At 42.1% G+C, this 113,447-nt stretch overlaps 3 protein-coding genes and 2 non-coding genes across 11 annotated transcripts; 4 read left to right on the top strand and 1 right to left on the bottom strand.

Annotated features, from left to right (window-relative positions):
* Positions 1-19,963: 19,963 nt before the first annotated feature.
* Positions 19,964-58,194, top strand: EFCAB14 (EF-hand calcium binding domain 14). Of its 3 annotated transcripts, none has more exons than XM_027537360.1 (12): positions 19,964-20,195; positions 20,402-21,158; positions 22,770-22,918; positions 27,934-28,079; positions 38,371-38,469; positions 41,760-41,870; positions 43,992-44,096; positions 45,133-45,324; positions 47,390-47,476; positions 49,767-49,878; positions 50,804-50,929; positions 54,728-58,194. In XM_027537360.1, exons 2-12 carry the CDS (start codon positions 20,977-20,979, stop codon positions 54,901-54,903), a joined length of 1,485 nt encoding a protein of 494 aa, XP_027393161.1. In that variant the 5' UTR covers positions 19,964-20,195; positions 20,402-20,976; the 3' UTR covers positions 54,904-58,194. The 3 variants fall into 3 exon arrangements, with proteins under 3 accessions (XP_027393161.1, XP_027393163.1, XP_027393162.1); XM_027537361.1 differs by having other exon boundaries at positions 19,979-20,554; positions 20,614-21,158; XM_027537362.1 differs by lacking the exon at positions 47,390-47,476 and having other exon boundaries at positions 19,978-21,158.
* Positions 58,195-60,023: 1,829 nt separating this feature from the next.
* TEX38 (testis expressed 38) lies at positions 60,024-60,944 on the bottom strand. Its single transcript, XM_027537363.1, has one exon. It carries the CDS (start codon positions 60,857-60,859, stop codon positions 60,155-60,157), a length of 705 nt encoding a protein of 234 aa, XP_027393164.1. The 5' UTR covers positions 60,860-60,944; the 3' UTR covers positions 60,024-60,154.
* Positions 60,945-65,263: 4,319 nt separating this feature from the next.
* ATPAF1 (ATP synthase mitochondrial F1 complex assembly factor 1) lies at positions 65,264-92,690 on the top strand. 5 transcript variants are annotated; one of them, XM_027537364.1, is made up of 9 exons: positions 65,264-65,801; positions 69,386-69,494; positions 73,169-73,213; positions 73,828-73,890; positions 76,804-76,854; positions 78,003-78,050; positions 81,208-81,303; positions 83,105-83,212; positions 89,897-92,690. In XM_027537364.1, the coding sequence occupies exons 1-9, from the start codon at positions 65,470-65,472 to the stop codon at positions 90,089-90,091; spliced, it is 1,047 nt and encodes a 348-aa protein (XP_027393165.1). In that variant the 5' UTR covers positions 65,264-65,469; the 3' UTR covers positions 90,092-92,690. The 5 variants fall into 5 exon arrangements, with proteins under 5 accessions (XP_027393165.1, XP_027393167.1, XP_027393166.1 ...); XM_027537366.1 differs by lacking the exon at positions 76,804-76,854 and having other exon boundaries at positions 89,897-90,538; XM_027537365.1 differs by lacking the exon at positions 73,169-73,213 and having other exon boundaries at positions 89,897-90,538.
* On the top strand, positions 85,139-85,218 carry LOC113890620. Its single transcript, XR_003510577.1, has one exon. It is a non-coding gene; the product is annotated as a small nucleolar RNA U2-19 (small nucleolar RNA).
* LOC113890618 lies at positions 85,367-85,438 on the top strand. The gene has a single exon (XR_003510576.1). It is a non-coding gene; the product is annotated as a small nucleolar RNA U2-30 (small nucleolar RNA).
* Positions 92,691-113,447: the final 20,757 nt, after the last annotated feature.

The raw sequence follows: 113,447 nt of genomic DNA on the forward strand, positions 1-113,447 counted from the left end.
GAAAGGACAAACATTTTTTCTTTCTCCACATTCCTTAGGATTATATAACAATAATGCATCCTGCCTAAGGACAGTCTTTGGATTCAACCTTCTGTTATCTTAAAATGTTAATTATGGGAGTAGACCTGGTCTTTACAAGGATGTATCTTGCCTGAGGACAGTGTTATCTTAAAATGTAAATTATGGGAGTAGGTCTGATGAGGTCTTTACAACCTCCAGACATTCTTTGGATTCACTGAAGAGTATATAACTTCATTGTTAACACTAGCAAGTGGGTACTCTTTCTACCCCCTTCTGATGCCTATGTCAGAAGCTTTCTCTATCTCCTTTATACTTTAATAAAACTTTATTATACAAAAATAAATAAATAAAGAAGAAAAAAAGACAAAGCAATTAAATATGATGTAAGCTCTTTGATCCCACCTTTTTAAATCAGTATGGAGGACATTAAGGGGAAAATTGAAGAATTTTTAATAAGAACTTTATTAGAAAATAATAATGCAACAATGTCAGATTTCCTGAATATGATCATTACATTGTGCTCATGCAGAAGAACATCTCAGTACTTGGAAGTTATATGCAGAAATATTTGGGAATACGATTTCATAATTTGAGAGTTACTCTCAAGTGATTCAGAACAAAAGAACATACTAGTATTTATATAAATATAGAGACCTAAAACAAATGTTGCAAGGGTATGTGGGTGTTGCTTTACTGTTTTTGTGGATATTCTATAGAGTCCTGATTACTGTTCCAAGATAAAAATTGGGGGAAAATAAACAGAGACAATATTGGGACTTCCCTGGTGGTCCCGTGGCTAAGACTCCAAGCTCCCAGTGCAAGGAGTCCAGGGTTTGATCCCTGGTCCAGGGAACTAGATCCCACATGCCACAGCTAAGAGTTTACATGCTGAAACTAAAGATCCTACGTGCCACAACTAGGACTCGGCACAGCCAAATATATAAACATTTTTGTAATGGAGATAATATCTATCCCAGGTCTCCAAAGAGAAATATTTATTACGGTCAATTTTAGATTCAATGCAACCTCGATCAAAATCACCATAGAGCTTTTTAAAAATTAAGCCTAACAAACTGATTGTATATTAATATGGAAAAGGAAAGATACCCTAAATATTTCTTTTTTATTGGAGTATAGTTACTTTACAATATTGTGTTAGTTTCTGCTGTACAGCAAAGTGAATCAGCTACATGTATGTGTGTATATAGATATACACACATACATGTGTATACACATATGTGTATACATATACACATGTGTGTACATATGCACACACACATATATATATTTAGGTCACCACAGAGTATTGAGTAGAGTTCCCTGTACTATACAGTCAGTTCTCATCTGTTATCTATTTTATACACACTAGCATATATATGGGAGAAGGCAATGGCACCCCACTCCAGCACTCTTGCCTGGAAAATCCCATGGATGGAGGAGCCTAGTGGGCTGCAGTCCATGGGGTCGCTAAGAGTTGGACATGACTGAGCGACTTCACTTTCACTTCTCACTTTCGTGCATTGGAGAAGGAAATGGCAACCCACTCCAGTGTTCTTGCCTGGAGAATCCCAGGGATGGCGGAGCCTGGTGGGCTGCCATCTATGGGGTTGCACAGAGTCGGACACGACTGAAGCAACTTAGCAGCAGCAGCAGCATATATATGTCAGTCCCAATCTCCCAAGCCATTCCATGCCCCCTTCCCTGCCTCCATACATTTGTGTCCTATGTCTGTGTATCTATTTCTGTTTTGCAAATATATCCTAGGTATTTCTGAAGAAGAGGGAGGAAAGGCTAGCTCTACCAGTTTTTAGAATATATTATGAAATCACTTACTACAAAATTAAGACAGTGTGATGGTACAAACCTAGACAGCATATTAAAAAGCCAGAGACATTACATTGCCAACAAAGGTCTGTTTAGTCAAAGCTATGGCTTTTCCAGTAGTCATGTATGGATGTGAGAGTTGGACTACAAAGAAAGCTGAGCACCGAAGAATTGATGCTTTTGAACTGTGGTGTTGGAGAAGACTCTTGAGAGTCCCTTGGACTGCAAGGAGATCCAATCAGTCCATCCTAAAGGAAATCAGTTCTGAATATTCATTGGAAGTACAGATGCTGAAGCTGAAACTCCAATCCTTTGGCCACCTGATGTGAAGAATTGATTCACTGGAAAAGACCCTGATGCTGGGAAAGATTGAAGGCAGGAGGAGAAGGGGACAACAGAGGTGAGATGGTTGGATGGCATCACTGAATTGATGGACATGAGTTTGAGCAAGCTCTGTGAGTTGGTGATGAACAAGGAAGACTGGCTTGCTACAGTCCAAGGGGTCACAAAGAGTTGGACATGACTGAGTGACTGAACTGAATTCATGGTACAAACTGGCCCATATGGGTTTGAAAAATGTGAAATTGGATCTGTATTTTGAGTGAAAGTGAATGTGCTCAGTTGTGTCCAACTTTTTGTGACCCCATGGACCATACAGTCTGTGGAATTCTCTAGGCCAAAATACTGGAGTGGGTAGCCTTTCCCTTCTCCAGGGGATCTTCCCAACCCAGGGATCAAACCCAGGTCTCCCGCACTGCAGGCAGATTCTTTACCAGCTGAACCACAAGGGAAGCCCTCCATATTTTGCCCCATACACAAAATCTCCATTCAAGGTGAACTAAAGATCAAAATGGAAACTCTAAAATGTAAAGCATTTAGTATATACTTTAATATGTTTATAACTTCGACCTGGGAGATAATTTCTTAAATAATTTACAAAAAAGTTGTCTTTGCTCCTAAGTCACGGCCAACTCTTTTGCGACTCCATGGACTGTGGCCTGCCAGGCTCTTCTGTCCATGTGATTTTCCAGGTAAGAATACCGAGGTAGGTTCCATTTCCTTCTTCAGGGGATCTTCCGGACCCAGGGATCAAATCCACATCTCCTGCATTGGCAGGTGGTTTCTTTACCACTGAGCCACCAGGGAAGACCTTATTTAAAAAAAAAATAGTTAATCATAAAAGAAAAAGAATAACTTGAACTATATTAAAATAGTTCTATCCATTAAAAGACATTTTAAGAAAAGATAAGCAATTATTTACAAACTGGGAAAAACATAGTTGTTAACACATACCAACAAATGAACATATAAAATGAATATATAAATGAATATTTATATATTCATTTTATAATTTTATATTTTAAATTTATATATTCATTTTATATTTTTATATTTATATATTCATTTATAATTTTATTTATATAAATGAATATAGAAAATACCTCAAATCATTCACAGAGGGGAAAACAATTAAAAAATGAACAAAAGTCACAATTAGGCATTTCACAGAAAAGGGAACCAAATTACTAATAAACATTTGCTAAACCTCATTAGTAATCCAATAAATAAAAATAAAGACCTCGATGAAATCACAATTACTCCATTCAATTTACAAAGATTAAAAAGTCTGACAGTATAGCACAGGAAACTATATTCAATATCTTGTAATAACTTATAAGGGAAAAGAATCTGAAAAAGAATATATATATACATATATAACTGAAAACATATATATATGTATAACTAAATCACTTTGCTAACCTGAAGCTAATACAACATTGTAAATTAACTATACTTCAATTAAAAATGGTTAAAAAATAAAGAAGTCTGACAATAGCAAATGTTAGAGAAAATGTTGGTCAACTAGTTACTATACACTGTGACTGGGAGTGTAAATTTACACAACCACCTTGATAAGCAATTTAGTATTAGCTTATAAATATGAATTTCCAGATACTCTACAACTTAGTAATTCCACTTTAAGATATGTACAGGTGTGTAAGTAAGTGTAAGTATACACAAGGAGAGATGCTCCAGTATATAAGTACAATAATATTTTTAGCAGTACTGTTTGAAATAGCAAAATAATATAAACAATACCATTATTATCCATTGACAGGAAGATCAATCAATAAATTGTGATATATTTGCACAAAAGAGTATTTCATATACAGCAGCAAATTTGGGTGAACTACAGCCCATATTACAATTTGGTTGAATATTGATGATATTTACACCAAAAGAAAATAGCTAGTCTCAAAAGATTGTATACAGCATGATATTCTTTTTGTAAATATAAAAAAACAATAACTAAAACAAAAAAAAATGTGTGTGTGTATGTTTTGAAAATCAAGGAAATGACAAATGCAAATTTCAGGATGGTATTTACATGGAGATGAGGAAAGAGGTTCAGTTCAGTTCAGTTGTTCATTCGTGTCCAATTCTTTGAGACCCCATGGACTCCAGCACGCCAGGCTTTCGCTCAAACTCATGTCCATTTAGTCAGTGATGCCATCCAACCATCTCATCCTCTGTCGTCCCATTCTCCTCCTGCCTTCAATCTTCCCAGAATCAGGGTCTTTTCCAATGAGTCAGTTCTTCACATCAGGTGGCCAAAGGATTGGAGTTTCAGCTTCAGCATCAGTCTTTCCAATGAATATTCAAGACTGATTTCCTTTAGGATGGACTGATTTAATCTCCTTGCAGTCCAGGAGGCTCTCAAGAGTCTTCCACACCACAGTTCAAAAGCATCAATTATTCGGCGCTCAGCTTTCTTTATGATCCAACTTTCACATTCATACATGACTACTGGAAGAAACATAGCTTTGACAAGATGGATCTTTGTTGGCAAAGTAATGTCTCTGCTTTTTAATATGCTGTCTAGGTTAGTCATAGCTTTTCTTCCAAGGAGGAAGCATCTTTTAATTTCATGGCTGCAGTCACCATCTGCAGTGATTTTGGAGCTGAAGAAAATAAAGTCTGTCATGATTTCCATTGTTTCCCCATCTATTTGCCATGACATGATGAAACTGGATGCCATGATACTAGCTTTTTGAATGTTGGGTTTTAAGCCAACTTTTCACTCTCCTCTTTCACTTTCATCAAGAAGCTCTTTAGTTCTTCTTCACTTTCTGCCATAAGGGTGGTGTCATTGGCACATCTGAAGTTATTGATATTTCTCCTGGAAATCTTGATTCCAAGTTATACTTCATCCAGCCTGGCTGGATGTACATAATTTCATATGATGTACTCTGCATATAAGTTAAATAATCAGGGTGATAATACACAGGCTTGATGTACATCTTTCCCAATTTGGAACTAGTCCATTGTTCCATGTCCAGTTTTAACTGTTGCTTCTTAACCTGCATACAGATTTCTCAGGAGGCAGGTAAAGTGGTCAGCCATTCCCATCTCCTGAAGAATTTTCCACAGTTTGTTGTAATCCACACTGTCAAAGGCTTTGGAGTAGACAATAAAGCAGAAGTGGATGTTTTTCTGGAACTCTCTTGCTTTTTCGATGATCCAACGGATGTTGACAATTTGATCTCTGGTTCCTCTGCCTTTTCTAAATCCAGCTTGAGCATCTGGAATTTCTCAGTTCACATACTATTGAAGCCTCTCTTGGAGAATTTTGAGCATTATTTTGCTAGTGTGTGAGATGAGTGCAGTTGTGCAGCAGTAGTTTGAGCATTCTTTGGCATTGCCTTTCTTTGGGATTGGAATGAAAACTGACCTTTCCAGTCCTGTGGCCACTGCTGAGTTTTCCAAATTTGCTGGCATATTGAGTGTAGCACTTTTACAGCATCATCTTTTAGGATTTGAAATACCTCAGCTGGAATTCCATCACCTCCAATAGTTTTGTTCACAGTGATGCTTCCTACGGCCCACTTGACTTCATACTCCAGGATGTCTGGCTCTAGGTTAGTGATCACACTATCATGGTTATCTGTGTCATGAACATCTTTTTTGTATAATTCTTCTGTGTATTCTTGCCACCTCTTCTTAATATCTTCTGCTTCTGTTAGGTCCATACCATTTCTGTCCTTTATTGTGCCTATCTTTGCATGAAATATTCCCTTGGTATTTCTAATTTTTCTGAAGAGATCTCTAGTCTTTCCCATTCTATTGTTTTCTTCTATTTCTTTGCATTGATCACTTAGGAAGACTCGCTTATCTCTCCTTACTATTCTTTGGAACTCTGCAGGGGGTATATATTTCCCTTTCTCCTTTGCCTCTTTGAAGAAACAAATGGACACTTACATGTAATTATTGTTGATGTTACTTGCTGAGCTGGTTTGCGAGTTTGTGTGTGAGAGAAAAAGGAAGGGAGGCAGGGAGAGGGAGGGGAAAAAAGGAAAGAGGAAGGAAGGAGGGAAGGAAAAGAGGTCAGTTCATAGACTAATGATGACAGTGTTATGAGTCAAGATTATAGATTAAATTTGTGCAAGATATTTTTTGTACAGTTTTTCTGTGTATTTCTGCCACCTCTTCTTAATATCTTCTGCTTCTGTTAGGCCCATACCATTTCTGTCCTTTATTGAGCCCATATAAAGATGTAAAGATGGGCTTTATATTGTCAAGGCTGTATATTGTCACCCTGCTTATTTAACTTCTATGCAGAGTACATCATGAGAAACACTGGGCTGGAAGAAGCACAAGCTGGAATCAAGATTGCCGGGAGAAATATCAATAACCTCAGATATGCAGATGACACCACCCCTATGGCAGAAAGTGAAGAGGAACTAAAAAGCCTCTTGGTGAAAGTGAAAGTGGAGAGTGAAAAAGTTGGCTTAAAGCTCAACATTCAGAAGATGAAGATCATGTCATCTGGTCCCATCACCTCATGGGAAACAGATGGGGAAACAGTGGAAACAATGTCAGACTTTATTTTTGGGGGATCCAAAATCACTGCAGATGGTGATTGCAGCCATGAAATTAAAAGACACTTACTCCTTGGAAGGAAAGTTATGACCAACCTAGATAGCATATTCAAAAGCAGAGACATTGCTTTGCCAATAAAGGTCTGTCCAGTCAAGGCTATGGTTTTTCCAGTGGTCATGTATGGATGTGAGAGTTGGACTGTGAAGAAGGCTGAGTGCCAAAGAATTGATGCTTTTGAACTGTGGTGTTGGAGAAGACTCTTGAGAGTCCCTTGGACTGCAAGGAGATCCAACCAGTCCATTCTGAAGGAGATCAGCCCTGGGATTTCTTTGGAAGGAATGATGTTAAAGCTGAAACTCCATTACTTTGGCCACCTGATGCGAAGAGTTGACTCATTGGATAAGACCCTGATGCTGGGAGGGATTGGGGGCAGGAGGAGAAGGGGACGACAGAGGATGAGATGGCTGGATGGCATCACTGACTTGATGGACGTGAGTCTGAGTGAACTCTGGGAGTTGGTGATGAACAGGGAGGCCTGGCGTGCTGCGATTCATGGGGTCACAAAGAGTCGGACATGACTGAGTGACTGAACTGAACTGAAATTTGTTCAACTTGTGTGCAGTTAAGAAGAAGAGGAGGAGGAGGAGAAGAAAGAGACACCTAAGCAACCTTGGCATCAGGGAAGGCTTTCTAGAATAAGGTACCCCTAAGTGGAGCACTGAAGAGCATCTAGGATTTATTCAGATGAAGGAGGCATGAAGAGGCTTTTCAAGGAAAGTTAACATGCAATGATAAAAGGCCAGAGAGTTGGGCTACAGGTTGCTGATTCTTCAGGTTCCCTGATGCTGAGAAAGATTGAAGTCAGGAGAAGAAGTGGGTGACAGAGGATGAGATGGGTGGATGGCATCGCTGACTTAATAGACATGAGTTTGAGCAAACTCTGGGAGATAGTGAAGGACAGGGAGGCCTGCAGTGCTGCAGTTCATGGGGTCACAAAGAGCTGGACATGACTTAGCAGCTTACAGGTTGCTAAGGATAATTGCTGAGCAGAATGGGAAATGCTAAGGAACTGTGAGTGTAAGAAACAAGACTAGGGAACTATGTAGGTCCAACAACTTCAACCATATGGACGGGGTAGGACCTAGGAAACTGACTGGGTCAGGGCACTCCATTCTCTAGGTACAGAGCCTTTCTCAATCTGTCTGACCAGCAAGACTATCACAGCAACAGTAACCTTGGAGATCTGAATAAAGGTATAGCCAGGCACACAACCCAAAAAATCTTTTATCAGATCTTAAAGCTCTGAGTCTCTGGCCATATGCAGGGTGATGATTGATTCTGTGATGATTGATTCAGGGCTAGTTGATTCTGTACCAGTCCTGAAAGCTAAGATGGGAGCACAAATGTGCCTTTAAGAGGTGGAGAGAGGAACTTACAAATCAGCACCATGGACAGAAGACTCAGCCATTCCTGTCTTCTCAAGGTTCAGGGCAAGCCAGGGGAACCTAGCTGGAATCTTTTGTTTTGTTTTGTTTTGGCTGTTCGAGGTCTTTCTTGCTGTGCAGGCTTTTCCCCACTTGCAGAGAGTGCGGGTTACTCGCTCCTTGCCGTGCCTGAATTTCTCACTGCAGTGGCTTCTCTCATGAAACACAGGCTTTAGGGCACATAGGCTTCAGTAGTTGCAGCTCCCCAGCTCTAGAACACAGGCTCAGTAGTTGTTGCACATGGGCTTAGTTGCTCTGTGGCATGTGGAATCTTCCCAGACCAGGTATCAAACCCATGTCTCCTGCACTGGCAGGCAGATTCCTTACCACTGAACCACCAGAGAAGCCCCCTGTTGGAAACTTTGGCAGACAAATCTTTGAGCTCCAAGAGCCCAAGGATAGAGAAATCCCAGATCAGGAGACCATCAGTCCTGATCTAGCCTGACTGGATGACCTCATGATTGCTTTTGCCTCCTCCCTGACCTTCCCTGGTGGCTCAGGCAGAAAAAATCCATCTGCAATGCAGGAGACTCTCAGTTCAGTCCCTGGGTTGGGAAGATCCCCTAGAGAAGAGAATGGCTACCCATTCCAGTCTTCTTGTCTGGAGAATCCCATGGACAGAGGAGCCTGGTAGACTATGGGATCTCAAAAGCATGCGACACGACTGAGTGACTAAGCATGAATGCACACCCTGGTCTTCCTACCTAAAGTCTGACCTCTTCCTAACCTCTGTTTCAATCCCATAGTGCTACCAGAGGAATCTCTCTATGACTTGAATCTGATTGTGACTCTGTCTTTTAAGATTGATATCCCCATCCTGGCATTCAAGACCCTTCAATACTTCCCCTGCCCATATGTCTGACATTATTGGTCTCCTCTCTTTTCTAACACATTTGCTCCTAACACAATTTTCCCTCCTATTTCTCAGATGAACCCCCTAATTCCCACAAGTGCTAAATATTGGAGGATCCACAGGGTTCAGTCTTTGGAACTTTTCTTCTATTTCCACTCATCCCATTAGTCATCTCATCCAATCTCGTGGCTTTAAATACATCTCTAACCTAGACTTCATATTCATGGACCTACCTACTTGATAACCCCACTTGGGTATCCAATAGACATCTCAAACTTATCACGTCTCTAACAAAATTGCTGGGAAGAAGGATGTTGAATAACATCCTCTGAATTGAGAAGGAAGTTTAAGGCTGAAAAATGCAGCAAGCAACTCCAAAAGGTGCAACAATGAAGTCTATTGTGGGTAACTTACATACAGGCAGGACGGTGTGGACCACAGTCCAGACATTGATAGCTATGCTCCACACCATACTGTGGAGGGAGTACAGGAAGATTTAAAAGAGCCAAAGCTAAAAATAGAATCTGACTATCAAGTGGGAAGCATGTCAGCACCAAGGGAAACTGGGCATTTTTCATCTCCCCCAGGGATTTCATGACCATTAACCATCTGCATCAGCAAAAGGCATTCTTCCAGTTTTCATATGAGACGAAGGCAAGGGTAAAAGTTGACAGAGAATATATATGGCTTGTGCAATTCCTTATGAGTAGGTTAAATCTCAGTCATGCAGAAAGAGGAGGGGGTAGACTTCAGGCCTAAGATGAAGCTGATAAGATGGAGTCAGTGTGGTTCAGCCACACAAAACACTTCGTCTCATCCTCCTACCAGCTTCCCCACCATAGTAACCAGCAGCCCTGTTATCCAGTTGCCTAGACCTTAACTTATTTCTTCCATGCCCTATATCCAGTTCATCAGGAAATTCAGTCAGCTCTACCTTTAAAATGTGTCCATAAACCAACCACTTCTTACCACTTGGTCCAGATCACCATCATCTCTGTATTACAGCAGTAGCCTCTAAACTGCTTTTCTGCTTCTGCCCTTTCCCCTTTTATTCTGTTCTGAATATGCAAGCCAGAGTGACATTATTAAAACATTAAGTGGGATCATATAAACTCCCTTATCAAAATCTTCTAATAGCTCCCTAACTGACTTAGAATGAAATCCATAATCTCTTTGCATCAAACATTCTTCTACAGCCATACAAGTATCCTCACTGCTCCTCAAATGTGCAAACATGCTCCCACCTTGGGGAAAGTTTTAGAATCAAATATTGTAAATCTTACAACTTTGTTCTTCCTCAAAAAAAATTTTTACTATTATAGGTTTTTGCATTTTTATATATATTTTAGGATCAGCTTGTCAATTTTTATCCAAAAAAAAAAAGGCTGCTGGTATTTTTGCTTATGGCTGCATTGAATCTATAGACAAACTTAGGAATAACTGACATCTTAACAATGTTGTCGTTCAATCCATGAACATGATACATTTATTTATTTAGATCTTACTTTGGTCTCAGCAGTATTTTGTAGTTTTAGTGTACCGATTTTACACATAATTTGCTGAACTTATCCATAAATATTCCATGTTTTTAGGTCATTGTAAATGGTTCTAAGTTTTTATTTTCCAGTTGCTCAGTTCTAGGATACAAAAATACAAATAACTTTTGTACACTGACCTTTTACCTTGTGATTTTGCTAAATTAATATATTAGTTCTAATAGCTCTTTTATAGATTCTTTAGGACTTTTTACTTATATGATTATATTATCTGATCTGTATATAAAGACATTTTACTTCTTCATATCTAAATATGTGACCTCTTTTTCTTTTTTACTGTGGCAGTGATTAGGACCTCAGTACAGTGTTGAACAGAAATAATGACAGCAGACATCCCTGTCCTGTTCTCAATGTGAAAGTATTCTCTTTCAGCATTAAGTATGATATTAGCTGTAGAACTTTCATAGATGCTCTTTACCACATTTTACTCTTAATTTTAATAGAGCTTTTCTCATAAATAGATGGTGAATGTTATCAATGCTCTTTTTTGTATATATTGTGATAAATTATGTTTTTCTCCTTTATTTTACAAGATGGTGATTTTCAAACGTTAAACTAATCCTGCATTTCTAAGATGAACCCCACTTGGTCATGATATACGCTTTTTATTTGGAGTTGGTTATTATTTGGTAACATTTGTTAAATGTTTTTATATCTATTTTCATAAGAGAAAGACAGTTAATTTTCTTTGTACTGTCTTGTTTTCCTTCTCTCAAGGATAATAGTTCTGCGCTAATTGTTGTCCAATGCCTAAAAAGTTCTTCCATATATTTGTACAGTTTTCTAGTTATTTATGGGCTTCCCCCCATGAGGCAGCAGTAAAGAATCCATCTGTAATTCAGGAGACTCAGGAGATACAGGTGTGATCCCTGGGCAGGGAATATCCGCTGGAGGAGGAAATGGCATCCCACTCCAGTATTCTTGCCTGAAAAATTCTCTCCAGGACAGAGAAGCCTGGTGAGCTACAGTTTGTGGGGTCACAAAAAACTGGACATGACTGAGTGTGCACACCCGTACATGCACTAGTTAGATATGCAGGACAGAAAGTCCAGCACAATTTTAATCACGTACAGAAGCTAAAATTCCTCTCCCTTGGATCTTTTTATTCAATTTTCACTTCAAAAGCTGTAATCACTACAACAGTACTCCTCCTTTACTGCTTCATCTTTCTCCTTAGTACTCATTATCCAACACAATGTATATTTATCACCTTATTTGTGAATTTTTTCCCTTCATTAGAATGTAAGTTCCATGCAGGCATGGATTTCTGTGTGTTTTATTCCTTGTTATAACTCCAGCACAAAGAATAGGGCTTAGAATACATTAAGTGTTCAATAAATATATGCTGGATGGATGGATGGATGATTGAATGGATGAAAGCTTACTTCATTTCAAAACCTTTCCCTAATGCCATCCCTACCCTTTCTGCATCTTGTATCATTCTGCTGATCACATCTTTACTGTTCATCTTTATTGTTCTCTGTCTCTGTCTGTTGATCTGTCTCTCTCACACACACACACACACTCACACACCAGACGGTCTTACACAGCAGGAGTATGATCTTGTCTATCTTGTGTTTCCCCATCTCCTGACACAGGAGAGTTACCATTTGTGGTAACAAGAGAAATTGTCCCCATTTAAAAGGTGCAGTCAAGGAGATCCAACCAGTCCATCCTAAAGGAGATCAGTCCTGGGTGTTCATTGGAAGGACTGATGCTAAAGCTAAAACTCCAGTACTTTGGCCACCTCATGAGAAGAGTTGACTCATTGGAAAAGACTCTGATGCTGGGAGGGATTGAAGGCAGGAAGAGAAGGGGACGACAGAGGATGAGATGGCTGGATGGCATCACTGACTCGATGGACGTGAGTTTGAGTGAACTCCGGGAGTTGGTGATGGACTGGGAGGCCTGGCATGCTGTAGTCCATCGGGTCGCAAAGAGTCGGACACGACTGAGCGACTGAACTGAACTGAATTGAACTGAACTGAACTGAAGAGGTGCAGTTCTGCAGGAAACCTGCAGAGGGCAGCATGAGGCAATATATGTCTATTGTCTCCTAGTGCCAGTCTTCTCGGTAAAACTGGTCTCAGATGGAGCTGAACTGTAGTCTCAGGCTGATTTAGACACACAAAGCCAGTGCTATTCCCTTACAAAAGAACTCAGGATGGTCCAGACAGCCTCTCCATGTTGTCCCCCACTCCCACACCTTGCTGATTCAGCATCACCTGTCATTTACTCCTTCATCCACCGCCAGCATTGGAGGGAGCACACACACACACACACACACACACACACACACATACGCATACACACACACACATACACACATACACACACACACACAGCCCTTTCTCAGTTAGAAGAGCCTTCCCTTCACGATCCCATCACCTTCTTTCCCAGCCTGCACTAAGTCCCCTGCTCCAAATAGGTATCTCAGAGGTCTGTTTCCCAGTCTCCCTGTCCACTCAATGCATTTAACAGTTCCCTTGAAGCCCTCTAATGCCCACCATTTAAATTTAATCCTCAGGCACTGCCAGGAGGTGCACATAGTTAGTTCCAGTTTACAGACGAAAAAACAGACTCAGAGAGGAAAAGGAACTCATCTAAGATCACACACTCAGTAGGTGAAGAGGCTGAGACTCAAACCCGTACAATACTGTACCCAGACTCAGGGCTCCCTCCTGGTCCAGCTGCAAGTCCATTTCCAGTTCAAGCCCCTGGAAAGGCGGGCAAGAGCTGGTGGTCTGAAGGCCATTGTCCATTCTTTCCTCCCAGGATTATTGTTCTCATCCTAAAATAAACTCAATCATTCCAGGCTTTCTTTTTGTCCCCCAATATAAACCCTGGGGACCACTGCCTGCTTCCTGGGAACTCTGGCAGTTCAGAACCTGGATATTACTGGTGTATTCCAGGACCACACACAGGACTTGGCATGTGGAAGTAGCTTCCTTAGGGCAGGATTGTTGGATGGATGAGTAGATGGATGGAATGAATGGGTGGGATCACCAAAATGAAGAACAATGCCTAGAAATTCTTCCAATAGCTCTCTTCTGCTCTTCCAATAATTTAATTCAGCAAACACTGCCCAAGATCCTTCCAGCACTGGACGCTGTTCTGGGTGCTAGGATAATCAGTAGATGGGGAAACTGAGGCTACTACACAGCCAAGGGAACAAAGGTTGCAGCAACTCAGAGGAGACTGTGCCTAGAATAGAAGGATCCCAGTGGGGGCAGCCCTTATCCCTGCCCACAGTGATGCTGGGAACCAGTGCTGCTTCCTGCTGCTGGGGACCCACTGGGGGAAAATCATTGTTTAGCAAGAAAGCTTGGCCCCTCTCTTACCACCAGTCCTTCCTCTTCCCATTGTCTTTCAGGTGCCGGATGCAGCTGCCGGCACAGCAGCGAAAAGAATGGGGAAGGGGCTGGGAAAGCAGATGAAACCATCCCAGGAGAGGTAAGATGCTTCAGCTGGTGGTCCCTTTCCAGATGAGCTGCAGACAAAGGCCCAGGCAACAGGTCCGCCCCCATGGCGCCGGGCACCGGGTGCAGAACTCAGGCTTCCAAGGCTCAGATCCAGATTCAAGTCCCAGTTTCTGCCACTAATGTGCTGTGTCCCTGGGCAAGCCTCTTGCAATCCCTGGACATCCATTTTCTTCTCAGTTAGAGCAAGGATAAGATGCTTACCTTGGGAGGACTAATTTATCACAGTGATGATTAACACCAAAAATGCCTAATATATGAGTATTTTTAAATGTTCATTTCTCTTCCTTCCCTACAACTTTAACCATAGAAATACACCAAGAAAAATGATGGCAGAGCAGATTCTTACCTGAGTATTTTTAAATGTTCATTCCTGTTCCTTCCCTCCAACTTTAACCAACAAGAAAAATGATGGCAAAGGGAATTCTTGTAGCAGATGGAAGCAGCATTTTCTATTAGGTAAATGAAGATTAATTACCCAATGGGTCACCATGAAAATTATACTTAATAAATCTATAATAAATCACATTGAATAATTAATAATCACATTAATGGAACAGGTACATTTATTGAGCATTTACTGTGAGTCAGGCACATTGCTTCTTCACACAGCTACTCTGTGAGTTACATATTATCAGGGTCAGTTTCACAAGTATGTGACACAGAACCCCCGACTCAGAAGGGTGTGCCACAACTGGGGCTTAAGGCTCTGTGGTTACCATCTTGAAATTCTTAATCATTTTATTTTTGAATTTGTGTTTTGAAAGTGAAGTCTGATGGAGCAATGGAGCCTACACTGGGGACTTGGAGGCTCTGTTCACACATAGTCCTGCCTCGCCCCACCTTCCTCTCCCCTTCCCCAGGAGAGGTTCTCAGCTGCCTGTTCCCCTGTGCCATCTCATCCTTGGCCTGGGTACAGACACAGGGAGGGCTGGGTTGGGGTGCCTGAGGAAGGGCCCCTCACCCCTGTGAGTGTCCCCATGTCCAAGGAAGCACAGGGCTAACTAGTGAGCAATGAACAGCGTGACAAGCTAGGTAAGAAATCATGAGAGAAAGGGGAAAAAAAGCTTTTTTCCTGATTTTTGAACAAGGGATCTTGCATTTCCATTTGCACTGACCCCCACAAATTACATGACTAGTGCTAGGTACTATTATTACCACCACTTCACAAAAGTGGAGACTCAGAGAGGCTCAATCATTTGCCCAAGGTCATACAGCTGCCAACTGGCAGAGCTCAGATGTGGACTTAGACCCCAAAGAAGAGAAGATTATGAGATCTTAAAGCGCTTCAGCCTAGGAATCAGAAGTCCTGGATCACATTTCTGCTCATTGTCCCTGCGCCAGTTTGTCCCACTCTCTGCCTCAGTTTTCCCAAGTGAAAGCATTCTGTAGAGTCTTCTCAGGTAGCAAAGCATCTCAAGATGTGACTTCGCCACTCACACAAAATGGGATTTTGTGTTCTGGGAACTCAACTTTGCTTACCCTCCGCACATTGTTGTAGGAGAATTCAGCGGGTATCATTCGCCCTATATAAACACTATGATGTTGCTCCCTTCCCAAAAAAGCATGGAGCAAAAAACTGGGCAGGGAATATGCTTATTCCCATTGTACACACAGAAAAGCTAGAATACCAGAACTGGAAAGTGACTCCAGTTCAGTTCAGTTCAGTTCAGTCACTCAGTCGTGTCTGACTCTTTGTGACCCATGGACTGCAGCATGCCAGGCCTCCCTGTCCATCACCAACTCCCAGAGTTTACTCAAACTCATGTCCATTGAGTCAGTGATGCCATCCAACAATCTCATCCTCTATTGTCCCCTTCTCCTCCTGTCCTCAATCTTTTCCAGCATCAGTGTCTTCCAATGTGTCAGTTCTTCTCATTAGGTGGCCAAAGGATTGTTTCAGCTTCAGCATCAGTCCTTCCACTGAATATTCAGGAGTGATCTCCTTTAGGATGGACTGGTTTGATCTCCATGCAGTCCAAGGGACTCTCAAGAGTCTTCTCCAACACCACAGTTCAAAAGCATCAATTCTTCCACACTCAGCTTTCTTTATAGTCCAACTCTCACATCCATCCATGACTACTGGAAAAACCATAGCTTTGACTAGATGGATCTTTGTCAGCAAAGTAATGTCTCTGCTTTTTAATATGCTGTCTAGGTTGTTCGTAACTTTTTTTCCAAGGAGCAAGTGTCTTTTAATTTCATGGCTGCAGTCACCATCTGCAGTGATTTTGAAGCCCCCCCCCCCCCCAAAAAAAGCCTGTCACTGTTTCCACTGTTTCCCCATCTATTTGCCATAAAGTGATGGGGCCAGATGCCATGATCTTAGTTTTCTGAAAGCTGAGTTTTAAGCCAACTTTTTCACCCTCCTCTTTCACTTTCATCAAGAAGCTCTTTAGTTCTTCTTCACTTTCTGCCATAAGGGTGGTGTCATCTGCAGGTCTGGGGTTATTGATATTTCTCTCGGCAATCTTGATTCCAGCTTGCACTTCATCCAGCCCAGCATTTCTCATGATGTACTCTGCATATAAGTTAATAAGTTAAATAAGGGTCGCTTGGGAAAGTTACTTACCCAAGATCTTAGTGCATTCCAAACAAGTTTTGAATGGGTAACAGGGCTGCACAGACACAGAATCATAATGTGAACATCCCCAAATGAACAGATGGGTCACAACCTTGAGAGGTCCTGGTGTGGGAAGGCACATGGCTCCTTAGTGCAGGAGCCCTTGCTCTGAAAGGGTTGGCTTAATTTCTGGCCTTGAGGGTCCAGGTTTGAGGGAGAAAGATAAAGAGTACCAAGAGCTTCTGAGAGAAGATAGACACCTGGCCAGTAGTTTTCAAAGTCTCAGTATTTCATGGGATGTTTGCCCAACACCGAAAGTCGTGTTATCTAAAGAGCAATAGACAAAAAGGCGGACAGTGGGACTGAATCACAGATCCTCCTCCAACCTCCCCACCCATGACTGGTCCACTGCATGAGAGGGCAGGGCCTGGCTGACCAGATGTCATTGCAGCTGGGTGAAACAGCTTTGGCCCCACCTCACTCCCTTGGGTTCCTCAGCCCCAGGTTCCCTTGGTATATATGTAACATCTACAACACAGGAGGGCCATGGGAAGGGCCATCCTGAGCCAGTCACTCCTTGCTGCTGCTACTGCTGCTAAGTCGATTCAGTTGTGTCCGAGTCTGTGCGACCCCATGGACTGCAGCCTACCAGGCTCCTCCGTCCATGAGATTTTCCAGACAAGAGTACTGGAGTGGGGTGCCATTGCCTTCTCTGAGTCACTCCTTATGCCTGGGCTTCTCATGACCACAGCACGTGTTTGGGAAATGGTTCTAGAAGTCGAGACCTTTTCCTGTGCAGTACCACACCTTCAAGGAGATGCTAGTGCAGAGCTGTCCAACAAAACTTTCTGTAACGATGGAAATGTACTGTTCTGTTGCTGCCCAATAGCCAATAACCACATATGATTATGGAGCACAGTGGCCAGTGAGACTGGGGAACTAATTTAAACTTTTAATTTTAATTAAGCAAAATGTAAATTTAAATTGTCATAGGTGGCTAGTGACTACTGACTACCATATTGGGTAGCACAGCTCTAGAAACAAAAGGAAACGAAAAACCAAAATAACTGCATCACGTTTGGGGGACATCAAAAGCACTTTCACAAGTATCTTCTCACGTGTCTGTCCTGTGAAATAGACGTTAATCCTCACTTTGCAGAGGGGAAAACTGAAGCTCAGATTTAAATGGCTTCCATGTTGACAGAGCTAGTAAATATTCTAAATGATTTCATCCCAGATCTCTTGATTCCAAACCTCCACTCATACCTCTATATAACTCTGCCCACCTACATAGATGTCACATATATATCGGATCTTCTACCTCTGGACTTGACAGATAAAGATAAATAAGAAACAGGCCCAGACTTTGGGTGGGTATCCCTAGACAAAGGCAGTGTGATTGACACAGTAAGAAGTGTCAATATATAAAAAATTACTTTAGGGCTATACTTTAGGATATAAAAATTACTTTAGGGCTTCCTGGTGGCTCAGTGGTAAAGAATCTGCCTGCCAGTACAGAAAACATGGGTTCAACCCCGGATCCAGGAAGATCCCACATGCCACGGAGCAACTAAGCCCTGTGCAACAACTATTGAGCCTGTGCTCTAGAGCCCGGGAGCCGCAACTAGTAAGTCCACGTGCCACAGCTACAGAACTTGCAACAAGAGAAGCCTGCGTAACACAACGAGAGAGTAGCTCCCGCTTACCACACCTAGAGAAAAGCCTGCATAGCAACAAAAAACCCAGTACAGCCAAAATAAATTTTAAAACTGTATTTAAAAAATTACTTTAAATGACTTTTTTCCGAGTAGTTCAAAGCACTTTGCTTTAAATACTATCTACATGGGAGACTCTCAGATTTATATTTCAGGACCCAACCTCTACCCAGAATTCCAAATAGATGTACCAAACAGTCCATCTGAGTACTGAATTGGCTTCTCAAGTTTGCCGCAAATCTGTTCTTTCCTATCTCAGTAAACAGCAATTCCTTTGTTCCAGCTGTTCCAACCTGACTCTGGAGTCATCTATGACTCCTTGTTTTGCACACACCTGCTCTGTAAACCATCAGCAAATATTGTTAGCTCTATGGTCAAGAAGCATCCAGAATGCTCACCATCTCCACTATTGCCATCATATTTACTTGTCCTTTTCTCTCCTAATTCTCTTTTCCACACAGTAGCTAGAGTGATCTTTAAAAATAAATCTAAGCCAGAGCTTAAAGCACCAATGGTTTCCCAAAGTCCTCACAGTAGTCCCTCAAGCCCTACAAGATCTGCTCCTGATGCTTGTCTGACCTCATTTCTTATAGCTCTCCTCTGGCTCTTCAGTGGAGAAGGAAATGGCAACCCACTTCAGTCTTCTTGCCTGGAGAATCCTGTGGACAGAGGAGCCTGGTGGGCTGCCGTCTATGGGGTCGCACAGAATTGGACACGACTGAAGCAACTTAGCAGCAGCAGCAGCTGGCTCTTCAGGTCCAGCCACACCACGTTTTCCATGTCACTCCTTCCTTGGGGTCATTGCACAACTCGTTCCCTCACTGCCTCCCAATCTCTAACCAAAGGTTCCCTTATCGCAGAGGCACTCCCCGTCCCTTTATCATGTTTCCGTTTCCCCCATAATATTTATCACCTCCTTCCACTCAAGTATAAACTGCAGGAACAGGGTTGGCAGATAAAACACAGGACGTCCAGTTAAAATTGAACTTCAAATAAAATAACTTTTAAGTATGAAGATGTCCCAGACGTTACATGAGATAAACTTACATTTTTTTAAAAAAATCGTTGTTTATCTGAAATTTAAACTTTCCTAAGCGTCCTGTATTTTTATTCCCTAAATCGGGCAACCCTACCCTGGAAGGCAAGGACAGTGGTTACTTTGTTTATTGCTGTATCCTCAGCGGTAGAACTGTTTCTGACACATGATAATCAATAAATATTTACAGAATGAATGAATGAATGTGTTCAACCCGGTCATTAACCTGTAACACGCCTAAACCTTTAATAAACAGCTGGAAAGTCAGAGGGTTGGCACCTCTAAACTGGGTTAGTCACAACTAGGGGCCCATGCGGTGATGAACTTCCCAAGCAAATTTATCCAGCTGGGTGCTTTGCCTGGCTCATCCCTGCTCCTCTGGAAACAACACACGGCCCAGAACAGGTGAGAGACAGGTCCCCTGGCACCCTCCTGGGGGCGGAGCCTCCTCGACAGGGGAGTCTGCCCGCGCCGGAGCCTGCGCCTTTTAACGCCCCGCCTCCCCTACCCTTGCGTGACGTCAGGGAACATCCGGCCAATGGGAGTGCGCCTTACTGGCAGGCGATGCCGGCGGCCGCTGCCAAAGGGGAAGTGAGCTGGGGCTGAAGCGATGGCCCGGGTCTGGAGCCTGCGGCCACAGCCGCCGCCGCCACCAGCGACTTGGGAGCAGCTGCGGCCGCAGCCGGAGCGGGGGCCGGAGTCACGGCTGGAGTGGAGGCGGCGCGTGTGAGTTGCCGAGAGTCGCCGTACCGGAACACCTCAAACTCGGCGGGAGCGCTTCAGGTGGGCTGAGCCGCGGTCACCCCTCCTCACCGCGCCCCCAGGCCCAGACAGCAGGGCTGGGGTCTTCCCAGGCGCGGGACTGGCTCCTCTCAGGCCGAATCCTCCAGGCTGGGCTCTGGGTCTTCCTTGGCCTCTGACTCCCTTAAAACTTGGGACGGAGGCCGGAGGACGGTGATCTTCTCCGACTCGGGTATTTTCTCTGTCAGGTTTGTAGTGGCTGGGAGCCCCCTCCTGCTGCCATCTAGGGAGAGACCAGCGCGTTCCCACCGTCTTGCTTTGCATCCCCCTGTGTGTTCCCATTCAAGAACCAAGTTTCTTGTTTTTCTCTTCATTGGAAATCCTGCCCCGGAAGTCCAAAACACCTATCTGTGTGTCCTTTCCAGCTCCTGGAGTACCTTTAGAAATATTGTCTGCTTACCAGGGTTCAGAATCTCTTATTCTTGACTTGACTTTTTATCCTGAGAGACAAAAGTTGCTCCGCTCCCCAGTACCCTCTTAAGTAACTGGCACTCCATGCATAGGCCTTTACCCATTTGGATCACCAACTCCCTGGCCGTCTCTATGTGACTTGCCCCATTCATCTGAGTTCCAGTTTCCTCTGGAGTCCAATCTCCAGCCCCTAGCGTATCTGGTCAGTCCCACCCCTGGGTGGGAGTGACCAGAGGGCTCTGGCCCAGGCTTCCTCACCCTGGAAGGCAGCTCCAAAGCAGGGAGAGAATTGGGTGTCGGGTACGAACCTGGCAGCTCAGGAGTGGGTGCTCCACTTACCCCACACAAGAAGATGAAAAAGCGCAAAGAGCTCAATGCATTGATCGGCTTGGCTGGGGACAGCCGTAGAAAGAAACCCAAGAAAGGCTCAGGCCACCGCCTGCTTCGCACGGAGCCTCCTGACTCAGACTCCGAGTCCAGCTCAGAAGAGGAAGAGGAATTTGGTGTAGCTGGAAATCGCTCTCGCTTTGTCAAGTGAGTAAAGTGCTGAGGCTGGGATGGGAAAAGGCATCTCCTTGCACCACCAAGGGGGTGAAGGAAAGGAGAGGAGAGGGGAGTTCTTAGGAAGAAAAAAGTGTATAGTCCCCGGAAGGCACAAGGAGGGAAAAATGTTAGGGAGAAGATGTGTTCAGGTTCTGAATGAAGTATAAGTTAGAGATCTGTCTCTAAGTGTACAAAGAGCTCTGAATCTAGGGTGGAAATGTGGACTTGGGGATTGTGCCAAGAGCCCGGTGAGAGTAGCAAAGAGGCTAAGAATAGGGACATAGGGAGAGAGAAATTTGAGAGACAAGGTCTTGTTAAATTTAGGAGACACAGGGACCTTAAGACTGCAGGGTTTTTTATTTGTTTGTTTGGGTTCCCCCCCCCACCACTGTTGATGGGTCTGAATCTGGTAATGGGGGATATGATGAAGGACATTCTGTAAAAACTATGAACCTTGAGAGAAATGGAGGGTGGGAGACAGAAAGAAAAGGCAGCTTTTTTCAAACCACTTTTAGTTGGTAACACCCTCCAGTACTGAGCACAAGTAAAAGTGTTATTCACTCAGTGGTGTCCGACTCTTTGTAACTCCATCTACTGTAGCGTGCCAGGCTCCTCTGTCCATAGGATTCTCCAGGGAAGAATATTGGAGCAGATTGCCATGCCCTCCTCTAGTAAACACAAAGACGTTGGGAATTGAGGGTTACAGTAGGAAGGGGGTGAAGGGAATCTTTAAAGTGCCCTTGGACTCTCTTAAGGAGCACATTAAAAGAGTATGCTGCTGAGGATGTGAAAGCAAGATCTAGGCTGAAGCTTAGGATGCTAAAAGAGATCAAATCCTTTGAGATTTGTTTGTTTGGAATGTCTTTGTCCTTTTATATTAAAGGGAGAGATTGGTTTCTAATGAGCTTTGCCAGGTGAAGTAATTCAGGGCAATCCTGGGCTTCAGCTATGAAGATCTGATGAAGTGGAATAGTTAACTGGAACAGTTACCCTGTTGGTTTAGTTTAGACCTTGAGTGCTGGTTGACATTTCATGTGAAATCTAACTCCTTCCTATGTTTCCTTCTGAACCAATCAACTGGAGTGTATGAGGTGTCCACTTTAACCTACTGTTCTAGTTTTTTTCATTCCATTTTCAATAAAGCTTACTCAAAAGTTTATAAAGTTTCAATAAAGTGAAACAAGGTCCTCTTGAATGACTATATATTTGAGAGAGAGAACTAGATAGATAAGTGAATTCAGTACAGTAATAAATGGCAGAGAAAACTCTGATCTTTACACTTCCCTAACCTGAGTCAGTTTCCAAAGACCTGAATTGATGATGATGGCAGTGAGCTGCAGTGCCCACAGGTGCTTCCTGTAACTCAGAAACTCCCTCATTTCATGAGAAGTTTGTCCCCAATAGATGAACTCTTCCTGGATCATATTATCTTGACATATTCAACCTGCTGTTCAGATTTAAGTGTGTTACCCTATGTTCCCTGGTAAATGGGTTGGTTATTCATTAGAGATGCTAATTGCATGCCCACACATGTGCTATTTGAAATCAAACCGTATTCATAATCCCTTTCATACTCCTGGTTGAATTTGTTCTTATGATCAGGGGAGACTATTTACGATGCTGCAGGATCTGTTATCCCCTCTGTGCGTTTGTCATCCTTGCCGCCTGTGTCGTGGCCTGCGTTGGCCTGGTGTGGATGCAAGTCGCTCTGAAGGAGGATCTGGATTCCCTCAAGGAAAAGTTCCGAACTAGTAAGTGGTCACCTTTTCAAAATATAATTTTGGACTCTTTGCCAGGTTCTAGGACAAAGTGAACCACACTGAATTAAGATTTTTGCTCACTCTGATGAAGCAATTACATGTTCCTTTCAGCATTTTTTAAATTCTTTCTTAGCTATCGGCTTGAATGCAATGTTTATTTTTAAATGCACAAACAAAACACAGCGCTTATGCATCATGGAGACAAATAGCATCTGAAATAATGGCATTGCAGTCGGTGTTTATAGCATAGAAGGGAAGGGCCGAGATCCAGGATTCTAGAACCTTGGTTAATTTCCACCTGTTGCCACTTCATGTTTCCCAACTGTAAAGTGGCAGTAGCAACACTAGGCTGTTTCCTTCCTCTTCACAGGGCCATTTGAAAAAGAATGTGGGCGTGTCTATCAGACAATATCCTCCTTAAGAAAGACCTAGAGAAGCATAGTACTGAGCAGTAATAATAATACCCAGCGTGTATGGCGTGCTTACTGTGTGCTGAGTCACAAATAAATATTTGTCTCATGAGTCAGTGTCTCTTAAGAAACTTTTGAAGTTGAAGAGTTTTATATATTCTAAATTGTTAAACTTGTATTTTGTATCCAACGTCCTTTTTCTGAGAGATGTGCTTACATGGCAGCTTCAACCTATTTTAGCCTAAAGATCTTTAGCAACACTGAGATCTTTGGTTCTAGGTTACAAGGGTTAATTTTCTAAGCTAATAAAAATCTTAAAACAACAACAGCAAATTACAAAAAAAGGAAAGAAAGTTATACCCAAAAGATACTTTAGTCAGTCTTTGTTTTAACTAACAAATAATGCATAGCTATAATTACAACCTGAATTTTATTAAAAGTAATAAAATCAGTTTGTTTGCTTTTTTTAATTTCTAAGCTAAGGAACCAGTTTCAGGTTAATTACAAAATCACAAATACCCTAACTTTAGCAGTTTTAACATTCCAGCAAACTGACCACTAGGCTTTCTCAATAAAGAAATCTGTCCCTAGAACTAGAATTAGAGTTGTTTCCTTACTTCCTAGAAGTAAGCCCTAGGTGATCACAACACCCTAGCTTTCCTTCACCCCAGTTTCTCTTTGTTGCCTGCCGTTAGTTAAGTTCCAAACTTAACCTGCTGCTGCTGCTAAGTCACTTCAGTCGTGTCCAACTCTGTGCGACCCCATAGAAGGCAGCCCACCAGGCTCCCCTGTCCCTGGGATTCTCCAGGCAAGAACACTGGAGTGGGTTGCCATTTCCTTCTCCAGTGCATGAAAGTGAAATAGACCTAACAATCTATCAGGCAACGAATATGTTTTGAGCACTTGTTAATACCAATTCCTGGAAATACTCTGTTCAGGAGATGCCAGGAGTTGTGCCCTGGACTGTGAAACCTGCTTTCTACCACTGAGCAGCATTCCCCTGGGACCCTGGCTATACTTGCCAGCCAGCTGAATGAAGCAGATTTGGAATTGTCAGTCCAGCTGCTCTGTGGGCTTTGGTTTGCTGCAATAGATGTGCTAGCACCTATACTATCTAAAGCAGAACTTCTCAGAATAGACGTGCGGCCTGGGGCTCTATAAGTCAGTCTGTAGGCTGAACCTTAGTGGACTACTTGGTAAGAGGCTTTTTGGGGAAACCATTCTCTTAGCTAAATGACGTTAGTCTTGTTAAACTGACATAATCTTTCTTTGAATTATGTTGCTACTTTAAATATATTTCAATAAGTTTATTTCTTGTTTTTCAAGAGGATAGTAGAAATAAGACTACCTGCTGGTCTGGCTTAAATATCTTTTTAAAAAATTCAGAGCACCTTGTCATTTATTTCATTATCTTCCAAGACACTTGTGAGAAAAGGAGGCAGGATTGCTGAGATATCTGGAGCAGAAAGCAGAGCAGATAGGCTAGGTATTTTTTCCTTGAGGCCAACGAGTAATTTGATCCTTAAGCTAAAAGTGCTGTCTGGCCTTGAAACTCTTCACTCAGTTTTCTTTTTCTAGAACCAGGTACTCCAGAAGACCTCCTCAGTTATTTTAAGGAAGATTCTATTCCCAGCCATTCCACTCTTATCACTCAAAGCTAGACGGAGGGGAAAGAATTTGGAAGAGAAGGACAGTATTGATAAGTCAAACATGTCTGTTTCTGGTCATACAGAGTAGCAGTTTGGTCATTTCATGCAGAACTTAAAAATGGTCTTATGCTAATAAGGGTGCTAGGGTGTAAGCATCTGTGACAGCTGAAGTGTTCTAGGAAGAGTGCTGGTCCTTTCTAGCACTTTCCTTTCCAAACTTTCTAGAATCAGAAAGTTTGACTGTTGAATCCTGACTTACTTATTACAAGCTACGAAACACAGACAAGTCACTTATTCTTTCTGAGCCTACATTTTCCTATCCATAAAACATAAAGATAAATTTGTGCTACAAAAGCACCTTGGGCATTCCTGTGTTATAACATCTGTCACACTCTATAGTAATTCTGGGCTGATGCCTTGTTCCCCACCAGACTGAGAATTTCAGGTTCTTTTGTATGTACCAGTGCCAGGTACATGTCTGGGCACATAGTAGGGGCTCAATTACAAGATGAGTAATTACATAAAAGTATCTTGTAAACTGTAAAGATGCACAAATATAAAATATTACTATTGGCATTATGTGTTGTATCTAAATGTGCAGAAATCTTCATTTCCTCTTCTTAAAGATCAGGAAAAGAGTTAACTAAGTTCTTTTGAGTCGGATTATACTAAATTTTAAATGAGTTGCTTCTATGTTGAAAGAACATGAGTTAGTAATCATAAGTTTTTTTATTATTAATCGTAAGTTTGTTTACTATATTTCATTCCGTGTATGTAATCAGAGTGCCTTTATTTGTCTTTTCTCTCCTAAAAATCCCCAAATCAGATAATGAATATAATCCCTTCTTGGCTCACACAGTCCTCAGGATTTAAACCGTTTGCAGAGCTTGTCAGATTTATATGTTTATTAGTTAATAATTTTAATCCAAGTTACTTACTTGTTTGTCTTACTTCCTTTTCTACTTAATGCATATAGATTGCAGGAAAGAGAGACTTTCCCAGCCTTAGAGTGTTTTACCGTGTGACAATGGCAGATATGTGTGGGATAAGCTTTTCTTTATAACCTAACTGAATTCAAAATTCAGTTGGGTGCTAAGTGCTACGTTAATTTAGACTGACTGGTAAAATATTCCTACTAAATGAGATGAATGTATTCCTAGAAACTGTGTAAATCAAATGTTACATTAAAAGCACTTAGCCAAGGCTACTATTTATAAAGAACTCCTTCACATATTTTTGAAAAGTGAATAAAAATGTCTAATTTCTTTTAATAATTCTAAATTTTCAGATAGTGGGTTTGTTTACAGTGAGGATACCACCACCACCCCCTGATTTTTGTGGGGACTTTTATTTGTTGAGTTTTCCTTGTTTAACTTAATTAGGATAATATTAACTCCATTTTATACCCTATAATCATTTCACTGGACAAGCATTTAAATGCTTCCATGGACCTGGGACTGTGCTGGTCCCTGGGAATACGTGACTAAATAAGACCTGATCCCTGCCCTCAGGCAGCTCTTTTCAGTCTGATGGAGGAGACAGATAAGTAAATAATTACAGCACAGCATGTTCAGTGCTCAGTAGAGTTGGGAGTTGTAAAGAAGTACCAGTGGCCTCAGGTGGGGGCCAGCTATCTGTGCTGAATCTTGAAAGGAATCAACTAGGCTAAGGTGGAGGAAATGAAGGGGCAAAAGTCAGCTAGGCAGAGAGGCTAGGGTGTGCAGTCGCTGAGGCTTAAAGAGGTTGGTGTGTCAGGAAAATCAACTTAGCTGGAAAGTAGACCAAAGTGTAGCTAAGGTGATGAGAAATATGGTTGAGAGGTAAGCAAAGGCCAGATTTATCCAGTCATTAATACTTCCTGAGTGCCTGAAGTGTGCCGGGTGTATTCTCAATGCCAACCTACAGAAACAAAAAAAATTTGCGAACTTAAGATTTTAGTAAATAGTTTTATATCTGTCCCTTTATGCCAGTTTTTTATTTTAAAAAGAGCACATGATAACTAATCAAGCAGTCTGTGGCTTTGAAAGAAAGACATAGGTTTTATTCTGGAGGACCAGCCGTTATCAATATTTTATTTTCCATGAAAATAAAGAATACTCTAAAGAATGAAGAGAAAGCACTCTTTCAGGCCTCTGCCTTCAGGCTGGCAAATCTCTAAACCATCCAGAAGACGCTGTTTCTCAAAAGAAAGGCCAAATTCACCTAACATTTTTCTTTGTCTTCTATCTCACTTTGAGCTTTTGGGTTGATTTAAGATTTAAGAAAGCACTGTTTGCGGTTTATGAAAAAGATTTAAAATCTTAGTTGTCAAAGCAGCACTTGAAAGGTAATAAGAACCTACCTTGCATTTGACCAATTTGAGGTAGAAAAAATAAATTTAATCATTTAGAGATATAACTTAGGCTGTCACCTTGAGCATTAATGGAGTAAAGCTTATAAATCTTTGTTGACCAATTAGAAAGTTTCTTAACTGAGCAGGTCAATACTTAACATTTATTTATCACTTATTGTACGCCTGGCCAGCTGTGTTTAGTGCTTTACAGCCTTCTTTCACTTAAAATATTTTCACAGGATGGTTAGAATTATCACTGTATTACACATGAAGAAAGTGAGCTCAAAGAATTTGAATAATTTGCTCAAGATCCAAGTTGCAATTCAAGTCTAACTGTTTCTGCTGATGTTGTTTGTTATCATTTTTAGCCACCTGGCTTTAAAAAAGTTGTACTGCCAGTAGTGAGATAGCCCCAGTTAAATAAGCTTTAGTGTTAAAGATACACATTTACAGAAATAAAAAGAACAGTGGAGTTGATAAATAAGATTTGTCATTATCCTCCCAGAATTAACTTTCATTAATCTGGCTTCTTTCCTGCTGTATGATCATTTTTTCATCTTGGAGCCATGAGGGAAATTTATGGCTATTTATGATTGTTCTTATGTTTGCTTTTAGTGGAATCTAATCAGAAAAGCTCATTCCAAGAAATTCCCAAACTTAATGAAGAACTACTCAGCAAACAAAAACAACTTGAGAAGATTGAATCTGGACAGCTCGGGTTGAACAATGTCTGGATAAACATCACAGAAATGAATAAGCAGGTAGCAAAAGTGTGATTGTCTTTCTGTATAAGCTGTGAATATTTCATTTTGTCTGTCTAGTATGTATTAGTAAGTGTAGGGAACTCACTTCAGATTGTTTTACTTTTTGAAATGGTGCTTTGCATACTGTGATCCCAACACCTTAAAGTCAGTTAAAATAGATAATAGTTATGCATTTACCAAATGGTTAAAATGTTAACCCTTTCTACAGAGGAGCAGAGATTTACCAAGTAGAGCAGCTTAGAAGGAGTTAGAAATTCATGAATCAGTTTTTCCTAAGGAGCAGAGTAGATATTAAATTTAACAATGTATTGTCTAACCACCCCCCCAGGAAAATTGGATAAATGGTTTTTATTAGATCATGAGAGCTTATTTTGCTTAATAGAATTTGAGTAATTTGCTCAAGATCACAGTAAGATACTGAGTTGCAATTCAAGTCTAACTCTTAAGAACTTACAGACAGCCTTGGGGTGTAGTGCTGTTTGCCACACTGGAAACTTATCAGCAGCTAATGATAATTATTATTCTAGGTTAAATACCTTGACCAGGCAAGTAGGCTTAGAGCCAAAACTTTTCTAGTCCCTAAATTGGCCAGATCTCACATTGATGCCAAAAGAGGGACTGCCAGAGGAAAAGAGGGTATTCAGAGGATGTTGATGGAGCATCTTATGTGAATAAGGTATGGCAGCTGCAACTTGGTGGCTCTAGCCCTTGTTCTCAGTTTGTGTGCTTTAGTTAAGAAAGACAAGCATTGACTGAAAAGAAAACTCAAGTGCCAAGTGAATGGTCCCTGCACAAAGTCCTTAAAAATAGCTTTGTCATTCCTGTTGTGGCTAAGAGGATGTTCTGTTCTTCAGAGTGGAGTCACAAAGTTCAGAATCAGTCAGGGCAGAGAGCACTGTGCTAGAATAAAGTGCTTGCCAATGTTTTTGAAGCTACCCGCTCCTTTCAGCAGTAGTTTGGGAGTAGCACAGGCCAGCACTTGTGACCGGAGATCAATGGCCTAGGGCATTGGCTTTTAGACTTTTGCCTGGAACCTACAGTAAGATATATTTTCCATAATTATGCAGTAAACACATACGTGTGTGTGCACACACACATTCACACACTTGGTCACATCCAACTCTTTGTGACCCCATGGACTGTGGCCCACCAGGCTCCTCTGAAAATGGGATTTCCCTGGCAAGAATACTGAATGGGTTGCCATTTCCTTCTCCAGGGGATCTTCCTTACCCAGAGATTGAAACCTTGTCTCCTATATCTCCTGCACTGGCACTTGGATTCTTTACCACTAGCGCCACCTGGGCGTGACTGAAATAAAAGTTTCTGAAAACAATCACTTGTCTTAATATAATGCTGCCTTATGATATTTTATTTTTTATTTAGTTGTCTTTCATTTTTATAAATATCATGAAATAATTGATGGGTTAGAGCACCTACTATTGACTATCATTTAGCCTTGGACTCTTAGTAATAAGGAAAAAGCAGGGATTCACTCCTTTTTTACAAGAAATATAGGATAGACTCTGGCCTTGCTTGTATTCACAGAACAAATGAGCAGTTTGGCCGGAGAGTACAAGTGAAAGTAAACCACCATGAAGCACTGAGAAATAATTAGCGTCTCTCTCTGGGGCAAACTGTGGGTTCTTTGGCAGTTCTGAGGCATCTAATTATACCAGAAGGTTGTCCATTGTGTTCTGAGCTTTGCTGCTCCTGCTGCTAAGTCGCTTCAGTCGTGTCTGACTCTGTGCAACCCCATAGACGGCAGCCCACCAGGCTCCGCCGTCCCTGGGATTCTCCAGGCAAGCACACTGGAGTCAGTTGCCATTTCCTTCTCCAATGCAGGAAAGTGAAAAGTGAAAGGGAAGTCACTCAGTCATATCCGACTCTTTGCGACCCCATGGACTGCCCCCCACCAGGCTCCTCCGTCCATGGGACTCTCCAGGCAAGAGTACTGGAGTGGGGTGCCATTGCCGTCTCCGTCTGAGCTTTGAGCACAGAAATAATGATGATGGCACGTAAGATAGTAACTGCCACCCATTAAATTCCTTCTTTATGCAGGTCTATATTAGATGCACTTATGAGATACCCTGTTTTGCTTCTGTAGCTCTATGAAGTAGGAGGTGCTGTCTCCATTTTACAGATAAGAATACCAAGGCTCACTGAGGTTAAGAGGTTTACCCAAGGTCAACTGCTGTGTAGCAGTGCTAACAAAATATTCAAGCTGTAGAAACCTATTTTCTTTCCAATTTTCTATTCTACCTTCCATCTTTATAGCCTCTAAAGGATGCAGTTGTGCTTAGTAGATAAAGGTGAAAGAATGTGAAGTCAAGTCCATATCAGGGCTTATAATCAATGATGATCTGTTTTAGTAACTTTTTTATTTACTATTTAAAGAGCACTTAATTTTAACCCCAAAGCAGAAAAGCAACATTTCAGACTTTATAGTATAAAATGGTCTAATAAGCAAATGGTCTACAGTAGCTATTTTTAATTTCGCTAATGAAAAGTCATGTAATATCCATGAAAGTCATGACTCATCTTTTGGCTGGAATGTAGAGGCTTTTTTTCTTAGTGGTTTGTATTTAATTCAACTTTTTAGACTCTTTGAATTGCATTGTGTGATGTTAGAGATAAGTTTTATAATGCTCAAATCCAACCTAACATTCTAGAATTCTTAGGTCTATCAGAGACCTAAGCAGCCTCTGATGTCAGTAATGGGAGAGTGTCCCTTGCCTTTCATTCTAGTTACACATACAGCTTTGCAGTAGTTTTCCACAGATGTGAGCATTAGTCCACCCAAGAGAGGAGTACTGAAAAACAGAATCCAGCTTTGCGGTTTTTGGGACTGTAGTTGAATCCTGGTGACCAGTGTGTGATCCAGGTCATATAAGTGAGTATGAAGTCCTCTAAGTCCTCTAACACTTAGAGGAGTTGAATGGTCCTCTAAGAGAACACTTAGAGGAAAATGAATGGTCAGGTCTCCAGAGCATATTCTTTCTGTGAGTCAGCTGATAGCCCAGGCCTAGAGCACTTGGGGCATGGGGAGAAGTGGATAGCACCTCATCTTTCATTGCCTTGGCTTTCAGCTGTTCCTCTAGTTTTGGTGAAATGGTAGCTGCCAGTTAGCCACACTGGCCATTTGTGAGGCCGTGACCATTGTCCAGATACTTGTGATCAGGATAGTTCAGTACCTGGGAGAGTAGCTCTACCCAGATCACTTCACCCAGAACACAGCTTGTTGTCTGTTTAAAATCTGGCCAGTTGTCAATGAAAGGAGTTGTTCCCTCAGGTGGGAAAAAGGTAACCACACAATTGGTATGGTATTTGGAATAATCATATCCTTGCTCGTCAAGACAGTATAGAGCCAGTTTCGTATGTGCTCTGGGGCATTGAATAAAACAGACGTGGAAGAGACCCCTTCCCAGTGCTTCAGGGTTGAGCATGTTAAGATAGTCTTGGAAGGCCCAGTGGAGGGCATGGGGAAAGGGCTAGCCAAGGAAATCTGTCACGCACCTCCCAAAGCTTTGTGATGTGTTTTTCCTATGTATCTATTTCCTTCCCATCTTTTGTCTTTAAAATTTCACAAGTAATATGTGAACATATTCTTATATAAAATTTAATAGTAAGATACACATAAAACTCTTAAGAAAATTCTTCACTGCCATCTCTGTATGTGCCCCCATCATACACAGATACACACATTCCCTGTCCCCATAGTTGTTGTCAATAGTCTGGGCTACATTTTTACAGTTCACTTTATATGCATTTACAAAATCGTAATAACTTTTAATTGGAGACGGCAATGGCACTGCACTCCAGTACGCTTGCCTGGAAAATCCCATGGATGGAGGAGCCTGGTAGGCTACAGTCCATGGGGTCACAAAGAGTCGGACACTTACTGAGCGACTTCACTTTCACTTTTCCCTTTCATGCATTGGAGAAGGAAATGGCAACCCACTCCAGTGTTCTTGCCTGGAGAATCCCAGGGACGGGGGAGCCTGGTGGGCTGCCATCTGTGGGGTCACACAGAGTCAGACATGACTGAAGTGACTTAGTGGCAGCAGCAGCAATAGCTTTTAATATGAATTAGCTTATAGGTTTTTGTATACATGTGCACACGTATATGTGACTTTATAAATGGAGTCATTAGGTATATGTTCTACAGCTTTCTCTCTTTACTCAATATATCTATATCCTTAGTAATAGACATTTAGATTGTCTTCTAGTGTTTTGCTGTTACAAATAAGAAACCAGTGAAAAGTCTTAAGCATACATCTTTATGCTTGTGAGCATAATCTTTTTTTAAATTTACGTTTTCTTCCAGTTTTATTGAGCTATAATTAACACTAAGCACTGTATAAGTTGAAGGTGTACCGCATAATGATTTGATTTACATCATAAAATAATTATCACAGTACATTTACTGAGCATCCATCATCTCATACAGATACAAAATTAAAGGAGTAGGAAAAAATATTTCTCCTTGTGATGAGAACTCTTAGGATTTACCATTTTAACAACTTTCATGTATAACATACAGCAGTGTTAATTATCTTCATTATGTTGTACATGACATCTCTAGTACTTATTTATCTTATGACAAGAGGTTTTTATCTTTTGACGATCTTCCTCCGAATTTCCCTCCCCTCCCCACTACCACCACCATCTCCACCCCCCCGCCTTATGGTAACCAACCACAAATTTGGTCTCTTTTTGTGACTTTGTTTTTGAAGTATAATTGACCTGTAACACTGTTAGTTTCTGTTACACAACAAATGATGTGATATTTATTTTCATTTCAAAGTGATCACCAGTGTTACTTATGTCACCATACAAAGATATTACATAGTTATTGACTGCCTTCCCCAGGCTGCCCATTTCATGCCTGTAACTCATTTATTGTGCAACTAGAAGTTTGTACCTCTTTATCTCCCTCACTTAGTTCTTTCCTTCCCCCACACCCCTCCCCTCTGGCAGACACCTATTTGTCCTCTGTATCTGTTTCTGTTTTGTTATGTTTGTTTATTTGTTCTTTAGATTCCACATATAAGTGATTTCCTACAATGTCTTCTCTGATGTATTTCACATAGCATAATGTCCTTTGGGTTCATCTGTATTGTCACAAATGAGAAGATTTTATTCTTTTCTATGGCTGAGTAATATTCCTTTGTATGTATATGTGTGTGTGCATATAGTACACACCACAACTTCTTAACCCATTCATCTGTGATGGGTGCTTAGGTTGCTTGTATATCTTTTCTGTTGTAAATAATGCTACAGTGAACATAGAGGTGCATATTCTTTTTTTTTTTTTTTTCTCTTTTTGGTGCGGACTGATTTAATTTTTTCAAAAATTAATTTCCTGACTTAAAGCAGGAACTTTTATTTAAGCTAAAGCCATTTCACGCATAGTCATTTTTTTATCATTTTATACAGTGATTTGAAACTTATTAGGGTACTCTGGCTGTTTTTATCACTTTTATTTTTGATAGTGCGTCTCAACTTTATGTTTGCTTAAGAACTGTTTCAGGGAGTATTTGAAACATACATCTTTTCTAATGTTTTCATTTTCATCAGATAAGTACCCAGGAATGAAACTGCTGGATGATAATGGTAGTTCTGTTTTTTATTTTTTGAGGAATCTCCATACTGCACCAGTTTACATTCCCATTAGCACTACAGGAAGGTTCCCTTTTCTCCACATCTTCTCCAAAACTTGTTATCTGTTGTTTTTTTTGACAGTAGCCGTTCTGACAGGTGTGAGGCAATATATCATGTAGTTTTCATTTGCTTTTTCCCTGATGATCAGTGATGTTACATCTTTTCATGTGCCTGTCTTCATTGGAAAAAAATCTGTTCAGATCTTCTGCCCATTTTTTAATCGGGTTTTTTTTAGGTGTTGAATTGTACGAGCTCTTTGTATATTTTGGGTATTGATTCCTTGTCAGATATATTGTTTGCGGATAACTTCTCCCATTCAGTAGAATCCCTTTTCATTTGGTTGGTAGTTTCCCTCACTGTGTAAAAGCATTTTAGTTTGATGAAGTCCCGTTTGTTTTTGCTTTTGTTTCTCTTGCCTAAGGAGATAGATTCAAAAAAATATTACTAAGACCAGTGTCAAAGAGCTTACTGCCTGTGTTTTCTTGTAGAAGTTTTACGGTTTCAGATCTTTTTTGTGCATGGTGTGAGAGAGTAGTCCAGTTCAATTCTTTTGCATGTAGCTGTCTAGTTTTCCCAACACCATTTGTCAAAGAGGCTATCTTTTCCCCACTGTATAGTCTTGCAGTATTTTTCTGTAGATTAATTGCCCCGATAAGTGTGGGTTCATTTCTAGGCTCTCTGGTCTGTTCCACTAATTTATGTGTCTGTTTTTGTACCAGTAGTCCCATACTGTTTGATTACTGTAGCTTTATAGTATAGTTTGAAATTAGGGAACATGATGCCTATAGTTTTGTTCTTTCCCAAGAATGTTTTGACTTTCTGAGGTCTTTTGTGTTTCCATATAAAATTATTTGTTCTAATTCTGTGAAAAATGCCATTGGTATTTTGATACAGATTGGATTGAATCTATAGATTGCCTTGGGTAGTATGGTCATTTTAACAATGATTGATTTTTTTCCCAATCCATGAACACAATATATGTTTCCATCTGTTTATGTCATTTTCTGTTTCTTTTATTAGTGTCTGATAGTTTTCCAAGTACAGGTCCTTTACCTCCTTAGATTTATTCCTAGGTATTTTCTTCTTTTTGATTAAGCAAGTAACCTCTAGGATAGATATTTCTAGAAATGAAGTTGCTGGATTAAAGGGTATAAACATTTCAAGTTGTAACGGATACTGCTAGATAACCATCTAACAAGTGTCTCCAATTCACATTTCCATTAACAATGCATGAGAATACCTGTTTCCTTATTGCTTTTCAGACGTCAATATTATTCATACCTTTTTAAAGGCATGGTTAAAACCTCCTTGATGTAATTGCTGCTCTTAAGAGTTTGTGGTTTGCTGCAAGTATCTCTCTGGGGCTGAGGTTTCTCACTCATTTTATTTTTAAATGGATAAAGTTGGAATGTTGATGATTTGTCTGAATATTTTGAAACACTTACAGAGAATTCCATGTTTAAGTGCTTATTAAATTTCATTATTAAAGAGCTAACATTTATTTGGTATTTTGTTTGTATCAGTTACTATGCTAAGAGTTCTAGTTATCTCATTTAATCCTCATAGCCTGTATTAGTTATCTGTTGCTGTGTTACATTTGTCTCAAAACTTGATGACTTAAAACAACGCACATTTATCATCTCACAGTTTTTCTGGGTCAGAAATTTGGAAGCAGCTTAGTTGAGTTGCTCTGGCAAGGATCTAAGGTTGCAGCTAAAATATAGTATCAAGGCTGCATCATCTGAAGGCTTGACTGGGACTGAAGGATCCTCAGTCACAGGGCTGTTGGCAAGAGTTCTCAGTTTGTCCCATCATGCCTTCTCCATGGGGCTGTTTGGGTGCTCTTACAACATGGCAGCTGGCTTGTCCAGAGCAAGTGGTCTAAGAGAGAACAAAAAGAAAGACTTACTGCTTTCTTATGACCTAGTTTCCAAAGTTGCCCATTGTCACGTGCACTTTATTCCGTGGACCAAAAATGAGTCACGAGTGCAGGCCACACTCAAGGGGAAGGGAATTATTGTCCACCTCTTGGAGGGAGGACCATCAAAGAATTTTTGGACTTATTTTAAAACCATCACACATCCCTATGAGATGGTTGTTGTTATACCATACTCCCAGTGAGGAAAATTAGTTCACACTTATGTAATTTTATCTCTGCTTCCTATCCTCCTCCCTCTGCTCTGCTCAGACTCGCCTTCTCAGTGTCCATCTCAGCCACAGAGTGTTCATTCTTAGCCATTCATTCATTTGGTAGATACTTATTGAAGGCCTATCTTTGTGCCAGGTGTGTTATGGAAAATAAAAAAGAGGTGGTCCTTGATGACATGGAGCTTACAGTCTAGTGGAGGAGAGAAATCTTAATTTAAAATCACACACGTAAAGAAATCATTGTTACTTTGAGAAATGCTGTGAAGGAAGAGTATTCTTGTTGTTGCTTCCTACTTACTCACTGATGCCACACTCACCCTTCTAACCTAGAAAGGAAAGCTGATTAATTCTATATATAAAACTCTTACTTCTCTGGCAGAGTCTGATTGAGTCCTGCTTCAGTGAAGCTTGTCCCTTTCAGCCCACAGTGATAGTCTTTTCTCAGACTTTATTTGGTATCACATTTAGTACTTGTTTCTTTAATGGTACCTTCATCTCCATCCCTCTCCCCTACCTCTGCCTCTCCATCCTCCCCTGTCTTCCCCTCCCCTCTCCCTCTCCTTTTCTCACTCATTTTTCGCTCCTGCCCCTAGGCCTTCTTTCTATCCTCCAAATATGCCAAGCTCTTCCCCACACCGGGACCTAGCAGTTCCCTCTGGCTGAAATGTACTTTTGATCTGGCTGGTTAATTCCTTATTATTTGTATCTCATCTTATATTTCATCTTCTAATAGAGGCCTTCTCTGATAGTCCAGTCTGAAGTAGCTACCCAGTCATTCATCAAGTCACCTTATTTTAATTTTCCTCTAATGCATCCCACTATCTAAATATTTTTCTTATATGAAATTCTGTGTCTCTTTGCACTAAAATGTAAACACCAATGATCACTGACATCTGTGTTGTTCACCACTGGAATAAAATAGGGCTCAATAAATATTTGTTGCAGGAATGAATGAATGAGAAGGCTTCCCTGGTGACTCAGTGGTGAAGAATCCACCTGCTAATGCAGAAAGCACAGGAGATCCAGGTTTGATCCCTGGGTCAGGAAGATCCCCTGGAGTAGGAAATGGCAACCTACTCCAGTATTCTTGCCTGGAAAAATCCCATGGATGGAGGAGCCTGGCAGGCTGCAGTCCATGGGGTCACAAATAGTTGGACATGACTGTAACTCAGGACGCATGAATGAATGAGAGAATGAATGAAAGCAAAATGGTCTGACACCCCTGAACATATCCCTCCTAAAAGGAAAGAGGGAGAAAAGTTCCAGGGCTCCCCACTGCACTCCCTTGTTCAGAACATGCTGCTGCTCACTGCAGGAGCTCTCTTTAAATACTTTACATAGTAGTTGTTATTATCTAATACTTTTTTTCTTTGTTCTTCTATCACCTTTCTACCAGGATGTAAGCTCCATGAGAGCAAAACCTCATGGTCTTGTTTGCTACTTTCTCCGCAGTGTTGGGCACAGAGAATGTGCCAGATATGTGTTGAAGAAAAGAATAAGGGGTCAGGTTTACGCCTACCACAGGGTTAGGCATGTCACAAGTGCCCAGAACCTTCCTTGATTACTCTGTGAGGCCACTCTGAATATAATTGCTATTGGTAGGTCTGTGTCCTCATCCTCGAATTTGGGACAGGAAAGCAGTGTGGAACTGCATCTTCAGCTACATTGCAGTTGTTGGAGTATGATCTCTGCAACCTGAAATGGCATATTACACAGGTTCCCCCAGTTCTCATTCAAGAGAGGAGTCCAGCTATTTAGAATTTTATCCCTAAATCACAGAAGGGAAGATACATTTTATTTTGATTCAATTCCTATTTTAATACATTCAGTCTTATCAGTCAGCCAGCAAGTTAGTGGGTATTTATTGAGCCCCTTCAGGGTCCAAAGTAGTGCTTTGGTTGAGCAATTGAGTCTGAAATATTAATCACATTGTTAAACCAAAACTAAATCCCCAAGTAGTTGAAAGTGCCATTCAAGTTGTCAGGTTCAGTTCCTGTCGACTATATTTTGTGATGATGGGTTTTTACTTTATGTTCCCACTTGGGTAGGAACAAAAGTTCAGTAAGTAACTGAGGTGGTATTTTTTATCAAAATGAAATCTTTCAGAGGTCCTTGATCATTAGCTTTCTTCCTGTACAGTTGTTTAAGGGTTGTATTATAATCACTGCATCTTTTGGGTAATTTAAGATTTTTGGATCTTGTAGCTGCCAAGAGTCGGGTAAAGAATAATACCTGCCTTTCCCTCTTTGGCCTGGCCAGGAGAAAAGGGGTATTATTGCTGCCTTCCACACCTCAGGTCTGTCCAAGGTACTCCACAGAGTTCCTCTGTTCCTGTGAGCTGACGGGGCGGAATGTCTGGATTGCAGAATCACGTGGCGTCCAAAGGTGCCTTGACAATCCTCATCAACTGCAGTGTGTGTGAAGCGATCATTTGTTCTACAGATTCTGTTTTCACTGTTTATTACTCACTTCCTTTCAGATTTCTCTGCTGACTTCTGCAGTAAACCACCTCAAAGCCAATGTCAAGTCAGCTGCAGACTTAATTAGCCTGCCTGCCACTGTAGAGGGACTTCAGAAGGTAAGTGCTGTGTATAGATACTGAAATTAACCAACTGTAATTCTACCTTCTTGCAAATTTCCTTTGAAAGGCTGGTATTTGAAATCAGCTACTCGAAGAAGAGTTCAAGACATCTCTATTTTGGTGTGGTTAGTTGGGCTTTTGATTTGCAACAGGTGACTTTAACTATGGTTTATATGTATTCACACCATTTTATTTGGCTTTCCAAATCCCAGGAGTGCTTTGCTGGGACTCTTAATGTTAACGTGTGTGGGTTTGCTTTTCATTACTTGCCTTTTCAGTTCATCAGCCACAGTGTCTTTATGAAAGTAGAGCAGTTGTACATGAGAGTTGCCCTAAATTGCTCTTATTTTCCATAATTGAGAAAGAGAGGTGTTTTTGGTGTCTGTGTTTTTATTGGTTTTGGTTTAAAAAAAAAGATTTAGAGAAGTACAAATAAAATTCCGGGATATGATAAATGTTGACAAAGATGTGGTGCAAAGAAAACTTTCGAACACTCCTGCTGAGAGTATAAATTGGTAAAAAAACATTTTAGAAAACAGTATATTTTATTTTATAAAGGTGAAGGGGCACACCCTCTAAGCAAGTCACTCTTCAGTATGTATGCTAGACTCTAGGCCCTAGGCAAACAGTACTTTAGAATTTCTGTTTACTTGATCCCTAGGATTCAGGCCGAGAGCAAGAGGCAGTGACCAACCAAATGAAGAATATGTGAGGATCTCTAGACCTGGGTGGGGAGAATGGGTTGGGAATGGAAGGAAAAGAGGGCACACAAGCGAAATGAGGCCCTAGGGCAGGAAATGAAAGAAGAGATTCTGGAGCAGAGAACCCCAGACAATGGTATCAAATCTAGAATCTTTGACTTTTAAAAGTCAACATGTGATGAGTTTGATTTAATTATGTACCAGGCTCCTGTTTTTGTTGCTGTTGATACTGTTTAGTCTCTAAGTTATATCTGACTCTTTTGCAACCCCATGGACTGTAGCCCACCAGGCTGCTCTGTCCATGGGATTTCCCAGGCAAGAATACTGGAATGAGTTGCCATTTTCTTCTCTAGGGGATCTTTCCGACCCAGGGATCGAACCTGTGTCTCCTGCGTTGGCAGGTGGATTCTTTACCCCTGAGCCACCAGGGGAGCCCCACACCACCCTCTATAAATGTATAAATCGTTTGCAGCAAGGAATGAGAAATTCCTAAGCCAGAAACGAAACTTTTACAGCCACAACACTGTGTGTGCACAGTCTCTATAGTCTGCTATTTGTCCAATATGGTCATCTGCTTACAACTTAAAAAAAAAAATTAGGGACCAGATGAGACCAGATTCTTTTTGCCATTGTTCCAAAGGCCAAGTGGGGAAAAAGTAAGCCTCTGTAGCCTTCAATACAGAAGCAATTCTGGCAGTCTCGCATTCGAAGAGGAAATTGATTTATTCTCACATTCATTAATTCAATAAATATTTGTGGGGCTTCCTCCAGTATGTGCCAGGCACTTTGCAGTTGGTGAGAATACTAGGTTCAGGGTTTTACTGTGGAGTTCACATGGTGCTGTCAGCTGCTTCCTTAAAAAAAAAATCTTAAACAAGAGCTTACTATCTTTTTGCATCCTGATGGGCTCATACATCCAGTCAGTGAGGATTCTCTAACAGTGGATGTCTTTGAATGCTTGTAGCTTCTGTAACAACAGAGCTTGTATAGATAACATCCCTGCTTAGAGACTTCTGCCCAGCATGTTGTCTCCTTGCAATCCTGTGCATTTATAATGTCAGGCACTACTTTTATTACAAGTGGCTCAGTTTTGAAGTGGTAGGTCTTCTCAAAAACATAACTTCAATGTATCTCCTGTAATTTTTTTTTTTTTTTAATGTTGAAAATGACATTTCTTTTTCTCTTGGATTCCTGACTGGCTATCGGTATAATAAAAATACCCTTGGTTAAAAATACTAATGGGACACTATAAAATTGTCAGTATATCTTAATGAAAGGCCAAAACCTACCAAATTAGTAACACTCTTTGGTATGATCCCTTAGAACAAGCTGTTTTTAAAAAGACAGTTTCTGAATTACATTCCTAAGTCCCCAATCCACTTGGGCTCCTTACACATAATGAAAGCAAATAAGCTACTACCCATATCAAACTCTACTCAGTAGTTACTGATGGGATTCTAAAGCAGAAGAAAACATGCTGTCAAATGAAATTTTCCCTTCATCTCTGCGATGTTGGGTTTCCCAAAGCCAGAAATAGCTCCACCTATTTTTACTCAGAAGTCATCATTTTCTCCTGAGAGTGGCAATCTACCGTGTTACCTCTGGTCATCTGCCTGCAGGGCTTGATAGAGACAGTTTGTGGGAGAACTTTACCTACGAGTCCCAGGTTTATAAACTAGTGCTCTTTTTTTTTTTTTTTTTAGGAAAGCTCTGGCTTTCCTCTATGAAAATTGTGTGTGTGTGTGTGTGTGTAGTTTCTGGTTAATTGTGTCAGCACAAGCTACATGGAATTCATAGTTGGAAGATATTTGAAATAATCCTCCATTAGGTCAGTGTTTAATGTAAAATCACAATGGTACACCACTGCACTCCCACTAGAGTGGCTAACAAAGAACAGACTGAGGATAGTAGTATTGATGAGGAGATGGAATAAACAAGTTAAGAATACATACCATATGATCAGACATTCACTCCTGAGTATTGTGATAACAAGAAGGCATATGATGAAGGGAAATGAAAACATATGCCCACATGAAGACTTGTATGTGTATGTTCATAGCAGCTTTATTTGTAATAATCAAATGTTGAAAACAACCTAAGTGGCCATCAACAGGTCAGGAGATAAACTGTGATGTATCCATACAGTGGAATGCTACTCAACAACATGCTGAGTAGCTACAGCGTATATAAATCCCAGAATAATTATACTGTGTGAAAGAAGCCATACCAGAACAACAACAAAAAAACTACATGCTCACTCACTGTTCTATTTATATAAAATTCTAGCAAATGCAAACTGACATATATAGATAAATAGATAGGTAGTGATAGAAAGTGGATCAGTGGTTGCCTGGCAGTGGGGAGGAGTGAATTACAAAGGGGTGTGAGGAAACTTGGTGGTGATTGATGTTTATTATCTTGATTGCAGTAATGGTTTCACAGATGTGTGTGTGCATGTGTGTCAAAATGTTAGCAAGTTATACATTTTAAATATGTTCAATTTATTGTTTATCGGTTGTGTCTTAATAAAGCTATTAAAAATTTCAAAAAGGGAAAAACGCGACCCTACTCCATGTTTCTATTCAGAGTGTAGCTTCCATTGGCAACACTTTAAATAGTGTCCATCTTGCTGTGGAAGCAATACAGAAGACTGTGGATGAACACAAGAAAACCGTGGAGCTGCTACAGAGTGACATGGTAAGGAAATCTACAAATGCTACGGAAAGTCAGCACACTCCCGCCTGCCCTTTTCTGTATTATCATGTGATACCAACTTTCCACTTACCTAAACAGACCACACTAGGCACCTTTTTAAGATAGACAATAGACAGTGTTTATTGATTTTTCTACAATCTGTAAACTAAGTTAGATAGGAAAAGCCGCGTTTTTTGCAAATGTGGTGAAGGAGGTACAGCACTAAGATACCATTCTCAGAGTGGAATGTGTCAGAAATAAAATGGAAAAGAAGGAAAGAGGGTGAGGAAGTGTCTTATTTATCGCTACATTAGCAAATCACCCTAAAACTTGGTGGCTTAAAACAACACTGGATTATTTCTCACTCTTCTGTGGATCAGGAGTTGGGGCTGGGCTCTTAGACTGTGGAATGATTAGAGGTCAAGCAAAGAGGAGCTCCAGAGGGTGAAAGGCCAGCTTGGGTGTTCCAGCTTTAGCCAGTCTCCCAGTCAGATTACAGCTGCATGGATGACCTCAGCCTACAGCATGTGAAGCAGGATGCTGCCCCACCCCGTCTGAGCCCAGTCAACCCACAGAATCATGAGAAATAGTAAACTACTGTTTTAAGCCACCAAGTTTGGAGATGATTTTTTATGCAGCAACAGATAACCGAGACAAAGGCAAAACCCCTGCAGTGTTCAGGAATTGCTTTCAAATTTCTCTTAATGCTGTACCAATGTAAGCTGTCTCAGTCCTTCAGAAGCTTTAATTTATCTCCTAATGGATACTCAGCTCCACAAAAGGTTTATGAAGGATGAAAAAGGATGGCACAGCCCTCACTGTCCTGCCAGAGAGAAGAGTTATCCATACGTGAAATCAGGATGGTTCAAGGCACACAAAAATTCCCTAGCTTCTCCACCAATTTCTAGATCTCCCCTGCATGTTGTTTTCAAGCTTTGGAGTTTCAAGTTTAAACTGAGCAGTTTGTACCAAGGAGACCTGGACTATATTAGAGCTCTATAAAGGAGGGTTTTTCATTTTCTTTGGAACAAGTACTCGTCATTTTCATTTAGTGGGGCTGACCCAGAAGAAGAAGCCTTGATCTGGGTGTCCACACACCCTGGATTCTAATTCTAGCTCTACCCTGTAACTGTGTGATCCATAATAATAAAGACTTCTCTAGCCCAACAGCTTTATTATTATTATTATTATCATTATTTTAATAGCTTGAGCATTTTCTCAGAGTAATTATTTTCTAAAATACTTTTTCCTAACTCAAAAATTCATACTTTATAGAACCATGGGATTTTTTTTTCTCCTCCTCTCCTTTTCTTTATTTTACCATTTGATTATTATAGAAGCAGAGTTGACAATGTCTAGGATTTCAGATTTCAAGGAAAACAATTTATTTTGGCCAGTTGCATACTCTTATCATTAAATTTGCATCTTTTAAACTTCCATGGTTGACAGTGGTAATCCTACTACTGAATAAGCCATACAGACATTTTCTGTTAGAGGGAAAAGTATAGATAAACATGTCATAGTTCAGTCTCTTCAGAAAGAGTCTTGAGCACTGGGAATGGGATGAGAAAGAAAGGGTAACCTTCAAACATAACTCTTGGCATGTGCTGTACAAACTGAAAAGTTAATGATGTGCATGCTTGATTATGTTGCTCAGTGCCCAAAGCCAGTGGTTCCATGACTGGCTGTTCTTTGAATATACAGATCTCTTTAGTCCTGGGAAAATGGTGACACTAACCAGGTTCAGACCAAGTTGGTCCTGGGAGATATAGTGGTTCTATAGTTTCTCTGAGAATAAAGGGAACTGGGAGAGAAGACCTAGTTGTTAGGGAGTTCATTCTTAGTTTCTCATTCTGAGGCTAAGAAACAGGACCTTAGTTCCCTGACGTAGTCTGGGTGCTGCTGGTCCAGTCCAGGCTTTAGGCCAGGCCTCCCCAGAAGTACCAGGTGCCCTCAGGCCTAGCACAGGACTGGTCACACTGAGGCTTTCAGGAAATAATTGTTGATTAATCTCTGAATGCCCCTGTGAGAAGCTGGAATGTTGCAGGGCCATCCCTGATGAATAAGTAGATGTAGTTATTATTAGTACTCATTGCCTATACCAACTTCTGTTCCTGTTAACAGAATCAGCACACCTTGAAGGAGAGCAATGGAAGCAACCAGATCATTCCATCACCTTCTGCTATATCTGAACTTGACAATAAAACCCACAGTGAGAATTTGAAACAGGTACTTTTGATTCTGTTTAACTCCCTTGTGACCACACTATAATCTGAAGGTGACCTGCGTAGTGTGGGCTCCATGTTGTGGTCCCTCAGCAGGCATCTCTTGCACACATTTGCCTGCCTGAGAGCTAAGCAGAGAGAGGATACGTGTGACTCTGTCAGGGATCCAACATGCTGCCTGTCTCCTCCTTGGCACACTGCATTTTTTTCCCCTACATGTCCATCAGTGGAGTAAATTCCTTTTTACATCTTGAAAGTCATAGAGTGATCAGATTATCCTGAAACTGTTTTTGAAAAATAGCAGTCTGGACAAATTAAAGATGGGTGAATAGTAGATTAAAATGATAGCTGTTTTGAGTCACAATTCAGAACAGTAGAAAGCATATCCTTGAAAATGAAGAGTTTCTAAAGACTGAAGACCAGAGGAGGGAAAAGGATATTGAGTTCAGAATCACATTAAAGAGAATAAAAGAAATCTTCCTTAAGAAGAATTCCTGTACTGAGTTTAATGCCCTGTAAAGCCTGTAGTCATCATTCCTTTTTAAATAGCAATCAGTACTGGAGAATGTCAATAAAAATAATTGAATCTTATACTAAATAATGCACTACCTGTTATGGTTTTGCTACATGAGCCAATTCAGTAATTGGTATTGTTCCGATGGTGGTTTCATTCTGACAAATTAGGTTAATGAGCATTTCAGTTAATAACCCAGCAAGCTTTCTCACCAGTAGGTGAGGTAAACATTGGGAAATCAATTCTCAAGCTCTCAGCTTTCTAGGACCAGAGAGTGAAGCATGTAGGTAGTCTCTTCCCTCTTTCCCCCTCCTGTCTAACTGAGGTCAGATAATTCCAGAGGGAGTCAACTGGGAGCAATTCTGAGTGGAGGGACAAAGCAGAGACAGATGATCAATGGTCTAGAGCAGGGAAAGGAGTTTACTTCAGTAACTTGGACAAAATAAGGGTTGTTCACTGCTGCTTCCCTGCTTGTTTAGTACATGTCTTTAGCCGGATTCCATAACTTGATTTATTTCCACTCTAGGATATCCTGTACCTTCACAGCTTTTTAGAGGAAGTAAACAGTGCCCGAGTGGGGTACCAGAGACAGAATGATCTTAAACTTGAGGGGATGAATGAGACCATCAGTAATCTTACCGAGAGAGTCAACTTGATAGAAAGAGATCTGGTTGCTATGAGCAAAGTAGAAAAGCAGGCGAACCTGTCCTCCAGCATGGTAAGCCTCTTCCCCTCTTTTTGACGTGTTCTCTGTTGCAATGTGTTTTGTCTGTACATGGATGACAGTCCACCACCTTTTCAGACACCAACCTCTGGCATACTTGAGAGGCTCCACGTTTGTGTTGTGCTTAATCCTGTCTCCTCTAATCCTTATACTAGCTCTGTGATGTGAATGGTACAGACAGTGTTAGTCCTGATTTGGAAGGGAGATGTGGAGAGGTCCAGTTGCTTGCCAAGGCCTCCCCACAAATTATTGGCAAAGATGACAAGCCTCCTTTTGTGTTGCCAGTGACTCATCTGATAGGGAAGCTCCAGCACATATTTCCAAGGAAAGTCTTCTTGATCTTTTCATTTTTAAGTTACTAAGATGGAAAAAGTCTGAAAAAAAAAATATGTACATGAAATGGAATCACTTTGTTGTACATTGAAAACTAATACAACACTGTAAATCAACTATACTTCAGTTTGGGACTTCCCTGGTGGCTAAGATGCCATGTTACCAATGCAGGGGGCCCCAGTTCAATCCCTGGTCAGGGAACTAGATCCCACGTGCCACAAGTAAGACTCGGCACAGCCAAATTAAAAAAAAAAAAAAAAAATCAGGACTTAAAGAAAAAGTTATTAAGGGTGGGAACAATGACAGTGACAATAACTAGAGAATCTTGTTTTTTTAAGCCCAGACTAGGCTTTCAGACTTGTCCTGTTTCAGTCTTCATCTGACATTACAGAAAATGTCAGGAAAGCTGTTTAAGACACATCAGGTCAGACCACCTCCTCCCCTAAAGAGATCGTTGAGTCCATCCTCTCATTTTACACAAGAGGAGCCCAAATGATGTACTGAGTCACTGATGCTGACAGATTGTATGGTTTACTGGTTTTTATGTTATTGTAAATAAGATGTGGTGAGTTTTTTTTTTTTTTTTTTTCCTTTTTTAAAAAACCACCTTTCACATATGCACTGTTTGAAATCCATGTGGATTATCTTTTAATAGCTGCAAGTCCCACCCTTAAAAATTTCATACAGCAAAGACATAGGCATATGTAGAAATAGAAACCAAATACAGGACATTGTACTGTAAATCAAGTAACCGCCAAAGCTGGAAGCAAGCCCACAAGTAACGTCAAGCTCTGGCACATAGCAAACAACCTTTGAACTGGCTCTGCCATGGTGCAGCCTTGGCAAGTTGCCTGGCCTTGGCTTTGAGATTAGAGGAGGAGAACCCATTCCTCCTCCTCCTTTCCAGGGGTATGTAATTTACTACAAAGCTGCGAAGATTAAAGGAGCCTTCTTTCAAAAAGCCCTTTTGAACTTAGCTAAACTAAGGACGGGAGAAGGCAATGGCACCCCACTCCAGTACTCTTGCCTGGAAAATCCCATGGACGGAGGAGCCTGGTAGGCTGCAGTCCATGGGGTCGCTAAGAGTTGGACACGACTGAGCGACTGAGCGACTTCACTTTCACTTTTCACTTTCCTGCATTAGAGAAGGAAATGGCAACCCACTCCAGTGTTCTTGCCTGGAGAATCCCAGGGATGGGGGAGCCTGGTGGGCTGCCATCTCGGGTCGCACAGAGTCGGACACAACTGAAACGACTTAGCAGCAGCAGCAGCAAACTAAGGATGGTAGAGGCTAGGAATTTGGGGTGATTTGATAAGTATTAGGCCTTGAAGGTTGGTTTTCAAGGCTTATTGTGAAAACTCACCGGCCCTAAAGCTCCCCATACGGTGCCTCCCCTCCCCACTCTATTTTTCTCTAGAAGAGGAAATTGCCAGTAGTACCATCTGTCCTACTGTTTTTTCCAACTGAATCATACCCAGCATGGTTTTGGGTTAAAGTGCTCTCACTTTTTGAAGTTTGTGATGGAAACAACTAGAAACACGAGTTTCAGCTTTGTCTCTCTAAAACCTTTCTCCCTCTCCTCTTATTCTCCTGCTGGTATTTCTGTTGAATGTTCTGAGACCCTTTAAATAAGTTTGGCAAGTTTGTTTAAAAAGTCCTAAACGTTGCTTAAGTTTTCATGTTTTCCTTTAATCTTCTCTCGTTTTGTTCCTTTCACCCTTTAAGGTGAATGATAGAGCTGCCACTCTGAAGAGAGAGTCTTTGCATCAAGTGACCAACAGAATAAAGTCAGTAAAATCCCAGGGCATAAAGGTAAATAATAAGAGGCTTTCTCTGAAGTAAGAGTAAATGCATAGGCATCTGCTTCTTTCTCAAAGGGAGCACTTCAGTCTTTTTTGCTGAAACTTCAAGACACAGTAATTAGTATATTAGTAAATAAGTAAATACTTTATCAGGCACCTGCCCCATGCCCAGCTCTCTGCTAGAAGCTGGGGTGACCACAGTGAGCAGGATAGACATGTGACCGTTCTTGTGGTGGAACTCATAAAGTCCATCAATCCAAAGATCAACACATAATTGAGTGAAATATAAGTGCTACAGAGGAAAAGTATAGGATATCACAGAGTGTTAACAGAACAGGAAGACTTCCCTAAGGAAGGGAGTTTTAAGCTAAGACAGTAAGTTCTCTGTACTGTTGATGGGGAACAGAGGCATAAGTTATCTAAAAATGGTATCTAAACCAAAAACTATTCCTTGTTGTTAAGATTACAGTCTTTGGGGGAATGGAAAGGGGAGAAAAGATTGTAGTCTCAGTGCATACAAAGTCCCTTTAAGCTTCAGTCAGTTCTCTTCACCTTGTACCTTCCCATTTTTCCTTTCTCCCAGATATATTGTCTAGATAAGACAACAATCTGATATGTTTTGATATCCCCAGAAGGAAAGGGTGTTTTCAGCATTCTCTGTGATTAGAGTATTGTGTAATATTATTAGTATTATAAGACCTGGGTTAAGATAAAGGAAAAGCCAGGAAGATCATGACTGAGTGACTGAAATATCATTTCATATGCACATTACATTTGATAAGCTCAAGGATGTGAGTTCACAGGAAATGAACCATATGTCAGACAGTTTTCAGTGTAATGCTTTCCATCTATACTTGTTCTTAACAGTTTTGTGTATTATCTAGATAAAAATCACATATATTAAGATTTTAGTGCTTTAAAAGCTAGGTTTTTGTTGAGTTTTCTAACTGCTACTACCAAAAAAAAAATTGAACTTCACCTAGAGAATAACAAGAGAAATTTAAGATCCACATAAAAATGTTGAGCACAAAAAAAGTAACAGATGGTTACTATTGGAAAATAGTAGTGATTTCAACAACAATTCAGATTTTAATAGTAAATATCAGAATAAAATAGAGCTAGTACACATTTTTGCCTGAATTTTTTGGCTTTACTTTCCAACACTTTGTGATTTTTAACTGTTACCCCAGTGTCTTAGTGCTGCCTCATCTAAGCATCCTAGCAAAATGCAATTTCTCCTTGCCATAAATTATTCAAGCATTTAGTACCTAGTTTTAGCTATATATATCCATATTTTGACTCCCTAAATAAACTAAGAGTGATCCATGATGGTGGTTTCGTCGCTAAGTTGTGTGTGACTCTTGTGACCCCATGGACTGTAGCCTGCCAGGCTCCTCTGTCCATGGGATTTCCCAGGCAAGATTACTTCTACTATACAGTAACCATTTCCTTCTACTATACAGTAACTGTTAGTGTAGAATAAGGATAAGAGAGGAATAAGTAAGTCTATGTTGAATGAAAGAAACATATAGTGGTCAATATTGTAATTAGACATAGGATCAGGACCTTTCAAACTAGCCTATGCCGTTAGAAACTGACCTCACAGAAACCAGACTTCTCTCTTTTTATAATTAATTGTATTTTTTATATGCCACTGTATCATCTAGGAATGAGACAGAGGTGGGGGGGGGATTTTTTTTAAAGATACAAGTAAGGCCTTGAATTAGAAATACTATAATTCTTTCATGTTCCTAACAATTCCTGCCACCAGTTAATAGTTATCATGGGGGACGAGAAGGCAGATCAAGGGAATACTTGTGGTCTGGTTGCTTTTTTCTTTTTTTTTTAAGGTGATAAGAGCATGAAACTCTGCCTAAAGTGGTATAGTCACAAGGTGAAGTAAGCTACTCAGAAAAATTATTTAGTTAGTATGAAATAGTTCCTAGACAACAGGATCCTGCCCATTTCGGAAATGGGTATCATGAAGGCACCTGAGCAAGTGTGCATTCCTTTACTGCTGGCATATGCATGCCTTCCCCAGCTGCCAAGTGCACACGGCGAATCAGATCATCTGTGGCATAATGTTCCCTGAATGGTGTAGGCTCAAATCCAGCCCAGCCCTCATCAACACTGAGTACTAAAGATGTCTCTAGTAATTATTGATTCATTCCTTCGTTGCCTTCAGAGGGAGCCTATTTGGGGTCAAGAGCTACAGGCTAACTAGGCTTTGGGAATATCATGAAGAATCAGATGAGGTCCTCCTCCTGCCTTAAATCTTCTATGATCTTTGTTTTGGACAGAAAGAAGATAGTTCAGATTCTCAGGTATCTAAGCTTAGAGAGAAGCTGCAGCTGATAAGTGCTCTCACAAACAAACCTGAGAGCAGCAGGCCTCCGAAGACTGCCAGTGAAGGTAAGATATTCAGGATTGGCTTCTGAATATTTCACGCAGGCTTGGGCAGCTCGCCTCCCACACAGGGAATGGGGAAAGGTGTTCTGGCAGGACTGATGGCATGGAGTGAATGATGCCTGAGCGCACCGAGTTGAAGCTGCTACACTTTGCTTTCATTTAGAAAAAGCCCATTTTGCACATGATTTGTACTCCAGTCTATTAAGGGAAGAATGGGTAATGTTTAGCTGGAAATAGACTTCTCCATGCTGTCTGCATCCAATTATAGGCAGAAACATTACTGTCATAGTATGTATTAAACCAGCCCTAAATGTTGTTTACGGGAGTCTTCATTTCTGTAAGTGCATAAAATTTACTTAAAAATAAATATTAGTCCTCCTGAAAAGCCATTAACAAGTAATAACATGGGATCATTGGGTTGGAAGGGCCTTTGACTTTAGGCAGGGACATAACCTAATCGATATTAGCCGTTGCATCAACCTCTGCTGGTGCTGCTTCATAATGTAACCAAGGCACTAGATTATGTTCATTTTGACCTCTACCCACCCACAAGTATTTTTCATTTTGGGGAAAGCAATGCAACTTCCGTTACTCTTTTACATGGGAGACAAAAGTACAGTGGGAGGCCTTGCCCTGACATTGTGCTACGTAATTGTATGGTAGCGTTCTTTCAGCACAGCTGGTCTGGTGACACGTACCCTCAAATTAGGCTCTTAGCAGCGTTCCTACGATGTCAAATCCCCAATGCTTCTCTCATTGCAGCTGAACTCTCAACTTCTAAACATGTGTAAAGCTAACTTGAACTGTAAGAGCATCCAGTTGGGACCACAGCTTCAAACTTAAATATTAAAGTTTGAAAGTGACCTTCAATATTGGTTTAATTTTATGTCAGACTGGTAATACTAAAACTGTATATTGTTTGTTACAGAGCAAGTACAGAATTTCACATCACAGCCATCAACATTGCCAAAATTCCCACAGTCTCTTGGAGACCAGATTGAGAAAGCTGTCCAGCTAAGACCTGTTTCCCTTCCAGGAATTTCTAGCATCGAAGGTAAAATTTTTATATTATGGAATGATAGAGGAAATAGCTCAAAGTTGTAACTTTCTAACTGTTTTAACTTGTAAGATAAAGATTGATATCTAACACTGTTGAGCACTTCCTGTGGGCCAGATACTTGATATGCATTATATTATATAATCCTAGTAAAATCCTGGGACCATCAGTAGTCGTGTATTATACCCATTTTACTGATAGGGAATTGCCTAAAGTCCACACAGCCATAACTGATGAGGCAAAATTCACACCAAGGCAGTTTGACAACGAAACTTTTACTCTTAACCACACTGCTGCTACTGCAGTCGTGTCCGGCTCTGTGCGACCCCAGAGACGGCAGCCCACCAGGCTCCCGCGTCCCTGGGATTCTCCAGGCAAGAACACTGGAGTGGGTTGCCATTTCCTTCTCCAATGCATGAAAGTGAAAAGTGAAAGGGAAGTCGCTCAGTCGCGTTCGACTCTTAGCGACCCCATGGACTGCAGCCCACCAGGCTCCTCCATCCATGGGATTTTTCAGGCAAGAGTACTAGAGTGGGGTGCCATTAACCACACTACACTATGTTATGTCTCTGTGAATGTTTTTTAGAGTCTTCAGTCATTCAGTGAGTACCTAGTTAGACCCAGTGTAAGCAGTAAGAATACAGTATAAGAAGATACAGTCTCACTTTCCCCACGGATATAACAGTCCAGTGAAGAAGACAAGCAAACATAATACTGTGAGACTAGCAGAGTAAAGTAAAAGTCGACCCTGTTTGTCAGAAGTCCTTCAGAAATGAGGGGTCTTTGGCTGAAAATCGGCAAGATAAATGTTAGTAGGAAGGATCTGATTCACAGAGAAATGTATTTGTCTTGCTTCCAGCAGTGTATTCCATCCCTCTTTGTGATGTTTGGTTTCCTGATTTTGCACTTGCTAACTGCCTGGAAAATCACCCATTCCTATCACCCTCTCTGCCTGACTCTTCACCTCACTTTAGAAACCTTTCCACCAGGAAACATTTTCTTACCTCTCAGGACTGGACTAGGCTCCTCCTGTGTGTGTACTCACAGTATCTTATGTTTGCACATGTCACACGGTTGTAATTTCCTAGGGAGCTATAACATTTAACTTCACTCCCAGCCCCTATCCTCGTGCCTGGGACATGTGAATATTTGTTAAGTGAATAAGTTATCTATAGGTTACAATTAATTCTTAAAGCATAGGAAACCTACATTGCCATTAAATGGCAATTTACAATGGCATTTACATTGCCATTTAATTTGAGTTCTAATGAGGTGGATGAACCTAGAGCCTATTGTACAGAGTGAAGTAAGTCAGAAAGAGAAAGATAAGTATTGTATACTAACGCATATATATGGAATCTAGAAAGATGGTATTGATGAATTTATTTGCAGGGCAGCAATGGAGAAGCAGACACAGAGAACAGACTTAAAGACATGGCGGGGGGAGGAAGGAGAGGGTGACAGGATGGAGAAAGTAACATGGAAACTTACATTACCATATGTAAAATAGATAGCCAGTGGGAATTTGCTCTATGACTCAGGAAACTCAAACCAGTGCTCTGTGACAACCTAGAGGGGTGGGAAGAGGTGAGAGGCGGGAGGGAGGTTCAGAGGGAGGGGACATATGTATACCTACAGCTGATTCATGTTGATATGTGACAGGAAACAACCTAATTCTGTAAAGCAATTATCATTCAATTAAAAATTGTTTTAAAAAATATGTATTGCCATTTAAATACTTTCTTCCCTATCCTCATTTTTTTTCTTTCTGTTTTCTGGGGAGACAGGAGCATGTTAAGTTGTGTTTGTTGGCAACACAAGTTGCCTCCTCCTGGTCTTCATTTTTACATCAAGAATTGATGAAATAAAAGGAGGAAAGACTGTTAGAGCAGATTAAGAAATAGCCATCTTAACATTTATACTTTAATCCCTAATATAGGTGGTGCACACTTTTGAATGACTACATTTTTTAAATGACCTGAGGCAACAATCTGATTTTTATTAGAATTCTCTTGCAGAGTGTGCAGCACATTCTATAAACTCATGCCCCGTGTGTACACACACGCACACACACAAAACATTTTCCAGTTGACCACTTGGTGGCAGGAATTGGGAACAGGTGTCTCATTGCTTTCCTGGTTTTCAGAGAGCTTTATATAGCTGCTTTGCTGGGGCTCTTAGGACTGAAAGTAGGGACTTACACAAGAGGTTGTCTACAAAATTGCTTGACAGTACCGTCCTCTGGTATTAGAGACTAAATCTATTTTTTTTTATTGTTTATGTTTAATTGAAGGAGAACTTCTTTACACTATTGTGTTGATTTCTGCCATACATCAACATGACTCACCCATAGGTATACATATGTCCCCTCCCTCTTGAACCTCCCTTCTGCCTCTCACCCCTTCCCACCCCTCTAGGTTGTCATAGAGCCCTGGTTGGAGTTTCCTGAGTCATACAGCAAATTCCCACTGGCCATCTACATGTTTCCATGCAACTATCTCCATTTGTCACCCTCTCTTTCCCCACTCCCCCATGTCCATAAGTCTGTTCTAGAGACTGAATCATTAATACTAAGTCATTCAGTGGGGACACAGTCAATCCCTTGTTAAACATTATATAAACAGTTGGCCCTCCTAGGTGTTCATTATAGAGCCCACTCTTGGGCAGGGTGGGAGAGTGGGGAAGGTCAGTCTCAGAAAGAGAATAGTCACATCCTATTATCCCCCTTCCCCTAACCCCTGGCAACTACTAATCTCTCAACCACTTTCTCTTTGGATTTGCCAATTCTGGGTGTTTCATGTAAGTGGAATCATGTAATACATGGTCTTATGTGTGCTTCTTTCTTTCAATATGCTTCTTTCACTTAGCACAATGTTTTCAAGGTTTATCTATTTTGTGGCATGCAACAATACTGCATTCCTTTTTTGACTGAATAATATTCCATCCTATGGATATACTACATTTTGACTATTAGTAACAATGAAGCTATGAACACTCATTTACAGCTTTTTGTGTAGACACACATTTTTATTTCTCTTGAGTTTATACCCTAGGAATGGAACTACTGGATTATATAATAACTATTGAATTGACAATATGCCATAGTCTGTTCTATAGGCCATCAGAGCTCCTGTCAGTTAACTCTTAAGGCTTCTGCAGTCCCTTCTACCCCTTCAACATAAGAATAAAATCTGGAAAATCTTAAAGAAAGACCCTGCATAGAGAGAAAGCTAGTCCATTCACTTCTCTTGTGATTATCTGTCACTGCTTCTATTTTGGGAGGATGGTGCCCTTCAGTATTCTCTCATCCTTAAAGGATCAAGAATTAGTCTTTCAGGGACTTCCCTGGTGACTCAGCAGATAGGAATCCACCTGCAGTGCTGGGGCACAGGTTTGATCCCTGGTCCAGGAAGATTCCACATGCCTCGGAGCAACTAATCCCCATGTGTCACAGCTACTGCAAGTACTGAAACCTGCACTCCACAAGAGAAGCCCCTCAGTGAGAAGCCCACACACCCCAGCAAAGAGTAGCCTCCACTTGCCGCAAGTGGAAAAGTCTGCACAAGGCAACAAAGACCCAGCACAGCCAAAAATAAATACATATACATTTAAAAAGCAAAAACAATTCCTCTTTGAGATTTAGTGAGACCTTAAACTTTACCTTTGGGGAACAAAGTCTGCAAAGTAGCTTTTCTTTTAGTGCTTTAAATTCAGTTGAGACTACTTTTTAAACTGTTAACTAAATTTAGCTATGCATATAGGTACATACATGTTTTTGTGATTCCTTTTTAACAGATCTTCAGGGCTTATTCCATAAGACTGGCCAGGATGTGGATGGGAAGCTGACCTACCAGCAAATCGAGGACACCTTAGAGTCTGTTGGGCCAGAACCAGAGCGTTTAAGAGAGTTTGATTCTGATGGAGATGGAAGATACTCATTCCTGGAGCTGAGAGCAGCTTTAGGTGTCTAGCCTCATCAGGCTCATTTCAGAAGTGGATGTATGCTGTGGACTACCTATTATCTGCTCAGCTAACAAAAACAACCCTTCTACCTACCGATCAATCCTCCAGTCCTCCAAACTACAGTAGCAGACACATTGTCACCTTTTAACTTGTTTGAAAAAGCTATATAAAAGTTATTTTTTTAAAAAAGACCATTTTACTTATTCAGAAATCTATGATTTCCTGAAACCAGTAAGATCTTAATTTTAAAATTGCCAGAAAAAAAGTCAAGCCCTCTTTTTTTCTCTTTCCTTTTTCTGAGGGGAGGAGACCTTATCTTTTAAAACTGGAAAATGTGTATATAGAGAGACTAAGCCACCTTTTATATTTCACATAAATTTGCCTTAAATTAGCTGCACTTTATACAGACTCAGAAAATGTCTTTCCTTTAACAGATAGACCTTTTCTGTTTGTAAATATTTAAAGTGAAGGAGTTGTGCATATTTTGTGAGAAGTGGGGAAAATGGTTTGAAACAGGATGTGAACAAATGACTTGTTATTAAAAATTGCTAATCTTACCTGGTAGCAGCTTGAAGCTATGTCCCCGTCTCCTTAAGACATCTTTAGGTGCTGCCATGGGGTGTGGCCTGGTGCTGGGGGAATTGATTAAGGGAGTGGACACTGAGGGAACAGGGCTGCCTCTAGACTCAGGAACGTAAGATCTGGCTATTTGTTCTGTCCTCCCATCCTGTGAACCAGAAGTCTTGTTGGGGATTTTCTCATTTTAATCCTGTTTCAGGGTTTATATGCATAAAAAGTTAATCCAGTAGGAGCCAGTAGTTTTCCCCCCTGAGTGAACTAGATTATCTTCCCCCACCCATCCACTCAAGTCTACCTTTAAGCTCTAATTGACTTTCACCTCTGATACTGTCTCCATTCTGAATGGCAGGGCTGCAGTCCCTTGGCCACTGTCTCAGCCTGGCTACTCAGGAACTATAGAGGAAAGCGCTGCCTCTAATTCTGATCCAGGAACCTTCTTGAGATTTTTACCTGGGGGCTAACCAAGAACCTAATGTGTTCCTCTGTGGGCTGACTAAGGCCAAAAATGTTGTAAAATGAAACACCTGAAATCATATTACGTTTCCTTACAATTGCAGCTCAGAAATAACTAGAGGCTTTCTGTCCAGAGGATTCTGTCCAGAGAACATGGCAGGCAGGCCTGGAGTAGGGGCTTCACATGATGGCAGCAAGTTTTTTCAAATCTGATACAAGCAAGTATAATCCTCCCGTTAAATACTTCTGTAGCCCTGGTACTAAAGGTCCCTGGACTAGAAGGAATTGTTTCTCCATGTCACCTACATTTGTGCTATGTTGATCTTCGAAGCAATCTTCAGGCTACACAAAAGGGAAACTGAAAAATTTAACTGTGCTGTCCGGCCAAGTCAGGGAGAAACTAGAGAAGCCTTGAGACTTCTTTGGTAGGGTTTGTTTCCATTTTCACTTTGTCCAAGTTTCCCTGTTAGCCATGGATACAGTTGAGCACCTTTAAATGTTTAAGGGCTGTTTTTTTCTTCATATGATGTTCAGCTTGGTGTTGGCTAACCTTTCTTTTTCCCTAGAGATATTAAAATTTAGAGTTAAGGCAGGATGAAGTCTTTTCCTATGAATGTGTCTGCTTACCTCATTATGGCTCATGCTTCTAATTCCTTTGCCTATCTGTGCTATTTTATGTTCTTGGAAAGGTTTAAGTATAGTATAAAATTAGTCTGGCACTTTAGGTAACTTGAAGATACTTACTCTTCTGGCTGCCTTTCATGCCCCCCCCCCCCCACTTTTTTAAATATATATACCCTTGCAAATTTTGTAACAACCAAATAAAATTCTAGCAATAAATTATACTGCTATATTTGTATATATTGTACCATAAATAGTATGTCTGTACCTGGAAGGTATTTTTTTTTGAGATTTGATTTATAAGAAACATACTTGAGGGTAATGTAGCTTGTCCTTTTTAGTTTCAAATTCTTATTCATAGGCAAACACTTTGAGGACACTTTTACTCTTTGTATGTGCTTCTCTTTTGCATCACCTGTGCTTTTCAGTTTATCCTCTGTGCTTCCCACCTCAAGGTGGATGGTGCCATCCTCTCCCCTACCAAATTTGGCAGAGGTGTTCCTCTACACTCTCGGACCTGTGAATACCCTGTCACACCACCTGGGAAAATGCTGTATCTCCCAGGTAGAACTAGGACATCTTGAATGCCTTTGTTCTAAGTTAAGCATATTTGTCGGCTTAAAAGAATTCCCATAAGCCTATATTGTTCATTATTTTTTATTTTTAATTGGAGGATAATTGCTTTACAATATTGTGTTTGTTTTTACCATACATCAACATAAATCAGTATCTTTCAGTATTAATTTGGGATTTTTTTTGAAAGTTGTCTTAACTTACCCAGCGTATGTTGATCTGTAATCAAGCCTAACCTGCCACACCTCAATCCTGAGAGGAAGACTGAGTAGAATTAGTAGTTTTGGTTTCAGTTTTCATTTCAAATGCTTTTTTATCTCTTCATTCTGGCAGCTCCTACTGCTTTCCTAAGTTACCCAAGGCATGACTTCTTGGTCCTGTTTTTCTTTTGCCGTCTATCTGGTATAATGTTTACCTAGAGAGACTCCCTCATAAATCGAGGGGCAATATATTAAAGGAAGAGAAGACTCAAAGAGAGAAACTGGCTTGGATCCCTAAATAGTAGTGTTGTCTTACAAGCAGAGAAGGGCCTGGCTCTTAGGGTTGTGTCTGTTACAGCCCAGCTGAAGAGTGGACACCCTCCACCTGCTGCTAGCTGCTTTCCCTGCCCTCGGCATTCCCTCACTTTGTTGCTGGACAGAGCCCCATCTGCCCCCCTTCTCGCTCTGGTCTTGGCGGTCACAGTTGAAGATTTTGACTGAGATGGGCTCATACTCATAATGGCCTGTTGTTGAGTTGTTTTTAGTGACAGCTTTTGTTTGCTACACACCTCATTGGCTTGCTTACCAACACAACACCAGTAAGATGTGGGTCCTCTCATATCCAAACCAGAACACATTTGGGTATTCCTGAGACTTTATAGAGCGTATATCGTTTGTTATACGAACCTAACCTATCTTGTTCTTTTCTCATATTAAGAAATGTAAACCTACTTTGCTTTAGTGGAGCTATTTTGGTAATGTTTAAGCAGTTTTGATTCTGTTTAGGGAGTGAATTCAAGATTTCCATCACTTGATTTGGGCTTTGCTAATTTCATGTCAGTAATAAAACCATTTTAATTTATATAAATTAAACATTGCTTTTTTCTTCCACTGTGTCTATGATTAAAGGCTCATGTGCCCCCCCCCCCCATTACTAAGAAGAAAAATCTACTTTGATCCTTATTTTTATGGACTCCTTCCTCCTTTTGGATGCAAAGCCTAACAGATGGTGGACAGAAAGTAACATTGAAGAATCTGCAGATTTGCCCAATTTGGCCTGAAGAAATGAAGGCGTTTTGGCATCTGTGGCGATGTGGGCAGGGTGAGGGAAGAGTAAAGCCCCTGACTCTGCATCAACCAGGGAAGTTCCACTTAGACCTGCTTTTTATTTTGAGGTTCACTATAGGAGCATGTTTACAGGAAATATTCCATGTCTTCAGGAAAAATGAAGGAAGAAGGCTTGAAATCCATTGCAATATAAGGGTCATAGAGGAAGAGGCTGGGGCTTTTTTCACACACAAAATTTTTTTAATTAGCTCTACATGGTTGCTAGATTCTGGGATTACACACACACACAATCTGGGAGGCCTTTCCTCTCAGGAAAAAGCATACATAAAGACTAGCTCATAAGTACGGTAAGGGGATTTTCTCATTTCCAAAGTGAAGGAAAATTTTATATCCTGGAGCATATCTTGGAGCACAACTAGGTTTTCTTAGACTTGAACTGGGATCAAATAGCCAGTATTATCTTTGTCTCTCCTTTTAGAATAGTTTCCAGAAGATGCAAAAAATAATATTCACATGACGAGGAGCCTGGTAGGCCGCAGTCCATGGGGTCTCTAAGAGTCGGACACGACTGAGCGACTTCACTTTCACTTTTCACTTTCATGCATTGGAGAAGGAAATGGCAACCCACTCCAGTATTCTTGCCTGGAGAATCCCAGGGACAGGGGACCCTGGTGGGCTGCCGTCTATGGGGTCGCGTAGACTTGGACACGACTGAAGCAACTTAGCAGCAGTAGCAGCAGGATCTTAACTTTGGGAGAAGCCATGAGTCCCTTTAAGATTTAAAAAATTGGGTACTTTTAGGAGGTTCATTGGCCAGCCCTCTGCCAAGTCAATCTGTAAACCAAGTTAATCATGCCCTACACACACAAATCATTTTCCAAGAGTTTTCAAAAAAGACATTAGGGAATGGGGACCATGGTGAATGGTGGAAAGATCAGGAACTTTGATGCCAGGCAGACAAATTTGAGACTTTGCAACATGATATGATGGACTTCCCTGGTGGTCCAATGGCTTAAGACTCTGTGCTCCCAATGCAGAGGGTCTGGGTTCGATCCCTGGTCAGGGAACTAGATACCACATACCACTACTAAGAGTTCACATGCCTCAAATAAAGATCCGGTGTGCCGCAACCAAGACCCAGCGTAGCCAAAACAAATATTTTTTTAAATGATATGCAAAATGCCCTTGGAAACTCTTAATCTGTAAGAGAAAGATTGTGATATCTGTTTGACAGTGTTCCTGTATTAGAAATAATGTAGAGACAATACATCATAGATGTTAACAAAGAATTCGATTCAAGCAGCAGTGCAGTGTGGTTCATAGATTTCACACTGACTTGTTTTGGCCATTACGAATCACCATTGCTCATGCATCCTCCGTGACTGTCACTCTGTGGCTGTGCTCAGTGTCCCACAGAACAGCAGTGCCTTTGGGCACCTAACCCAGGGTCTGGCACATGGTTTTATTCTGAAATAACAGAGGGATGTTGAGCCCATCACAAGTACTGGCTCAGTGTGTCTCCCCACAGTCATTCCCACTGGTGTTGGTGAGACTCTGACCTTTAGCTTAGTTTGCAAAATGCCCTCCATCAGACACTGCCCTCCTAACGACAAATGAGACACATGGAGCCTTTGGACTTTTTAAATCTTTCATTAGGTGACATCCACTTGGGCCCTGGCCTCGTGTCAATACCACCTCCCTGAGGTCAGCTCTATTTCCTGTTCTGCCCAGGATACCTCCAGCTCCCATCCTCAGTGAGCGCAGGCTACAGTTCTGAAGCAAAGGGCTTGGCATTCAAGCAGTGGTCCCCCTGGGCCATTGTGGGGAGGGAATTGAAGTGGACATTCCTTTGAGGACAGGTGGCCAAAGGGTAGGAAACCGAGTGGTTCAGCATCGGGGGTAGGTTACACAGGGAGAGGGCAAAGGGCACCTCCTGAAAGATGGGAATTGGGAGTGGGGAGCTGGCCTGGGGCCGCAGCACTGGGGAAGAAGGTAGGGGCTGCTGTGGTGCCAGCTGCACTGCAGGATGCAGGGGGCCGGGGGCCTCCACCTTGGGGCTGCTATCTTGAGCAGCATAGCTCCTGCTCTCAGGGACATCCAGCTCCGAGGGGCGATCTGAATTCTGGGTGTCAGTCGCAGTCTTGGTGGCAGCAGGGGGAGGGCCAGTATTGATGGCTGCATTCATGCCATAGTGCCGTCGCTTGTTAATCCAGTACAACAGCGGGCTGTAGGTGAATGTGGCTGCTCTCATCACCTCCACCCACTCCTGGGCACGCTCTTCCCGCCGCACGTTCTTCCTCCAGTGCAGAAAGAGAATGCAGCTGCCAGTTACCACAGAACACAGCCCCAGGAATCCAAAGTACAGTGACACCCACACTAAAGGCAATAAGAAAAAAGAATAAGCTGGCTGAAAGGTGTAGTTTGGGGAGTCTCGGCTGTTTCTCATTCCTCTCCTTAGCCCTTTCACCATTCGTCCCCTCCACTTATCAAACCAATCAATCCTAAAGGAAATCAATTCTGAATACTCAATGGAAGGGCTGATGCTAAAGCTGAAGCTCCAATACTTTGGCCACTTGATGCGAAGAGACCACACATTGGAAAAGACTCTGATGCTGGGAAAAATAGAAAGCAGGAGAAGGGGATGACTGAGGATGAGATGGTTGGATGGCATCATTGACTCAATGGACATGAGTTTGCGCAAACTCTGGGAGACAGTGAAGGACAGGAAAGTCTGGTGTGCTGCAATCCATGGGGTCACAAAGTCGGATGACTGAACACAACTTCTCCATTTAACCACTCTCTCAATTCCTTCCTTTCCTTCTCATTGACTTGCCTCATCATTCTTTTATTCAAAGCAGAATTTTCAGAGAGCTTAAGAGGCCACCTTTAGCCCTTCACAGATAAGGAAAGTAAGGTCTGGAGAAGCATGACTGCCCAGGCTTACTCAAGCCTCTGGATCCCAACCCTGGCCCATCCAAAACATCAGAATAAGAAGCCTCACTACAGGCAAAGACCATCAAGAAAATAGCAGTTTACCAGTGGATGGGACACCAGTATCCCATCCCATTTCACCAAACCCTAATCATTCAATTGAGATGGTCCTGGGATATTCTCTGGGTGGGCAGAGATACATGGCCTCTGCCCTCAAGAAATCCGTAGTTTTCTAGAGTAAACCCTGTCCTAACTCTTTAATACTCTTCCATGCAGGCAGTCATCACTCCCATCCAGGCAAAAGGTCTTCCCTGAGTGCCCCCAAGCCTAAGGGCACAAAGCAAGTGGCAGGGGTTTGGGGAGGAACCACATTTACCACCAGGGAGGCTGAGGTCCTCCCTTTGGGAATCCATACAGTCAAATCTTGGTACCTTACTGGTGCCTCTGGGGAGAGGGAGCTCACCTACTCATCTGTTTAGCCAATAGGAGTCCCCAGAATGCCCAGACCCCATTGTTCCTTAAAGGCGGGTCACTGAGTTCTGAACACTGAGCATCCAGGGCTAGCATTTGTAAAGTCTAATGGAAGGAAGGGACTCCAGCAGGGGTGTTTCCTGGACATTGTGCACCTCTACTGCTTCTACCAGGGTCTGACCCACACTCTGAATTATTGGTCCTGTACCCCTGACCCACAGAGCAGCCTCCAGGACAGGGCCCTAGGTCCTTCAGCGGTTTGTTGTATCCCTAGGCTTTAAGGAAAAGTTGATGGATACCTGTCCCGAATGGGGCCTGGGACAGGGTACACCCAGAGCAGTGGGCAGCCCTGACCTCAGGTCTTCTGGCTTCCCTGGTGGCTCAGAGGGTAAAGCATCTGCCTGCAATGCGGGAGACCCTGGTTGGATCCCTGGGTTGGGAAGATCCCCTGGAGAAGGAAATGACAACCCACTCTGGTACTCTTGCCTGGAAAATCCCATGGATGGAGAAGCCTGTAGGCTAGAGTCTATGGTAGGCTACAGTCTATGGGGTTACAAAGAGTCAGACAGGACTGAGCGACTTCACTTTCACTTTCACTTTCCTTGGCTCTTACAATCTCTTTTGTTTAATTACCTTCCTTCAGCCAAGTGTTGGCAAGTGTTTCTGGGGCATCTGGCCCTATGGGAGCTTCCCACCATCTGTCCCTACATCTCTTTCCAGCCTCACCTTCCTCCCCATCCTTCATACACGTTTCCCTTCTGACCAGGTGACTCTTCAACAGACCCTGCTCATTCCCATCTCTGGAGCTTTGCTTACACTGCTGCTCCACCTAGGAGTGCCCCTCCCCACTTCCCCCCTCACCCCATCCTCAAACACCTGCTTATCCTTCAAGGCTCAGCCCAACACCCCATACTCTGTGACAGACAGTTGTTTCCATCAGCTCCCAGAATTTCACCACATCCAGTTTGAAGGCACTTTGAGAGTTGTCTAGTCCAACTCCCAGCAGATGCTTGAGTCCTAGAAGCAGATCTCCTCTATGCACGAGTAATCCCTAGGAACTGCTTGGGTCAGGGACTTGCTCACACCTCCTGAGGATACGGGCAGCTCAGAAAGCTAACTAAGCCCAAGTCAGCCTCCATGTAGGTTGCACAACTAAGCTTAGATTGGCTTCTTGGCACCATCTGATTACTTCCCTGTTTAAGCCTTCAGCATGGCATCTAGGGATAATGAGCATAGATTTCTCTCCTGGTTCCACTTAATCTGGGCTCTCCTTACTGGCTCCTGCTTTTCAGTCTCCTTTGCTAGTTTCTCTTCTTTTCTCTGATCTCTAAATGTCAGGTGCCCTAGGACTCAGTCCTTAGCCCTCTATCCACATTCATTCCCTCAGTGATCTCCCCCAGACTCATGGCTTTAAATATCATAGCTACACTGTCAACTCTCACTGTTATACCTCCAGCCCAGATCACTTCTCAGAATTTTAGACTCATATACCCAAAAGCCTGACTGACATCTCTCCTAGCCAGTCTATTAAGTTATCTCAAACTACCTCGTCCAAAACAAAACTCCTGATGGCCAATATCTACGCCAGCCTTCCTCCTGTGTGTAAATGGCAACTTCTTCCAGTCGTTCAGGCCAAAAACCTGACAGTCATCCTCGATGCTCTTGATTCTCTCACACCCACATTCACTCCAGTAGCAAAATCTTTAGGCTTTGCTTTCAAGACATGCCCAGAATCTGACCACTGTGCCATCACCATCACTTTAGTGCAAGGACCATCCTCTCTCACCTGGTCTCCCTATAGACAACCAGCTGTCCTTGATTGCCTGGGATTGAGGGAGTTTCCAGGACATAGGACTTTTGATGCTAAAATCAGGGAAATGCCAGGTAAACTAGGACAAATTAGTCACCCTTAGCAGAGCTTCCATCCTTGTCCCCCACGGCCTATATTCCACCAGCAGTCAGAATGATCCTTTTAAAAAGTGGCGCTTATAAACTACCCACCCCAGTATTCTTGGGCTTCCTTTGTGGCTCAGCTGGTAAAGAGCCCACCTGTAATGCAGGAGTCCTGGGTTCCATCCCTGGGTTGGTAAGATCCCCTGGAGAAGGGAAAGGTTACCCACTCCAGTATTCTGGCCTAGAGAATTCCATGGACTATACAGTCCCTGGAGTTGCAAAGATCAGAAACGACTGAACTACTTTCACTTTCTATACTCAGAACCCATAGTGACTCCCCATCTCACTCAGATTTAAAACCAAAGTCCTCAACCAAAGCCTACAAAGCCCTGAAAAATCAAACTGCCTGTCCCCATGCCTCCTTCACACAGTCACTTCCTTGCTGTTCCACAAGCAGGGCAAGCATGCTCCTGCATCAGGGCCTTTCCACTTGCTGTTCCATCTGGAAGGCTCTTCCCCCAGATATCCATACAGACCATGCCTCATTTCCTTCAGGTCTCTGCTCACATGTCGCTTTATCTCTGTCTCTCTTAGCCTGTTGTTTTTTGCATAATGTGTTATTATCACCTAACATTATTTATTTATATTGCGCCTCACCCTACTAAGATGTAAGTTCCATGAATTACTGTAAACAAACACCTAAGAATTTCAGGCAGTCAACTACTCTGAAAATAAGATAGTGGAATAAAGAACATAAAGTGATGCGGGTGCATCAAGAAAAGTCCCTTTGAGGTGCTCTCTTGTGAACTGAGCCCTAAATGATGAAAAGACAGCCATGTGCAAAGGGAGCAGCCAGTGCAAAGATGCTAAGGCAGGTACAGGCCGGCACACTTAAAGGACTGCTCATCTCTGAGTTCACCACACTACTCCCAGCACAGGCCAGGGCCTGGGGCCCATCTCCAAAAGTGCAGGTTGGGCTGAGCAGAGTTGAAAGTTCTGTCCCTGCCCCTGAGAGGTCCACCATTCAAAAGGGGTTTCTATCAGGTAAGTCCCAGAAGGGAGGAATTTCTTGAGGACAGACTGGTGCCATCACAGGGGGCCTGCTCCAGGTGAGACACAGGTATTGATGTCACTGTCCAAGTCCAGGGGATGAAGAAGATGATGGCATTGGGTGGAGAGACAGCGTTCCAGGTATAAGGACTTGTCAAGGACAATCCCAGGTGTGTCTCTGGGGAGAAGAGTAGTTGAGTTTGGCTGGAGTTCACGGTAGGTGTCAGGAAGCAGAAGAAAACAAGACCTCAGAAACAGCTGGCATCTTGAAAAGAATTCAGCTTTTGGGCAAATCTCTTAATGATCCTCAGCTTCAGTTTCTTCGTCTGTAAAATGGGGACGAAACCTGCCTCATGTGCTATGAATCAGATAGCGTCCTGCATATAGAAACGCTCAGTGAAGACACGCTGCTGCTGTGATTAACAGCTGATGAAAGGGCCTTCGATGCTGAAGGACGACGACTCCAGCGTGTGCCTAAAGAATTTAAAAGGCAACAAGCACGGTGGGGACCAGCAGGTCTGAGCAGCTTTCAAGAGGAGACGGCGTGCAAGGGATGCTGGTCGCGGGCTCCTGGAGAAGGCGGGCGCTAAAGCTGCAGAATACGCAAGGCGGGGGCGGGGGCCCAGGCAGGAGCAGCGAATCCTCTGCCCTCTACCCGGCCTTTCCCCGGCACCCGGAACATTGAGAGCGCGGAACCTCGTTGCCGAAGCGCGGGCGCGGCGGACCCGGAGGACGATGGAGAGGGCGCGCGGGCCGCGGGCCGAGGCCCACGCGCCTGGGGAGGAGGAGGAGGAGGAGGTGGGAACGGCCATGGCTGCCGTGGTGGCGGCGGCGGGTGGCGCGGGCCCGGCCGTCTTGCAGGTGGCCGGCCTCTACCGCGGCCTATGCGCAGTGCGCAGCCGTGCCCTGGGCCTGGGGCTCGTGTCAGCCGCGCAGCTGCGCGTGTTCCCGGTGCGCCGCAGCTCGGGCCGGCCCGCCGGGGGAGCCGACGGCAGCGGGGTCGGGGACGAGCTCGAGGCCAACCCCTTCTACGACCGCTACCGCGACAAGATCCAGCAGTTGCGCAGGTGCGGGCCCGGCCGGCGGCGGGCGGGGAGGAGGGGCGGCGCGCGGCCCGCTCTTCTGGTGTATCTGTATCTGGCGCTCTCAGTCCTTCCAGCAGCCCTGCCAGAGGACCTCTGTTTCTGTCCCCACTGTAAGATCACACAGCTAGTGTGAGAGCCGGGAGTCTCTATTCCAGGTGTCTTTTTTTTTTTTTTTTTTTTCTGCTTTAGTTCTCAAAACGCTAAGGTCGACTCTTAGGACAGCCCTTAAGGGGCAAGCACCCCGGGAGACCTGTCCTCATTATGGAAATGGGAAAATAGAGCTCTGCAGAGAAGGGACTTGACTTGCTCAAGATCAAATACTGAGTCAGCTGAAGCTTGACCTAGAACTCGGGGTCCCAGGCTTCTAACTAAGGACCCTAACTACAAGGAAAGGAGATTGGGAAGGGAGAAGGACATCAAAAAGTAATACTGTGGCAGTTAGTTCTCAGTTGGACCCTCATTAGGATGAGAAACTGAGGATCAGAGAGTTAGAGGCCTGCCAGAGGTCACGCAGCTGGTTGGGATTTGTCTGACTTGGAATCCCAGGTTCCTAAAACTACCCTCCACCTTCTAGAGAGAAGGTCCTGGACATTAGAGGTAGATATAAGGGGGCATAGTGGAGCCAAAGAGTTCAACTGGAAGAGCTGAAGGAGATCAAAAGTGAAAACTGAAGGGACTTGGGAGAGAACCCGGCAGGGTGGGCAGGCAGTTGTCTTAGGAGGGAAAACCTAAGACTGCTCCGATAATTTCTCTGAATTCTATCATTTCTGCTTCCACAGCCTTAATGTACTGCATCATCTTCACGTAGAGTACTGCAGTCATCCTCTGAGTAGTCTTCCCCTCTTCCAGTCTTGGACCTGTCTACCCCCAGTCCATGTCACTACTATAGTGATCTTTCTTTGAAAGAATAACAGAATAAATGAATATTTTTGCTTTCCTTCAACAGCATTTAGATATACTCAAGTGTTTGTCTTTTTCAAAATCTCTCCTTGAGCTTCATTCCCCTTCAGTCTTTTCTCACTGATCGCTTTCACAGACAAGCATCTCAAAAGAGTGGTCTACATATACTCTCGAGTGCTTCACAGGTCCTGTTCATTCTTATTCATGAACAAATGAATGACTGGTTTTACTTTCCTTCCTCACTCAATTGTTTCTGTCAGTATTCACACTACTGTTATCTCCTGAAGAGTGACTTTCCAAGGCACCCCAGACTTTTGGATAATGTCCATATCCTTAGTGTTCCATACAAGGCCTTCGTGCTCTAGTACCTGCCAGTCTTCCTAGCTTTATCTCTTGCCAAACCTTCCTTTGAGCTCTGTGGCCTAGCAGAAAGGAATAAAGGACTGGTGTTTGGGGGCAGATGTTCCAGGTAAGGGGAGCAGCAGCATAAACAAAGGAACAGCGGCATAACACCACTTCAACCATTTGGGAATATTTGAGCAGATTTTCATCATAATACCTGTAGCACTCTAATGTACATATTTACTTGTCTTTCTGCCCTACTAGGTAGTACAGTCCTTGACGTAGGTACTCTTTCTTATGTATTTCTGTATCTCTAGAACCAACCCAGCAAGTTAACCAACAGGCAAGAGACAGCAAGTCAAGTTTGTTGAATGAGTGAAAGGGAGACAGGAAGGGATAAGTCCTAAAAGAAGTTGAGTGAGAGGGGAGGGAAACCTGTGTGCCTACAAAAAGAAAAAGAAAGCTTGAAGTAGAGGGAAAGGGAGGTATGAAATGAAAGCAGGACCAAAAAAAAGAGTCAGTAGAACCCGTGCCAGACTAAGGAAACGGGCAAGATAGAGCATAGCCATGAGGCCCAGGACCAAACAGGTAGTGTCTCTCCTGAGACATTTTAGAAGGGATTATAGTCCTGATTGGCTAGTGCTGGAGCACGCTCACTAAACCCAGGTTCTTGCAGCACCAGCCACAAGTTCATTGTGAGCCAAGGGCAGGACAAGCCTGTGTGCCCTGCTGACCCCACTCCAGTCTAGCCCCTGGGTTTTTGCATCACACTACACTGGTGAGCTCGGAGAAGGCAATGGCACCCCACTCCAGTACTTTTGCCTAGAAAATCCCATGGACGGAGGAGCCTAGTAGGCTGCAGTCCATGGGATTGCGAAGAGTTGGACACGACTGAGCAACTTCACTTTCACTTTTCCCTTTCATGCATTGGAGAAGGAAATGGCAACCCACTCCAGTGTTCTTGCCTGGAGAATCCCAGGGACGGGGAGGCCTGGTGGGCTGCCGTCTATGGGGTCGCACAGAGTCAGACACGACTGAAGCAACTTAGCAGTAGCACACTGGTGAGCTACAGGATTTCATCTAGCTTTAGGCCCAAGGTAGGTAGGACATGCACAAACAAGCATGTCCAGAAAGCAGGTCCACAGAAGGGAAAGATTTACAAATCACGTATGTGAAGAGGGGCTGAAAAAAAGCGAAGAATTTTAACCTAGAGAAGAAAAACTTAAGAGGTGACATAAGAGCAATTTTCATGTACTCATAAAAAAACTAGATTCCTGGTGAAAGATACAGAGGGGTAGACGAAGACCCGGAATGTTTTCGTCATAAAAGATGCCCAGGGTGGAGTACATGACAGGGCTCTGCTGCCTAGGCCACCCCTCATCCTCTCCAGCACTCACTGGCAACACTGACCTAGGCCCTGGTCAGGCAGATGCCACACCCTACCAGCTGGGGCCCCTGATGCAACTCTTCATCGAGGAGGAGTTGGCCCGCCCTGGACGGGAGGACGATCTGCCAGAATACATGGCAGTGAAGGCAGTGGTGTTCGATGTCACCTCCAGAAAGTAGTTGTATGGAGGAGGAGCACTCAGCAGTGTCTTGACCAAGAAGAACTCCACCACAGGGGTGACCAGGTTGTCTTTAGATCCTGCAGACTTCACCCATGACACTATAGGCCTCATGGCCCAGGAGCTGGAGCCCCTGTATGACATTTTCACCAGAGTGTACACAGCCTGAAGAATTCTTAACAAATGGCAGCCCCAACCTGAACTTCAGGCCTGAAGACCAGCCCCATTTTGACACAGAGGACAAATTCTGATGTTCCATCAACATGTTCTTTGGAGAGGATCAGGGGAAACTCGGGTGCTAAATCTGCAAAACAGGCTGCCTGAAGCCTCTGTATCACAGAGCTCTGAATGGAGATTTGCCCTAGTGGGGGAGGGAAGGAAGATGGCTGAGAATTAGCTGTGTTCTAGTAAAAGCTTGACAGTGGGATTCCTGTCTGAGGAGGTGACTGAGAAAGATGCCCACGAAGTACCTTTCCCATCTTGAAGATTCAAATTCCAAGTACCTGAGAGACCAAGCCCTGTGGCAACCTAGGGAATATCCTGCAGGAGAAAAATATTACACAGGCTCCATGAGGATTAAAAATAGTTGAATAAATGGATTTCTTTGTCCACTTGCTTGATTTGTAGGTCTGGGCTCAGGGTAATTAAATTAAGACAAATGATATCTGTGCCCTATCTCTGAAAGTGAAACATGGTGTTTTGTTATTTCAAAATCCAGAAAGGCCCAGGTGGTTTAACCTTTTGTTTACCTTTGATCAGGACTGACCCAGCTGCTTTTGAGTCCAGACTGGAGAAGCGCAGTGAGTTGAGGAAGCAGCCAGTGGGGCACTCCAGGCAAGGTGACTTTATTAAATGTGTGGAACAGAAGGTAAGACCTGCCCCTTTGGGTGCTATTGGTGCACCAATACTCTGCACCACCATGCCTGACCCTTATCCTGGGAATGGACTCACTGAGGGGTCAGCTGGATAAACTGAACTCTATCTTTACTCAGCTCAGTCTCCATCTGTAAATGGTATTCTGCTCTTTTTGGCAAGGTGTTAGAGTCCTGGTGGAGATATAAGGAGATGCAAAAGATAATCTCTGCTTCCAAGGGGTATAGTCGAGTGGTCAAGGCAAGATACACATGACAGCAGCTGTGGGAATTAGGGAGGAAAAGGTGCTTAATGCATCTTAGCTTTTATTGTCCTTAAACAAGAATTAGAGCTGGGGAAAAGCATCTTGAAAGCTGTGTACAAGCAACACTACCTGTTTTCAGGTTCTGCATCCACAGATTTCAACCAACAGAGGATAGATTCAACCAACAGAGGATAAAAAATATTCAAGGGCAGGGTGGGGAATTCTAGAAAGTTCCAGAAAGCAGAACTCCAGTTTGCCACTTGCAGGCAGCTCTTTACTTAGTGTTTATTGTATTTATAACTATTTATATAGAGTTTACATCGTAGTAGGTATTATAAGAAATCTGCTGCTGCTGCTAAGTCATGTCAGTCTTGTCCAACTCTGTGTGACCCCACAGACGGAAGCCCATCAGGCTCCTCCGTCCCTGGGATTCTCCAGGCAAGAACACTGGAGTAGGTTGCCATTTCCTTCTCCAATGCATGAAAGTGAAAAGTGAAAGTGAAGTCGCTCAGTTGTGTCCAACCCTCAGCGACCCCATGGACTGCAGCCTTCCAGGCTCCTCTGTCCATGGGATTTTCCAGGCAAGAGTACTGGAGTGGGGTGCCATCGCCTTCTCCATACAAGTATTCTAGAGATGATTTAAAATGTATGGGAAGATGTACATAGCTTATAAGCAAATACTATACTATTTTATACAAGAGAATTGAGCACCTACATATTCTGGTGTCTTTGGGGGTCCTGGAACCAATCCCTGACTGATACTAAAGGACACTTGTATAGGAAAATTAATCTAATGCAGTGCTTCCACACTTTTTGACCATGACCCACAGTAAAAAAATTTTACATTGCAGTTCTTTATACATATTTGTATATGATTATAACTGAAACAAAATTTTTACAAAACAATACTTACTTTTATTGCATGCAATGCACTCTTAATATTATTTTCATCTTTTAAAAAACCCTTGGCCACAGTCTACTAAATTTATTTCACAACCTACAATTTGAAAAATACTAATCTAGGCTGGTGCACAGAACAAATCCAAGTGGGAGAGACCAAAGCCAGGGAGAATATATCTAAATGTGGGCTGCATGGGCCTGAAATAAGGTAGTTACAATGGAAAATTGGGGTTCTACATTGTAAAAGGATAGGTGTTTCTTTTACTTGGAAGATAACTTTTTGCCTTACTTGCTCAGTTGTGAATGAATCTTTGAGGCCCCATAGACTACAGCCTGCCAGGCTCCTCTGTCCATGGAATTTTCCAGGCAAGAATACTGGAGTGGGTTGCCGTTTCCTATTCCAAGAGATCTTCCTGACCCAGAGTTCGAACCCTTGTAACTCTTGCATCTCCTACATTGGCAGGTGGATTCTTTACCACCAGCGCCACTTGTGAAGCACCCTTTTTTGCCTTGGTATCCCAGATTTTAAGAGTTCATTCAGTCTTAATGGTTGGTTGAGTTAATTAGAATCAGAATAGTTAATGGATTAATCATTACAAGGTTGAGGAGCAAATTCAACCTCTTATGACAAATCTAGTTTACAACTTTGAACAAACAACTCTACTACAAATATTTTGTCTAATGTAATTTCCTGAAACACCTATAGTGTCAAGATTACAAGTTAATAGCTATTGGAAATATTACTGTGTTATAAACTTTCAATATTATATGGGAAAGCTTTTTGCCCCCTTTTGAAATAAGACTTAGAAATTCACCTTTATGATGACAAGAGCAGAATAAAGATTTAATTTAAATTATGGCAATTCTTAAGTAAATATTCACTTACTGCCTTTCTTATCTTGCTGGAGGAAGGTTAATAACTAATGGCTCTATTTCTAAAGCCTTTTCTTTGAGTCATTGGTTCCCTACTACATAACACCAAACATCCCCTTTTTGTAATAAATTGTATTTAATTTATTATTCTATTCTCTCTATTCTACCCTGAAATGAAATGTAGACAGTAGAACCTACCTACCCATATAATGTCAAGGGGAAAAAAAATAATGCCTTAATTTTAATAAAGTTTTTTTTTTTTTTTTTAATACAGGTAATAGTATGTAAGTTCTTAGGCACAACTGTGCTATGAGACCTAATGCAGTCATCAGGTACTTTTACCTCTATGTAAAATCGCCATAAATACTTAATGCAGCAAATGCCAACTGGTACAAGCTGTTATGCTGGTAATTATAAAAACTCCCAAACAATAACAGTATTGTTATCAGTGACTCATGAGATTCCACAATGTATTGGTACAGTCTTCTCTTAAGTTACATATAGCTGCATTTCTGAAAAATTCAATATTAAAACTGTTTAAAAAAAGGAAGAGGAAGGGATGGATGGAGGAAGAAAAGGAGAAAGGTAGGTCTGGCTAGACATTGAAAAGTTATATGAGATGAGGGAAAAAATTCTTCATTATGTAGAACTCACCTGCAAAATTGCGGTTCATCTGTCACTGCTGCCCCTCCAATATAAATGCAGGTGTAACCATCCAGTCAATTATTGTGATAACAACAAAAAACAAGTCCCCATAGATTTGTACTTTATGTACAATATGTACTCTATTTGTACTCATATCTACTCCCCATCTGAAGTAGAGATGCTTTAAATGTTTCTTTAATTGCTCTTGAAACTTTGGCCCATAGGGTGTATCCGGTAGGTTTTTCTATACCAGGCTTTTGTCTAGTTTGTAGGTACTGGTTCTACAAACATTGTTTATGAAATATTTGAATTCATTAAAGCACAGAGTAATGAAAAGCACAGTTTAATGCAGAAAGTATGTTTCAGTTTCAGATTTCCAGGTGTGGATTATGCTCTCTGAAAGATAGTCATGAACTGAGAAATTGAATGGAAGACTCAGAATAACCCATCCCTACTATTGGAAACAACTCCAGATAGGATATCCTGCTGTGGCCTTTATCTGAGAGTGAGTTAGGAGAGAAAATAATCACTTTCAGTTCTTCTTGGCTTTTTGTGAGTGGGAGTCTAATTTGAGGGTGGGAATACATTATAATATGGATTACTGGAAAAGACTCGATAGCCTGCTGAGGATGCCTGCCTTCAGAAGTGCTGTTACAGATAAGAAGCAGCTTGGAAAAGACATCATTCCATTTCTCATCTCCTCTGTGGCTCACTGGGAAGTGGAGCACAGGAAACCTAAGCAGGCTTGTTCTGGGAAGGAGTCCCTCATCCAGGGATTGAATGGATTCTCAGTTCCAGTAGGTGGTGTTTACTAACAAAGAGGTTTCTCATCTCTGAATCTCAGAATCATTCAAAAGTTGTCTCACAAACAATAACTCTTAGAACACTTACTATATAGAGTGGAGAGAAGTGAGTTCTTAGGTGCAACATTACTAAATGAGGTATTGGCAGCTCACCTAGAGAGGGTGGTCTTTTAGAGCAATATCCTGTCCCCTCCTGTATTTCAGACACTGGGGAAACAGCCTGTGAGCAGAGGATTCACTAAGGACAAGGTAGGTTTCTAATTAAATAGCCAAGTCTGAAGTCATGTGGAACGCGCCTATAACAAGAGACTGCATATTTGAACGTATGTACTGTGGCTTAGTGTTTTTGTGCTTTTCTAACTGTGGAGATTAGAAATATTTTTATGAATTTTTGTTATGACTTTGTTACGGTTTTATTATGACTACTACATAGTGTGGGTCCTGGAGTGCTAGAGGAAGTGTAGTGATACCTTTCCTGTCTATAGGAAATAGTTAAAAAAAATCAAATAAATACATGTTTACTCTGTCATTTAACTTGCAAATAAGGAACCATTTCTGATAGAATAGCAGTTAAAGGTAACAACTGAACTTTCTTCTTACCAGCTGCAAGCTGCAGTGCTCATGAGTGAGTGAAACTTTTGGGAAATCCCTGCATATACTCCCTGAAAATAGAACTGTGAAACCTGCCTGACTCTGGTGGCTGCCTTCTCTGAGCTTGTGGGTTTTTAATACTCATTCTCCACTTACTGAAGATCTGCTTTACTATCCTAACATGATGCTTCCTATAAGGCTTACACATGCAGTTAAGTTGTTTTATTTTTTCAATTGTAGGTGTTAATTGCCTTTTATTTTTTTCCTTTCAGACTCTCAGTTCAATCTTCAACATTGAGATGGTGAAAGACAAAACTGCAGAAGAAATAAAACAGGTAATGAATGAAAATGAATTGGCATACTTTATGAAAATATGTACTTTGTGAACCAAATCCGAAAGTAGAAATGAACGTACATTTCCTGATACCTCTTCCTAGCCAAAATGAAAGGCAATCATTGAAAGCAAAAGTGATGAATTATATGAAAAATAGTGCATAAGAAAACTTGGTCTCCTATATGTTTAATCAACTCACATTTCCCCTTTCTTTTTCATTCCTGTTGTCCACATCTTATTTAAAACTATCCTTGCTCTCTCCCCGGGTGACTGTATTGCCTTTCTAAATAGGTTTCCCTATTCTTATTTCTCTTCTTCCCCTTCCCCTGTCATATCCTCCCTCATTCAATCCCCCTGGAGTTCTGCTCATAGTGTATTGCTGAAAAACAGACTCTAGAACCAGGCTGCCAGTTTTAAGTCCAGGCTCTGCCACTTACTAGCACATTGACTTTGATAAGTTAGTTAACCTTTCTGAGTCTCAGATTCCCTATCTGTAAAATGGACATAATAATAGTACTTACTTCATGGAGTCAAACGAGTTAATATTTACAAAGTACTTGCAACAGTGCCTGACACAGAATAAATGCTATATTTGTGCCTTTAAATAAAAGAATAAAAATAAATCTTATGAAGTAACCCGCTCTCAAAAACTCAGTGACTTCCCATGTTCCTTTGTTTGCCATTCAGAGTCCTCCATTATTTTAGGACCTTCTGCAGGAAGCCTTCTGGACACCTCCCATCAAAGCACTCGTGATCCGTTCACGTGTCTGGTCATTCCATATACCTTGATTTGCATTGCTACTTACATTTGCATGTCTGATTCTCTTTTCTATAATCAGAATATAACAAGCTATTGGCATTCCTTACAGTTCCATAATTGTATTTTAGGTAGATTGAGAGAATCAGTGATAAGAGTAGTATACTGTGTGTCAGGTGCTGCACCTAGTGCTTTATATGCACTGTTTCATTATATTCCTATAACCCCCTTATAAAGTGAGTAAGCAGGGAACTCTGCTCAATGTTATGTAACAACCTAAATGGGAAAATAACTTGAAAAAGAGTAAGTATATTTATATGTGTAACTGAATCACTTTGCTGTACACCTGAAACTAACACAGCATTGCTAATCAGCTATACTGCAATATAAATAAGCTAAGAAAAGAAAAAATCCATAAAATTTTTTTAAAAGCTAAAAAAGTAAAATAGGTACTATTATTCCCAATTTACAACTGAGGAAATTAACTTAAAGAGATAAAGTAACTTACTTAGTGATAGAACTAGGATTCAAACCCATGTCTGTTTGAGTCTGCATCTTATTCCCTTACAAGAAGTTGTGCCAGTTGCTATGGGTGTCCTTTGGTACTGTATCATTCATTTCAGCAAGCATTTATTAAATATCAGCCTCTGTGCCAGATGTAGAAATAAATGAGGGACCTCTCCTCTCAAGGAATTTCAGCCTAGTGAAAAGACAGACACAAAAATAAAAAGAGAACAGCACAGGGTTCTAGCTTCTGCTAATTTAGGCTTAATACAAAGTCTCCAGGAAACTTCAACCTGCCTTTGGGAAGAAGTGCCAATAGAAAGTGGACACCAAGTATGTCCTTTAGGAGAGAGAGAAGCCAGGCCCAGGAAGCCTGACCATTACATGACAAATATCATTCTGACCTATATTTTTAGATACAAATTTGTGTTCATTAAAATAATTTTGAGTGGCCAAGCTCAACTATGTTAGGAAATATCTATCAGTCTCATAAATTCAGTGTTGATTCATAAACTGTCTGCTAATATAAATTAAAAAAAAACAAGCAGGACATGCTGTCCTTAAAATGAGGAGGCAGTATTTTGACATAAAAAAAGAAAGGCATAGCAATCTTAGGCTGCATTGATAAGGTGATTTGCCCAGGTCCTAGGAGGTAATATTCCTTCTGTGCTCTGTGACGGTGAGATCTCACTTTATGATTAGTGTCTTCTGTTGCCCCCATCCCATGTTCTTGGGGATGTTGACAAAGCAGAGCAGCTCTAAAGGAAGGCGACCCATTCTTTAGCACCAGCTCACTTAGGTATCACATTGACTCTGATGCCTTCCCTAACTTCTGTACCTTTGCTAATGCTTGTCATTCTCTGCTTAGAATATCTCTTATCATCTCTCCTACCTGTCTATCTTCCCAGACTCCCCGTTCATCTGGCTAACTCCCGATCATTCTTCAGGACATAGTTCAAGTGTCCCTTCCTTTGGTACTTGTACCCTAAATCGGGTTAAGTGCCTCTTTGTTGCCTTCAGAGCACATTGGCTATGGTTTGCATTGTAATTCTGTTGTGCTAAGTACAAACATTATTTCAAATAATGTTTCAAATTATTTTTTCAATAATATTGAAATTATTATTTCAAATAATTATTTCAAATTCACAATAATCCCATGAGGTTCGTGTTATTGGTATTTTATCAATGATTATATTTGCTGTTATTTAGTTATTTTCAGTAGTTTGCCCAAAGTAGCATAGCCAACAAATGACAGGAGCTGGGATTTGCACCCATATCTGTCTAACCTTGAGACTTTGGGTTCTCTGAGAGGGCACACAGTTGGCTGGGCGTTGAGGGTTTGGGGAGAGAAAATATGGAAAAAAGAATGTGTCTGTTATACACAAAGCACGTCTTAGAAGAAATGATTAACAAGGTCATAGAATCTGTTTCTCTGACAGGAATTTGCTACTGAGAGTTACAGTTTAATCATCTAGAAGAGTAGATGCTATTAAATCTTTTTTGTAATCATGTACAAGTAATAAAAGTATTACGTTGGATTTTCTTCCCTGTTATCAAATAACATATTACTGTGAGCAATGAAAGCTGTCACTGCTTCTTGGTGCAGGTTGAAAAGATGACTGACGGGTCACAGACACTCTCTTTTTTGTACAGATTTGGCAGCAGTATTTTGCAGCAAAAGATACAGTCTACGCAGTTATTCCTGTAAGTAGTTTGGAAGGGAAAATGAAAGTGTTACAGCACGAGGGTCAGGGCTCTAACCTTAGTAGGCAGTTGCTTTTACTGTTCCTGGGTTTATTGCCTCTTGAGAACCTACATTTATAGCTCTGAGGGTTTTTATTATGCCCTGAGCACCAAAGATTGGGAGCTCCATATGGTATATTTATGGCTCTTGTTTTTCCTCTTTCTGGTTTAGAAATGTCTCTTTGAGTCAAGTCTCTGACAAGGGAGCATAGTATAAGTTTACGTTGCTGAGCAATTTCCAAGTGTCTTTTATTTCTTTTTCGTGTTTTCCAATCAAGCTGTTGGAATTTAGGACAGGTCCTCAAGCATACCTTCCTTCCCTTCCTGTCTATAAGTGGCCTATCCCTGAGCTGACTTGGAGCTTCCCAAGCTTTTGAGGCATCTCCCTCCTCAAAATTGCTGCCTTGGAGATAGTCACAGGCCACTGCTTGACTGTTGAAGATCTGTGACTTGGAAGGAAGGCTGCTGACTTCTGGTTTAGTGTCCTGCCGCCTTCTACCAGAAGAAAGCATTTAATGTTCTAGGTTATCAGCTAGTTCATTAATTGTTCTTCTCTGAAGAGGAAGTAGCTTTAGATTAAGTTTGTATCAAGTACACAGATATATACCTAGCTTACATGTGTTAAGTTTAAGAAGGAAAATATACAGATGGAAAAATAAAACCAGGCCTTTTGGTTGTTGTTGAGAGTATTGCTATCTTTTTTTCTCTTCCTCTTTTACATATATACCCTTTCCTTTCATGAGTTCAACAGCCAAAAGAATCTGTGCTTTTCATGTTCTTTTAAATCTAATACTGACTCCTTGTTTGAGCAGGCCTTCTTAACTCTCCCTCATACAGACTCGGTGACTTATTGTCTCTGACACTTGGCAGAGTCCCGTGAAGAGTTTAGAGGATTTGGAGTATCCGCTCCTCACACATAATTTTGATACTGAATAAGAAAGTGTACATCTGGTTTTTCCTCTCTGTTGTAAGAGGGGTTTGTAAATAATGCAACTTGAGATTGTTTTAGTTGTATTTTAGTTCTGGAGTTCAGTCTTGGTGACTTTAAATGTGCTTATGGCCTTTTTTATTTTCTTGTCTTTGAATTTTATTCTTTTCTAACCCTACAGAAAGAAAAGTTTGATTTGATTTGGAACCGGGCTCAGTCCTGCCCAACAGTAAGTTTCCCATGACCATATGAGGATTGCTTCTCAGTGCTGCCAGACAAGGATGTTTTCTGACCATTCTCGTCATGCGCCACGCTGTCATACATTTTATAGTCATTTAACAGAGGTGCTTACATGTTGATTGTACTGATAAATGAGAGTCTTAACCTTAACCCTAACTAACCTTGAGGATTTGCCCAATAAGTCTGTGGCTGTTTAGCTCTCTGAAACATCTCAGCCCTTTCTGATTTGGATCTTAATCTATTAATATAAGTGGAAAAAAAGAATATAAGTGAATGTTGGAAGCAACACCTGAGATGTTAATCTTTTCAACCTCCTCTAAGTTTCTCTTCTCTTGGCAGTTTCTTTTCAGTTTTGGCCATGCTGTTTTGATTATATATGTGTGAAAGGAATTATGAAATTGTTGCTGGAGTAGTGAGCTGCCAGAAGACAAGAGAAAGGGAATAGGTGAGGTGGGTCAGCTGACTTGGTGTCTGTACTGATTTTTCAGATTCTCAAAAAATGCTTCTAAACATTGCTGAGAGAAAATAAAAGACATCTAAGTAAATGGAGAGATATACTGTGTTTGATGACTCAGTATTGTTGGCATTTCTCTCCAAATTGATCTCTAGATAAACTACAATCCAAATTAAAATCTTTATAAGCTTTTTTTTTTTTTTTTAAGAAATTCACACACACACACACACACACACACAATTGACAAGTTGATTTAAAAAAGTTGTTTGGATATCCAAAGGATCTAGAGTAGCAAAACAGTTTTGAAGAAAAAGAGCAAAGTTAGAGAACTTACATTACCTGATTTCAAGACTGTGATTTCATAAAACTACAGTAATGAAGACAGTGGAGTAATAACATAAAAACAGACACATAGATGAGTGGAGCAGAGTAGACAATTCAGAAATAAACCAATATATGCATGGTCAGTTGTTTTTCAGCAAAGGTGCCAAGGTAATTGGGAAAACAATGATCTTTTCAACACATGCCCAACAAATTGTGCAAAAAAATTTGAGTATCCATACACACACAAAAAATGAACCCTTACCTCACACAGTATCCAAAAATTAACTCAAGATCTAGGAAAAAATCTTAGGTTGAGTATTAGTCACAGTAGCCAAAGGGTACAAGTAACCCAAGAGTCCATTGATAGATGAATGGATAAATAAAATGTGGTATATACATGTAGCAGAACAGTATTCAGCCTTGTAAAGGAAGGAAATTCTGACAAATGCCACAGCATTCATGAACCTTAAAGACGTAATGTGAAGTGAAATAAGCCAGTCACAAAAGGACAAATACTGTATGATTCCACTTATGTGAGGTACCTGAGATACAATGCAAATTAAAACCACAATGAGGGCTTCCCTGCTGGCTCAGTGACGAAGAGTCAGTCTGCCAATGCAGGGGACACAGGTTTGATCCTTGGTCCAGGAAGATCCCTGGGCTACAGGATAACTAAACCCCTGCGCCACAACTACTGAGCTTGTGCTCTGGAGCCTGGGAGCCACAACTACTGAGCCCACCTGCCACAACTGCTGAAAGCTGTGTGCCCTAGAGCCCATGCTCGGCAACAAGAGAAGCATGCAAATCGCGGCTAGAGAGTAGCCCCCACTCCCTGCAACTTGAGAAAGCCTACGCAGCAGGGAAGACCCAGCACAGCCAAAAATAAATTAGTTAATTAAAAAACCACAGTGAGATACCACTAAGATGACTAAAATTAAAAAGACTGACAATACCAAGTGTTGTCAGGATATGAAACAACTAGGATATGAAACAACTAGAACTCTAATATATTGCTGGTAATAGTATAAAATGGTGCAACCACTTTAGAAAGCAGTCTGGCAGTTTCTTTGTGAGTTAAGCATGACCTGCCACACTACCCAGCCATTCTACTCCTACATATTTTCCCAAAGGAACTGAAAGCATACCTCCATTCAGTGACTTACACACATGTACAGGCTGTTCATGGCAACTTTATTTGTAATAACAGAGGCTGAAGATACCCAAATCTACCACAGGTAAAAGAGTAAAGAAACTGTGTGTACAAAGAAGTATAGATTCTGTGGTTCCATTTATGTGAAATTCTGGAAAGCCTGACCAGTAGTGAAAGAAACCAAGTCAGTGGCTGCTTAGGAACAGTTGGAGAGAGGGAGGGATGAATTACAAAGGGATTTGGGGGCATGATAGATACCTTCATTATGTTGATTGTGGTAATCCTGTTAACTATGGTTTCACAGTATACATATGTCAAAACTATCTTAATTGTACACTTTAAATATGTGCAACTTACACCTCAAATATACCTCAAGAAAGCTTTAAAACATTTTTTTCTCCAGTAGGTAGGCACTATGGTTATCTCATCTAATATTAGTAATAACAAAATGGAGCCTTAGTGGTTGGCAGTAAGGAGACAATTCCATGACTAATGTGTATGAGGCTGATTATACTTTGTTTTGTTCTGGCATCAGTGTCTACCACTCCTCCCCAGTTCATCTTGAGCATGAAATTAATCATTTCAATGATTAGAACCATACTTCAGTATCAGCCTCAGATAGTAGAATATGAAGTGATTATTATAATTGTAGCAAAAATTAATTCAGCAACATGAGGAAGTTTAGAAATTGAAAAGGACCAAAAAGTTCACCAAAAGAAGGATGGGTAAAATTGTGGTAAATATCTATTGTCAATTTCCATATAATAGTGAAAATAATGAATTAGTAATATTTATCAACATCAGTAAATCTCAGAAGTATGATATGAAGTAAAAAAAGCAAGTAGCAAAAGTATACATATAGTTTGGTAAGATTTAAGTTTTTAAACATGCGAACAGTACTCTTGTTAATGGGTGTATACTTACACACTAAAAGTATAAAAACCTGGAAGGGAATGACAGGTTAGCAAATGCGGGTTAGCTGTCATTGTAGAATGGAATTAGAATGGGTTTACATAGAGAGCTTCAGTGAATCTCTCATACTTTCTTAGGTGGATTGGGAAGTTTAAGAGTGTTATATTATCACATATGAATTTCAAAATACAACAGAAGTTTTAAAAACCAAATGTTGGAGAAATGGAGTGAATGACACAGGTGGTTGGACATAGAGCAAGCGGTTTTATTTATCCACCTGTCTCCTTGTGTATTCATTTCCCACAGTTTCTCTGTGCACTACCAAGAAGGGAAGGTTATGAGTTTTTTGTCGGGCAATGGACAGGTACTGAACTCCACTTCACTGCACTTATAAATATTCAGGTAGGTGTCCTGTGTTCATCTCTTTGGTGAAAGAAGCCTCCTCTGTGGGACTACGAGCCCTTGCTAAGGCTTTAAGACACAGAATATATACTAACTTCCAGCATCATTTGCTGTAGCATTGATGAATTGTCATACTTCTTTGGGTTAGCTTTTTAGGCCCCACCCAATACCTTTGAGTTATAACCTTAAGGGAGGTTCTGTGTCTTTTTTTTTTTTTTTTTTAAAGTAAAGTCGCTCCGTCGTGTCAGACTCTTTGAGACCATGTGGACTGTAGCCTACCAGGCCCCTCCGTACATGGGATTCTCCAGGCAAGAATACTAGAGTGGGTCGCCATTCCCGTCTCCAGGGGATCTTTCTGACCCAGGGATTGAACCCAGGTCTCCCACATTGCAGGCAGATGCTTTACCCTCTGAGCTACCAGAGAAGCCCGGTTCTGTGTCTTAACATGTGTTTTATTAGCCAGCTCAGCACTGTCTAAGGTGCTAGATGCATATTTTTCATTTCATAGATGTTATTTTGTTTGCTTCCATCCTTCCTTCTTTTTTCTTCGTTTTATTCCCAAATGCTAGATTAAGAAGTCTGATCCAAAGCATTTGAAGCTTTTAAAATAAAAGTATTTTAAATGAGATAATGACTAGGATTGTCAGTCTTTATTTGTAGGCCAGATCTGGCAAAAACAAGAATGGATTACAACAGCTTTGCAGTTGGGATGAAGGGAGCACACAACAGAATGAGGATTTTCTTATGACTTTATCCCTTGTGATTGTATCAAAAAACTGTATCATGTTTATTTTTTTTTAAAAGAAAGAAAAGGAGAAAAAAAAAGAATAGCAAGCTTAGAGCAGTTCACACTGCTAATAAGTCGTAGAGCTAGGTTTGCTTGACTCCATGTTATTGATTCCAAAGTCTGTGAACTTACCCATTAGGCTGTTGTGTTGGAAACTATGCTAGGACTACCCTCCTGAAGCTCATATACAGGTATAGGAAAAAGATCCAGAAACATAATTATGATCAAAATGATAGTGTATCTATAGAAATATGTTCGGGAGAATTGAGAGGCTACAGTATTACTAAGAGAGCCCTAGCAGTAATTAGGTATTGATAATTAAAAGGACTTTTTCTGAAATCTTAAAGATGAAACCCAGAGATCTTTTGAATGTATGGTTGTTTCCTCCTACACTATATGAGGGCTTAGGCTTTGAATCTAGCCTCTCTTCTTAGTCTGAACTGAGGTCTGGTAACCACTGCCCTGTCCATTCTTCATGAAATTACGATGTTCCAATTCTTCTTTCCCCCCCTTTCTCCCACCCAGATTATATTTTAAAACTGCACATTACAAATCTGGCCCATGTGCAAACTCTCCAGCTGTTTGCTACAGCTTAAAAGAGCTCAGTCTTCAGAGCCAGCCAAGGGGAGTAGATTTCAACTGTGAAATGCACTAGTCCATAAAAGTGGCAATTACACAGGCATATTGCTTTCTTTAGAACTTGATTTGGTAGCTGCTCGTGTCGTTTTGTTTTTAAATATATGGCCATGATGAAGGATTCACTGCCTGCTGTAAACATTTTCTGGGAAAAAAGCCAAACCTTTTTCAATTGAAGACACAAATAACACTGTGCAAACTGTCAGTTTTGCTGTGACTTGGCAAACCTGACCATCCCCACGTACCAGTCCTCCAACTCACTAGCCACCCAAGGGACTGTTAAGAGCCAGAATTTCCTCCAGACTGTCTATTGCGGTGAAATTGCAGTTTTGTTGTGGTGGTACCTTACTGAGTCTTGATAAGTGTTCCTCCTTACAGACCCGAGGGGAAGCTGCGGCCAGCCAGCTGATTTTATATCACTACCCTGAACTTAAGGAAGAAAAGGGCATAGTGCTGATGACAGCAGAAATGGATTCCACATTTCTGGTAAGAATCAACTTTTACCTTTTTGCATGTATCTGGTGGCCCTGAAGATATTCTTCTGCCAAACCTCATGAGAAGTTTGTCCAAAGACAAACATAAGAAACATACTTGTTTCTTACTTAAATTGACAGTAATTTTGTCTTACTCAAGCTCTTCCAAATTGCAGTTAGTACAGATTCTCATTCATTTATTCACAATTTGAAAGTCCAAAAGCTCTGACCACAAAATTTTTTCATAACTCCTTTGGTCACCAAACCTTATCTGATTTGAACTTACCTGATAGCTGTATCTTCATTGTAACTTCACTTTGATGTGAGGCCACTGATAGTCCTTATTAATCCTACTAAGTGTGGAATATTCATGCGTTTTACAAGGGAAATATTAATGGATTATGAGTGTTATGTAATACAGTTATATGGTATCTGCATTTGTTATCTTTCTAAAATCCAATAATTCTAACTCTAAAACACAGCTGGCCCATGGAGTTTCAGGTAAGAGGCTCTGGACAAATAAATGGCTTCTTAAGTGTACAAAAGAGTTCAAAGTTGAGAACAGTTCTTAATCTTTTCTCTTTCTCCACACTATTTACATGTACAGCTTTCATCATGCATAGTGTTTTTCCTTCCTCTTTTCCCATTTCCCGGGATAGAGCATTGACCATGCGCCTGTAGGTAGTGATGTCTGTTGTGTGTGTTCTCTGTATATCCAGGACCACGAGCAGTTTTATGATTGCTGTTCAGCCTGTTTGTCTAGTCCTTGCTCGTTTCAGTCTCATTTATCCAGCAGTGTTTAAGTTCAGGATGTCCTCAAGATAGTGGGCCCTTTAGTGCCTTTTCCTCCTGAGATTCTTTATTATAACACCCACTGATTTTTCCTCTCTCTTTTACCAGCTGCATACAAGGAAGGGAAAAGTGATGGCACTCAGCTAGTATCACATAGCAATAGTAAGCCCCAAGTCTAGGGCGTAACTGAGAGTCTCCTTCACTGTCTGTTAGTCCTGTCTATTATCAGTCTCATTTCTCCCATTCTTCCTTCTACTCATCACACTCACCTGGAAGTCACCCAAAATCCTATCCAGAAGAACGGAGTTGCCATTAATAAGACAGATAAGACTGCGGGCAGAACAGGTTTGGGAGGAAGATCAGGACCTGAATTTTGGACACATTAAGTTTGAGGTGCCTTTTAGATAATCCAAGTAAAAGGCAGTTAGGCGTATGAGTCTGAAGTTCAGAGGAGAGGTCCAAGCTGGAGAGATGAAGATGGGAGTTGTCAGCATACAGATTGCTATTTACAACCATGAGACTGAAATCACCAAGGAAGTTAATGAAGGTAGAAAAGAGAAGAAGTCTTAGAACTGAGCCCTGGAGCATGAGGAAGCATCAGCAAAGAAGATGAAAAAGAAGAGTCAGTGAGGTAGGAGGAAAACTAAGATGGTAGAATCCCCTGGAGGCTAAGATAAAATGTTTCAGGGAATAGGGGTGCTGAGCCAGCAGCTCACATACTGGTAGGGCAAGTGAGATGAGGACTGAGAATTTATTAGAAGTCACTGGGGACCTCTATGGGGGCAGTTTCAAAGGGATAGGACGACAGCATATTTGGAGTACATTTAGGAAAGGTTGGGGAGAGAAATTAGAAAAAGTAAGCATATTGAAGGAGTGTTTCTGAGAAAAAAAGGAAAGAATGGGGTGTAAGAAGTGGGGATGAGAGTGGGTTTTTTGTTTTGTTTTAAATGAGAGCCTTGTGTGTATATGCTGATGGAAAGGTCGGGTAACGAGGAAAATATTGAAAATGCAGGAGAAAGAGAGTTGTTTGGTGTTTCGAATGGGTAAATCTTGGGAATGAGGGGTTAATCTTTGCTAGAAATGTAGCAAGAGAGAAGCCAGGATATAAAGACACATTCATTCTCTGAGATCTGCTCTTACTGAAGTGGATCAGTGATGAAAGTAGCCAAATCTGAGCATCAGAAGACCACCCAGTGTATCTGATGCATGATCTCTGTAGTTCTGAGAAGCAAAAGAATAATTTAAAATAAGGGGTATGAAGGGGTGGGTGCGTGCGTGTGTGTGTGTGTGTAGGTGACTGGATAATTAAGGGGCTTATTGGTGGGTAAGTGAGAGTTGGTTGTGGGTGTGCTTGTATGAAAGGCTGATCAATTCTGAGCAATGATGAAAAGATTTTACTGCAGAACTTTATATAACTATGAAGGTTTCTACACTTGATCTGAGCTCAGAAAAAAAAATAAATAAATAAAGACACATTCAGCTAAGTGGATAGAGGTAATGGTAGCTTGTAAGATGTTCTCTCCAGATTGCTTAGTGAAAAGAAAAATCATTAGCTGAGAGTGGGGATGGAAGAATAGATGTTGGACATTTGAGTAGAAAAGAGGAAGTATGAAATTTTTGTCTAGAACATGAAGTGAGAATGTGTTCTATATCTTTAAGTAGTTGAAGAAACAAAAACTAAAAAAGTAATATTTCATGGCCTGTGAAAATTATATGAGTTCAAATTTCAATGTGTATAAATACAATTTTATTGGAACACAGCCATGCTTATCTTTACATGTTATCTATGGCTGCGTTACATCTATAACAGAGAGCTGAGTAGCTGCAACAAGAGACTGTAGGGCCGTAAAACCCAAAACATTAATGGTCTCTCCCTTTCCAGAAGGTGTTTGCTGACGTGTGATCTAGGGAAAAGGAAGAGAGAATGTCTGTGTGGGAATGACAAGTGCAGAGATAAAGGACTGAGAGTTGGATTTACCTAGGGTTATGGTTTAGCCAAGTGATGTAATGAAGTAAGACAGGGACCGGGAAGTTAAAGGTGAATACAAAGAAATGACTGTAATTATTGACAATGGATGCAAGTTGGGTAAAGAGAGAAGTGGAAACATAAGAAAGATAAAGAGACAGTAAGAACTGTGAGTCCTGCTTGAGGTAAAAGGTGTTTTTTATTTTGTTTGTTTTTTTACTTGCAAAATTTTTATTGCTGAATTTAATTGTGATCTGTTCTCTTTTTTTAATGTATTGAAGTATAGGTATTTTACAGTGTTGTGTAGTTGAAGGATTTTTGAAGTTGGGAGTGAGTGTTAAATATAGGAAATAGTAGACAAAGTGTGAATTTTGAAATTGAGACTTGAAGAGGATGTAGTTACCAATAATGATAAAATGTAAAACTTGACCACAGACAGAAGTGAGTGACACAGAGATGGTTTTGTATTTTCTGATCTTCAACAAACCATAACATCTAACCATATTAGATGTGGACTCTAGAGGTCAGAGGAGAGACTGTTTTTTGCTTTAGCATTTATACCACCTCTAGTGGTCTCAAACATGGTTCCCATAATTATTAAATTTGCTTCCTAGTCTTATAACATTCAACAGCATACTAGATAACATACATTTGCCTTGTATAAATCAACCTGTGAGTTTCCAGTGTAGTACAGAATTAGACATGTTAAAATTTAGTGTAGAGATACATGATTCAAAGATGGGAAACCTAGAAATGTAATATAAATATATGATCCCCTACATACTCATGCATACATTTATATTTTGGGCATTGTGTTTCCAAATACAGTAAAGCAAATAGATAGAAATACATGGAACCTATAGGTTTCTTCTAAACTGATTCATTTTAATGATGAAAATTTAGTATAGTATTTAAAAACCTTATTTGGTTCCACATGTGTGTCAGCAGATGATTTCATTGGAATGTAGTAAGTGCTAGGATAAAGACATGCACAGCTTTGGAGGGATCGGGGGAGTGTCCCTGACCCAGAAGAAGGAAGAAATGATCCCTGAACTGAACCTCAAAGATTAGCAGGAGTTTAGCAGTATAAAGTGGGGAGGGCAAAGGGGGAGGGGAATGTTCCAGACAGTGGGAATGGAATACAGAAAAGCTAGGAAGCACAAAATGACTTGGGATATTACAGTTTGCTGTCACTGATATATTAAAAAAGGGAATTTGGTGGATTATGTTCAGAAGATTGACTTTATCCTGTGAGCACAGAAAGATGAGGAGTTGACCCATAGCGAGTTGGATTTTGAGACCATTAACCTTAAGTATTTGCTTCCTAAACATTTTTTAGTTCTAGTCTGGTCAGTGTGATCATTGAAAATGCAGTTGCAGTAGTCTGGGCAAGAGGTGATAAAGACCTTACCCAGAGCAGAGTAGGGAAGGAGGAGAGAGAATGACCTCGGAAACATATAGTGAATAAAATGGGCAAGACTTGGTACTTTGATTGTAGCCATTAAGATTGAAAGAGAGGAAGGAATCAGGTCTGTTAATATACCTCCTTGTTGAGCAGCATAGGGAATTAATATGTTTATCTTCTTGGGTCTTGGAAGGGCAAGAGACTACTGTTTCATGTCGAGAATTAAGGGAATAAAAGACAAGGGGCGAATGAGTCGGCAGCGGCTGGGGTGCAGGAGAGCTTTCCATAATCCTCCATGAGAGACATTTCTCCATGTCTTAACTCTCTTCCCCTCATTCTAGTGGTCTTCAAACAAGTGGTCAGAGTCCTTTATCCACACAAAATCTTATGTAAAATACCAGGATATAACAGCTGAAAGAGAGTGAAGGGACTGAGGCGCCTCCACAGAGCCCTAGGACTCTGCAGCTTGAACAGCACTGTTCTAGGGTGAACACAACTGAAATTACCCTTACCTCCACCGTCCTAAGCCTCAAATAAAAGTTACCTGTCACAGTCCCTACAGTTCAGAGCCTCAGAGTGGTGACATCTGCCTCAGATTATGCACTTACTTAAGAAATGGTTTGTCCTTGAGACATGTTTGAATTTAAAACGTAAAAATGATGAGGTAGAGTTATCGACCTTAATTATTTTGCCCCACCAGAAATAGTATCAGGGTGACGTGGAGGGAGTACCAGCCTGGGAGTCCAGAGATCTAGTCCTTGCTCTGCCACTTACGTGCCACGTAACCTTGAGTCCATCCTTGACCCTCATCTGCTCTGGTTTCCTGGTCCATTAAATGAGGACTGGATGATCTCTAAGGCCCCTTCCTGGTCTAAAATTCTATTAATTTGAAATAGCCAGAGATTTGGAAAGTGGCTTTTGATTGAAGATCCAGTCTCAGAGATGAGTGCCTGCTTATGAGAAATGACCTGCAACCCATGGGAGGGAATGGAGGTGAAGCAGCCTGTGGTATTTATAAACCCATTTTCATCACTCTGTAGCTAGACATAGCACACTTTTGACAGTTTTAGTAGGAATTTTCCATTGTTATTTGGGGTTGGATTCTGGCTGTGTGAACATTATAATATTAAATAAATGCCTCTGATCAGCTAGCACTAGAGAATGCATAGGAAGCAAAGTAAGAGTTTTTGAGGTAATTCTTTTGTAAGATTTCAAGAGTGTAGCCTGTATCTTGATCCCACTTCTGTTACAGAGTGGTCAGGTCACCATTTTTCCTGCTCCTGAGCTTTAGAGAAGGTGGCCTCTCCTTTCCTGAGGCTTTGCTGGGGATTAGTTAGAAAAGACTGCATAGCAAATTACTACTCCAAAACTATGTGACATAAAACAATAAATATCTATTACCTCACGGTTTCTTTATATCAGGAGTTCAGGAGCAGCATAGCTGAGTGGTTCTGGCTCAGAGTCTCATGAAGTTGCTGTCAAGATACTGGAAGGGGCTACTGGCATTTGAAGGTTGATTGGGCTTGACGATCCACCTCACCCCACTTGCATGGCAGTTGGCAGGAGACCTCATTTCCTTGCCACATTGACTTCTCCGTAGGCTACTTGAATGTCCTCATGACATGGAAACTGATTTTCTGCAAAGCAAGTGGTTTGAGATAGCAAGACAGAAACCATGGTGTCTTCTGTGACTGAATACCGGAAGTCATTTTTCATCATTCCACTTTAGTCCATTTGTTAGAAAGCAAGTCATTAAGTGTAGCCATCACTCAAGGAAAGAGAAACAAGGCTCTATCACAGGGAAGAAAAAGTGTCATGGTGAATTCCTTGGCGGTCCAGTGGTTAAGACTCCATGCTGTCACTGCTGATGGCTTGGATTCATTCCCTGCTTGGGGAACTAATCCCACAAGTTGTGTGGCCCAAGAGAAAAAAAAGGATGTCATAGACTTTGTGGACAATTTGTTAAACTGCAGCTGGCTTTGGCACCACTTATTTAACTGAGGTGGTATGAGGAATAGGTTTTATTCAAGAGTATGTGTAGTTAGTCAAAACCTTAATACCAACTCACAAATTTAGTTCTTAGAGCTGGAGAGCTGGTTAACTATTGCTCTTTTTTTCCCCCTTGAGGTATACTTAACAGTTACTAAGGAACTGAATGAAGACGGAATCTTTTTTTTTTAAGAGGGAAATTTTTAACATCTGCATTAATTTATCAGCAAGCATTCACCAGATTTCACTATATGCAGGGATGTAAAACAGGCTCATACTATGAGGAATTCACATAAGGGTAGACAGAAAAAGAGGAGACGAAGGTAAGATTAAATATAGTATGATGCATACAATGCTAGAGGAAGAGGAGACGAATTTGGGTACACAGAAAAGGGGCACCTCACCAAGACTTGGGATGTCAGGGAGTCAGGAAGCTTTCTGGAAGCAGTGACTCCTGGGCGAGGGCCCCACCTGCCGCAGGCATTAGACACAGAGCTGTGTGGCCCTGTGCTGGAAGGGACCTCACTGTTCTTTCTACCTTTCAGAGTGTTGCTGAGGCACAGTGCATGGCCAACCAAGTGCAGCTCTTCTATGCCACTGATCGAAAAGAGACCTACGGGTTAGTGGAGACCTTTAACTTCAGACCGAATGAGTTCAAGTATATGTCTGTCATCGCTGAGTTGGAGCAAAGCGGACTTGGAGCCGAACTGAAATGTTCTCAGAACCAGAATAAGACTTAGGGATGTCAGGTTGGCTTACAGAGTTTTCTGCTCAGCCCTGGATAGTACTGAGCCTACCCACCCCTTGAACTCTTGGAGGCTTGGTATCTATAATGAGCTGTCTCTAAGGAGTCGTCCTGTGTGCTTGTTGCAAGAAGTAACGTGGAGGTGAGCCCTGTTACTTGATATTCAGGAAGAAAGATACCCAGACATTCTGGTAACTGTCTCCCAGCGTACTTGAAGTTTCCTTTTCAAGTGTTTGAGGTCACATCCAGAGACAATCAGGGATCCACAAGATGGTTGACTTAATTATATGCACTGTAAGAGTATATTTGTTCTCTGGCCATTTTGACTGCACAGCTCCTAATAATTAATTCCTCACCTTTATAAACTGTGACGGGATAATAAGCTTGAAGACCTCCTGTAGTTAGACATGGTCTTTGCGTACTCTTCCCACTTGGCTAGCCAAAGGCATAACCCAGTTAGACCCTCGAACAACCACATATTGCCATCAGGATTAAGAGTCTGTCTAGATGCTCCCAGAATTGCTGTTAGTGTAGCTGGTTTGGAGTATCAGCAGATTTCAGGTATATTAAAAGTACAGGTACAGTGCCTGCTGCCTGCATATTTTTAAACTATAATTTGTGACACCTGCGTCTCTAACTATTCTGCCTTTTGGAAGCTGTGTATTTGGAGGGGCCGAATTGGTGCAGTATAAATAAATCAACTATTTTGTAAACAAAGGATCAATCCAGATTTGCTTTTTGTTTTTTAAACAACTCTAAACCATGCCAGTATTATATTAATAGAAAAGGTAAGTGGAAGCAAATGTACCCTATTATGTGTGTGGGAAAATGTAGCAATAAAATAAAGTCTGGCTTATAATCTTTGTTACACTAAATAATGAAGTCTAAGCTGTGTGCTGTCCATTGTGTCTGTACTGTGGGCTGATGTCATCAAAACTCACCTTGGACTCAGCAGTTGCTTAAAATAACAGGAAAAAAAAAGAAAGAAGCTCTCCAGCACTGGAAACTCAGGTTTGGCTTATAGTGTCCCTGTGTGGCTCCAAGCTCAGTGATAGAAGAGGGTGGCAGTAACACACCGGGCTTCTGAACACGAGGCCTCAGAGCACCCCCTGCCCCAGCATTGTCGTCAGCCACCTGTATTATAACGTCTTTCCTTTTCTTCATCTAACATGTTCCACTTGGCTGCTCCTGCCTATGGTCTGGTGAACAATGCTGAGCATGGTGTGTGGGAATATAACCAGGATTTGCAGTTTGTGTGTTTCATTTATTACTGGAGACTTTTTATAGGTTGAGCTCGTCCCCAAGTCCTTTAAATGGGATTGGACTTCCCATTATTTTCTGAGCTGTGTTTCTTTTGCTGTACTTCTGAATCTGTCTGTAGAAAGAGAGAGCGTTTGTTTAACCTGGAAAAATTACTGGTCTTTCACAATTTCTCTAAAGGTTGAGCTATTTCCTAATGCAGATTCAGGCCTCTTGTCCTGACATTTCTTTGTTCTTTTTTTTTTTTGAGAAACGAGTCTGGTTGTTTTGAGTCCCAAGAATGTTTGCTGTTCAGTGGAATTACTTTCATAGATATGTTTCCTTTTCCCCTCCAGATGGCCCCAGTCTTTAGCCTTAGTACCTTTCATAACGTCTCTACCAGAGGATAAGAAAATGACGATGAAATAAGTTGGAACTGACTTCTCATTTTACATTGCTCCCAGCTTTGCCCTAAATCCCTGGTTGCCAGAGAAGAGCTGGTCCATGGCCAGTTACATCAGATGTGATCAAAGTACCATCTGGTTGTTCTTTATATTTACCTAGCAAGATCTGGCAAAGAATGACAAGAAAATTGTCAAATTAATCAATCCCCTGGTATAGTGTGGTGGTATAAACGTGGACAGGCTTTATAGTTAAGTGAATCTGGGTTCAGTATTGGGATTCGTTAGCTCTAAATGTTGAACAAATTATTTAAACTCTCTAATTCTGTTTCTGCATCTACCTCATGGGATCATTTTGAGAATTACATTAACTTATATAAAGATTGTAGTAGAGCTTAATGTCAACTCCCTTCTTCCCTACTTCACCTCTCGCTAAAGACCCACAAATTAGTATATCCGATGTGCAGATCATTCTTTATTCCAGCCTTATCTCACAGGTTCTCAAACTTTAAGTTGCAGTGGAATTACCTAGAGCACTTTAGAATGTAGACTCCCAGGTCCCAAACTCCAACCTGCTGAAGTGCTGGGAATCTCCATTTTAATATGTGCTCCAGATGATTCTGACAAAGATAATTAGCCAGTCACACTTTGAGAACCACTGCCTTATCTATTCTTCACAAAAAATCCACATTAGCCAGGTCTCTCTTTGCTGTGGACGTTAACCATAAAATCAGCTTCCTTGGCTCTTTGCCTCCTATAATGGTCCCCTTGGCATACTCTACGTTATATTTATTTATGTATGTGTCTTTTCCCCTCTAGACTGTGAGCTCCTTGAGGGCTAGGGGTTTAATCTCCATTTCCAGCACCAAGGACATGGCTTGATGGCTTGGAACATTGAAGATACTCAGATTTTTGTTAAATAAATACATGACATGGATTTTAGCCAAAACATTATCTTCTGCGTGTATGTGCCTTATATTTAAATAGTTTGCACTTAAGAGATTCTCTTGACACACATAAGTGAAAAATTTACTGAGTAGGAATATTTGCTAATCAAGACAGCAAGGTAAACAAACATTCTCTGTATCTCAGCTAAATCTCCTGCACTTCTGTGGTGGGCTGTCTGCTCAGTGCAATTCGAAGTCATTTCAGAGGACATCCTCTACAACCTCCTACTTAGGTGCTGACACAGGAGGGTGAGCACGGTGATCCCTGCACTCAAGCTGTGTTCCAGCCACCAGCTGCGTCCTGCCTTTGACTCTGCCTCAATCTAGCGCCTGGTCAGAGTTTGCCTTGTCTTATTCTTAGCGTGGGTGCTTTCTTCCTCAAGCAGTTGGGAAGCTGGAGCCACAGACTCTGTTTTCTGTAGTCTCGGCAACACTGACCTGCTGTTCAGTCTTGAAGAAGAGGTACAAATGCACAGTCCGCCTGTCATTTGACTTAGAATTGATTCAGCATTCATTAATAGTTACGGAACACCTATTATGTCCCAAACACAGTTATAGGAAACTTGGGAATACAGCAATGAAGGGGACAAATAAGGCCTCTGTTCTCATGGAGCTTAGAATATTGTGGAGAAGACAAATGAATAAAGCAATAAGATTATTTCAAATACTGTTAGTGCTGAGAAATTTTTAAAATGTGATAAAACATAAGAGTGGAGGCAATGATGTAATGGTCAGGAATACCATCTCTGCAGAGGTGACAGCTGCTGCTTGGCCTGTGGAAAGTACCAGGTAGAGATCACCAACTGCTGAGGCCTGGAAGTGGGGCCAAGCTGCTGCTGCTGCTGCTGCTGCTGCTGCTGCTGCTGCTGCTGCTAAGTCGCTTCAGTCATGTCTGACTCTCTGCGACCCCGTAGACAGCAGCCCACCAGGCTCCCCTGTCCTTGGGATTCTCCAGGCAAGAACACTGGAGTGGGTTGCCATTTCCTTCTCCAATGCATGAAAGTGAAAAGTGAAAGTGAAGTCGCTCAGTCATATCCGACTCTAGCAACCCCATGGACTGCAGCCCACCAGGCTCCTCCATGGGAGGATTTTCCAGGCAAAAGTACTGGAGTGGGGTGCCATTGCCTTCTCCAGGGGCCAAGCTAAGCATGCTTAAAGGCTCAGTTCAACCACTGAGGAGCTCAGAGTTCAGCAAGGCAAGATGCTGACGTGAATACTAATTGCAAGACCAGTGCTGTCTTACAAGAGGGGCAGGGAGGGTTACCGTCAGATCCTGTGGGGAATGCAGATCTTGCCCTGAAGCACCTATGACTTAATAAGGAATGAAAGACTATTAAGAGTCTCAAAGAATGTGTGTTCCATGCAAGAGACAGGAGGTGCTATGAGTTCACAGCTGGTCTCAAAATATATACATGTTAACAATACCACTAACATCTATTATTGGTGGTTTACCAACCATGTGCCAGGCACGATGCTGAGCCCTTTACGTAGATTGTATCAGTCCTTCCTACAACCCAGTGAGGTCACAGGAACCTGCTGATTGGTGGGATGTGCCACTGTTCCCCTTGTGCTCGCTGCCTTCCCTCACCTCCAGCTCAGAAAACAGGGCAGCCTCCCAGTCACCCTTAACCCTAACTTCAGTAACCAACTCAAACCTTTAGAAGCCATGGGTGTCTTGAACCAGCCTTTGCTCTGAGAAACAGATGTGCCAATTTTCCTACCAACACCTTAAGAACAAAATGCACTTGTTATGTATTTCTGATTCATCCAAACTTTATTTCTAAAGACATCATATTCTACGTAAAAGAGGACTTTTTGTGCTGTTTCATCCTGTATGGAGCATTTTGGTCTTGGCAGTTCTCTTAATGTGGCAGGTTGATGGCAGCATTTTTATCCCTATTCTGATAAAGGAGACTTGGTGCACGAAAAGGAAAGAGATGACTTGAAGGTCGCTGCATCAGGAACCAAGCCAGGAATAGAAGGCCATGCTCAGACTTAATGATATCATTTGTAACGTCCATTGAGCGGTCTCATCCCTCACATTCACAAGGCTACTTCTGAGCTCTCTGGGCCTCAGGTACTGGAAGAGCCACAAGAAAAATCACTTCATATCACTTATGAATCCTCCCAAGCTGTCCAGAGCTTTCAGAACAAAGTCCCTTTGGATCAGCTCACAAGAGCTTTCAGAACTAGTCTCCGGTGACTTCTCCAGGCTCATCTCTTGGTAGGCCCCACCCACTCCCTTAGCCCCCATCAGTCTGGATGACTGGCAGTTTCCTGAATATACTGTTCTTCTTCCCTCTACTCTGATCTTTGCATAGGATTTGCAAGCTTTGAATGCCTGTTCCCCCTTCATCAAGTTAATTCTGATTCGTCTCTCAAAGGTCCGCTGAAGCATCTCTCCCAGAGCCTTCCCTGGCCTCACCCGCTCCAGCTGTCCCTGCCCACTTGTGTGCTCCTTTATGCTTCCCCAGCATTTTGTGCTCTGCCTTTTCAAGGCTCTCTTTCCCATAGACTGGACACTCCTCGGAGACACACATCATGTCTTACTGGACATCGTGTTCCCAGTGTCCAGCAAGAAGCTCAGCACAGACAGAGAAGGTACCAATGACTCGTATAAATTCCTCTTGGATGACTGCTCACCTCAGACTACCTGTGTCTACAAGCATCCCTTGCATAGTGAGACCCAGCCCTGGCAAACACTGTGACTGGGTCTCAGCCTGAGGCAGTGGCCACTTTGTTTGCCCTTCCTACAGAGGCTGCAATGTGAAAACAAAGCCAGGGGCCATCAGAGGAGGCAGCTGGTCCAAGGTTTGTAAGCAGAAGGAACTGAGACAGTGAACAAACTTGGGGAACAGCACGATTATTTTTACCAGCTGGACACATTTCAAGTTCCCATCTTGGCTTACCAAGCCTCAGCACTAAAAAGATCTCAGACACTGTCCAGTCACTAGTTTTCAACTGTGCTTCAAGAAATCCTTACAGGGGGACTTCCCCGGTGGTCCAGTGGTTGAGAATCCACCTTGCGACACAGGGGATGTGGGTTTGATCCCTGTTCAGGAAGCTAAGATCTCACATGCTGCAGAGCAACTAAACCCACATGCCACGACTACTGAGCCCATGCTCTGCAAACGACATCCCCTGTGATACAATGATCTCTTGAGCAGCAACGAACATCTGATGCAGCCAAAAAAATTTTTTAAATATTTTTTTAAAAAAAGAAATCCCAACATGGACTTCCCTGGTGGTCCAGGCTAAGACTGCACTCCCAGTGCAGGGGGCCTGGGTTCAATCCCTGGTCAGGGAACTAGATCCTACATGCAGCAACTAAATATCCCGCTTGCCTCAATGAAGATTGGAGATCCCATGTGCTGCTACTAAGACCCAGACAGCCAAATAAATATTTAAAAAAGAAACAAAGAAATCCCAACAGTTCCTAGGGGTGGGAGCCTGGTCCTTATCCCTAAGTCAACCAGAGAGAAGCACACTTTATTTACTGGGCTTTCCCTAAGCTGTCATTTGAAGAAACAGTTTCCAAGAAATACTGAAAAAAAAAAAAAAAGAAGCTGGTCTAGTTTAACCTCCTACCCACCACAGCAGCCCTACCTACACCATCTCCAAGTCATTGGGCAACTGTTTGCAAACTTCCAGGGACTGGAAACTCTCTACCTGCCAGCTGACCTGGCCCCTGCAGGGACAGCTCTGAGTGATTGCAAGTTTGTCCCCACCCTACGCTGAAATATCACCACTGCTCTCCACCCTCACTGGACTTTGCTCTGCCCACCATAGCTACAGCCTCCTAGAGAAGTCTCTTGGCTTTTCTATCCTCATAGCATCTCCTGCTGATGTGTGAAGATAGCGCTCACATTACTTTGGAGGCTTTTCGGCAGAGGAAACAAACTCTGTCTTTCCTTATATGAACCAAAACCCCAGCCTCTGCTTCTGGACAAACTTACCAGTGTCTGCCTCACGGTTGGGGACTGGAGTTAAGCCAAAGATAGCCTTGTGGGATGACCAGAGTGGATTTCAGATGGAAGTCCTTTGGTAGTTGGCCTGGCTCACTTGGCAGTAACCTCTCCACATCACCTCTCACTTAGGTCACCTTGCTGACTCACCCACCTTGTCTTCCCTCATCCTCATCCTCACTGCCACTTTCAGCTGTCTTCCCATGATCTGTCAAACATGGCTTTTCCTACCGAGAACTCTTTGCATTTACTCCTATTTCATTTCATCTGGCTGGTTTCAGCCCAGCATTCCATCACATCTTGACTTGAATTTTGCCTGATGCCCAGAGCCCATGTCCCTCTCTACAGATGTGATACTCGCTTTTCCTTGGTGCTCTTCTACATCTGCCCTGGCAGTAATCAGAGGTAAGTGATGTCCCCTCGAGCATTTCACTTACCTCCCCCCTCCACCCCACCCACACACACATACAAATTCTTGCCTTGGTTGAAATATCACTACTGAGTCACACTTAACTTTTGGTTCACTGTGATTCCCCAGATCACTTTTGTTGTTATTGTTCTAACATCCATGATTTGGGATGAATCTCCACCTTGCATTCTTATTTCTTCAGTCTACATGTATTCTCCCCTTTTGGCCTTGCCTCTGGTCAGGAGGGAAGTAGCTGACAGATCTTGCATTTTGACACTGATTTTGCAGGGAAGAAAGGAAGCATGGAGGAGTTTTCCTGAGCCCTGCAGGGGTCAGGTCAGCTGGCAGGTGGAGAGTTCCCAGTCTCTGGAAATTTTCAAACAGTTGCCCAATGACTTGGGAATGCTGTAGGCAGGGCTGCTGTGGTGGGTAGGAGGTTAAACTAGACCAAGTTCTTTTTATTTTTTTCAGTATTTCTTGGAAAGGTCCACAATTCCCAACAGACTCTGAGACATTTGCTTCCGCTATCTGTTTCTTCCATTTGATCTTTTTCAACAGTGCTATAAGGATAACATTACTCCCATCTTACAAATGATGACACTGGGGAGATAGCATTGTAGATGTTAAGAGTAAGGACTAAATTAGACTCTCAGCTCTGCCTTTGGACAAGTTAATCTCTCTGAGCCTTTGTATTCTCATCTGTAAATTAAAAAATAATGATCGTATCTCAAAAGGATTAAATGATATAGAGAGAGTACATAGCACTATAGTTCACACACAAAATAAGTGCAGAGTAGTGGCTGTTAGATTAAGTTACTTGACCTTTTCAAGGCTCACGTCTCCTATATAGAAGAGGTGGGAAACTCTGCTTCTGGAACATAGATCTACTTCTGGAACACAAGTTGTTGGGTTTTTTTTTTTAATCAGAGGTTAATTGCTTTACAATATTGTGTTAGTTATAAGTTTCTATTGTGCTATTTTTCCTGCACTATGTTTCCATTTTTAGACATTCTCTTCCAACGTTTTAAAGAGACTTGAGCAATATTAAGCATACCAGAAAGCATGACATTGGGAACTGGGGAATCTCAAGGCTGGATTCAGAAATTGGCAGGTAGGAGCAAAGATGGGAAGGCTGGGCTAACCCCAAACAGAGCATACAGGTTGGAGAGATCACTGTTTCCCTCTCCTTAACCACCAGGTGGCTAGACGCAGTGCCCGCAAGTGGGCAAAGGAAGGGAGGTGTGAAGGCAGGACCCAGAGCCTGGGAGCTGACCTCTGGGTCAGGAGCCAGGTGGCACTTGAAGTTCCAGGCCAAGGTGCAGGGCCTACCTAATTATTTGGGGATGACTTATCAGACCAAGTTACTTCTGATTGCAGACTGCTACTGATTTAATTCTTTGACAACTCACTACACATAACAGTTTACAGTGTAAAGAGACCAAAGCCTGTAATTTAACCCTCTGGCTGGACATCAGAAACTCCAAAAGAACTCGTCAAAGATGTTGATTCTTAGGGCCCATCACTGAAATATGGATTATTTTGGTCTGGACGAGGTCTGGGAAACTTTATTTAAAAAAAAAAAAATCTCCAGGTAATTCTGAGGCTCAGCCTAGTTTGGGAACCCCTATGATAAATTAGTGATTTTATATCTGAGGAAAAAGGCCCCAAACCAGGCAAGATGACTGCCCCTACATCATACATTGTTTTGGTGGCAACGTTCCTTCCATCCCTTTGTTGTAATTTTTCTCTGCACTTTCGTGCCAGGCAACACAACTGGAAAACATCTGAAAAATACGTATTTGATTATTGTCTGCTTCTAGGGAAGATTTCTGGGAAAACGCTAGCTGTTCCTAGCATGTCTTAGTTGAGCACCTCGAGGGACAGCTGAGGAAACCAGAGGCCCCCGAGACTCTTTAAGTCCAGATGGCTTCCTCATTTGATTGTTGACAGCTGAGAATTCTGCAGGCCCATGGCCCCTGGAGCCCAGTGCTGGATGATCTGTTGCACTGGGTTACTGTGCCTGGCCCCTGCAACTGCACGGAGAATTGTGTGTTGCTTGTGTAGACTGAAGCTCTCCATCCATCGTGTGTGCATTCGCTCTTGCCTGTGATGAGGGAGCAGACGGAGATGATGTATAGACAGCTGGGCAGGCAGCAAGGATGGAGAATGGTCTGGAACTCAGGCACAAAGCTCAGCTGGGGAACTCTTACCCCATTGAAGCTGGGATTGATTGGCTGGAACTTTCTCACCCTTCTCAGTTTGTCTCAGAGACAGCAGCCTGCATTGTGTCCTCTGGGAAAAGGAATTGCTGTCAAGGTCGGGAAAGCTCTGGCTATCTCAGAGATGTTCTGCCATATACCTTATTCCCAGAGGCAGGTGATTCTCCACTCTAGAAACCAAGTGAGGACTTCCCTAATGGTCCAGTGGTTAAGAATTCGCCAGCCAATGCTGGGGACATGAGTTTGATCCCTGGTCCGGGAAGATCCCACATACCTCAGGGCAAGTAAGCCTGTGCATCACAACTATTGAAACCCACATGCTTAGAGCCTATGCTTCACAACAAGAGAAGTCACCACAGTGAGAAGCCCACACATCACAAATAGTAGTAGCAAAAAGAAAAAAAAGTAGCCCCCACTCTCTGCAACTAGAGAAAGCCCTCACACAGGAAGACCCAGAAAAAAAAAAACAAGTGACTCTCCAGTAGCCTTGTTTCCTGAACCCCTTCGGTCTGTACTTGGTCCCCTTCCTATCTCCTTCTGCTTTTCTACCTTTGGCTCACACTAAATGATATCTTTTCTTGGGTACCAGACACAGGTCTTATCCCCATATGTGTGGGATATGACCTGTCTAAGCAGATTTTGCAGGGGTATCAAAAAAGTAAGCAAAAAATCTAAGGTGGTGTCAAGGTTACTGAGGATGGTTGAGGATCTTAATGATATTAATTGCATTAATACGGATCCAGGTATAAATGTCTATGTTCATCTACTTTCCCAGGAGAACATCTTCAGAAAAGTGTCTAGCCCCTTTCAAATAAGTTCTCCTAACTTACTGGACAGGTCATGTGAGTACACCTGCTAAGGCCTTAGGCTGTGTGGGGCAGGGAGCTGGTGCACGAATGGAGTTGGGAGGCCTGGGTTTGAGTCCTGACTCTGCCACTTTCAGGCTGTGCCCCTTGGCCAAGTCATTTCACTCTTTGCTATCAATACTCACCTCCCAGAGTTGTTGCAGGACTCAAAAATGTCTGGCATGGTGAAAGCACTTTGTCAGTTAGAAAAATCCTTATAAATGTCAGTTGTTGCTACAGGGTTCCATGGGAGAAGGTAAAATAAGAACCCACTATCCAGGGTTTGTGATCCAAGCAGAAGGCAGAATCTCACAGCTTAAACAAGCAAAGTTGAAATGAAAAGTGTTAGTCATTCAGTCATATCCGACTCTTTGTGACCTCCGCAGACTGTAGCCCACTAGGCTCCTCTGTCCGTGGAATTCTCCTGGCAAGAATACTGTAGTGGGTTGCCATTCCCTTCTCCAGGGGATCTTCCTGACCCAAGGATCTCCCACACTGCAAGCAGATTCTTTACCATCTGAACTACCAAGTGTATCTGCAAATCACGAAGAACTTTCTGTGCCAAGGGCTCCCCCCTGAGGAAGGTTGGTTCCAGGCAGCTGCGTAAGACTGGCAGACTTTCTGGAAGTAGAGAGCACACACCCTTGGTTCCCTTAGCCTTGGGCAATTCTGCACTCTTAGAGCTGCTTCTGAAAAAGGCCCAAATGTAGCCATGACCAGCTGGAAAACAACTTTGGAAAGTCACGAGCGGTACTTGGCATGGAATCCAGACTCCATAGGGTGCGGTGTGGGTCTCCACCAAGAAGTAGTTGCTGCTCACTGCCTGAATTTCAGCTTCCTGGAAGTGGGAGGACACAATTTTACCACTTCCAGGAAATGAAACCAGGATGTTTCACCAAGGGGTTCTCCCAGAGCCCCAGGGCAGAGTTTGGGGTGTCACCCTAACACGTCCATTGCTTTCTTCCCCATTTAGGGGAATTGTGTCTTTCTATTTCATGCCCCTCCCTCCCTCTGGAGGGAAGGACAAAACCGCTACAAAAAGACAAATCTTCCTCCTTCCCAGAGTTGATGAGAGGAAATGAGAAAAAGCATCTCCAGAACAGGTATAGAGAAGGTTCATGAATGTTCACATCCTCAGCCGGTCCCTTTTGCTCCCTGCATCTCAGTTTTCTCATGCACTCTGTGGAGATTAGACTGATAGCCAAGGCCCCTCCCCCTTTAAGAGCCACCCTCTCTGTGACCTGCTGCTTGCTGAGCATCTTCGGCAGCCTCAGTCTTATGAGCTATGAAGTAGGACCCCTGGGCTTTGTGGAAGTTCCTCAGGAGACTGAGGCTTCGGCATCACCCACAAATCAAGAGCAAGATCTGCACCTGACCCCAGTACAGTGCCTGCCATCTAATGCACCCCCAGTAAATATTTATGGAAAGAATGAATAAATGAAACAGATGTACTATCTCCACCCCTTCATGCTGTCTCTATAAGATGTTAAAACTATACTAATTTACCACTGTTATTACTAGAAGTCATTGCCTCAGCTGTCTTGAAGGTCCCCCATTTTTACCCCACCCCACAAGTAGTATGAGAAACAGGAAGAGGTTGTCTTAGCCCATCAGGCTAATAGAATAGAATACCATAGACTGAGTGGTTTATTTGAAAGTGAAAGTTGCTCAGACATGTCTGACTTATTGCCACTCCATGGACTATACAGTCCATGGAATTCTCTAAGCCAGAATATTGGAATGGGTAGCTGTTCCCTTCTTCAGAGGATCTTCCCAACCCAAGGATCGAACCTAGGTCTCCCACATTGCAGGCAGACTGCTGGGTGGCTTATAAGCAACAGAAATTTATTTTTCATAGTTCTGGAGGGAAGTCCAAAAGAAAGGCATCCACAGATTCAGCGTCTGGTGAGGACCTGCTTCCCGGTTCATAAACAGTTGTCATCTCACTATGTCCTCACACGGTGGAAGGGACAAGGGAATTCTCTGGAGTCTCTTATATGGGTGCTAATCCCATTCATGAGGGCTCCAACCTTATGGCCTCATCACTTCACAAAGGCCTCATCTCCAAATATCATCGCATTGTGGGTTAGGTCTGTCAACACATGAATTTGAGGGGACACAAGCATTCAGTCCATAGCAGAGGTTCTCAAACCTTCAGTTCAGTTGAGTCGCTCAGTCGTGTCCAACTCTTTGTGACCCCATGAGCTGCAGCACACCAGGCCTCCTTATCCAACACCAACTCCCAGAGCCCACTCAAACTCATGTGTATTGATTCGGTGATGCCATCCAACCATCTCATCCTCTGTTGTCCCCATCTCCTCCTGCCCTCAGTCTTTCCCAGCATCAGGGTCTTTTCCAATGAGTCAGCTCTTCGCATCAGGCGGCCAAAGGATTGGAGTTTCAGCTTCAAAATCAGTCCCTCCAATGAACACCCAGGACTGATCTCCTTTAGGATGGACTGGTTGGATCTCCTTGTAGTCCAAGGGACTCTCAAGAGTCTTCTCCAACACCACAGTTCAAAAGCATCAATTCTTCAGCACTCAGCTTTCTTCATAGTCCAACTCTCACATCCACACATGACTACTGGAAAAACCATAGTTTTGACTAGATGGACCTTTGTCGGCAAAGTAATGTCTCTGCTTTTGAATATGCTATCTAGGTTGGTCATAACTTTCTTTCCAAGGAGTAAGCATCTTTTAATTTCATGGCTGCAGTCACCATCTGCAGTGATTTTGGAGCCCCCCAGAAATAAAGTCTGACACTGTTTCCACTGTTTCCCCATCTATTTCCCATGAAGTGATGGGACCAGAGGCCATGATCTTAGTTTTCTGAATGTTGAGGTTTAAGTCAACTTTTTCACTCTCCTCTTTCACTTTCATCAAGAGGTTTTTTAGTTCCTCTTCACTGTCTGCCATAAGGCTGGTGTCATCTGTATATCTGAGGTTGTTCATATTTCTCCCAGCAATCTTGATTCCAGCTTGTGCTTCCTCCAGCCCAGTGTTTCTCATGATGTGCTCTGCATAAGTTAAATAAGCAGGGTGACAATATACGCATTGACATACTTCTTTTCCTATTTGGAACCAGTCTGTTGTTCCATGTTCAGTTCTAACTGTTGCTTCCTGACCTGCATACAGGTTTTTCAAGAGGCAGGCAGACTCAAACCTTAGTCTTCAATATAAATATCAATAGGGAGCTTGCTAAACCTCAGATTCATGGGCCCATCCCAGAGACACTTAAACAAAATCTCTAGGAGAAGGACCCAGATATTTACTTTTAGTGTGGTTCATCTTTTTTTTAATTTAATGGATTATATTGCTCTCTGTGGTTTATGCACAAAGACACATGCATGCTCATGTGAAGAGAAACCACCCTGTATTTTACCCAGGACATGGAACAGAAAGTGTCAGACCTACCCAGGAACATGTTCTTTTGCCTTTTTTTATTCTAAGGATTTTATAAATTTATCTCTTAGATTTATATGAGGTTTTATGAGCATCCCAGTCAGACTGCAGGATGTCTGAAGAAACAGAAAAGCTGTGATTTTCTTAAGAATAAACAGGCGGAAACTCACCAACCTGACAGGGCCAGCAAACTTAACCAGCAGTAGCTAATGAGATGATGTCATTCAAACAGTGATGAAACAAATACATTTCAACTCTCATTTCCTTAATCTGATGATGTTTTGCCTCGAAGTGATGATAGAAATGATTGTCCGATCTCTTACAATGTTAGTTTCCTCATCATCTCTGGTTTTGTAGACTCGGAATGTATTGCATTCCTTTGCAATTTAGCTTTGAAAGTCTTGAGGTTGGGCTGGTCAGACACACTCTTTCTTCAGTCTCTCTAACTTCTGGTGCTCAACTCAACAAACTTGAGTTGACTGCAGAATTTTACCATTGTGTTTTATATTTTCATATGTTTTCATGAAAAGGACACTAATTAGTGTCCTTTTCAGCTTGAAGATCTCCTTTTAGAATGTCTCGTAAGGCTGGTTTAGTGGCAATGAGCACCCTTGGCTTTTGTTTGTTCACTTCATTTCAGAGAAACAACTTTTCTGAGTAAAGATTCTTGGTTGGAAGTTTTTCTTCTATCATCCCACTCTCTCCTGGCCTGCTGAGTTTCTGTCAAGAAATCTAGTGTGGTTCATTTTTAAACATTTTATTGTTGAAATGTCAAACACTGAGCCAGCCAATAGTATCATGAACCCAAGTTCCTGTGACCCAACATTAAAAAATTTCAACACATGGCATCTGGTTTTGTTTATATCCCCACCCATTTTCCCTCTAAATCCTGGACATCATACTGTTTCATCCATACTGCTTATGTTTATATTTCTAAAATGTAAGTACTTTTTAAAATTCCTAAAATAACAATAATTCCTTAATATTATCAAAAGTGCAATTATATTCAAATTTCCCCAATTGTCTCATAACATTTTTTAACACTATAGGAATATTTATTGAAATCAGATTAAATTTATTCATTCAGTTCAGTTCAGTTCAGTCACTCAGTCATGTCTGACTTTTTGCAACCCCATGAATCGCAGCACATCAGACCTCCCTGTCCAACACCAGCTCCTGGAGTTCACCCAAACTCATATACATTGAGTCAGTGATGTCATCCAGCCATCTCATCCTCGTCCCCTTCTCCTCCTGCCCCCAATCCCTCCCAGCATCAAGGTCTTTTCCGAAGAGTCAACTCTTCACATGAGGTGACCAAAGTATTGGAGTTTCAGCCTCAGCATCAGTCCTTCCAATGAACACCCAGAACTGGTTGCCTTTAGGATGGACTGGTTGGATCTCCTTGCAGTCCAAGGGACTTGCAAGAGTCTTCTCCAGCACCACAGTTCAAAAGCATCAATTCTTCGGCACTCAGCTTTCTTCACAGTCCAACTCTCACATCCATACATGACCACTGGAAAAACCATAGCCTTGACTAGACGGACCTTTGTTGGCAAAGTAATGTCTCTGCTTTTGAATATGCTATCTAGGTTGGTCATAACTTTCCTTCCAAGGAGTAAGTGTCTTTTAATTTCATGGCTGCAATCACCATCTGCAGTGATTAACATAGGGGAAATCAGCATCTTTAATAAAGACAAATATTTCTATCTGAAAATGCATATCTTTCCATTTACTCATCTTATTTTGTATCCATCATGCAAGTGTGCTCAGTCACTCAATCTCGTCTGACTCTTTGTGACCCCATAGACTGTAGCCCACCATGTTGCTCTGTCCATGGGATTTTTCATGCAAGAACAGTGGAGCTGGTTGCCATTTCCTCCTCCAGGGCATCTTCTCAATTCAAACCCGTGTTTCCTGAGTCTCCTGCTTTGGCAGGCAGATTCTTAACTGCTGAACATCAGTGTTGTCTTAAAGTTTTTTCATATAGGTTTGCATCTCTTGTTAGAATTATTACTAGTTATTTTATCATTTTTGTTGACATTGTAAGTGGGACTTTTCTTTTTCCATTATTCTAGCTAGCTATCTTTTTAATATAAAAAAGCTATTAATTTATGTATGTTTTTGTACTCTTCTGCCTTACTGACTTCTCCTACTGTTTATAGCAAAAATTTTAGTTGACTTCTTGGGTTTTCTAGAGAGACAACCATATTGTCTGCAAATAATAGATGTTTCCCTTCTTCCTTGTCAACTTTTAAACTTCTAATGCCTTTCTCTTACCTAATTGCATTGGCTATTACCTCCAATATAATGTTAAATAACAGTGATGACATGGGCATCCTTGTCTTGTTTGTGACTTTAGTAGAAATAATGCCTGAATTCCCACTTCACAATTAGCAGTGTTGAAAAAAATAAATATTAGTTCCCTAACTATTCCATTTGGATCTGAAAAAGATATATTTTTTCACATTAGGAAAAGTGAACTTGACTTCTATCTTATAGAGTTACTTTTAAAAATCAAGAGTGTTGATTTTATCAAATGTTTTTCTAACATCTATGGAGATGATAATTTGATTTTCACCCTAGATCCATTAATGATAAATTTTATTATACATTTCCTACTTTTTGGTGGTTTTTAAAAAATTTAAGTACAGTTAATTTACCATGTTGTGCCAGTTTCAGGCATATAGCAAAGTGATTCAGATATATATATATATATTTTTTTTTTTTTCTGGCTTCTTTTGCATTATAGGTTATTCAAAGATATTGAATACAGTTCCCTGTGCTATACAGTAGGTCCTTGATGTTTATCTATTTTATGTATAATAGTTTGTATCTGTTAATCCTATAACTTTTCTATTTATAGTTGACTTGTTCAAATCAGGCTCCAAATAAGATCCATACCTTGTAACTGGATATGTCTTTTAAGTCTGTTTTATTTAACCTTTTATTTTTTAATAATTTTAGACACACATAGAAGTTGCAAAACTGATACAAAATTCCTGTGTACCTTTGCCCAGCTTCCTTTAATGATAACATGTTACATAACCATAGTAGAATGATCAAAACCAGGAAATTAGCATTAGAACAATACTATTAAGTGACTTAGCAGCAGCTGCATTAAAACTATAGACTTTATTTGGATTTTATCAGTTTTCATATGCACTGATTTTTCATTTGTTTCCTTTTGTGTATATAGGTCTGTGAAATTTTATTACATGCATAGGTTTGTGGAACCATTGTCTGGATACAGAACTGTCACCCAGAGAAAGTTCTTCATGCTACATCTTTTTTTTAATTTACTTTATTAAAGTATAGTGATTTACAATGCAGTGTTGTGTTAATTTCTACTGCACAGCAAAGTGATTCAGTCATATATATATATATATATATATATATATATATATACACACATACACACACACACACACACACACACTTTCTTTTTCATATTGTTTTTCATATGGTCTATATGCTATGTCTTTATAATCACATGCTTCTCCCCAACTCTAATTCCTGGCAACCGCTGATCTGATCTCCACCACTATAATTTTGTTATTTCGAGAATACATATAAATTAAATAATATAGTATGTTACCTTTAAAGAGTGAAGTTTTTTTTTAGAATGCTTTTAGGGGGAGTGGGCAGTGCTGTGCAGCTTTGGGGATTTTAGTTCCCGGACCAAGGATTGAACCCAGGTGGCAGTGAAAGTGCCAAGTCCTAACCATTGTACCACAAGAGAATTCCCTAAGATTGAATCTTTCACTCAGCATAATGCCCTTGAAAACATCCAAGTTGTCACAAGAATCAGTAGTTGATTTATTTTTACTGCTGAGTAGTACTCCATAGTGTCACTTTTAACTAAGAGGTTCCCCACTCATCTCTTGTTCTCTTACCACTTATTTATTGAGAATCTGTCTTACAGAATTTTCCTCATTCTGGATTTTGCTGATTTCATTCCCTGCCCCCCCCCCCCAGTGTCATTTCACTTGTTCTTCTATTCCCAGTCCTTCCTATAACTGACAGTTAGATTCCTAGTCAGAATCAGATGGGTTTTTTGTAAGGAACCCCCATCCCCACTGGCAACTCTGAGGTAGGTGTTATTGAACACACTTGGAGAAAGGATGCTGCAGAGGAAGGAAGAAAGTGCCATGGGGACTGGGGCAGACAGAGGAGGCTTTCCTGTAGAAGAAGGGCCTTGAACTGGTATCGTATTCCAGGAAGGCAGCCTTGGAGGCTCAATGTGAGGCTCCACTGTGGCAGAGGATCGGATCAGGTTAGACAGAACTTCCTGTGCTGGCTTCATGGTGGGCTCTATGGAAGACTGAGCCTGGAATACTGGTGAACCTCCCCCCAACCCCCAACTGTCACCTTCACTCCTGAAACACTCCTGAGCTGAGAACTAACCCAAGTGACTGGAGGGTGTGAGTCGGAGGATGGGGCAATGCCTAGTAGGGCCATGTTGGGAGTCAGGTTCAGGGGGCCAGGGAGGGAGCTGTAAAATTGTCCTAAGGCCCTTATGCACCCTAGGCTTCTGCCACAGCCTCTAGAGGTCTCCTTCCCAAGATGAAAGACCTGAAATCCAGAGAGGCGAGGGCAATGCCTCCAACTCAAGAGGTGGGTGGAAAGCTGGGAAGGAGGAGGACCTTTGAGCACAGAAGAAGGTTCTCAAGACTCAAGAAGGCCCTCCTGCTCTTCTAAGGGACTGGAGCCCTCTGAAGCCCGTGTCACATGGTGGGGGTGGTGGGTGTGCTATGCCACTTTTGCTTACACACGTCCCTCCAGAGAAGTCAGTGCAGCCATCTAGGCAGCATGGTTGGACCGCTCTGATGTGCCAAATGTCTCTCTATTGTCCTGGCCGCTGCCCCGCCTTCCAGGATCACAGAAACGAGTGCAATCCCTTCTGCACAAAGGCCTGCAGGGTACTTGAAGACAGCACTCCCAGAAAGACTGGCTAAAGTGTGCTGCTGTTTATAAGGACTAGCACGTCTGATCCTCACAGCTCTTCTGTGGGAGGTATATTTTTATTACTGTTGTTGTAAGTCACTAAGTCATGTCCAACTCTTTTGCAACCCCATGGACTTGTACCTCACCAGGCTCCTCTGTCCATGGGATTTCCCAGGCAAGAATTCTGGACTGGTTTCCCATTTCCTTCTCCAACCCAGGGACTGAACCCACATCTCCTGCACTGCAGGCAGATTCTTTACCACGGAGCCACCAGGGAAGCAGAAATAGGCTTAGAGAGGTCACACAGAATTTTGATGTACATGCTTCTCAACCTTGTCTTCCCTGTCACATTCCCTTGAACCCTGTCTTTCTCAAACTAAAGGAAGTCCAACCATAATTCCTCTTACTGCCATGAGAGGTGGGCTTCCCAAGGGGCACTGGTGGTAAAGAACCTGCCTTCCAGTGCAGGTAGACATAAGAGACGTGGGTTCGATCCCTGGGTTGGGAAGATCCCCTGGAGGAGGGCATGGTAATCCACTCCATTATTTTTAGCTGGAGAATCCCATGGATAGAGGAGCCTGGAAGACCATAGGTCCATAGGTTCACAAAAAGTCGGACACAACTGTAGCGACTTAGCATGCACACACACCGTAAGAATGTCCTTTGCTTTTCCCTCAATGTGTCAGGAGGAAAGACCCAGGATGGGAGATTCTGCCTTCTGGGCAGAGAGGGACTTAAACTGAAATAGAAACATTTTCTTGGGCTAGTGAGGAGAAGGAAATGGCAACCCACTCCAGTACTCTTGCCTGGAAAATCCCATGGACAGAGGAGACTGGTAGGCTACAGTCCATGGGGTAGCAAAGAGTCGGGCAGGACTGAGCGACTTTACTTTCACTTTTATGTGTTGGAGAAGGAAATGGCAACCCACTCCAGTGTTCTTGCCTGGAGAATCCCAGGGACGGGGGAGCCTGGTGGGCTGCCGTCTATGGGGTCGTACAGAGTTGGACATGACTGAAGCGACTTAGCAGCAGCAGCAGCAGTGAGGAGAAGGTGAGCTCCATCAGGCTATATGCTGGGGTCCAGCCCCGGTGGATCCAGGGAATTCGAAGCGGGGACGGTGTCGGCGAGGATCAGGAAACAACTGCTTAATTAAACTTTAATTAAGGATATAAAGAGTAATAGAATGATAGCTCAGTAGGAAAATTCAGTGAAGAAAAGAGGCTGAAATAAGGATAGCTCAGTGAGGAAATTCAGTGGAGAAAAGAGGCTGAATAATTCAGCCAGAAGGTGAGAGAAAGAACGACATGGGGAGACCAAGTTTCGGTGAACAAGGCCCACACTTTATTTTCCAAAGTAGTTTTTATACCTTAAGTTATGCATAGAGGATAATGGGGGAAGGGGTAGAGTCATGCAGCAAGCCAGGCTTTCTCCCTGCAAACTTATCATATGCAAAAGTTTAGGTGATTTGCATCATCTTCTGGCCCGGAGGCCTGTTAACATTTTAAGACCCTTTCTTCAGAAAACTTATTTTTCTCTAAAGGTGACTAGTCAGGCGCCACCCTCCAAAAGCATTAAAGTTGCATTCCTAAAGGGCAAAGGTGTGGTGGGCTACAAAAAGAAAAAGAATTAACTCAAGGGTCCCAGGTTACAAACGTTAAAGCTACTACTTACACCAATTATATTAATCAATACACTGCCAGGGACACAGCAGGTAAGGGATATGGAGACTTAGCAGCAAACACTGGCCCAACAAGTGAAAAACCCTTCACCAATACAATTTCTAATCAATCTTTTAACTCCTCAAAGGAATCTGTATTTAGGCAGTTTAGAACATCTCATGCCTCTCACAGTTGGGAGGCTCTGAGCAATCACATGTGGCTGGAAAAACCTATTCAGGCAGGCTAGAGGACTTCCAAAGGAGTTTGTAGGTTGAAACACTGTCACACCCAGGAATTATTAACTGGAGCTGTAAGTTAACTCTTTTTTCAGAGAGAGGTAGTGGGGGACAGCCCCCCGTAAAGTCAGAGGTGTAGGTGAGAGCACAAAGCAGAAAGTAGGCAGACTCTGGTTTGGGGGTAGATGCTCGAGAATTTCCAGGGGGACTCCTGAGGCTCGATCCCGCCTTTGCGTATGCCGAGCCTCCTTCCTCATGACCTTTGACATGGGCGGAGCTCCTGTTCCCGGCAGCTATAGAAACAGCCAGATGCCTGGTGGGGTGAACTGGGGATACTATTGCTCATTATTGGAGGAGTGTGGTGTTGGAGGGGGTGACCATTTCCTGGCATAGGACAGGCTGGGGATTCCCATGAAGAGGTCACTCCGTATCAACAGAGTCAGTGGGTACAGGCCTACAGAGGCAGGAACGGGAAGCTGGTCTTGATAAGGCTTGGTCTTGATAAGGAAAGGTATGGCTGGAAGATAGGGGAGAGCTGACGCCCAGAAAGAGGCAGAGGCTTTCCCAGAGAGACACAGCAGGGCAGGAGTCCAGGTCTGAATACCACTCCACTGCCACTTGACTCTCTCTTTGAGAAGCCTGGGCTGTGCAGTGGAAGAGGATATTTCCTCAACTAGGTCCTTGCCGACTCCTGCCAAGCTTCAGAGATGGCCTTACGTGAGGACTTGTCATACTCAGGACACAGTGTCAGGAAACCGTGCCTGTCCTGTGTCAATATGCAGTGCTGTGGTGTTTTAGCATGCCATCAAAGAGGGCTGGAGCACCCCAAGGACACACAGCTAATACACGGTAAAGCCATGACTTTGTTCTCCAAGGTCTGAGTTTTCTCAGCCCCAACAGGGTCTCCTAGAAGAACAGAGTGTCTTGAGCCCAGACTGAGAGCAACAGGAAGGGTGTACAGGTGTTTGCAGGATCTGGGCTGTCTCTGGCTTCTCCCAATCCTTCCACGTGCCTCCCATCCCACATGCCAGCCTGTTGGTTTGTATTGAGGCAGACACCCAGGGGCTCTGTGGATAAGCTAGGAGCCTCTGAAGTTTCTTCAAAATGCATCATCTAAATTTCCCACAATTTAAGATTCTGTGCTTTTCACTCTTTACCAGCAAACTCCTGCCTATCTCATAAAACCCAGCTCAGAGGTACAGCAAATGACCATGTATAAAGCCACAGAGGGAGTCACATCACATTCCAAAGAATCTTACAGACCATGATCTCTGACCACGGTGAAATATAATTAGAAGTCAACAAGAAAAATACAAACCTCCCATAGGTTAAGAAGCTAAAAAACACACTTCTAAATCATCCATGGATTAAACAGGAAATGACAATGAAATTATGAAATATTTAGAACTGAATGATAAAGGAAAGCACAAGCAGTTTCTATTTCCTTTGTAAAGTCAAAGTCCCTGGGCCCACATGCCAAGAATCTTCTGCATTCCCCACCCTCCTCCTCCCAGCTCTGGGTCCCAGGAGGCTGACCTCTATGGGCTACATCAACTGGTTCCCTTGTCCTTGGCTTCTGGTAGGATTTGGCCAATGGGGAAACCTTCCCAGAAATCAGATGGAGGGAAGTGAGGCCCCTTTTCACTCCCAGTCCTTCGAGGTATGATTTGCTGTAGGCAGGATATGCAGGTGGAGCTCAGGCCACAAATCTGGTCAGTAGTACCATCCTCAGGGCTCCCACTTTTACCTCTCCCTCCCAGCACCCCTCCAGCCTTGGACAGATAGCAAATGGCTGCTAGTCCTTTTGTGATACGCAATCCTTGTGGTTTTCCTACACCCTGACTATGGCTCTAAATATTGCCTTCTTTAAACTCTCCTCAGAGCACCCACTTCTTTGGGTATTCCATGTGTTTCCTGCTGGTAACGCCACGCTTACCAAGTGCTCACTGTCAGTCCATAACCAAGTTCTCACATCTGGATGGCTGAGCTCTGACCTTGTATTATCTCTGTGTGTTGGTCTCCCACCCCACCCCGGACTGACCCATCAGCACCTAAGGTCACCACTGGGTCAGCTCCATCACCTGATCTCCCCATTCTCAGTGCACAAAGTCACATTCAGTAAAGGGTATTAATCATGATATCAAACAAATGAAGGACTAGGTTTGAATTCCTTCTGCATACACTAGAACATGCAAATGTTTGCTTATAGAGGATCTGGGGCAGAGTTAAGACTCAGATGTTGGGGAAAAAAGAAAGAGAGTGGCAGCTTTAGACTGGGGCAAAAATAGGTATCAAACCAAAAAAATGAATCTTTAGTTTATTTTTAAGAATCCAGTGTGTTCTCATGCCATCCAGCAAGCAGACGTTCCAGACACAAGAGGAACCCAGTGGGGTATCTGTGCCATGTAAATGCCTCCTGCCCCTCTTCCCACTTGCTCACCTCCAGCACCCCTCCAGAGTAGTTTCTGCAGCCCATCTGTCTGCCTTGGCCTTCCTACTGTAGGAGGCCCCCACCCTTCCCTCCCTCCCAGGGCAGAGCCTGCCAACTGGTCCCTGGGCCTGGGACCCACAGAGTGCATTCTGTGCTTCTGCAGGGTATGTGTTTGCCCTCAAGGGGAAAGAACCCAGGTAGAAAAGTAGGGAGTGCAAAACAGCTCTTGAAGGGTTTGGATCTGATTAGAAGAAAGGAAGGAAAAAAGATGTTCCAAAGTGGGAATAGCTGGAACAAAAATGTGGATGGTTGGGGGGAAAGGGTGGGAATGGGATGACTTGGCCCAGGAGTGAGGAGAATCTGCCCAACCTGAGCCAAAACCCCAGCCCTGGTGGGTGAGGTGAAAGTCTGATTTGAGCACTCTCGGGAGCTAGTCCTTTGAGTGCTGAAGTAATGGTTCAGAATTGAATGAAGGCGTTCGTTCATTCAATCAGCAAATGGGTATTAAGTGCCTGCTGTGTGCCAGGCACTCTGCCAGGAGCTGAGGGTATGGGAGTGGATGGCAGATCTGATCTCTGAGCTCAGCGACAAGGGAAACACAGAAGATTACAGGAGGGCAAGGAAACCACCATTATCCAGCTCCAGACAGAGCTAGA

This window comes from Bos indicus x Bos taurus, chromosome 3, assembly GCF_003369695.1.
Source record: "Bos indicus x Bos taurus breed Angus x Brahman F1 hybrid chromosome 3, Bos_hybrid_MaternalHap_v2.0, whole genome shotgun sequence".
Taxonomy (NCBI): Eukaryota; Metazoa; Chordata; class Mammalia; order Artiodactyla; family Bovidae; genus Bos; species Bos indicus x Bos taurus.

Bases quoted from the DNA above. Each gene is read 5' to 3' on its own strand.
- ATPAF1 (XM_027537364.1), top strand. From the start codon at position 65,470: ATGGAGAGGGCGCGCGGGCCGCGGGCCGAGGCCCACGCGCCTGGGGAG. The intron at 65,802-69,385 runs GTGCGGGCCCGG...ACCTTTGATCAG, and splicing joins AAGATCCAGCAGTTGCGCAG to GACTGACCCAGCTGCTTTTG. The intron at 73,891-76,803 runs GTAATGAATGAA...TTTTTTGTACAG, and splicing joins CTGCAGAAGAAATAAAACAG to ATTTGGCAGCAGTATTTTGC.
- TEX38 (XM_027537363.1), bottom strand. From the start codon at position 60,859: ATGGTGAAAGGGCTAAGGAGAGGAATGAGAAACAGCCGAGACTCCCCA.
- EFCAB14 (XM_027537360.1), top strand. From the start codon at position 20,977: ATGAAAAAGCGCAAAGAGCTCAATGCATTGATCGGCTTGGCTGGGGAC. The intron at 41,871-43,991 runs GTAAGGAAATCT...TCCTGTTAACAG, and splicing joins AGCTGCTACAGAGTGACATG to AATCAGCACACCTTGAAGGA. The intron at 44,097-45,132 runs GTACTTTTGATT...TTTCCACTCTAG, and splicing joins ACAGTGAGAATTTGAAACAG to GATATCCTGTACCTTCACAG.